The following is a 144,179-nucleotide window of genomic DNA, read 5'->3' on the forward strand; positions in this document are numbered from 1 at the left end:
CACCTCCCGGGGCCAGATCCCCCCACGCCTCCTCAAGAACCCCGGAGGCCGCCCGCACCGCCAGATCCCGCCCGGTAAGGACCTATTCCAATTTGCATCGGCGGGACTGGCAAAAAACAGGCGGGACTTCGACCCATCACGGGCCAGAGAATCGCCCGGGGGGGGGGGGGGGGGGGGGGGGGGGGGGGGGGGGGGGGGGGGGGGCTGCTAATGGCCCCTGATCGGCGTGGTGCGATTCCCGCCCCCGCCAAATCCCTGGCGCCCGCCATCCCCCGGCGATTCTCCAAACCGGCGGGGGGGGGGGGGGAGAATCCCGCTCCACAGCTCTTCCTGACTTGCAAACCTGTCCTCCAGAAATAGATCCCTTGTCCTCACCAGCCCCACCTCTCTCCACTTCCTATACATGTCATCCATCTCTCCCAGCTTAAACCCATGGTTCCCACACACCGGTGGCAGCACCAATATCTCCTCCATCCTAAAATATCTCAACTAGCTCCACACCCTAATCGTGGACTGTACCACTTGGGCTCACTGTATACCTCCTTGGTGCCAGCGTTAGTGTTGTCGTCACCATGGACCTCAGGCTGGACCCTCTACCGGAGTCCTCCTTCATCCTAACCTACTTTAACCCCTCTCCATCCCACCACCGCCTCATCTACTCTTCACCCTAGGTATCTTCCTGACTCGTTTACACTCCAAAATCGCTGCATTCAGTTTCCAGAAAAAAGCCTTCAGGATGAAGATTGGGAGAGTCTGGAATACAAACAGGAACCTTGGCAGGAAGTTCATTTTTACCACCTGGACCCTCCCCGCCAACGTCAGGTGTAGCGTATCCCATCTCCTAAAGTTCCCCCTAACCTCCTCCACCAACGTTTCCAATTCATAATTCCATGTTAACTATGCCCAGTCAGACCATTATTCTCCAAGTATCCATTTATCACATCCTTTAGAATAGATTCGAGCATTTTCCCTACTACTGGTGTGAAATGAAAGTTACCATAGTCCCTGAAGACCATAGGCTGCTCTCCTCCCCATTTGAGAGAGAGCTGACTGGTGGTGATTTAACCTGAGGATTACCACATCTCAGGCGAGGGCAAGGTTGAGAAGAGGGAGCCTTCATAGATAACCTCAGCTGGTACGGGAATTTACCCGCACTGTTGGTGTTGCACCGCATCACAAGCCAGCTGTCCAAGCCAACTGAGCTAACTGATGTAAGGCTGATGGGACCATAGTTTTCTCACCCGCCCTTTTTAAATATGGTGACATTTGATACCTTCGAATCTGCAGGAACCATTCCAGAATCTATAGAATTTTGGAAGATTATCACCAATGCATCCATTAACCCCCTTTGCTGCCTCTTTCAACACACTGGGATGTAGAAATGGGAGGTGGGTGAGCAACCTTCAGTCCCATTAATACTAATTTCCTTCAGTCGCACATTCTCCCTATTTCCTTGGATCTCTAATTTTGGGAGAATCTTCCTCAGCGAAGTCTACAAAATGTAATCATTTAGCTTCTCTGCCAATGCTCTATTTCCCGTTATTAAATATTGTGGGCAGGATTCTCTGGTCTTCCAGCCATGTTTTCCTGCACGGCATGATGGCAGCAGGCTTCTCTGTTTCCGCAGCCAGCCGAAGGGGTTTCATAATGGCCACCCAACACCCATGGGCATTGGCGGCGGAGCGAAGGTTCCCGCCGACAGAGAATTCCGCTGCCTGAATCTGCCCGTAATGGACCCACAGCTGTCTTAGTCAAACATTACTTTGTACAGAAGCTTTTACCGTTCATTTTTACGTTTTTTCTCACTTACATTCACATTCTATTTTCCCTTCCTTTGTCAGTTTCTTGGACTTCTTTGCTGTATTCTAAAATTCTCCCAATCGTCGGGTTTATTAATATTTCTGGGAACTTTATAGGCCTTTGCTTTCAATCTTACACAAGCCTTAATTTCCTTTTTTAGCCGCTACAACCCCCTAACTTCTTTGTTTGCTATATGAGGGAGAAATGAGAAAGATATGCAGATAATGTCAGATAAAGTAAACAGAGTAAGGAGAGGCTTTTGTGGAGCAGAAACATTGGCATAGATCTGTTGGGCTGGATGGCTTGTTTCTACTCCATAAATTTCTATGTCATTCTATGATATTATCCAACTGATTGTCACACTTCTTTTAAATGAAACATGTGAATCAGAACCCTTCAACCACCATGCACAATAAATGCACTGTCATTTGACAATATTCTGATATTTTGCTGCAGTTAATGTTCCAGATTTCAACATATTTCAACTACTTCTTCATTGTCCCTGGTTCAAAATCTTAGAACTCCTGACCGAACAGAATTGTGGGAGCACCTGCCCCTCATCGAAGGCAGTGGTTCAAGAAGAAGGTTTGTCTCCAACATTTCAAAGATAACTAGGAAATTGGCAATAAATGCCAGCTTTTCCAGCAGTTATCACAACCTGGGAACAGCTTGTTTTAAACTCAAAGATTGGCCTGGATTTTCACCAAGTCAGGATGACTCGAGAGCCTTTTAATAATGGTGGTTAGAACCCCCAAACCCATTACCACGGTTTCCGATTTTCGGGAGTGCCATTTGAGCGCGTGGGCTGGTTCGCCTGGCAAACTGGTCAGCTCCATTGTGGGGATAGGCATGTCCCCATTTATGCAATTTTCATGGAGGTAGGCCAGCTTTTCAAAGGTGTCACAGGTTAGCTAGTCTGCATGTGGAGACTTTTTGAAAGTTAAATTTTAAAAATTCTCTTTGTGCCCCTTTCTCATCCCCATGTGAAGCTATGCCCCTCAAACAATCTCTATGGCCCTCAGACCTCATGTTAAGGGATAATCCCTACCATACACCCATGTCTCCTATGCCAAACTATGGCACTTCTGTGTCCATTCACCTACTGTACATTTACTGAACCAATGATCCCTATAGTGACAGTAAGATGTGTAAGAAACACTTCATAAAAAGTAATTCAATGATAACTTACCATTTTCTTAAAATAACTCTTTTTTATGACAACACAATAAAGGTGTTAACATCCAGGTCCTTTAAAGTAGCAATAACCAGAAATTACAAGAACCTGAAACCTCTTTATCTTGTGTAACTAAACATTGTTAAATTGACCGCATCAGAGAGCCAGAGCTGTCAATCGAGCAATGGGGCTCAGGTGTTCCAACAGGCAAATGGATTTCCAGGCTCTCAGGCTTGTCCTCTTATAAAGGATCATGTAATAGTGGATAAAATGGAAACGATATTGGAAAAGCTAAATCTGAACTATTACTTTGAATTGTAAACTTTTGAAATTTTACTGGACACGGAATGATGAATACATGGAATAGAGTGGATACAAAAACTTGGGTTTAAATAGACAAAAGTGCTACCAATAGAGCCACAATCAACACATGTAAGAAAGCAGTTTGATGATGTACTAAAATTACCTTGTGAACTGTACATGTGCAAGTGGCCATGAGCTGACCCAATGTAAGACAGATGGGAGGCAGAGCAAAACAAGCTAGTTTGATTCCAATATATTTCAACAACTAATCCATTTACTGTGTTTCCTCAATTCCAGACACATACAATGTTTTATGCAGTAGCTATGTTGAGAAATAAATGTAACTACCCCACTTTTTTCCCCAGGGTAGAGAATTAACCCTTCCATCCCAACTTGCTGTACAATTGTTAAGGAAAGCTCAAGATCTTTTTAGGCCACTTCTCATCAGTGTTGCCTTTGCTGATTTATTATGAATGAATACTGTGAACAAGGCCCTTACAAATGAGATACTTCTCTCAAAACATCAGATGCCAACTTATTTATCAACCTGGTCTATTATCACACTTCTTGGGTGCGATTTTCCATGCCCTCCACGTGGCATGTTTTGCAGCAGAAGAGGCGGCCCGCTATTGGCCGATGGCAGGATCATTCTGGTCTCTCCGTTCTCAACGGGGTTTCCCATTATATTCAACCCTGGAAGGTGGGAAACCCACAATGTGGGTTCACTGTCAGTGGAACCTTACAATCTCACCAGCTGGAATGGCCAGTAAATTCTGGCCCTTATCTCAAGACTGTCTTGGCTATCTTGTTTCATCATGTGGCTACAAAAATAAATCACCAGGCACAAAATCACATCCTACAGTTTCAGCAAAACCGAACCAACATAGTCAGTTATATTGCACCCTGGCACATTAAACCTAAAGCATTCTGGGAATTAGTAACTTACGCTGTTTAATTATTTCAAGCAGTAAAGATTCCCAAGCCATCTTAAAGTGAAATGAAAGAAAAATCCTTAATCACATGAGATTAAACCAAATCCAGTAAAAATGGATGTATATGCATTTGGGTATTTTACAGTCCGAAGAACAAGTGCTACTGACAATGTTCACTTAACCTTGCCACGGTTGAGAGTTCACCACCAGGATGTTCTTCCTTGCCTTTGATGGGATGATCCCCACCTAATTTATCATACAGTAATGGGTATGAGGCTCTACTATAAATGAACTGTAAAATAAACTTAGAATCCAACATCCAAAATATCAGAAGCTCCTTTCTGTAACATAACAAACTTTATTTAAACAACAAAAGATCTTTCAAATTTCAGATGGCTATTTGTGAGACACAGGTTTTAATTTCTGCCAGATTAATCGAGGTCAGGCTCCTTTGCTCAAGAAGCTTGTGTTTACAAGGATCTGTAATCAAATACCCTCACACTCAATTTGATAAATCATGATAGACACATCTGCCTCTGAACTGTTAAAAGTGATAGGTACAAGTGCTGGACTATGCAGACTGTCATTGCTGGATGGGCAATTACCTAGCCATTTGCTTCAGTGGTTGCACTGATACAACAGCTTGTTTATTTAATGGAGACAAATGCTCCCTCTTCAACTATTTTTCACTGTGGCTTTGTTTAGGCATTGTTTTTATCCTGGTGTTAATGTCGCCTCATTTTAATCTCCTTTCATACTGTCGCCATCTGGGATGGCCACTTCCAGAATACAAAATGGATGATCGCAATGACTGTAGGGAAATATAGACAATGTTAGGAAAGCAAGCAGGCACAGAGCCTGTATGCATATTGGAGAAGGCAGCTCCCAGACGAGACTAAAACTGTAGGTCAATTAACATATTGATGGCCCATCTCCGGGAACAAAGGAAAGACACTCAAGCAACTGATCTAGCTCCAGACACCCCGGCGCCAGGTCCCCAACCGAAAGCGTAAACAAAGCAAGGCCAATGGCCACCTAGGACACGCCCAGCCATTAGGGCACCCACCCCTTTATTGGTCAAGATCAATACCAGTGATCAAGATGCGGCCCAATTAATTGGGGCCAAGTTCAAGGCCCGCCCCAAAATGCGCGAAGCACCTTCAGGTATAAGAAACCCCCGAGAGAGAATCGCTCTCTTGGACTCAGCTCTCAAAGCGGAGAGACCTGTCCACCAGCTGCACCAGAAGCAAGTAAGTCCAAGGTCAACGCTCGCTACCAGATGGATGACCTTAGCTGTTCCCCTTTACCACTTCGAACCCAATGACCTCAGATCCGAACAACGGCCATTGTTCCTCTGACTGAGTGGGCACCCAAAGTTAAGTATAGGCGTTAGCGTTAGAGATAGTTTAGTTTGTAGTATTTTGTGCATGAGTAGATATTACTGTGTTTGTAAATAAATAGTATTGACTTTGAACTAACTAACTGGTGTATTGGCTCTTTGATCAGTATTCGGGTTTGAACCTTGTGGCGGTATCAAGAGATACCTGGCGACTCTAGAGCAAACATAATTAGGATGAAGGAAGGCGTCCATATTGACCGCCATATTTATAACCAAATAAATATAGCAACAATACACTTCTGGAAATCTGAGTTTGTGACAATCTCATTTGTGAGTCCAAAATAGCTGATAATTCTTTGTGTAATAACAAGAGGATGCATTTCTCTATAAAATACCTTAAGATGTTACAATAGTGGGAGCTATTTTACCTCTTTTCTCAATATTTTTGTATTTCTTTCCCTGTTCCTTTTGAGCTCTGAATTTTTCATGGTACACACTCTTCCTCCTCTCGTGCTCACTGTGTTGAAGTCAAGACTTATTGACCCTACCATCATGAAAAAGAGGAAAGATTTGTACAGACTGTATAGTTGATTGCTGGGAAGTGTGTTTCACGGGGTGTTTATGTATTGTAACCTGTTTTGAGACATGTTTGTAATAAAATACATTTAAAGAAAAAGGAAGATAGAAGAGAAGGGGTTGGAAACCAACTGCAACTGTGGTCTATGTGTTCTTGCCTGGTGTTCTAGTTTTACTGTGTTAGTGTGTACTGTGAAGGTCACAGCTGAAGAACATTCACTAGGCATCCCTGCTTTTGTCAGTAAAAAAAGTCTCTCACTCACTCCTTTGATGAATATAGAAATTGCTCTATATTCTATTTTGCATTCTGCTGCCATAATGTTATTAAAAACCCTGATTTAATAGACATAGGTAATCTTTCTACAAAAGCTTTAATTAAAGAGTCATAAAAGTGAGGTAATCATTCATTCTAGCTACTTATTTTGTTACAGATGAAGGGCTAATAGAATCATGGGCGGGGGTCGGAGAATCGCCCGGGGCCGGCGTCAATCCCGTCGCCGCCGTGTCCCAAATTCTCTGCCTCCCCCCCCCCCCAAAGATTCAGCGGGGGCGGGTATCGCACCGCGCCGGTCGGCGGGCCCCCCACGGCGATTCTCCGGCCCGCGATGTACCGAAGTCCCGCCGCTGACAGCCCTTTCCCACCGGCGGAAATCAAAACACCTCTGGTGCCGGCGGGATTGGCGGCACGTACGGGCTCCGGGGTCCTGGGGGGGGGGGCGCGGGGCGGTCTGACCCCGGGGGGTGCACCCACGGTGGCCTGGCCCGCGATCGGGCCTTTGCCGTGGGGGAACTCTTTTTTTCTTCCGCCCCACCAATGGCCTTCACCATGGCAGGGGCGGAAGAGACCCCCTCCCCTGCGCCGGTATGACGTCAGTAGCCGCTGACGCACCGGCGCATGCGCGCAGACTGAAGGCCTTTCGGCCCCGGCTGGCAGAGCGCCAAAGGGCGTTCGCGCCGGTCGGTGGAGCGGCAGCCCCTCCGGCGCGGGCCTAGCCCCTCATCGTGAGGTCTCGGCCCCTAAAGGTGCCAAGAATTTCGCACCTTTGGGGAGGCCCGACGTTGGAGTGGTTGACGCCACTCCAATATGCCGGGACCCCCCGCCCCGCCGGGTAGGGGAGAATCCCGACCCACGTTTTGATTGCTAGACATTCCCTGGATTGTGGTAATTTATGAGGGAATGGTGTTCGTCCTAGCTAAGCAGGTCATGGGACTTAATGGGATGCAGTTAATGGGAGGAGCCAGGTCTGTCTGTAGTTTTACAGTCTGTTATAGGATTTTAAGTTAAGCAGCAGTATTGCCAAATGCTGTTCGGTCAAGCAAAGGTGTCGTCTCCACATCGATTAAGTTCATGGCAGGAAGCTCCATGGATGGCATTCCAGCTCCTCCCTAATTATGGCCCTAAAGTGGGCAATTATTGTCCATTTAAGAGCCAGAAGCCACCGCTGTTGGCAGCACTGTGATTAGCACTGTTGCTTCACAGTGCCAGGATCTCAGGTTCGATTCCCGGCTTGGGTCACTGTCTATGTGGAGTCTGCATGTTCTCCCTGTGTCCGCCTCTGTTTCCTCCGGGTGCTCCAGTTTCCTCCCACAAGCGTCGAAAGACGTGCTGTTAGGGAATTTGGACATTCTGAATTCTCGCTCCGTGTACCCGAACAGGCGCCGGAATGTGGCGACTAGGGGCTTTTCACAGTAACTTCATTGCAGTGTTAATGCAAGCCTACTTGCAGAGGGTAGCAGAGCGGAGCTACTGATTGGCTGTTCCGGGGAGATTTGCATACGTGCAGTGCGGTCAGCCTAATTTGAAGGTGTACCTGCGAAAGAGACCCGAGGAGTTAGAGTGCAAGCAAGCATCCAGCAGAGCGGAGCTATTGATTGGCTGTTCCGGGGAGATTTGCATATGTGCAGTACGGTCAGCCTAATTTGAAGGTGTACCTGCGAAAGAGACCCGAGGAGTTTGAGTGCAAGCAAGCATCCAGCAGAGGGCAGCAGAGCGGAGCTATTGATTGGCTGTTCCTGGGAGATTTGCATACGTGCAGTGCGGTCAGCCTAATTTGAAGGTGTACCTGCGAAAGAGACCCGAGGAGTTCGAGTGCAAGCAAGCATCTAGCAGAGCGGAGCTACTGATTGGCTGTTCCGGGGAGATTTGCATACGTGCAGTGCGGTCAGCCTAATTTGAAGGTGGTTTGTGAAGGGGCTGTTGTCAAGTGACAATTAAACCTGAAACACTTCCTCAGTGTTTCCCACCCTACCCCCTCCTCTAACCAAAAGAAAACAACCGTGGTTGTCGGAAGTTAAGTTTATCTCTTTAAAAACTTACCTTGAAGGGTGATATCACAGCAAAGCAGTGACCTGATTGACTGGCAAGGAAAGTGCTCCAATTAGCAGTTGCTGGGAGAAATTTAACTCTTCGTGTGTTGGTGAGTATTGTGATTGGTAAGTAAAATCTTTATCCCTTTCACTTATTTATTATTTGATACTATATTTGTAATCAGTTAAGGTAAAGGGTAAAAATGGCAGGAGATCCCAGACTCGTGTTATGCTCCTCGTGCAGAATGTGGGAGTTCAGGGACGCGGCCGATGCCACTGACTTCTTCATGTGCGGGAAATGTGTTCAGCTGCAGCTCCTGTTAGACCGCATGACGGCTCTGGAGCTGCGGATGGACTCACTTTGGAGCATCCGCGATGCTGAGGAGGTCGTGGATAGCACGTTCAGTGAGTTGGTCACACCGCAGATTAGGATTGGTGACGGAGACAGGGAATGGGTGACCAGAAGGCAGAGAAAGAGCACGAAGGCAGTGCAGGTGTGCCCTGCGGTCATCTCCCTCCGAAACAGGTATACCGTTTTGGATACTGTTGGGTACTATGTCTCACCAGGGGAAGGAGTAGTAGCCAGGCTCATGGCACCGTGGCTAGCTCTGCTGCACAGAGGGCGGGAAAAAGACTGGCAGGGCTATAGTCATAGGGGATTCAATCGTAAGGGGGTAGATAGGCGTCTCTGTGGTCGAAAACGAGACTCCCGAATGGTATGTTGCCTCCCGGGTGCTCGGGTCAGGGATGTCTCCGATCGGCTGCAGAACATACTGAAGGGGGAGGGTGAACAGCCAGTTGTCGTGGTGCATATAGGCACCAACGATATAGGTAAAAAAAATGGATGAGGTCCTACAATCTGAATTTAGGGAGTTAGGAGATAAGTTAAAAAGTAGGACCTCAAAGGTAGTAATCTCAGGATTGCTACCAGTGCCACGGGACAGTCAGAGTAGAAATTCAAGAATAGTCAGAATGAATACGTGGCTTGAGAGATGGTGCAGGAGGGAGTGGTTCAGATTTTTGGGACATTGGAACCGGTTCTGGGGGCGGTGGGACCATTACAAACCGGATGGTCTACACCTGGGCAGGACTGGAACCAATGTCCTCGGGGGTGCTTTTGCTAACACTGTTGGGGAGGTTTTAAACTAATGTGGCAGGGGGATGGGAACCAGATTAGGACGTTAGAGGTCAGTAAAGAAGCAGCAACTAAAGCCAGTAAGGTACGAGACAATAAACTCAATGTGACTAAGGTGAAGAGTAGACAGGGAAGAGATGATGAACGCAAAGGTGGTCTGAGGTGCATTTGTTTTAATGCGACAAGTGTAGCAGGTAAGGCAGATGAACTTAGGGCTTGGGTCAGTACCTGGGAATATGATGCTATTGGTATTACTGAGACTTGGTTGAGGGAAGGGCAAGACTGGCAAATGAATATCCCAGGGTATAGATGCTTCAGGAGGGATAGAGAGGGAGGTAGAAGGGGTGGAGTTGTATTACTTGTCAGAGATGATATCACAGCTGCGATTAAGGAGGGCGTGATGGAGGATTCGAGCACTGAGGCAATATGGGTGGAGCTGAGAAATAGGAAGGGTGCAGTAACATTGTTGGGACTTTACTACAGGCCTCCCAAAAGCGAGCATGAAGTAGAGGTACAAATATGCAGACAGATTATAGAAAAATGTAGGAGCAATAGGGTGGTTGTGATGGGAGATTTTAACTTCCCCAACATTGAATGGGATTTGTGTAGTGTTGGAGGCGTAGATGGAGCAGAGTTTGTAAGGAGCATCCAGGAGAGTTTTTTAGAGCAGTATGTAAATAGTCCAACTCGGGAAGGGGCCATACTGGACCTGGTATTGGGGAATGATCCCGGCCAGGTGGTTGATGTTTCAGTCGGTGATTACTTTGGGAATAGCGATCACAATTCCGTAAGTTTTAGAATACTCATGGACAAGGACAGGAGGGGTCCGAAAGGAAGAGTGCTAAATTGGGGAAAGGCAGAGTATAACAAAATTCGGCAGGAGCTAGGGAATGTGGATTGGGAGCAGCTGTTTAAGGGTAAATCCACATTTGAAATGTGGAAGTCTTTTAAGGAAAGGTTGATTAGAGTGCAGGACAGACATGTTCCTGTGAAAATGAAAGATAGAAATGGCAAGATTAGGGAACCATGGATGACGGGTGAAATTGAGAGACTAGCTAAGATGAAAAAGGAAGCATACATAGGATCTAGGCAACTCAAAACTGATGAAGCTTTGGAGGAATATCGGGAAAGTAGGACGAATCTCAAACGCGCAATAAAGAGGGCTAAAAGGGGTCATGAAATATCTTTGGCTAACAGGGTTAAGGAGAATCCCAAAGCATTTTATTCGTATGTAAGGAGCAAGAGGGTAACTAGAGAAAGGATTGGCCCACTTAAAGACAAAAGAGGAAATTTATGCGTGGACTCAGAGGAAATGGGTGAGATTCTTAATGAGTACTTTGCATCGGTATTCACAAAGGAGAGGGACAAGACGGATGTTGAGGCTAGGGATGGATGTTTAAATACTCTCGGTCAAGTTGTCATACGGAAGGGGGAAGTTTTGGGTATTCTAAAAGACATTAAGATGGACAAGTCCCCAGGACCGGATGGGATCTATCCCAGGTTACTGAGGGAAGCGAGGGTCGAAATAGCTGGGGCCTTAACAGATATGTTTGCAGCATCCTTGAGCACGGGTGAGGTCCCGGAGGACTGGAGAATTGCTAATGTTGTCCCTTCGCTTAAGAAGGGTAGCAGGAATAATCCAGGGAATTATAGACCTGTGAGCTTGACGTCAGTGGTAGGCAAACTGATGGAGAAGATACTGAGGGATAGCATCTATTCACATCTGGAAGAAAATAGACTTATCAGTGATAGGCAGCATGGTTTGGTGCAGGGAAGGTCATGTCTTACAAACCTAACAGAATTCTTTGAGCAAGTGACAAAGTTAATTGATGAGGGAAGAGCTGTAGATGTCGTATACATGGACTTTAGTAAGGCGTTTGATAAGATTTCCCATGGCAGGTTGATGGAAAAAGTGAAGCCGTATGGGGTTCAGGGTGTACTAGCTAGATGGATAAAGAACTGGCTGGGCAACAGGATACAGAGAGTAGTGGTGGAAGGGAGTGTCTCAAAATGGAGAAGGGTGACTAGTGATGTTCCACAGGGATCCGTGCTCGGACCACTGTTGTTTGTGATCTACATAAATTACCTGGAGGAAGGTATAGGTGATCTGATTAGCAAGTTTGCAGATGATACTAAGATTGGTGGAGTTGCAGATAGCGAGGAGCCTGTCAGAGAATACAACAAAATATAGTTGGATTGGAGAGTGGGGCAGAGAAATGGCAGATGGAGTTCAATCCAGGCAAATGCGAGGTGATGCATTTTGGAAGATCAAATTCAAGAGCGAACTATATGGTCAATGGAAGGGTCTTGGGGAAAATTGATGTGCAGAGAGATCTAGGAGTTCAAGTCCATTGTACCCTGAAGGTGGCAACGCAGGTTGATAAGAGTGGTCAAGAAGGCATACAGCATGCTTGCCTTCGTCGGACGGGGTATTGAGTACAAGAGTTGGCAGGTCACGTTACAGTTGTATAGGACTTTGGTTCGGCCACACTTGGAATACTGCGTGCAGTTCTGGTCGCCACATTACCAGAAGGATGTGGATGCCTTGGAGAGGGTGCAGAGGAGGTTCACCAGGATGTTGCCTGGTATGGAAGGTGCTAGCTGTGAAGAAAGGTTGAGTAGATTAGGATTGTTTTCATTGGAAAGATGGAGGTTCAGGGGGGGACCTGATTGAGGTCTACAAAATTATGAGGTATGGGCAGGGTGGATAGCAACAAGCTTTTCCCAAGAGTGGGGGTGTCAGTTACAAGGGGTCACGATTTCAAAGTGAGAGGGGGAAAGTTTAAGGGAGATGTGCGTGGAAAGTTTTTTACGCAGAGGGTGGTGGGTGCCTGGAACGCTTTACCAGCGGAGGTGGTAGAGGCGGGCACGACAGCATCATTTAAGAAGCATCTAGACAGGTATATGAATGGGCGGGAACAGAGGGAAGTAGACCTTGGAAAATCGGAGACAGGTTTAGATAAAGGATCTGGATCGGCGCAGGCTGGGAGGGCCGAAGGGCTTGTTCCTGTGCTGTAATTTTCTTTGTTTCTTTGTTCTTACTTGTGACAATGAAGATTATGAATTAAGAGGATTACAACAAGCAAACGCTGGTGTTTGCTTGTCAGCTTCCAGGTAATGGGGAGGGGAGGGTCCCTCATTCAAAGACACTCGATGCTGGATCGGGGACCTGGGAGTAGCACTGCCTCCACTGTGGTGCTACTGTCTACTAAAGAGCTGAATGCCTTTGGCTGGCCAGCACCTCTCGGCAGGCAGGGTTTCTACATTAGGGGTCCTTGATCCCACAGTAAGCCAGCCACAAACCTGTTAAGAGTGAAACAAGATGCAGCAGGCCTTCCTGAAAAAAGCAGTGCAGGGTTCTCATCAGCTGACAGGTGAGACACCCATCACCTCATGATTTCACTGAGACCTCAATCCAGGAAGCTGTAACAGGACTCATATTTTGCATTCTACAGATTTCCTGATTAATTTAAATTATTTAAATCGTTGAAATTTATAGGACTACAGAAGGCCACTTCAGCCAGCAAGTAGTCATCCAGTCTAATCCCTCTTTCAAGATGTTAGTCCATAACCTTGTAGATTATAGCACTTCAAGTACATAGACAAGTACTGTTTAAATGCTATGCTGCCATCCTTTCAGGCAGTGAGCCATTAAACTCTGGAGTGTCTGCCACCAGACTCAGTCAGTGTGCTCCTGCACCCATTCTTCGATTGCTCAACAGTCAAAATCTATTCCCATTAGAATAAAATTATGCTGAATTTAAATTCTACATTGTGTTGGGTTTTTTAAAAATATTTTTATTGAAGCTTTTGCAAAATTTTTATAACAATAACAAACAAAACAATAATAACATAAACATCAACATGGAAAACTAGACATTTCCCACCCAACCCCTTCTGTACATCCCTTAACCGTATTGCACCTACACGCCCCCCCCTCCCCCCTTCAGAATGCTGCTTCTGCTGACTTGTGTTGGGTTTTTGTGTATACTTTCTTCAGAGTAAGGGATGGAAATCAATGTTATTTGAAGGCACACGAAGGAAGTGCAGGAGAAAGGTGATTCAGGAAGATTATTCTGCACTGAGCGAGACTTACATTATAAATTACCTCTGATCAATCCTGACATTTGGAACCCTTCCTCAAGAACCCATTAGTGTGCTTGATAATGGTTCTGGTTTTGGCATGAGCATACTCTTTTGGCCTGCATTCTGATTCAGTTCATGGTTGTATCAAGAGGGAGCGTTATAGTCTGGGTTTCTGCAGCCAAACTTCCATTCTGTAAATAAAGATGGCACAGATCACAGTCTTAAAACGCAAGAATCATGGTATTAGACATGGTCTTTTCATTGAGGATACCCTCCATCGTGTTCTGTGGTGGCACCACATCGTAGTCCCAAGTACCGATCCATGCCTTACGTTCACCCACCTTATTCCTGATGCTTCTTGCGTTAAAGTATACACACTTCAACCCATCTCTGTGCCTGCAAGTACTCTCCTTTGTCAGTGTTATCTTCCCCACTGCCTCACTACACGCTTTGACGTCCTGAACATCGGGTACCTTAGTTGCTGGACTACAAATCTGGTTCCCATTCCCCAGCCAAATTAGTTTAAACCCTCCCAAAGAGTACTAGAAAACCTCACTCCCAGGATATTGGTGCCCCTCTGGTTCAGATGCAACCCGTCCTGCTTGTACAGGTCCCACCTTCCCCAGAATGCGCTCCAATTATCAAAATACCTGAAGCCCTCCCTCCTACACCATTCCTGCAGCCACGTGTTCAACTGCACTCTCTCCCTATTCCTAGCCTCGCTATCACATGGCACCGGCAACAAACCAGAGATGACAACTCTGTCTGTCCTGGCTTTTAACTTCCAGCCTAACTCTCTAAACATATTTATTACATCTACACCCCTTTTCCTATCTACGTCGTTGGTACCAATGTGCACCATGCCTTCTGGCTGCTCACCCTCCCCCTTAAGGATCCTAAAGACACGATCCGAGACGTCATGGACCCTGGCACACGGGAGGCAACAAACCATCCGAGTGTCTCGCCCATGTCCACAGAACTGCCTGTCTGAACCTCTAACTATTGAGTCCACTATAACTAGTGCTCTCCTAATCTCCCCCCTTCCCTTCTGAGCCCCAAAGCCGGACCTCGTGCCAGAGACCCGGTCACTGCAGCCCACCCCTGCTAGGTAATTCACCCCCCCCCCAACAGTGTCCAAAGCGGTATACTTATTGTTAAGAGGAACAACCACAGGGGATCCCTGCACTGAATGCTTCCTCCTCTTCCCACCTCTAACTGTTACCCAGCTACCTTTGTTCTCAGGTGTAACTATGTCCCTGTAGCTTCTATCTATCACCCCCTCAGCTTCCCGAATGATCCTCAGTTCATCCAACTCCAGCTCCAGTTCCCTAACACGGTCTGTGAGATTCATGACGCCTCAGATAATTAAACAGTCCATGTCCAAATACAGCAAGATCTGGACAATATCCAGGCTTGGGCTGACAAGTGGCAAATTACATTCGCTCCACACAAGTGCCTGGTAATGACCATCTCCTACAAGAGAGGATCTAACCATTGTCCCTTGAAATTCAATGGCATTACCATTGCTGAATCCCCCATAATCAACATCCTGGGGTTACCATTGATCAGAAACTGAACTGGACTAGCCATATTAATACTGTGGCTACCAGCGCAAGTCAATGGCTAGGAATCCTATGGCGGGTAACTCACCTGCTGGCCTCCCCCCACCCACGCCCCAGAGCCTGTCTACCATCTACAAGGCACAAGTCAGGAGTGTAATGGAATACTCTGCACTTGCCTGGATGGGTGCTGCTCCAACAACACTCGAAAAACCGTAGCACCTGGAGGAAACCCAGGCAGACGGGGAGGACGTGCAGACAGTGTCACAAGCCGGTAATCAAACCCGGATCCCTGGCGCTATGAATTAATATGCTCAACAGAACCTGCCTGTGGTGTTACAACGCAATACAAGATGGGAGGCTATCTTATTGTTATCAAGTCAATCTGACAGTTACATTTCTGGCACTTTATGACAAGAAAGGGTGAGTGGATTAACATAATCATTTAAATGTCAAGACCATTCACATGCTAATGCATTTGCTGATCCATGGGAAACTAATCCCCATGTTTGCATGTGAAGTCACCACAGCAGCCTTTTGTTCAAATATTCAGCTGGAAAATTTACTCCTATGACTAAATTGTGAAAGAAAAACGCAATAATGTGCACATTTTCTAATGTTAGGAATTGGCTTTTCGCTTCATCAATGTGGTTGTTTAACAATCCAGGGAGATACAAATAAAAACAAAATTTGCTGGAAAAACTCAGCATGCCTGGCAGATACTGGTGTTGGGTGCACTCAATGGAAACAGACAAAAGTATGCCTCAGTACACCATTAGGTGCGAGGAGAGAATTGGAATGGACACAGAAACATTAAATTAAACTCACTTAAATCTATACCTTACTTGTAATATTCCACAATACAAACACAGATTACTTTAAACTACTTCTGCTTCCTGACAGTTTGAGTACAATAAGACTCTTCTTTTGAAACTTAATGGGGTACATTTTACATTGATCCTCTATCATTCCAGTTCATCTCCACTACTGGAACCTAAGTATACTTCAAACTTGTTGGAGGGGACTTCCAGTGGCACCCATAGTGTGAGTGGTCGCAATTTTGGTGACTCCCGCTCGTGGCGGCTTTTTCAGACCTTTTGCCTGGTTAATGGGTGGATGTGAGGAGGCACAAAGGTGCAGGAGAGTGAGTGTAAGAGATTAGCCCACTGGTGTATGAAGCTGAAGGCCAGAAACGGTTGCAAAAGAGGGAATCAGACTGTAAGAGTTGGTGCGGTGCCTGCGACGCACGTGGAGATGGCGGAGGGGTAGGGAGCGGCCCTGTCAGCTGAATGGTCAACAGAACAGCTGGTGGGCCACCTGAACGAGAAGTTCACCCAGCAACACAAGGAGTCTGCAGGACCTGACCTGGGCGGTGGATTCGATCAAGGCGGTGGTCAACCTCGTGGAGATGAAGCTGGCGGCCCAGGGTCAGGCAATCCAGAAGATGGAGGAGGTAGTGGGGGAACACGAGGAGCAGTTCGCCTCGATGACAGTGGAGATAGGGCTGATTCTCGATCAGCAGAAGCGGCTCCAGAAGAAAGTTGAAGACCTGGAAAACTGGTTGGGCAGACAGAATATCAGGATTGTGGGCCTGTCGGAGGGAAGTGAAGGAGCCGATGCTGGTGCATATGTGGGGAGGATGCTTGAGAAGCTGCGAGGAGAGGGTGCATTCGCACGGCCTTTGGAGGTGGATGAAGCAAATAGGGCGTTAATGAGGAAACCCCAGGGGAGCGAGCCGCCGAGGGCGATGGCGGTGCGGTTGCACCATTTCGTGGATAAGGAGCGGATTATGAGGTGGGCCAGGCAGATGAAGCAGTGCACCTGGGAGGGCAGCGAAAGCCAAGTGTACCAGGACCTAGGTGCAGCTCTGGCCAAGAGGAGGGCGAGTTTTAATAAGGTTAAGGCACCCTCTACAAGAAGGGGGTGATGTTTGGGTTGCTGCACCCGGTGCATATGTGGGCGACGCTTCAGATAATTAAGCAGTCCATGTCCAAATACAGCAAGATCTGGACAATATCCAGGCTTGAGCTGATAAGTGGCAAATTCCTTGAAGGATCTTTCTTCTCAACCTTGTATCTTTTTTTAATTCACTGGGCCTTTTTCTCGTGGCACCATGTTTCATTGTGTGGTTGGGGTCTAAATTAGGATTTTGGGGATTATCTATTCTCGCAAAATGTACTGCCTATGCCTGTAGTTTCTCAAAACCTCTTTATTTAAAGCAAGTATTTACACATTTCAACCTCTATACAGGGTTGGAGATCTCCCTTACTTCTCAGTCGTGATCAGAGTTCATTATTTTATTAGCATATGTACTTTTGATTTTAACCCATTACTCACAGGCCACTTTCACAATGCTATTCATAGGACTCAGCTGTGCGCAAATTGGCTGCTGCATTTTTTGACTCACTTCAAAAGTACTTAATTGGTTGCAAGTATTTTGTTTGGGCTGTTCTGTGGTTGTGAAAAGTGATACACAAAGTCTTCACTAATCTAACAAAAGCTACCCTATTTTCGCTAATTCTATTCAGTAGCTTGAATATTTACTTTTTACAGATTTCCAGCATTTGGAGTTTCCTTACTTACTTGTTATGTATTTTGTTGAAAAAAATAGTGCCATGATGTTGTCTTGCAACAGTTTACATTGCATATTGTGTGCCTGCCTCTTTGGGGTACACCCGCCCGACCATATATCTCACCGAGATGGCTCTGTTGTTCATGCATGAACCGAGACAATGATTGTCGACGGATATAGCGCAAATAAGTGCTCAACAAATAGTATGCTTCATATCACTGCACCGTTATCTTAATGGGTAAGCACAGCCATGGGTCCGAACTGACCAGAATAGCAGCTGCGCGGGTTGTTGGAGTAAACACAATGAGGATATTGTGACGACTCTGCAATGGGGCGCCAGCCAATAGGAACACAGCACGGACTGGAGAGCGAGGCAGCCAATCATTGGAAACTTGCAGATAGTTTCAGCCAATAGGGACTGGGATTGCTGAGTTGTGAGCCAATGGATGTACAGGGTTCTGTGCTTGCTCTGATTGATTGGAGACTATTGGAAAGGACCAATTGAATCGACGCATTGCACCTCATCATCACCAACAGCCAGCGGGTTGTGGCCAATGAAAGAGCGCCGGTGAGAGCACGTGGTGCGTTTTTGGCGGTTTTTATTCAGCAGATGTGGGGGGATATCTGGTGATTGAAAGTGGGTTTGTGTAGAGCGCGGGAGACAAAGGGAACTCCGAACGAGAGAGAAGGAGCGAGGGTAAGGGGAGCGGGCAAGTGTCACAGATGCATGCATGTACCGAATAACTAGAATTGGATTAAATTAATCACCTAGAGCGAGGATGATTTAAATTTACTTGTGATTTAAAAAAAATATTTTTAAACGTTATAATTTCGGACCAATGCAACAGGTCGGTCTGGGAGCGGGTAGGTTAATTGGGGTTAATGTAGATCTGCCGTGTGCAAGGGAATCGGACAATACTTAAGGCAATAATTTGTTGTAAAGTTAAAATATAGAAAGTAGCGCAATGATTTGTTTTTTTACCTAAAGTGGTGCAATTGATTTGTGCATCTTTGAAATCCAAATGATCCGTAGGTGCTTAATGCAATAGACAAAGGGGGGGGAGGGGGCAGCGAGGGCGCTGTCTGCTTTGAGCAAGATGTCGACTCGAAATACAAAAATGATTTGAAGAAATCTTAAGTTTTGTTATGAGCTATGGGGATCAAGCTTTTAAACTGTCGTATTTCAAACTGGAAATCCGTGCGGGGATTTGTAATCAAATCCACTGGGGTTAAATATATTTTGTTGTTGATAACGGGTTATTGTCTGGGTACAGTCATCGAAGATACAAGGGAGGGGCACCTAACCACATATTTTGGGAGAGTAATTTGAAGGTGACTTAAAATATTTCTAGGTGTCAATTGCAGCATTAAATTTATAATTGCAACATCCTTTGCACCTGTTTGAATTATTAAACACCGCTTTGGCAATTTGTTGGCACACGCGTGTTTACACTTTTTTGTTTTCCTTCTGATCTTCAATCCCAATGTTTTTCGGCTATCAAGAAATACAGGGACGCTTTGTTCCGAAATAACGTTCCTGGATTGCTTTTCCTGTCTTAGCACAAAGAGGGCTTCTGTGAACCGCTCAACACAAAAATGCAAAGTGAAGCGCTTTATTGAATTGCTATGAAAATAGAATTTTTGCACCATTTTTTTCCAAGGCAAGTTCCCCTCCGTCCGGGGACAATGAATCGCTTTGTATACCTGTAATTTTAGTGGGTGTTTGGGGGGGGGTGGGGGAAAACTCGCGCTTCGAATGAAATGCTGCTTTTGTGTCCCGTTTTGGGTGATCAAAATCGTGCGTGGATCATTTTTAAACTGACTCCCTTTGCCGTAGTTTTTAAATCCATTAGTTGGGAGTTGCAACCATTTTTTTATGGTTGGGTGTTGTCCGCTGTGCGACATGCTCATCTTGAAGCATTGTTAACTTCACATCGAAAATGGTAACTCTTAAGCTGTGCAATATTGATTTTTTTTTTTAAAACGACATTTGAATTTGGTTGGTTTAAAGAGTATTGTTTGTTTATGGGATATCAATACATTAACACTTAAACTGGCACCAGAGCAACTATGTTTGTCATTCAGCTGAATAGAACACGTTTTCACATCTGCCAGACTGTTGGTACTGCCACCATTTTCTTTGGCTTTAGGTGGCGCTCAAGTCTTGTTGATGTCTGCCTTTGTGTGGGTTGAAGCATCTTTTCCCCAGATTGGGATTGATCCATCATCTGGGCTAGGAATTTGGGAATGATGAGAAGCTCCATCACATTTGAGATTGTGAATGCTGCTTGAAAATTTTCAGCAGCAACAAATTGAAGTCTTGTTGGCAGTTTTGTTTTACAAACTGGTGGGTAAGTTTTGCTGCCTTGGTGTAAATTAATCTTGAAGGCCATTGAAGCATTTAGTTCCACTCTGCCCCTGTATCAAAAGTGGACAATTCTCATCCTGTCAATACTAGGTTAGTTAAAAAATAGAGGGTGGCCCTTGGCTGTCTGCCAGGAACCACTCATTTGAATGTGAGATGGGAGTTCAATATCTGGAATGATAAACACGAGATGACATTTGCAACTTTGCACCTGTGCCAGCTCCATGAAATAGCTATTGAATTAGTCCCATTTCTTGCTCTTCTCTGCTTTTGTACTCTCTCTCTCTCTCTCTCTCTCTCTCTCTCTCTCTCTCTCTCTCTCTCTCTCTCTCTCTCTTTCCCCCCCCCACCCCCATTTTCTCTGCTCAGAGCAGCCCCAGCTTGTTGAACCTCTCTGCTTGGGGAGGGACGAGGAAGAAAGGTGCCCCCTCCAGACTGGCTGATGAAGGTCACTCCTGGTAATGTCAATACCATATTCCTGGTAACCCAACCTATCTTCATAACTACATGTCCTCCAAGCCCTTGATTTATCAAAAATCCATTCCGGCTCACTGGTTGGTTGGCCTCTGTAGATCCCAATCCTACCCTGCTTTTACTTTGATGACCCCTTAACACACAACAAATCAAACCTAGATACACACTGGGTCAGTTATAAAAATCACTTGTTGAAGAGACCTGGTGACATTTAATCAGCATGAACCTGATGCAGTCTGTCACCTGTTGGTACAAGTGGAGCCTTGCAGGGAAACGACTGCAGATGTGGTGCATCCCAATCAATGACTCATCATTGAAGACTGCCCCTGCCAAGATAGAGCACCATTAGGCCATTGTGGAAGCTATTGCTTGGCTTGGTGATTACTGCACGCCAGTGTTGCCTCCAGTTATTAAGCCTGACACTGCTATTCCATGTGTTATCAGTCCTCTGTTAATGAAATTAATGTTTTTTTCAGTTGAAATGTGTATAGGAACTATCTAATGGCTACTGTATGCCGTGACAGTCTTGAGTCAGCCTTCAGTAAATATTACATTTGTGCATTTTTCAGTTTATGGGATACGTACACCATTTTTAGGGTCAGTGTTTGTATAAACGTCTTTTTTTTGTTTTTTGAGCTGTTTAATGGTGTGGTTTACTAATTTGGGATTTTCCTCCAGTGTGCTAATATGATCCAAACATAGAAAATAGAAGCAGGAGAGGTGGCCCCTCAAGCCTGTGCTGCCATTCATTATCATAGCTGATTATTAAGTTCAGTACCCTGACCATGCCGCCCCCCCCCCCCCCCCTCCCTCAACATTATCCCTTTAGCCCCAAGAGCTATATCTAATTGCACCTTGAAATATCAACATTTACCAATTCTCATTGGTGATTTTCCTTCACTCGATCAAAATCCATTTTACACCAGCTGTACGTGGTATCCTTGATTCGGGAGATGGCTACTGGAATCTGAATATAATTGCATGCAGTGCAATGTACTAATGTACTTCATCAATTCCTTTCCAAAGGCTAAGAAGTGATTGCGTTGACAAATGGCAGTGTTTTTTCCGCTTCTAAATGCAACCCGTAGATTTTATTGAAAGGAATTTGTTAATCATGCATTTCTTGATGCAACTTGCTAATGAATTTAATAGCAGTCAGTGCAAAAATCTGAACGTGAGCAATCAATGAGGAATAATCAGACTTTTATTTCACTATTTCAATAGTGCAGCCTGTTGTAATCAATGCCATCATGGTGCCAATCATTCTGTCTGCAGTCTCTCCTTTTTAAGTGATTTAAACACTGCCAGATGCTACAGTTGCTAAAACATTAAATTGTCAAGGGAGTTTTTTTGTTTTGTCAAACTGGAAAAACAATACAGCTTTCAAGTAACATCTAATCTTTGTGACTATTGTGTTTGGCTTCCTCCAGGCTGCATCTGGTCCTCTTTTATAAATCCTCTATTGACTGGCTGTTCCTTAGTAAGTGTTATTCCAAATAATTGCATCCTCCTGATTAGGAAGTTTAATTTTGGCAAAGAAAATGCAATTTGTCCATGTTTAACTCATTTGCTCAGGGGCATAACAGTTGGAAATTGCGTTTCTATTTTTAATGTTCACTAATCTCGGGGATGCCATTATCTGTGACTTGCACTTTCAGATGCTCTACTATGGATACATAAATGAACTGCACATTTATTTCCTGCCAGGACCTGTGAACTGAGCTGGGGATGAACACTTAACCTCTGAGGCAACAACATCAGTTGTACTGCGTAGAGTATTTTTCTGGTGGGAGCATATTTTCTAGTATTGGTTTAATTTTGGGGGTCCAATTAATTCTTAACATGGGTATTTAAGATAGCAAACTGCACATAACAACATTTATTTCTGCTTACCCAGTTGATTACCAACTTGGCTTTTATTTTCCTTGGGTAAACGAGACAAGCTGCAAGTAGAGAAGCAAAATACTGTTGATGCTGGTAATCTGAAATAACTGATAGCACTCAGCAGGTCTGGAGGCAATCATCTGTGGAAAATTACCAAATTAATGTTTCCGATCTCATCAGAACAGATTCTGATGAAAGGTCACAAACCTGAAATGTTAACTCTGACACAGACCTGAAACATCATCCTTCTGCACACGAGTTGTTCTGTTCAAGTAGACCTTCAGAACATGTTTTACAAGGGGTGGCATAGGTCACAGTGGTTAGCACTGCTGCCTCATGGTGCCAAGGACCTGGGTTTGATTCCAGCCCTGGGTCACTATCTGTGTGGAGTCTGCGTGGGAAAGATTATTGGCCATGCAAAATTGCCCCTTAATTGGGTACTCAAATTTATGTTTAAAAAAATTAGAAAGACACATTTTACTGACTTGATTCTAGATTCCAATGTTCTAATTTTGGGACCACAAAATAAACCCAGAGTTACTGGCCAAGGTTTCTGAAGTAGCCATGTAATCACCTGCCCCAATATTTAACCTCACTCCTAAATCACAAAGCTTGTCTTGCTATAAGATCTGAATTTGACAGCCCTTGTATGTATGGAACCTATATTCTAAAGAGGCAGAGGCTGACTATTTTGAGTATTTTTGTCAACCAGGTTCAACTCCTGGAATGACTTGCATATTAGTGTGACATGCAAGAAGCACAGAATAGCCCAATTTCTCATTCCTGGTGTTCCTTAATATTGGACAGCAGAAATTGGCTTGAGTATTTCACACCCTTTTGGTTTCTCATGAATTGGAGGGGACAGAAGGCATGTTTCTGGTTATGAAAATTTAATCCACTATAGCCTTGACAAGTGTAGATCTATTGAAAGCTGTAGTTGTGGACATTCTAGATGGGAAAGAACCACCCTGAGCTGCTTTTAGTTTGCATTTAGATTGATTTGATTTTGTTTTTCATCTTTTCTAGATCATAGGCTCTACATCATCAGCTATAGTAGTGACTTGCTATCCCTTTATACGATTAGCTGAATTGTTATCTACAGGCAATTCTAAACTTGCTATGCTCAACAAGTAATGGATGTTGAAAATGTGGTAATTTCTGAAAGCATGCAGCTCATTTAAAGTGTCTCAATATCTGGGATATATTCTTGGCTTCATTACTCCTGCAAACTTCTGACTTTTAAGCTAACGTTTCATCACCTCTATTTATATTTTCCGTGAAAAGAAACTACAGCTATAAATTTGGTATGTACAACAGTGGCATGATAGAACAGTGGTTAGCACTGTTGCTTCACAGCTCCAGGGTCCCTGCTTTGATTCCCAGCTTGGATCACTGTCTGTGTGGAGCCTGCACGTTCTCCCGTATCTGCATGGGTCTCTTGCAGTCCAAAGAATTGCAGGTTAGGTGGATTGTCCATGCTAAATTGCCCTTGGTGTCCAAAATAAAAAGTTAAGTGGGGTTATTGCGTTAAGGGGAATAGGGTGGAGATGTGGGCTAAAGTAGGGTGATCTTTCCAAGAGCTGGTGTAGACTCGGTGGACCGAATGGCCTGCACTGTAAATTCTATGAATAGGACCATTTGACATGTATTTTTCAGTCATGTTAAGCACATGTACAGAATCTGCACTAAGGGTAGTTAACATGTCTTTCAATACTGATGGTCCTTTAAAGTGCCCAATTCTCTCTCTTTCCAATTGAGCAATTTAGCGTGGCTAATCCACCTATGCTGCACATCTTTGGGTTGCAGGGGCAAGATCCATGAAGAGACGAAGCATGTGCAAACGCCACATGGCCAATGACCCAGGGCTGGGATTGCACCCAGGTATGTGGTGTCCTGAGGCAGCAGTTCTAATCACTCTGCCACTCGCAGTATGGCAACTGCTTGGCCCAAGATCACTGCAGAGTGGTGAACTCAGCCCAACGCATGGCGCAAGCTTGCCACCCTCCCTTTGATTCCGTCTACACCTTCCGCTGCCTCGGGAAGGACACAGCATTGTCAGACCTCCCACCTAGGTTTGCCCTATTCCAGGCCGTTCCATCAGGCAGAAGATACAGAAGTCTGAAGACTCACACATCCAGATATAGGATCAGCTGTCCCACAGCTACTGGACTCCTTAATGACTCTTCCCTCGGACTCATCTGTTCCCTGTAAGAACTCTATACACGACTCCCTATACTGCTCTTGCTCATGTATTTGTTTTGTTTGACCTTTGTTCTGCAATGTAACCAATCACTTTGTCAATGTACTGTTAATTATTCTTGTCTATTATGTATATACTGTGTATGTTCTGTTGGCCACAGAAAAATACTTTTCACTCTACTTCAGTACATGTGACTAATCAATCAATACTGACAGTCCTGATATTGTAGCATTTATTTTCCTTTTTTTACAATATCCTGCTCTGTCGGCCTTGATTCTTCACAAATTTATGTTTATGGTATTTTGGAAATTATGCTAATTATTTGCCCTAAATGTTCTGACCACAGGATCTGTTCACATTTGGATAGCATTCAACACCTGAAAGTAACAACCTGTCTTGTTACATAATGGCATCGGCATCAGCTGGTAAGTATGAACTGAGCTTGTAGCCTGGGAGAGAAGGGGAGAAATGTTTTGAATCCTTTGTAGTTTCTTAAAATTGAGTGAGATTTTATAGTAATTAGGCTGATCAATTGTTGTACACTTGACCTCATGGGCAGCATGGTAGCATTACACTTGACCTCTCATGGGTGACATGGTAGCATAGTGGTTAGCACTGTTACTTCACCGCAACAGGGACCTGGGTTCAATTCCTGGCTTGGGTCAGTGTGTGGAATCTGCACATCTCCGTGTCTGCGTGGGCTTTCTCTGGGTGCTCCGGTTTCTTCCCACAAGTCCTGAAAGATGTGCTTGTTTGGTGAATTGGACATTCTGAATTCTCCCTCTCTGTACCCGAACAGGCATCGGGTTTGAGACACTGGTGTCTTGCTGGACGAATAAGTTGAATTTAATTATACCAATTACAGCACTGATTTTGGTTTGGTTTGTGCTGTATCTTTCAATTCAAAATGCAGGACTAGATGATCTGACCGATGGTGAGGTTAATCTTGCTGATTCAACACTTCCACATGCTACTATTCATGCAACTGCAAAACAATACTTGACTATCACCATAGCACAATGTTGCTTTGTCAACCACAATAAATGTCTTGAGACATACTGGATTCGATGATCAGTGGGCAGATTTAACATTTGACTGTTTTGTACATTGTTCAATTTCTTTGTTTTTTTTAAAATAAATTTAGAGTACCCAATTCATTTTTTCCAATTAAGGGGCAATTTAGTGTGGCTAATCCACCTACCCGGCACATCTTTGGGTTGTGGGAGTGAAACCCACGCAAACATGGGGAGAATGTGCAAACTCCACGCGGACAGTGATCCAGAGCCGGATCGAACCTGGGACCTCGGCCCTGTGAGCCAGCGATGCTAACTACTACACCACTGTGCTGCCCATACATTACTTCAGTTTAGAACATTCTATATGTCATCAAATTTAAGATGTAATTTTCTTGTCATTAGTGGATTGCCATGACACGGCTTTTCCTGACTGCACTTGTTCTTTGAGGTCCAATTTATTCTCCTATTAAGTTGGCAACTGCACTGATTAGATGTGTTTCTCAGATATCCAGGTGAAAGAATTGGACAAGCGATCTTCTGGCCAGGCTTTTGAGTTGATCCTGAGCCCACCTGCAGCTGAAGCTATTCCAGAGTTTCCCCTCTCTCCTCCAAAGAAAAAGGACCTTTCGCTGGAAGAAATCCAGCGCAAACATGAAGCTGCAGAAATCAGGCGAAAGGTACATCAAAGCTATTTCTGTACTTTAGCAAAACTACATGATTTTAGATGCTACATTACGGTCTTGAGATACAGGTGCTGCTGGATTAGATTTGGGCATTGCTTTTTGCTTTGACACATGCTGAACGAATGTACTGTAATGTTCAGGGGACTCTCCAGGAAGACTGTACTTTTCCATACTTGTAGTTTGAGATGCTTCTTGTATTGCATTCTTTCTTGCTAGCTTCATCTACCTAAATCTATTTATGAATTAAGTTTCTGCCTCAAATCTGATGCCCACCTTTCCTACATGCCAAGTATAAAATTTCAAAAATAAACTGGTCAGTATCTAAATAGAAATTGATAGAGACTCTTGGAAAATCAGCAAACGTTCATGTGCACAGAGCAAGGAAAATAAGATTCAGGTCACCAATGTAGTAACTTTATTGCTGAATGCTCCAACAAACCTGGAGATGGTTTGCATTCAATGTACAAAGAACAGCATTAGCTCCATTCTGTTAAAGTTATTGATATACATAGATACCCATAGAATTTACAGTGCAGAAGGAGGCCATTCGGCCCATCGAGTCTGCACCAGTTCTTCGAAAGAGCACCCACTCCTCCACCCATCCCAGTAACCACCCCGGCTAACAATTGTTTGAACACTAAGTGCAAATTATGATGGCCAATCCACCTAACCTGCACATCTTTGGACTGGGAAGAAACCAGAGCACCTGGAGGAATCCCATGCAGACACTGGGAGAATGTGCAGACTCCACACAGATGGTGACCCAAGCCGGGAATTGAACCTGGGACCCTGGAGCTTTGAAGCAACTGTGTTACCATGCTGCCCACATTCTTGCACTTTTCATGATGTTTTATCAACCAGTGCTCTGCATCTTTCCTAAAATCAAATTTAGGCTTACATCAAGCTGCCTACCTCCTCCCCCTTCGTTTCTGTAAAAGGAATGTTCCATCTGTTTCCAGTACTGACCAAATAGTAGCATAAAAATAAACTTACCAGAGATCCAGTTTAAGTTGTGAAACTATGCATAAACCTGGTCACCAAGGTTTGACTTGCAGTGCAGTTGATTGAAAGTTTTTCTTCCTTAGTCACATGAAGCTGAAGTACTAAAGCAGTTGGCTGAAAAACGAGAGCATGAAAAGGAAGTGCTTCAGAAAGCAATTGAAGAAAACAATAATTTCAAAAAAATGGCAGAGGAAAAACTGACCACCAAAATGGAAGCTAATAAAGAGAACCGTGAAGCTCAACTAGCAGCCAAATTGGAGCGCCTACGTGAGAAGGTATATGAATAAACCTAATTATCTTGTAACATAATTTATTTTCGTTGAGCGAATTGGAATTTAACAATAGCATTAGCCAAGTTCCATTACGAAGTAAAGTTTACAGTTTATTATTGTTCTCCGGTCCTAGGAAATTTATTGCTTTGCTTTAATGATGCTATTGGTCTGAGGCATGCTCTAGTGAACGATCAAGATGTTCCCCTGCCCTCAGTCTGACAGTTTCAGCAATAGCTGCAGTGTTAATTTAATACTGAGGATTCCCCCCACATGTATCAGCCTTGTCTGCAAAATAGCTTGATGGCACAGACCAATGAATGAACTGTTGCTCAAAACTGGCAAATATGCGTTTCGTTCACAAAGTGTCGTAATTAGTCACCATGTTACTGGTGAATGCATTGTGCTTAAATCATGTGTTAGCATGAGTGCTCACTTCTGACAATCAAGACTTTAGTGGGTTGTCTTTTTGATTCTTCAGCTGTTTGATTTATAAAAATTTCCTTTTTAGGAAAAGAGGATGGAAGAAGTCCGAAAGAGCAAAGAGATCAAAGAAAGTGAAGACTAACATCCCCTCTTTTTTTGTTTGGAATTTGACGGTTTTCAAACATCCAAAGATGTTTTTTTTTAAATGGCCAGTGTGTTAATGGGAACTCCAATTTGTAATACTGTGTACAATTACAAGCCAAAAGCTGACTAGAGGGAAACTTGTATTTTGTATGCTTGCTACCTTTTTTTGTAAGCATCCTTCGTGGGTCCCCCATCCCATGTAGATATATGGAGCTCCTGCATTTTTTTCTACAAAGTAGTGACTTCAATGGGATTGCTGGTTTGGTTATTCCTTTTTGTGAAATGTATAATTTCCAGCATGCTTTACTGATGTTATATGTCTTGTAACTGTGTAAACCTGCCTAACTTGTTGCATCTGACTTCATTTCAATAAAACTGCACAATTGCTGTTGATTTTTGTTTCTCATTCAAAAGGAGCAGAGCACGTTCTCTTGTACATAAGCCACTGCAAGTTGATACAATGGGCAGTAACTTCATTCATGTCATCTCTGGCCATGCATCTGCTAAAACATTCCTGTATTTATGCTTCAATTATTCTTATGACACTCGCAGCCCCACTTGACACAGTCGCAACACTGACTAATGATTCTCTTGGCTGCCCAATTCCAAGTTTGTAAATGTAAAATGTTTTATTATGCCACCCTGAGCAAGTGCTTGGTCAATTCCTGCTCTGGAGTCGCAACACAGTGAATTAATGCAAAATTATATAAACATGCCTGCAATTTTGGCTCTTAGTTGCCCAATAATTAGTCCAGTTTCAAAGGTGAAATATAATTACTATCCATTATAACATGGTGAATAACAAGCTAACGTATTACTCCTTTAACTGACCTACCCCTACCCACACAAATAATGAAGGTCAAAGTCTTTTGTTTCCAATGGTGGTTCTGAAGCAGGTTTCCCTTGCCATGCTGGTTGATCAAAGCCTCTAGTTTTCAGCTCGTGATAGTCTTCCTGACAGTCACTCATTCACTAGTGCTTGCAGGAACCAGCCTTCTGGAGAGTCACTTTAGTTCTTGGCCTTCAACTCCTGAGACATTGTCTCATCAAACCCTGCTTCCAGCCTGTGGTTTGACTACACGCCTTTGCAAAATTGTGAGAAGACTTGCTGGAGCACTCAGTAACCTTATGAAGAGTTTAGCTGAATCTTTTGGGAGAAAGTTGATTGGAATCATTCACTTAGATTGCAGAATCAAAAGTGAAACTAAAATGGAACCTTGTGGCTTAATCAGCCCAATGAGGATCAGAGCAGCCTTTTGGGCCCACTTTAGCCAGTCAGTTTAAAACAACACAACCTTCTGGATCTTACTGTTTGAATTAAAGGTGGGAACTGCTTTTCCTTGGAGTCACAGGTCCATTAAATATCCATAGATCAAAAATGGTAATGGCAAAATAAAAGAGGAACTAAGGGAATAAAGCAGAACAGCCCAGGAGACCCACTCTGTCCAGGAGTGCATAATTCCAGTCTGATCGTGAACAAAATACAATAATCTTGTATATTGAATTTCCATCGAGCAGTAGCTGAGTACTGAGATGGCTCTTTGGGCAGTGGCTTCACACATAATCCCTTTCCACCAAATCACAGACTGCACCCTGAAATACCTGCTTAAATTCTGTATATGTATCAGCTGGTATGACACTGGGAGTGAATGGTACTGGATAGTGTCAAGTCTAATTAGATTACTGGTTAAGTGATGCAAGTTGCTGGGGCATACCTAAAAAAGAGGAACATAATTTGTATGCTAAAGTCTGAGGTACAAAGACCTAGCTTCTTTCCCCCCCCCCCTCTCAAAACTGATACCATGATCTTAGCGAAGTGGCAGGATAGCTGCATGCCAAAGGTCATGGATGATCAGATGGGCTTTATCAAGGGTAGACAGCTAACCGCAACATCAGGTACCTGCTGCACATTATCATGACCCCATTCGGGGGAGAACACTGGATGTGATCATCTCCCTGGATGCAGAGAAGGCCTTTGACAGGGTCGAGTGGAAGTACATCTGACGGATAAGTTTGGGTTTGGGCCACAGTTTACTTTGTGGGTGAGACTACTCTACAGAGCTCCCATGGCAAGCATCAGCTCTGCTTACTTCTGGCTACACAAGGCAGGGATGCCCTTTATCCCTGCTACTGTTTGCCCTGGCAATCGAGCCACTGATGATCGCCCTTAGGGTGACGAACAGGTGGAGAGGTATCCAAAGGGGTGACCAAGCATATAGTCTCACTATGCAGATAACCTGCTCTGCATCTCAAACCGCCTGGCCAGCATGAAAGTGAGTTTGGAGCCTTCTCGGGTTACAAACTTAACCTGAGTAAGAGCTAAATCTTCCCTGTGAATCTGCCAGGGGAGGATCAGAGCTGGGGCAGGCTGCTGTTCAAACTGGTCCAGACCAAATTCCAATACCGGGAGATCCAAATAGTCTATGACTGAACACAGATCCAACAAAACTAGCCATATTAATACTGTGGCTACCGGGGCAGATCAAAGACTAGGAATTCTAGGACAAGTAACTCCCATTCTGCCCTCAAAAGCCTGTTCATCTACAAGGCACATGTCAGGAATGTAAAGGAATACTCTCCACTTGCTTAGATGAGTGGAGCTCCAACAACACTTAAGCTCAACACCATCGAGGACAAAGCAGCCTGGTTTATCCCCCCACCCTTCCACAAACATTCAATCCCTCCACCACCGACAAATAGCGGCAGCCATGTGTACTATCTACAAGATGTATTACAGTAACTCACCAAGGTTCCTTAGGCAGCATCTTCCAAACCCACAACCACTACCATCTAGGCCAAGAGCAGCAGACACCTGGGATCCCCATCACCTGGAGGTTCCAAGTCACTCACCGCCCTGACTTGGGCATTTATCGCCATTCCAGCACTGATGGTGGGTCAAAATCCTGGAACTCCCTCCCTGACAGCACTATAATTGTACCTACATCTCTAGGATTCCAGTGGTTCAAGAAGACAGCTCATCACCACCCTGTGAAGGGCAAGTAGGGATGGGAAATAAAAGCTGTCCTAGCCAGTGACGTCCACACCCCGTAAATTAGTTTATTTTAAAATTTCCAACAGAAGGGTGGGGATTCATGCTGGGTTCCTGAGATCTATGCAAACAAAGCTGACATTTTACTGCACAGGGGAGGTAATGAAAAATTATTTACTTTCTGCAGAAAAGTATAGAAGAAAGACATTCATCACACTTCTCCATCCAAAATACGTATTTTTTTTCCTATAAGTTTAGAGTACCCAATTATTTTTTTTCCAATTAAGAGGCAATTTAGCGTTGCCAATCCACCTATCCAGCACATCTTTGGGTTGTGAAGGTGAGACCCACGCAGACACGGGGAGAATGTGCAAACACCACATGGACAGTCACCCGGGGCCGGGATTGAACCCGGGTTCTCGGCGCCGTGAGGCAACAGTGCTGACCACCGTCACCGTGCCGCCCTTCCAAAATTTATACTTAATCTAATATGGTCCTCCTTCCCACAGCACCAATTTAACAAATATTAAGCCCCCCTCCTTAGTGCTATTACTGTGATTAAATTTTGCATACAGCACACTTATGGTGCCACATTTCTTTCCTATGACACTCACCCTTTTTGGTTAATATCCATAATAAAAAGAAAAAGAATCCTTGGCTCATTGAGTATGTCCACAGATGATCTGATACATAGGACATAGAAAAATACCACGATGTTGTGCCGAACTTTTGTCCGAGATTAAGAACAAATTAATCTACACTCCCTCATTCTACCGTAATCCATGTACCTATCCAATAGCCGCTTGAAGGTCCCTAATGTTTCAGACTCAACTATTTCCACAGGCAGTGCATTCCATGTCCCCCACTACTCTCTGGGTAAAGAACCTACATCCCCCCCTATATCTTCCACCATTCACCTTAAATTTATTTTCCCTTGTAATGGTTTGTTCCACCCGGGGAAAAAGTCGCTGATTATCTATTCCCCTGACCATCTTATAAACCTCTTTCAAGTCGCCCCTCATCCTTCTCCGTTCTAATGAGAAAAGGCCTCGCACCCTCAACCTTTCCTCGTAAGACCTACTCTCCATTCCAGGCAACATCCTGGTAAATCTCCTTTGCGCCTTTTCCAAAGCTTCCACATGCTTCCTAAAATGAGGCAACCAGAACTGCACACAGTACTCAAGGGGCTGGTTTAGCACAGGGCTAAATCGTTGGCTTTGAAAGCAGACCAAGGCAAGCCAGCAGCACAGTTCAATTCCCGTACCAGCCTCCCTGAACAGGTGCCGGATATGTGGCGACTAGGGGCTTTTCACAGTAACTTCATTAGAAGCCTACTTGTGACAATAAGCAATTTTCATTTTTTCAGTTTCATATGGCCTTACCAAGGTTTTGTACAGCTGCATCATCACCTCACGGCTCTTAAATTCAACCCCTCTGCTAATGAACGCTAGCACACCATAGGCCTTCTTCACAGCTCTATCCACTTGAGTGGCAACTTTCAAAAAATCTATGAACATAGACCCCAAGATCTCTCTGCTCCTCCACATTGCCAAGAACCCTACTGTTAACCCTGTATTCCGCATTCATATCTGTCCTTCCAAAATGGACAATATCACACTTTTTGAGGTAAAACTCCATCTGCCACTTCTCAGGCCAGCTCTGCATCCTATCTAGGTCTCTTTGCAACTGACAACAGCCCTCCTCACTATCCACAACACCACCAATCGTCGTATGGTCTGCAAATTTACTGACCCACCCTTCAACTCCCTCATCCAAGTAATTAATGAAAATCACAAACAGCAGACGACCCAGAACTGATCCCTGTGGTATGCCACTGGTAACTGGGCTCCAGACTGAATATTTGCCATCCACCACCACTCTCTGACTTCTATTGGTTAGCCAGTTCGTTATCCAACTGGCCAAATTTCCCACTATCTCATGTCTCCTTATTTTCTGCACAAGCCTACCATGGGGAACCTTATCAAATGCCTTACTAAAATCCATGTACACTACATCCACTGCTTTACCTTCATCCACATGCTTGGACACCTCTTCAAAAAATTCAATAAGACTTGTGAGGTAAGACCTACCCCTCACAAATCCGTGCTGACTATCCCTAATCAAGCAGTGTCTTTCCAGATGTTCAGAAATCTTATCCCTCAGTACCCTTTCCATTACTTTGCCTACCACCGAAGTAAGACTAACTGGCCAGTAATTCCCAGGGTTATCCCTATTCCCTTTTTTGAACAGGGGCACAACATTCGCCACTCTCCAATCCCCTGGTACCACCCCTGTTGACAGCGAGGACGAAAAGATCATTGTCAACGGCTCTGCAATTTCATCTCTTGCTTCCCATAGAATCCTTGGATATATCCCGTCAGGCCCGGGGGACTTGTCTATCCTCAAGTTTTTCAAAATGCCCAACACATCTTCCTTCCTAACAAGTATCTCCTCAAGCTTACGAGTCTGTTTCACACTGTCCCCTCCAACAATATGTCCCTTCTCATTCTTAAATACTGAAGAAAAGTACTCGTTCAAGACCTCTCCTATCTTTTCAAACTCAATACACAATCTCCCCCTACTGTCCTTAATCGGACCTAGGCTCGCTCGAGTCATTCTCAATTTCTCACATTTGTGTAAAAGGCCCTGGGATTTTCCTTGATCCTACCCGCCAAAGATTTTTCGTGCCCTCTCTTAGCTCTCCTAATCCCTTTCCTCAGTTCTCCCCTGGCTATCTTGTATCCCTCCAGCGCCCTGTCTGAACCTTGTTTCCTCAGCCTTACGTAAGTATCCTTCTTCCTCTTAACAAGACATTCAACCTCTCTTGTCAACCGTGGTTCCCTCACTCGACCATCTCCTCCCTGCCTGACAGGGACATACATATCAAGGATACGTAGTATCTGTTCCTTGAACAAGTTCCACATTTCAATTGTGTCCTTCCCTGACAGCCTATGTTCCCAACTTATGCACTTCAGTTCTTATCTGACAGCATTGTATTTACCCTTCCCCCAATTGTAAACATTTCCCTGTTGCACGCACCTATCCCTCTCCATTACTAAAGTGAAAGTCACAGAATTGTGGTCACTATCTCCAAAATGCTCCCCCACTAACAAATCTATCACTTGCCCTGCTTCATTACCAAATCCAATATGGCCTCCCCTCTGGTCGGACAATCTACATACTGTGTTAGAAAAGCTTCCTGGACACACTGCACAAACACCACCCCATCAAAACTATTTGATCTAAAGAGTTTCCACTCAATATTTGGGAAGTTGAAGTCACCCATGGCTACTACCCTGTGGCTTCCGCACCTTTCCAAAATCTGTTTCCCAATCTGTTCCTCCACATCTCTGCTGCTATTGGGGGGCCTTTAGAAAACTCCCAACAAGGTGACTGCCTCTTTCCTATTTCTGACTTCAACACATACTACCTCAGTCGGCAGATCCTCCTCAAACTGCCTTTCTGCAGCTATTATACTATCTCTAATTAACAATGCAACCCCCCCCCCCCCCCCCCCCCCCCCCCCCACCTCTTTTACCCTCCTCCCTAATCTTATTGAAACATCTATAACCAGGAACCTCCAACAACTATTTCTACCCCATCTCTATCCAAGTTTCCGTGATGGCCACCACATCGGAGTCCCAAGTAACGATCCATGGCTTAAGTTCACGCATTTTATTCCTGATGCTTCTTGCGTTGAAGTATACACACTTCAACCCATCTCTGTGCCTTCAAGTACTCTCCTTTGTCAGTGTTACCTTCCCCACTGCCTCACTACGTGTTTTGATGTCCTGAACATCGGCTACCTTAGTTGCTGGACTACAAATCTGGCTCCCATTCCCCTGCCAAATTAGTTTAAACCCTCCCAAAGAGTACTAGAAAACACCCCTCCCAGGATATTGGTGCCCCTCTGGTTCGGATGCAACTCGTCCTGCTTGTACAGGCCCCACCTTCCCCAGAATGCACTCCAATTATCAAAATACCTGAAGCCCTCCCTCCTACACCATTCCTGCAGCCACGTGTTCAACTGCACTCTGTCCCTATTCCTAGCTTCGCTATCACGTGGCACCGGCAACAAACCAGAGATGACAACTCCGGCTGTCCTGGCTTTTAACTTCCAGCCTAACTCCCTAAACTCGTTTATTACATTACACCCCTTTTCCTACCTACGTCGTTGGTACCAATGTGCACCACGACTTCTGGCTGCTCCCCCTCCCCCTTAAGGATCCTGAAGACACAATCCGAGACATCCCTGGCCCCCCGGGAGGCAACATACCTTCCGGGAGTCTCGCTCGCGACCACAGATTCTCCTATCTATTCCCCTAACCATTGAGTCTCCTATCACTATTGCTTTTCTATTCTCCCCCTTCCCTTCTGAAGCCCAGAGCCTGACTCAGTGCCAGAGACCTGGCCGCTAGGGCCTTCCCCCAGTAGATCATGCCCCCAACAGCATCCAAAACTTGTTTTGAAGGGGAATGGCCACGAGGGATCCCTGCACTGTCTGCCCGTTCGTTGTCTTTCCCCTGACTGTAACCCAGTTACTCTTGTCCTGTACCTGGGTGTGGTTACCTCCCTGTAACTCTTGTCTATTACCCCCTCTGCCTCCCGGATGATCGAAGTTCATCCAACTCCAGTTCCCTAACACGGTCTCTGAGGAGCTGGAGTTGGGTGCACTTCCCGCAGGTATAGTCAGCGGGGATGCTGGTGGTATCCCTTACCACCCACATCCTACAGGAGGAGCATGCAACTGCCCTAGCCTCCATCCCCTCTTACCTTACAGAATATAGCTGCACTGTGGACCAACTGGAACTCCACCCTCCGACTCTGCTCCCAGTAAGCTGCACTCTCTGTAAATTCCCGGCTACCTTCATGCTCTTTGAGGAAATGTAGGAAATGAAATGAAAGGAGCACCTTACTCCCTCCTCACCTAACTCCCTCAGTCACCAAACTCTCACTATAACACTCAAATGCACCCAAATTCAGCACCCTCTCAGTCACCAAACTCTCACTATAGCATTCAAATGCACCCAAATTCAGCACTCTCTCAGTCACCAAACTCTCACTATAGCACTCAAATGCACCCAAATTCAGCACTCAGTGCAAACAAAGTCAGCACTGTAGCTAGCTCACGTTTGTACTGTGAATCTAGCATATGAAAACTGGCCTAATCCAATTAACCAATTAAAAAGCTCCAGCTGCAAGTAGGTACAAGTAGAACCTTTGTTTAAAGCTGATTGAAAATTCATCTTCTTCTAAACCAAACAGTCCCCACTGGAGGTCCCTCTACGGAGGTGTCCTCCCCATAAAACTAGGGGACCTGGGGTGGAGGATGCTGCGCATGGCAGTGCCGTGCAACTATTGTTTGAATCACTTCACGACTCTGCCAGAGACCTGCCACTTTTGCGGCCTGATGGAGACCGTGGAGCATATTAATGTTGTCTGTGAGAGGGTGCACCCCCTGTTTGGTTTCGTGACAACGTTGTTGTTGAGGTTTTCTTTGCACTTCAGCCCCACGCTCCTGATCTACGGACATTCAGTGCGGAGGGGGGCGGGGAAGGCGGAGGACCTCCTCGCGAACCTGCTCCTGGGCCTGGCCAAACTTGTCATTTATAGGTCCAGGCAGCGGGCGACCGAGTGGGTCGTCCAGCCTGACTGTCTATCCATCTTCATTCGCAGCCGGGTGTCCCTGGAGAGGGAGCATGTGATGTCCATGGGCACACTCGAGGCCTTCCGTGCTCGGTGTGCACCTTAGGGGTTGGATTGCCTTATCGACCCCGATTTTCACACTTTAATTTGACGGGTTTGTGATACGTTTTTGTTTCCTTTCTCGTTCCTTTTGGGCTGTGCTCCACTCGTTGTTTTGGGGCACTCCCCTCTTTTGTTTTATCCATCAGTTCCTTTATGTTCTTTTGTTTTGTTTTCACACCCAGCATCACACCAGTGTCAGTGGCGGATGCTGGCCTAATCCTGCACGTGTAGATAAAAGTGCAGGTCATAAACTCAAGAAAAACACAGAAAAACCAAAAAAATAATAAAAAAGAAAACCAAAACACATAAAAATTAGAGTAGTGAGACCCTATAAAAGGTCTAAACCAAACAGCAACTTTTAAATTAATTAACTGAATAAAAGAAAGACTAGACTTTAGATAAAAATGAACCCTTATTATCCCTCAGTCACCAAACTCTCACTATAGCACTCAAATGCACCCAAATTCAGCACTCATTGCAAAACATATTAGTTTTGGTCTGGTCAAATGTCAGACATTCTATGTCAAAATGTTCATATATATCCAAAGAGAAAGAATAATTTAATATGCAATTGTTCCAAGGGCCCTCTATTTACAAACATCTGTAAACCTGTAAAAGCTACTTGTCATAGGAATTACTAGATGGAAAAAAATCATCCAATGTATATTCCAGTAGTTGCAAGGTACAATGGAGTTGTTTGCTGCTATAATCAATTACAACAGACCCAGACATAACAAGGGAAATCCCCAGTGAAGGAGAACTTTGGGAGCAACAAAATTATATATGCCTTCCACAAATGCTACACATCTCTCAAATCACTCGTACTGTATTCCCAAATGTTACTTTTTAAAGAAAACCTTGCTGTATGTGTCATAACTTCTCCCATCTCCCTAGAGAGCCTGTGCGGTAGATTGGCTGACACTAACATTGTGTTGCAGGTTACTTTTCAAATGACTCCCTTACATGCAGGGAAGTCCCAAAAAATGTGCTTGTTAGGTGAATTGGACATTCTGAATTCTTCCTCTGTGTACCCGAACAGGCGCCGGAGTGTGGCGACGAGGCGATTTTCACAGTAATTTCATTGCGGTGCTGATGTAAGCCTATTTGTGACAATAATAAAAAGATTATTATTATTTATGACCTCTAGTTTTTACTGTCACAAATGAATGAGGTCATTGTGGTCAGCATTATTTTCTCCCTTTAAATTCTAATAGCATACATTGTGAAGTTGTGTTAATTATTATGAAATTACATGAATTACATGAAATGAAATGAAAATCGCTTATTGCCAAAAGTCGGCTTCAACTGAAGTTACTGTGAAAAGCCCCCTAGTCGCCACATTCCTGTACCAGCCTCCCCGAACAGGCGCCGGAATGTGGCAACTAGGGGGCTTTTCACAGTAACTTCATTTGAAGCCTACTTGTGACAATAAGCGATTTTCATTTCATTTGCTAAAGACCAGCCTTAACACCCTTCACCAACAACAGCTTGCCAACCCTACTCCTTAAATTATGCAATCCCATTGGCGAAAGAGGAATAATAATTATTATTGTGGCATCATCAATGTTGCAGGTTAGAAATTGTCAATCTGCATCAGAGCAGTTGACCTCGAGCTGTCCCTTCAATGTGCCCATTTACAGTACGGCCTAAGAATGGGGGGGTGGGAGTTCATATCAGCTGAGCACAGGTGTACCTCATGGTAACATACACATCATGCAGCGCGCGGTGAAAATCTCGCCATGACATTCCACTTTGAGCAACGCCACGGGTGATCCGGGGAGTGAGAGACACGTGCAATTCTTGTTTATTACGTGCGTCATTCAATGTCGCTCTCTGCTTTCATATCAAATTCGTGGTCGGGGAGCATTTAATCGGTGCTTGTTTTTCATGTGCAATCACTGAGATTGTAAGGAAACATCAGGTCAGGGTCCCTCAAAAGCACGTGAGCGGCACCAAAGGGGGAACCAAAAAGTGCCAAGTAGGGCGGTTTGACTTCAAATTAAAACGGCCGGGGTGTTGGATAAGCGTGTCAAAATGACTTAACTTCGAAGACACTTTAAGTTTAAAAAAAAATTAACTGGTGGTCGGGCGTTGACCGTTAAGCCGTTGGGCACGAGACATATTTGAAGGTAAGTGGGCGGGGCCGAGCGGCGCCGCGCGCGATCTCGGGGGTGGGGAGGAGGCAGTCGCTGTCGGGCTGAGGTAAAGGACATTTTGAGTGTCGAGGCGGCTCTGATAAAGTCCTTCCCCTCTGGACGCAACGCGAGGCTTATCGGTTGCTCGGTGTTTGCTGGGGGAAGGGGATGAGTTTACTTAACTTTGACTGTTGCTCCCTCCCCCACCCCATCAATTATCTTTGGCCTGGAATGCCCGTGTGTTTTACAGGGGCCAACAACTACAAAAATAGGTGTGTTTGTGTGGGGCTCTCTGCCCCTCCACTCGTCCGCAGTCTGACCGCAAGTGGATCCGTTTCGGTTGGGACTCGGCTGGCATTGGGTCCCCATTCCTCGTTGCTGTCCACATCCCCAATAAGAGGTAGTTGGAATTAATTGGAGAGGGACGCAGTGTGATGCTTCCTGTAGTTGGATAGGTTGGCAGTTACATTTTGTTTTTTTTGGGGGGGTGGTGGTGGTATGGTGGTCACATGGTTGTTTGATTTGATGTGTTTAACATCGACTGCAACTGGATGCAGTAAAACGAAAAACAGGCTTCCGACACAGGAGATGGGCCAACACTGTTTTATTGAACCTGTTGCTTGCTGTACATAATCTGCTGTGGGTTGACACTCTTATTAACCTGACTGATAACCTCCTACTGGCTTGACCAGACTAGCTCTCTATCACATGGTGATGATGTTCATTGGCCTGTGCACTGCGACTATCTCCCTGGCCGTGTCCTGTGAGAGAGGGAGAGCCTTAATGCTCTGTGGGCTTTATAGTGGTGGTGTCCTGTCTGGTGATTGGTTCTGTGTCATGTGTGTTCATTGGTTATCTTGTGTGTCAATTACTGCCTGTCTGCATCTCATGATATACATGAGTGGATATTATGACATCTCTCCCTTTTAAAATAAATTTTGGAACGTGGCTGTATGTACATGCATAACTATGTACAAGTGGGGAAAGAATGAACAGATGTGCATGGGAAGGTGTCTATCGCGTAGATACAGAGCAAACGGAACAAAATTTACAAGATTTAAGTCTGTAGATTCAGTCTTCATGGTGGGTGACGAATTCTTGTCGATCGCTGCAGAGGTGGAGGGGGTACGCTGGCACCTGGACAGGCAGGATGACTGCCACCTTGGTGGCCTTGTGGACAGGTGGGATCGCTGCTAGATCTGTGGCCTCGTGGTGCAAGACGTCCGGAGGAGGCATGATGACATGCGGAGAAGTGTGGCGGGTGATGGGCAGGGAACTTTATGCAGCGCCCTCCTGTTGCGCTGTAAAATGGAGCCATCAGCCATTTGGACAATGAAAGACCTGGGAGCAGCCTGTCTGACGACAACAGCTGGGGCTGACCAACCTCCCTCAGGCAGCTGAACACGAACAACATTGTCTGGAGCCAGCGCAAGCAGATCCGTGGCATGAGCATCATACATGATCTTTTGCTGGTCCGCAGCACCGTGAGGTTGTTGAGATCTGGAACGTGGATGGCTGGAACAATCGTCTTCAGGTTGCGGTTCATGAGCAACTGCGTTGGAGACAAACCAGTCAACAGAGAGGTTGCCCTGTATGCCAATAGCACCAGGTTGAAATTCGAGGCTGAGGAGTCTGCAGCCTTGCACAGCAACCGCTGGACAATATGGACCCCTTTTTCGGCCTTCCTGTTTGAATGCGGGTAATGGGGACTGGATGTGATGTGATCATGCAAAGTAGGACAACTCTTGATGTAGAAACATGGACCGTTGTCACTCGTTACCGTGAGTGGTATCCCATACCTGGCAAACGTCTCTTTGCAGGCTTTGATGACGGACTTGGACCTCTGACGGACTTGGACGTGAGGTCCGACAGTTTCACCACTTCCGGGTAACTGGAGAAGTAGTCGACCAGGAGCACGTAATCACGCCCATTGGTGCGAAAGAGGTCTATCCCCACCTTGGACCACGGAGAAGTCACAATCTTGTGCTGTTGCAGCGTTTCCTTGGGCTGAGCTGGTTGAAACTTCTGGCATGTTGTACAGTTGAGGACTGTATTGACAATGTCCTGGCTAATGCCAGGCCAGTAAACTGCCTGCCAAGCTCTGCTCTGCGTCGACATTTCTCGATCCCCCAGGGACCCTCGTGGATCTGTCTGAGCACCATGTTTTGCATGCTTTGGGGAATGACAATTCTAATAATTTAAGAAGGATCCCCTCATCAACCGTCAGCACGGCTGCACCTGTGCTTCAATGTGGCGAATTAAGTTGCCCTGCTCACACGGCGTGGTGACAGATCGGGATAGGGCATCCGCGACGATCAGCTCCTTACCTAGTGTGTAGATGAGTTTGAAGTCATATCGGCAGAGACAGAAGAATTTGTTGCAGCCGAGGTGTCATGTCATTTAAATCCTTTTGGATTATGTGGACTAAAGGCCTGTGGTCTGTTTCAACCGTGAACTTTGGCAGGCCGAATACGTAGTCATGAAACTTGACTATTCCTGTCAGGAGACCCAGCACTCCTTTTCGATCTGGGCATACCGTTGTTCGGTCGGAGTCATGGCCCTGGAGGCGTATGCCACTGGAGCCCAGGACGAGGAGTCGTCTTGCTGGAGGAGCACCGCCCCAATGCTGTCCTGGCTTGCGTCTGTGGCTATCTTGGTATCCTTGGTTGGGTCAAAGAATGCCAGTACTGGGGCTGTGATGAGCTCAAGCCACTCCGCTTGATGTGCGGGAAGCCACTGGAAGACTGTCGACTTTTTTACGAGATGCCGGAGGGCTGTGGTGTGGGATGCCATGTTGGGAATGAATTTTTCGAGAAAATACACCATCCCAAGGAAACAGGACCGCCTTTTTATCCTCTGGGGTCTTCATGGCATTGATTGCCAGCACCTTGTCAGCGTCAGGTTGCACACCCTGCTGTGAAATGTGGTCACCCAGAAACTTGATAGCGGACCTAGCAGATGAGCATTTGGCCCTGTTGAGCTGGAGGCCGTTTTCATGTATCCTCTGGAAAACTTGTTTGAGGCGAGCGATGTGATCCTCGGGCGTCATGGACCATATGATCACGTCGTCCACATAGACTCGCATCCCCTCGATGCCCTCCAGCATTTGCTCCATTATGCGATGAAATACTTCGGAAGCTGATATACCAAAACTGTGTCTATATAAACATTTCTGGAACAAGCCTTTCCATTCCATTCACCTGAAGAAGGAGCCGTGCTCCGAAAGCTCGTGTTTGAAACAAACCTGTTGGACTTTAACCTGGTGTTGTAAGACTTCTTACTGTGATATACCAAAAGGCATGCGGTTGTAGCAATACCTGCCGAACGGAGTGTTAAACGTACACAGCTTCCGACTGGACTCGTCCAGCTGTATCTGCCAGAACCCACGGGAGGCGTCCAGCTTGGTAAAGAATTTGGCATGAGCCATCTCACAGGTTAACTCTTCACGCTCCGGGATCGGGTAGTGCTCGCGCATGATGTTGCTATTCAGGTCTTTGGGATCAATGCAAATGCGGAGTTCACCAGAGGGCTTCTTGACGCAGACCATGGAGCTGACCCAGTCTGTTGGTTCCGTGACCTTTGAGATGATACCCTGGTCTTGGAGCTCTCGTAGCTGCGTTTTCAGACGATCCTTGAGAGGAGCCGGCGTGGTGCGTGGATGACTGGGATGGCTTTCAGTTTGAGCAATATCTTGTAACGATATGGGAGCGTGCCCATTCCATCAAACATGTTGTGGTATTGCGTGAGAATGTCGTCTATCTCAGCCTGGAGATTAACATTGGGCGAGGCAGTCGCCGGTGTCGAGGACATGGCATGCGCGCTGGACCAGATTTAGGAGTTTGCATGCGCGAGCACCGAGCAGGGATGCCTTGTCATGCAGGACGATCTCGAATCGTAACGTCACTTTGATTGCCTTGTGCGATACACCTAGCTGACACGATCCACTGGCAGCTATGGCATTGCCATTGTAGTCAAGGAGTTGGCAGGCTGTTGGAAGAATGCTAGGTTGGTCTCGGATGCTGTTGAGGTCCGACTGTGATATGAAGTTTGCAGATGCGCCAGTGTCCAATTTAAATCTGATGCGAGACTGGTTGACCGTGACGACAACACACCACTTGTCGTCAGGATCCACAGTGAGGATTGAAAGACAGTTTGCAGGCACGGTGGAGGCCAGCTCTCGCGTGATGATTATGCCCACCCGGTATGGAGACTCTAGGCAGTCAGCATCGGGGTCCGTTGGGCTGTCGGGATCTGAATCCTGCATGCCTTGTTGTACGCAGCGGACACGTCTGCGCTGCAGCTGGGATCGCTGGCTGTTGGTCGGTGGAGCGGACCTGCAGAAAGCTTTCCACACTGTAGACATCGCCTTCCTTTGGCTGGACATTGCCACTTTAAATGGGCGGAGCCACAATTTGGACACATAAGAACATAAGAACTAGGAGCAGGAGTAGGCCATCTGGCCCTTCGAGCCTGCTCCGCCATTCAATTAGATCATGGCTGATCTTTTGTGGACTCAGCTCCACTTTCCGGCAAGAACACCATAACCCTTAATCCCTTTATTCTTCAAAAAACTATCTATCTTTACCTTAAAAACATGTAATGAAGGAGCCTCAACTGCTTCACTGGGCAAGGAATTCCATAGATTCACAACCCTTTGGGTGAAGAAGTTCCTCCTAAACTCAGTCCTAAATCTACTTCCCCTTATTTTGAGGCTATGCCCCCTAGTTCTGCTGTCACCCGCCAGTGGAAACAACCTGCCCGCATCTATCCTATCTATTCCCTTCATAATTTTAAATGTTTCTATAAGATCCCCCCTCATCCTTCTAAATTCCAACGAGTACAGTCCCAGTCTACTCAACCTCTCCTCATAATCCAACCCCTTCAGCTCTGGGATTAACCTAGTGAATCTCCTCTGCACACCCTCCAGCGCCAGTACGTCCTTTCTCAAGTAAGGAGACCAAAACTGAACACAATACTCCAGGTGTGGCCGCACTAACACCTTATACAATTGCAACATAACCTCCCTAGTCTTAAACTCCATCCCTCTAGCAATGAAGGACAACATTCCATTTGCCTTCTTAATCACCTGTTGCACTTGTAAACCAACCTTCTGTGACTCATGCACTAGCACACCCAAGTCTCTCTGACGTCAGGGCGTTCCGTGTGCCATCGCGCATGCCCAGTGCGGTCAGCCAGTGTTCGCACATGCGCAACGGGGTCTTCGGCCTTGTCGTCCACCCTGTCGTGGCGCGCATGCGTAGGGACCTGGGAAAAGCGCGCAAAATGGCCACTCTCCTCGATGCTCAGGCCTTGCATTTTTGCAATGGCCTGCATCCTTTCTGCCTCTTGGGAGACTAGTTTTGCATTTTCCGCCACTCTGATGCCGGAGTAACGATTCCTGGCATGCTCATGGACAACGCATGTTTCGATGGCGACGGAGAGAGTCAACTGTTTGATTTTGAGGAGCTGCATCCGCAGGGAGTTGAACTGGACCCCGAAAACGATCTGATCCCAGATCATGGAATCAGCCGTCGAGTCATAATTACATGACTGGGGCAGCACGGTGGCCTAGTGGTTAGCACAACCGCCTCACGGCGCTGAGGTCCCAGGTTCGATCCCGGCTCTGGGTCACTGTCCGTGTGGAGTTTGCACATTTTCCCTGTGACTGCGTGGGTTTCTCCCCCACAACCCAAAGATGTGCAGAGTAGGTGGATTGGCCATGCTAAATTGCCCCTTAATTGGAAAAAATAATTGGGTAATCTAAATTTAAAAAAAAAATAATTACATGACTGCACGAGGATGCGGAGATGGGTCAAGAAGGACTGAAAAGGTTCATCCTTACCCTGAAGCCTCTGTTGGAAGATGTACCGTTCAAAGCTCTCATTCACCTCAATGTCGCAGTGGTTGTCGAATTTCAGCAGAACTGTCTTGAACTTCGTCCTGTCTTCGCCATCAGCAAACGTGAGCGAGTTATAGCTGTGGATGGCATGGTCCCCCGCAGTCGACAGGAACAGCGCGATGTGTCGGGCATCCGATGCTGCCTCGAGTTCGGAGGCCTCGATATACAGGAGGAACTACTGTTTGAAGACTTTCCAGTTGGCGCCGAGGTTGCCGGAGTTCTGGAGGAGGTTGGATCTTTTCCATGCCGCTGGATGGCTGCGTGCTGGTCGTTGCAGATTCACTCGAGTTAGGTTCGTTAGAGTTAATAGCTCTCTGGTACCATTGTGTTACGTGTGTTGGTCTAACATCGACTGCAACTGGATGCAGTAAAACAAGAAACAGGCTTCCGACACAGGAGATGGTCCAACACTGTTTTATTGAACCTGTTGCTTGCTGTACATAATCTGCTGTGGGTTGACACTCTATTAACCTAACTGATAACCTCCTACTGGCTTGACCAGACTAGCTCTCTATCACATGGTGATGATGTTCATTGGCCTGTGCACTGCGACTATCTCCCTTGCCGTGTCCTGTGAGAGAGGGAGAGCCTTTTGGAGGGAGAACCCTGTGGGCTTTTTAGTGGTGGTGTCCTGTCTGGTGATTGGTTGTTCTGTGACGTGTGTGTTCATTGGTTATCCTGTGAGTCAATCACTGCCTGTCTGCATCTCATGATATCCATGAGTGGATATTATGACATGTTTGAAGGCACTTGATACCTTGAAAGGAGAATATTGACAAATAAGTTGTCAGGCCAAATTCAACACTTTTCCTAATGGGTTGAGATGTTTGTCAAATTTGTGACAGTTTAAAGGTAACACCAGTACCGTCTGTTTAGCGAAAACTGGTAACCTGCTCCTTTTTAGAAGTTGGCCTTTTTCCATTGTGATAATTTAACTGGCCATCATTCTACTTTGGTAGGTGTTGGTCAAACTTGAATGAGCTTGCTTGACAAAACTTCCCTTTGAGAGGATCCTGACCAAAGCTTTTCAGTTACATCATTGAAATATATCTGTTTGAAGATGTACCCTTAGTATGAACTTGGATTTTGAAGTAGTATTTGCTGCTAGAACCGCAGTGTACAGTATCAAAGGCTACACAATGGGGATGTGTACTGTAACTGCCTCTGTTCCTGTTATTTTAAAGTGGAAAATCGTGCTGTTTCCCCCAAAGTACAATAGAGAGACCACTGGGAGCCAAAGAAAATCATTCCACGAGACTACTTTTTTGTTGCTGTTTGAAAATGTTTCTCAAACCCACATTTGACAAGTGCTCTAATGTGATGTGTTTGTATTAATTGATCATTATTGAATATAACCTTTCAAATGTTCACTTTTCCTAGTGATCAAGGATATGCACATTTTAAAATAATGTTCTCAAGTACATGACCTTGTTGCCTATTTCTTCATCTGGAATGACAGATAACAGTCTATAAAATATGTTGTGGCTTGTTTAAGAAATTAGGCTGGCTTGAAGTGGGTGGAGATGCCCCTCTACCTCTTGGCTATTTTTATAAAATGCTCATTTAACCCACCATCCACTTCCTTTTAAAAACTTTTAAAAATGTATTTGCAGGAAGAGAGTGTTACTGGTTAGACCGGCATTTATTGTCCATCCCTAGTTGCCCTTCAGAAGGTGGTGGTGAGCTGCCTTCCTGAACTGCTGCAAAGCCTAAGGTGTAGGTACACACACAATGCTGTTAGGGAGGGAGTTCCAGGATTTTGACCCAGCGACAGTGAAGGAAGGTGATAATTTTCAAGTCGGAGTGGTGAGTGACTTGGAGGGGAACCTCCAGGTGGTTGGGTTCCCAGTTATCTGCTACTCCAGGTTGATAGGGTTGTGAAGAAGGCCTATGGTGTGTTGGCCTTTATTGGTAGAGGGATTGAGTTCCGGAGCCATGAGGTCATGATGCAGCTGTACCAAACTCTGGTACGGCCGCATTTGGAGTATTGCGTACAGTTCTGGTCGCCTCATTATAGGAAGGACGTGGAAGCTTTGGAACGGGTGCAGAGGAGATTTACCAGGATGTTGCCTGGTATGGAGGGAAAATCTTATGAGGAAAGGCTGATGGACTTGAGGTTGTTTTCGTTAGAGAGAAGAAGGTTAAGAGGTGACTTAATAGAGGCATACAAAATGATTAGAGGGTTAGATAGGGTGGACAGCGAGAGCCTTCTCCCGCGGATGGAGGTGGCTAGCACGAGGGGACATAGCCTTAAATTGAGGGGTAATAGATATAGGACAGAGGTCAGAGGTGGGTTTTTTACGCAAAGAGTGGTGAGGCCGTGGAATGCCCTACCTGCAACAGTAGTGAACTCGCCAACATTGAGGGCATTTAAAAATTTATTGGATAAGCATATGGATGATAAGGGCATAGTGTAGGTTAGATGGCCTTTAGTTTTTTTTTTCCATGTCGGTGCAACATCGAGGGCCGAAGGGCCTGTACTGCGCTGTATCGTTCTATGTTCTATGTTCTATGTTCTTGTCCTTCTAGATGGCAGCGGTTGTGGATTTGGAGGTGCTGTCTAAGGAACCTTGGTGAGTTATTGCTGTGCGTCTTGCAGATGGTACACACAACTGCCACTGTTCGGTGGTGGAGGGTTTGAATGTTTGTGGAAGGGGAGCAATCAAGCGGGCAGCTTTGTCCTAGATGATGTCGAGCTTCTTGAGTGTTGTTGGAACTGCACTCATCCAGGCAAGTGGAGAGTAGTCCATTACACTCCTGACTTGTGCCTTCTAGATGGTGGACAGATTTTGGGGGGTCAGGAGGTGAGCTACTTGCCGTCTGATTCCGAGCTTTTGACCTGCTCTGGTAGCCACAGTATTAATATGGCTGGTCCGGTTCAATATTTGATCAATGGTAGCCCCAGGATGTTGATTATGGGGGTTCAGCGATGGTAATGCCATTGAATGTCAAGGGACAATGATTAGATCCCCTCTTGTAGAAGATGGTCATTGCCTGGCACTTGTGTGGCACAAATGTAACTTGCCAGTCCAAGCTTGGATATTGTCCAGGTCTTGCTGCATTTGGACATGGACTGCTTCATTATCTGAGGAGTTGCGAACATTGTGCAGTCATCCGAGAATATTCCCACCTTGTGATGGAAGGGAGGTCATTAATGAAGCAGCTGAAGATGGTTGGACGCTATCCTGAGGAACTCCTGCAGTGATGTTCTGGAGCTGAGAGGATTGACCTCCAACCACCACAGCCAACTTCCTTTGTGCCAGGTATGACTGAAACCAGCAGAGAATTTTGCCGATTCCCATTGACTCCAGTTTTGCTAGGGCTCCTTGATGGCATACTCGGTCAAATGTTGTCTTAAAGTCAAGGGCAGTCACTCTCTCCTCACCTCTAGCATTCCTGATCAACTCCTCCTGGTGCTCGGATATGGTGTCCCTAGCATGCAATTGCTCCCCAGACCTAGAATACTTAACCGTGAAGTGTCTCCCCTTCTACCTCCCACGTGAATTCACCTCTACTCATCACAGCAGTCTCCCCGTGTCTGCGTGGGTTTCGCCCCCACAACCCAAAAATGTGCAGAGTAGGTGGATTGGCCACACTAAATTGCCCCTTAATTGGAAAAAATAATTGGGTAATCTAAATTTATAAAAAGAAAAAAAAAATCACAGCAGTCTACATCCCACCACAGATGGAAGTGAAGAAAGCACTTGACGAACTACAGTCCACCATCAACAACCAAGAAACAAATCACCCCAAAGCCCTGACAATCTTGGCTGGAGACTTCAACCAGGCCAACCTCAGGAAAGTCCTACCCAAACTCCATCAACATATCTCCTTCTCCACCAGAGGTGCAAATACCCTGGACCACTGCTACACGAGCATCAAAGGAGCCTACCGCTCCATTCCCTGACTTCACTTTGGCAAATCCGACCACAAGTCGGTATTCCTACTTCCGGCTTACAAACAGCAACTCAAGCGTGCAGAGCTAGTCAAGAAAACCGTGCAGTGCTGGTCCGAGGAATCTGAGGACATCCTCCCCGACTGCTTGGAGACTGAGGACTGGTCCATATTCAAGGCCGCGGCAGCTAACCTGGACGAGTATGCAACCACCGTCACAGACTTCATCAGTAAGTGTGTCGAGGACTGTGTACCAAAGAAGACAATACGGGTGTTACCCAATCGGAAACCCTGGCTCAACCAAAAGTTTCACTCCCTGCTGAGGTTCCGGACGGAGGGGTTCCAAATCTGACAACCCTGACCTATATAAGAAATCCAGATATGAAGTACGGAAAGCCATCAGGAATGCAAAAAGGCAATACCGCATCAAACCAGAGTCCCAGGCCAACAACACTAAGCCACGACGACTATGGCAGAGCCTACACAAGATCACAGGCGACAAAGCAAGGCCAGGCGGAATATCTGGGGAATATCTGGGGCTGGAGCATCCCTACCCAATGATCTGAACAAGTTCTATGCCCACTTTGAGCAGCCAGCCAATGTATCAGTGCCACCCGCCCCAACAGCTCTGGACACACCAATACCCACTATTACAGCCTCAGAGATAAGAACTGCCTTCTTGAAAGTGAATCCGCAGAAAGTGACGGGCGCCGACAGAGCACTCAGCCTGTGCAGACCAGCTGGCGAGTGTATTCGCAGATATCTTCACCACCTCACTCCTCCGCTCTGAGGTCCCCACGTCCTTCAAGAAGACCACCATAATACCAGTACCAAAGAAGAACAAGGTAGCCTTTCTCAACAACTACCGACCGGTGGCCCTAACGTCTGTTATCATGAAATGCTTCGAGCAGCTAGTCATGAGACGGATCACTGCCAGCCTTCCAGACAGTCTCGATCCACTGCAGTTTGCCTATCACCGCAACTGGTTCACAGCAGACGCTATATGGGGCTGTTTAGCATGGGGCTGTTCAGCACAGGGCTAAATCGCTGGCTTTGAAAGCAGACCAAGGCAGGCCAGCAGCACGGTTCAATTCCCGTACCAGCCTCCCCGAACAGGCGCCGGAATGTGGCGACTAGGGGCTTTTCACAGTAACTTCAGTTGAAGCCTACTTGTGACAATAAGCGATTTTCATTCATTTTCATTTCATCTCACTGGCTCTGCAATTAACATTCGAACACCTCGACAACAAGGACAGCTATGTAAGACTGCTGTTCGTAGACTACAGCTCCACCTTCAACACAATTATCCCAACAAGACTCGCAATCAAACTCCGCAATCTTAGACTTGATTCCTCCCTGTGCAGCTGGATCTTCGACTTCCTCACCAACAGACCGCAATCTGTCAGGATAGGCAACAGCACCTCCTCCATAGTAGTCCTCAACACCGGAGCCCCGCAAGGATGTGTGCTCAGTCCTCTATTGTACTCCCTATACACGCATGACTGTGGCAAGATTTAACTCCAACTCAATCCTTAAATTTGTGGATGATACGGCTGTAGTGGGCCACATCTCAAAGAACGACGAATCAGACTACAGGAGGGAGATAAATCACTTGGTTGCGTGATGTACCGAAAACAACCTCGCTCTAAATGTTGGAAAGACCAAGGTCATCGACTTCAGGAAGCGCAGCACAACGCACACTCTCGTCTGCATCAATGGCTCCGAAGTGGAGATGGTCGATAGCTTTAAGTTCCTGGGGGTCAGCATCACCAACAGTGTGTCCTGGTCCACTCACGTTGATGCAACAGTCAAGAAAGCCCAACAATATCTCTACTTCCTACAGGAGCTAAATAAATTTGGCATGTCTGCATCGACTCGCTCAAACTTGTACAGATGTGCGATAGAGAGCATCCTATCTGATTGCATCACAGCCTGGTATGGCAACTGCTGGGTCCATGATCGCAAGAAACTGCAGACTGTAGTGAACTCACCCCAACGCATCACACAAACTTGCCACCCCACATTGATTCTGTATACACCTCTCGCTGCCTCAGGAAGGCAGACAGCATTATCAGAGACCCCTCCCACCCAGGCATTGCCTTCTTCCAGACCCTTCCATCAGGCAGAAGGTACAGAAGTCTGAAGACTCGCACATCCAGACATAGGAACAGCTTCTTGCCCACAGCTACAAGACTCCTCTACGACTCTCCCCCGGAATTATCTGTTCCCTGTAAGAACACTATTCACGACGCCCTATGCTGCTCTTGCTCATGTATTTGCTTTGTTTGGCCCCTTGTTCCGCTCTGTAACCAATCACTGTTTTGTTGATGTACAATTTGTCAATGTTCTCTGCTGATTATTGTTGTGTCTACTATGTACGTACTGTGTACGTTCCTCGGCTGCAGAAAAATACTCTTCACTGTACTTCGGTACATGTGACAATAAATAAAATAAAATCAATCAAATCAGCTCTTTTGTCCTTGTTTGAACCAAGGCTGTAATGAGGTCAAGAGCTGAGTGACTGGCAGAACCGAAACAGAGCGTCCATGAGCAGGTCATTGCTGATTGATAGTACTGTTGATGACTCCTTCCTTCACTTTGCTAATGATGGAGAATAGACTGGTAGGGTGGTATTGACCGGGTTAGATTTGTCTTGTTTCTTGCCTACAGGACGCACTTGGGCAAGTTTCCACATTGCCGAGTAGATGCCAATGTTATACCTGTACTAAAACAGCTTGGCTAAAGGTGCAGCAAGTTCTGGAGCACAAGTCTTCAGTACTTCTGGAGCACAAGTCTTCAGTACTATTGGATATCAAGAAACCATGGCAGCAGACTGCTGTCTCACAGACTAGCCAAGCAACAGTCTGACAGTCATACTCACAGAATAATACCTTACAATGTTCCAGACACCACTGTTCAACCACAATCTGCAACCTCATGACCTGCATAACCCCCACTCCACCATTACCACCCATGCCAGAGGATCAACTCTGGTTCAATGAAGAGTGCAGAAGGGCATGCCAGAAGCAAATCCAGGAATACAGAAAAATTAATGTCAACCTGGTGAAGCTACAACACAGGACTACTTATGTGCAAACAGCATAAGCAGCAAGTAATAGACAGAACTAAGTGATTCCACAACAAAAGCATCAGATCCAAGCTCTGTAGTCCTGCCACATCCAGCCACGAATGATGGTGGACGATTAAACAACTCACTGGAGGAGGCGCCACAAATATCCCCATCCCAGGGCAGCACGGTGGCCTAGTGGTTAGCACAACCGCCTCACGGCGCTGAGGTCCCAGGTTCGATCCCGGCTCTGGGTCACTGTCCGTGTGGAGTTTGCACATTCTCCCCGTGTCTGCGTGGGTTTCACCCCCACAACCCAAAAAATGTGCAGAGTAGGTGGATTGGTCACACTAAATTGCCCTTAATTGGAAAAAATAATTGGGTAATCTAAATTTATAAAAAAAAAGAAGAAAAAAATATCCCCATCCCCAGTGATGGAGGAGCCCAGCACATATGTGCATTCGCAACAATCTTTAGCCAGAAGTGCAGAGTGAATGATCCATCTCGGTTTCCTCCAGAGGTCCCAGCAAAACAAATATCAGTCTTCAGCCAATATGATTCACTTCATGTGATATCAAGAAACAGTGGCCGCCCCACAGCAGCAGGGACCTGGGATGGATTCCAACCTCAGGTAACTGCCTGTGTGGAGTTTGCACATTCTCACCGTGTCTGTGTGCGTTTCCTCTGGGGTGCCTCCCACAGTCCAAAGATGTGCAGGTTAGATGGATTGGCCATGCTAAATTGCCCCTGGGTGGGGTTCCAAGGATAGGGTGCGGATTAACCCTAGGTAGGGTGTTCTTTCAGTGGTCGGTGTAGATTCAATGGGCTGAATAGCCTCCTTCGGTACTGTAGGGATTCTATGAAACGACGGAAGGCACTGGATTTTGCAACGGCTATGAGCGCTGACAAAATTCCGGCAAAAATCATACAAAAGCCATGACGTATGTTCATATCAGATGTTAATATATATTTAGGGCGACACCGTGACTAGCACTGTTGTCTCACAGTGCCATGGACCCAGGTTCAATTCCGACCTTGGGTGACTGTTTTGTGAAGTTTGCACATTCTCTGTATGCCTACGTGGGTTTCTTCTGGGTGCTCTGGTTTCCTCCCACAGTCCAAAAATGTGCAGGTTAGGTAGATCAGGAGTCACGTAGAAAGGATGGCAGATTTACTTCTCTAAAAGGCATTCGTGAACCAGTTGGGGTTTTATGATGGTCATCATTAGATTTTAATTTCAGATATTTTATTGAGGTTGAAATTCCACCACCTGCTTTGGGATTCGAACCCAGGTCCCCAGATCATTACCCTGGGTCTCTGGCTTACTATCCAACTGTGGTGGTATGATTAGCATAGCTGCCTGCCATTGGTGCAGAATACCGGCTTACCATTGGCCCTGGTTGGTCATGTGCCTCTCGACCGATTGGTTGAGACCAGTCTTGTGACGGCTCCCCGATTGGTCGAGAGGCTCAGTTAACCCCGCCTCCAGGGCAGGGTATAAATACCCAGTACTCCCGGCGGTCGTCCATTTTACTGTAGTCGACCGCAGGGCTAACATCTAGCTGATTAAAGCCATACTTTTGTACAGCAACTCGTCTCGCGTTCAATTGATGGTACATCACCAACAACAGTACCACTATGCCACTGCCTCCCCCTTTGACCATAAACTGAAATATTTGAGTATGTTCTTTTCCTATGCAGTTAATGGGCACATGCACTTCCAAAAGCGTTTTTATAAAATATAGGCTTGTTAACTCGATTAAAGCCCATGGGATGAAAGGAGTAAGTACAGCATAGATACAAAATTGACTATGGGATTTTCAAAAATATTGCAGACTACACTACAAAGGCTACTCTTTTTGATTTACACTGATGTGTTGGGGTAAAAGAATTTTCAAATTTGCTGGTAACATGAAATTTGTGTGGGCTAACAGTGAGTAAAATTGTAATACATGTGAAGTGGATACATAGATTGGTAAAATGAGTGGAGTTGTGATATGAAATTTCAATGCAAAAAAAGTGGTGATGTACTTTATAAAAAACTATAATGCAAGAAAATACATACTACTTTAAAGGGGGTGCAAGAAGGGTGATATGAGATGCTTATGCTCAGCTCTGACTGTGTCAATATAGGTTTAAAAGAACTAATGAAACATGGAATCCTGGGCTTTATAAATAGAATCATACAGCCATGATGTATGTTAATATGTAGTTAGGGCAACACAAGTGATTAGCACTGTTGTCTCACTGCCAGGGACACAGGTTCAATTCTGACCTTGGGTGACTGCTTTGTGGAGCTTGCACATCCTCTGGGTGCTCAGGTCTTCTCCCACAGTACAAAAATTTGCAAGTTAAGTGGATTGGCCATGCTAAATTGCCCCTTAAGCAGCCCAGTAGTACCCACAGAGGTTAGGCAGCGCCAGCCCCCCCCCCCCCCCCCCCCGTCCCTGAACCGCTCCAAGAACACCCTTCTCACCCTCGGGGTCCCGTGTGCCCACACAAACCCCGTAATGCTCTTATTAACCCACCTGAAAAAGGCCTTCGGGATAAGGATGGGGAGCACTGGAACAGGAACAGAAACCTCGGGAGCACCGTCATTTTGACTGACTGTACCCTACCCGCCAGAGACAGCGGCAACATGTCCCACCTCTTAAACTCCTCCTCCATTTGCTCCACCAACCTCGTGAGATTAAGTTTATGCAAGGCCCCCCCCTTGCCATCTGAACCTGCCATCAAACTCCTGGCCATCTGAACCCCCAAGTACCTGAAGCTCCTCTCCGCCCTTTTCAGTGGAAGCCTGCCAATTTCCCCCCTCCTGATCCCCTGGGTGTACCACAAACAGCTCGCTCTTCCCCAAGTTGAGCTTGTATCCTGAGACATCTCCAAATTCCCAGAGAATCCCCATCACCTCCGGCATTCCCCCCACCGGGTCCGCCACATACAACAATAGGTCATCCGCATAGAGTGACACTCGGTGCTCCTCCCCACCCCGGACCAGCCCCCTCCAACTCCCCGACTCCCTCAGCGCCATAGCCAGGGGTTCAATTGCCAGCGCAAAGAGCAGAGGGGACAAGGGACACCCCTGCCTCGTCCCTTGGAATAGCCGAAAAAACTCCGACCTCCTCCTATTCGTGGCCACGCTCGCCATCGGGGCCTCATACAACAGCCTCACCAACTAACAGGCCCCTCCCCAAACCCGAATCTTTCCAACACCTCCCACAAGTATCCCCACTCAACCCTATCAAAGGCCTTCTCTGCGTCCAGCGCCACCATAATCTCCGCCTCCCCTTCTACTGCCGGCATCATTATAACGTTCAAGAGCCTCCTTATGTTGGTGTTCAGCTGCCTCCCCTTCACAAACCCCGTTTGATCTTCGTGGATAACCTGCAGCACACAGTCCTCTATCCTCACGGCCAAGATCTTTGCCAACAGCTTGGCGTCCACGTTCAAAAGTAAGATCGGCCTGTATGACCCACACTGCAGGGGATCCTTGTCCCGCTTAAGAATCAGGGAGATCAGCGCCCGAGACATCGTCGGGGGCAAAGCCCCCCCTTCCCTTGTCTCGTTAAAAGTCCTAACCAACAGGGGACCCAACAGGTCTGCATACTTCTTGTAAAATTCAGCCGGGAACCCATCCGGACCCGGCGCCTTCCCCGACTGCATGCTCCCTATCCCTTTGACCAGCTCAACCGACATCCCCAGTCCCTCCACCTGTCCCTCCTCCACCCTCTGGAATCTCAGCCTGTCCAAAAAGCGCCCCATCCCCCCCTCCTTCGTCGGGGGTTCGGACCGATACAGTTTCTCATAAAAGTCCCTGAAGACCCATTAATGTCTACCCCCCTTCGCACCACATTTCCTCCCCGATCCTTAACTCCACCAATCTCCCTAGCCGCATCCCGCTTACGGAGCTGGTGTGCCAGCATCCTGCTCGCCTTCTCCCCATATTCATACACCGCACCCTACGCCTTCCTCCACTGAGCTTCCGCCTTTCTGGTGGTCAACAAGTCGAACTCAGCCTGGAGGCTGCGCCGCTCCCTCAGCAATCCCTCCTCCGCGTATCTCCTGTCCACCCTCACCATCTCCCCTACCAATCTCTCCCTCTCTCTCTGCTCCCTTCTCTCCCTATGGGCTCGAATGGAGATCAACTCCCCCCTTAACCACCGTCTTCAGCACCTCCCAGACCGTCCCCACTCGGACCTCCCCATTGTCATTGGCCTCCAGGTACCTCTCAATGCATCCTCAAACCCGTCCCCCCACCTCCTCATCCGCCAGCAGCCCCACCTCCAAGCGCCAAAGCGGGCGCTGGTCTCTCTCCTCCCCCAGCCCGAGGGCCACCCAGTGCGGGGCATGGTCGGAAATGGATATCGCCGAATATTCAGCATCCTCCACCCTCTCAATCAGCGCCCTACTCATAACGAAGAAGTCAATCCGGGAATAGGCCTTATGCACATGGGAGAAGTATGAAAATTCCCTGGCCCTCGGCCTCGCAAACCTCCATGGATCCACCCCTCCCATCTGGTCCATAAACCCCCTCAACACCTTAGCCGTCGCAGGCCTCCCACCCGTCCTGGACTGGAACTGGATCGATCCAGTGGCGGATCCAGCACCGTGTTGAAATCCCCCCCCATTATCAGACCCCCCACCTCCAAATCCGGAATCCGGCCCAACATGCGCCGCATGAAACCTGCATCATCCCAATTCGGGGCATATAAATTAACCAGCACCACCCACTCCCCTTGCAGCTTGCCACTCACCATTACATACCTCCTGCCACTGTCTGCCACCACATTCAACGCCTCAAACGACACCCTCTTCCCAACCAGGATCGCCACCCCCGATGTCTTGCTTCGAGCCCCGAATGAAACACTTGGCTCACCCATCCCTTCCTCAATCTAACCTGATCCGCCACTTTCAGGTGCGTCTCCTGAAGCATGGCCACATCCGCCTTCAGGTGCGCAAACACTCGGGCCCGTTTGACCGGCCCATTCAGTCCCCTCACATTCCAGGTGATCAGCCGGATCAGGGGACCGCCTGCCCCCCTCCCCTGTCGGCTAGCCATCACCCTCCCGCAATCCGCCACGTGCCCGCGCCCCCCGCTCAACCTGCTCCCCACAGCGACAGACCCCCATCCCGACCCCCTCTTCATGCTCCAGCTCTGCCTTGGCCATTCCAGAAGCAACCCGGTAACCCCCCCCCCTCCCTCCCCCCAAGCTAGGGCCCCCCCAAGCTGCGTAACCCCTTCCATTGTACTTCCGTAAGTCAGCCGACTCCTGCTGCTCCCGCCACCCCAATGACCCCCCCCAGTGCAACACAACCACCTCCCCAGTGCCGGCCCTGCCCACCGCTCCTCTAGCGCGTGAGAAAAGCCCGCGCTTTCATCCCAAGCCCCGCCCCCGACCCAAAAGACGAGCACATGACCCAACAGGACCGCGAACCCCACCCAAACTCTCAACCAGTGAACAAAATACAGACCCCAAACATGACAAAACACCCAAATAAACAGATAACAGTCCCAAACAAGCAGGAAAAAAAAGGCAGAACAGCAAAAACAGACCATCCAACAGAACCGATAAAGCGAAAGGATACCAAGGAGGGCAAAGCCTTTGGGCTGTATACAGCATTCCCCAGCCCTCGGTCCTCAGTTCAAGTCCAGCTTCTCTGCCTGAACAAAAGTCCAGGCTTCCTCCGGGGAGTCAAAATATAGCTGGCGATCTTTATACGTGACCCACAGGCATGCCGGCTGTAACAAGCAAACCTGACCCCCTTCTTGTGAAGCACTGCCTTCGCCCGGTTAAAGCTAGCCGTTCTCTTCGCCACCTCTGCACTCCAGTCCTGGTATATCCTGACCTCCGCATTCTCCCACTTGCTACTCCTCTCCTTCGCCCAATGAAGCACACACTCGCGGTCGACGAAGAGGTGAAAACGGACCAGCACCGCCCGAGGCAGCTCGCCTGGCCTGGGTTTCCTCAGCAGCACCCGATGGGCACCCTCCAGCTCCAAAGGCCCCTGGAACGACCTCGCATCCATTAGCGTGTTCAGCATCATGGCCACATAGGCCCCCAAATCCGAACCTTCCAGCCCCTCTGGGAGGCCCAGGATCCGCAGGTTCTTCCGACGGGCCCGGTTCTCCATCTCCTCCATCCTCGCTGACCACTTCTTATGGAGCGCCTCGTGCGACTCCACCTTCACTGCCAGGCCCAGGAGTTCGTCTTCGCCCTCCGAGGCCTTTTGCCGAAGCTCTCGGATCTCCGCACCCTGAGCCGTCTGGGTCGCCATAAGCTTGTCCAGGGAGGCCTTAAACGGCTCCAGAATCTCTGCCTTCAGCTCCTTAAAGTAGTGCTGAAGCAGCTCCTGCTGCTCTCGCGCCCACTGCTGCCACGCTACTGCTGCTTCCCCGCCCGCCGCCATCTTGCTTCTGCCTCGCACCCTTCTCTGCTCCAAAGCTGATTTTTTTTGACCGCACCGCTCCTAGTCCAGGCCATCCACCGGCAGAGAATCATAGAGAGAGTGTTCCCACACGGGGAAAAGTCCAACCAGCACCGCTACGGGCCCTTAAAAGAGCCCAAAAGACCGAAAAAAGCAGGAGCTACCGAACGTGCGGCTTAGCTCCGCATCACTGCAACCGGAAGTCCTCCTTGAAGAAGTTGATGAACGGCTGCCACCTCCGAGCGAACCCTTGTGCTGAACCCCTTAAAGCGAACTTAATTTTCTCTAAGCTAAGAAACCCTGCCATGTCACTGACCCAAACCTCCGACTTTGGAGGCTCCGAGTCCCTCCATCCCAGAATAATCCATCTGCGGAACACATTGACAAGTATATCTACATACAACACTACTACACTGGATCCAAATTGTTGTTTCCAATTTTGATCACCACACTTTGGGATGATGGTAAAGGTTTTGGAGAGGATACAGACGTTATGGATCCAGAGATGAGGGATGAAAGTTGTGTGAATTGATTGGTGAAGCTGGGGTTATTTTTTAAATAATAATAATCTTTATTATTGTCACAAGTAGGCTTACATTAACACTGTAATGATAAAGGGAATCCGAAGACATTTATTTATAATAACGTAGTTGGGTTCGCTGACTGGAACTGAGTACCGGCACGAGGAGTAGTCCGATACGAGAACAGAAAGCGTGCCAGCCTGGTATCAATCAAACCTGTAGTTTGTTTCTTCGGGTCCCGCTTCACCATCAATACAGCACGTTCCGCCGATCCATTTGACTCTGGGTGATAAGGTGCGGTGCAATCATGGTGGACACTAATCGTCTTTGTGAAGGCAGTGAACTCCTCTCCAGTAAATGAGGTCCCATTTGCTTTATCGAGCACCTCCGGTAATCCATGGTTCAATGGTTGCACAGGAGTGATGGATGCCATTTTGAGGACATCCAGCCACTTTTAGTGTGCATCAGCCAAGATGAGAAGCATTGCGCTTAAAACCAGACAGCGAGATCTGCGTGAATGCCGGGCCCAGGGTGGTCCAGGCCACTTAACAAAGAAATGGCAGAGGAACTGAATAGTTACTTTGTAGCAGTCTTCATGGTGGAAGACACCAGTGGGATGCTAGAACTCCAGGAGAATGGGGCACAGGTGAGTGTAGTGGCCATCACCTAAGGAGAAGGTTCTGTGGAAACTGAAGGGTCTGAAGGTGGATAAATCATCTGGACTGGATAGACTACACCCCAGGGTTCTAAAAGAGATAGCTGAGGAGATTGTGGAGGCATTGGTGGTGATCTTTTGGGAATGACCGGAGGCAGGTTGCGTCCCCGAGGACTGGAAAGTGGCTAATGTAACACCGCTGTTTAAGAAGGGAGGGAGGCAGAAGACGGGAAATTATAGGACGGTTAGCCTCATGGTAAGATTTAAAGATGAGATTGTGGAATACTTAGAAGTGCATGATAAAATAGGACTGAGTCAGCACAGTTTTGTCAAGAGGGGTGTCATATCTGACAAATCTGAGTTCTTTGTGGAGGTAACAAGGAAGTTAGACAAAGGAGAACCAGTGGATGTGATTTATTTAGATTTCCACAAGGCCTTTGACAAGGTGTTGCATAGGAGATTTAAGTAAGTTAAAAGCCCATGGTGTTTAGGGTAAGAACCTGGCGTGAACAGAGGATTGGCTGACTGGCAGAAGGCAAAGTGGGGATAAAGGTGTCTTTTTCAGGATTGCAGTTGGTGACTAGTGATGAGACTCGCGGCTCGGTGCTTCGACCACACCGTTTCACGATATACATTAACAATCTAGAAGAAGGAACTGAAGGCACTGTTGCTAGGTTTGCAGATGATACAAAGATCTGTAGAGGGACAGGTAGTATTGAGGAAGCGGGGAGGCTGCAGAAGGATTTGGACAGGCTCGGAGAGTGGGACAAGAAGTGGCAGATGGAATACAATGTGGATAAGTGTGAGGTTGCGCGCTTTGGTGGGAAGAATAGAGGAATAGACTATTTTCTAAATGGGGAAATGCTTAGGAAATCAGAAGCACAAAGGGACTTGGGAGTCCTTGCTCACGATTCTCTTAAGGTTAACGTGCAGGTTCAGTCAGCAGTTAGGAAGGCAAATGCAATGTTGGCATTCATGTTGAGAGGGCTAGAATACAAGAGCAGGGATGTACTTCTGAGGCTGTATAAGACTCTGGTCAAACCCCATTTGGACTATTGTGAGCAGATTTGGGCCCTGTATCTGTTGAAGGATGTGCTGGCCTTGGAATGATCCCTGGAATGAAGAACATGTCGTATGAGGAACGGTTGAGGACTCTGAGTCTGTACTCGTTGGGAGTTTAGAACGATGGGGGGGATCTTTCAGAAACTTAACAGGATACTGCGAGGCCTGGATAGAGTGGACGTGAAGAGGAGTTTCCACTTGTAGGAAAAACTCGAACCAGAGGACACAATCTCAGACTAAAGGGACGATCCTTTAAAACCGAGGTGAGGAGGAATTTCTTCAGCCAGAAAGTGATGAATCTGTGGAACTCTCTGCCGCAGAAGGCTGTGGAGGCCAAATCACTTGAGTGTCTTTCAGACAGAGGTAAATTGGTTCTTGAGAAGGGGATCAGGGGTTATGGGGAGAAGGCAGGAGAATGGGGAATGGGGATGAGAAAAATATGAGCCATGATTGAAATGCGGAGGAGACTCGATGGGCTGAGTGGCCTAATTCTGCTCCTCTGTCTTATGGTCTTAACTTCCGATGGGCTTGACAAACAGGGCAGTGCTGGGTCACCAGCTCAACATTAAATTTGATGCCTGGCCACCAGATTTAACACCTGGCCAGCATTTTCATTTTGAAAATGTCTGGATGTGCAGCAAGAAGTTCTTTTAGAACTAACAGCTGGCCTCTCGCTGGGATAGATAGAGAGATAGAGAAATACAGCACAGAACAGGCCGTTCGGCCCACGATGTTGTGCCAAACTTTTGTCCTAGGTTAATCATAGATCATAGAATTTTGGACACTAAGGGCAATTTAGCAGGGCCAATCCACCCAACCTGCACATCTTTGGACTGTGGGAGGAAACCGGAGTACCCGGAGGAAACCCACGCACCCGGAGGAAACCCACGCACACACGGGGAGGATGTGCAGACTCCACACTCTGCTCATCCACACTATCAAGAATTTTACCATTAGCCAAATATTCCGCATTCCTGTTATTCTTTCCAAAGTGAATCACCTCACACTTCTCCACATTAAACTCCATTTGCCACCTCTCAGCCCAGCTCTGCAGCTTATCTATGTCCCTCTGTAACCTGCAACATCCTTCCGCACTGTCTACAACTCCACCGACTTTAGTGTCGTCTGCAAATTTACTTACCCATCCTTCTGCTCCCTCCTCTAGGTCATTTATAAAAATGACAAACAGCAACGGCCCCAGAACAGATCCTTGTGGTACGCCACTCGTAACTGAACTCCATTCTGAACATTTCCCATCAACCACCACTCTCTGTCTTCTTTCAACTAGCCAATTTCTGATCCACATCTCTAAATCACCCTCAATCCCCAGCCTCCGTATTTTCTGCAATAGCCGACCGTGGGGAACCTTATCAAACGCATAGAGCCCACATCTGGATCCAAGCTGACAAAATCAGCAGTATTTCCTTCGCAAAACAGACCAAACAGTGGCTTATGATCTGAAATTAGGGGGAAAAATGATGGCCGTAAACATGCTGATGAAAACGTTTGACTCTGACGCGACCGCCAAATTTTTTATGAAGCGGTGATAATAATTGATCAGACCCCCAATGGGAGCGAAGCACCATAGCGTCACGTAATGCGGGGACCATCTCGATTGCCTGTACTTTGTCGGCGACTGGGTGTAGGCCATCCCAATCAACCCGGTACTCTAAATATGCCACTCCTTCGCATTGAAGACGTACTTTGCTTTATGTAGGACGGATGCCATACTCTGAGAATAGCTGCAACACGGCTTCAAGATTTTTCAGGTGTTCAGCCTCTATGGCCCTCGTGACCAACACATCATCAAGAGAGACGGCAATCAGCGAGAGGCCCTATAATATACCTTCTGTAATTTGCTGAAACACAGCGCATGTCAAAGAAGCTCTCATAAGCCTTTGAATATTGATAGTAACGTATTTTCTCGAGGCCTTGTGCAGTTTGAGCTGTGAAAGAGCATTGCTCCTAACTAACTTTGTGAATGTAGAACCACCTGCCAGCGTGGCGTAGAGATCTTCAATTCGAGGAAGTGGGTAGCTGTCCAAACGTGAAGCCGTATTGGTGGTTGATTGTAATCGTCGCAAAGGCAGACAGTCCAATCCGGTTCCATTATCGGAACCACCGGCACCGCCCAGTTGATGAAATAAACCAGTTGAATTATACTGAGTCTCTCCAATCACTGCAGCCCAGCCTTGACTTCAACGATCACACAAGGGAACTGACCGAGTACGAAAAAAATGAGATAGGGCCTGCAGATGCACTTGGATTTTCACCGTCGCCCTCTTAATTTTTCCAAGGCCGGGCCTGAAAACATGGAAGAATTTCAGCAGCACCTCATATAAGCTGTCCATTTCCACCTTGAGTATGTGCTGTCAGTCGATCTGCAAATGGTGTAGCCAATCCTGACCTAGCAGGTTGGGGCTGCCCCCCCTGCATCACAATGAGGAGAAGGCTTAATGATTCATAGAATCATAGAATTTACAATGCAGAAGGAAGCCATTCGGCCCATGGAGTCTGCACCGGTCCTTGGAAAGAGCACCCCATCTAAGCCCACACCTCCACCCTAACCCAGTAACTCCACCTACCCTTTTTGGACACTAAGGGCAATTTAGCATGGCCAATCCACCTAACCTGCACAACTTTGGACTGTAGGAGAAAACCGGAGCACCCTGAGGAAACCCATGCAGACACTGGGAAAATATTCAGACTCCACACAGACAGTGACCCAAGCCGGGAATCGAACCTGGGGCCTTGGTGTTGTGAAGCAAAGTGCTAACCACTGTACTACCGTGCCGCCCACTGTCCGTAGACAATCAGGGCGACCTTGGAGCCCACAATTGGCATATGTTCCCATGTATATGTAGTGAGGTGGGCAGTGAATGGGCTAATGACAATCGACTCTCCCCTCCCCGTGTCGAGTCCAGTCGAACATGTGTGGCACATGACAGCAGCACCTGGATCTAACTTAATTTGAATTAAGTGCCCGTTGACCCTACAGGGATGCAAATAGGGGCCATTTGCAGCACAGCCACGCAGTTCAGCTGCATTTCTGATTCGCCTCCAGCTTCAGGGTCGTTCAATTATAGCATCCTGGTATGGGGCCGATGCTTTCCTCGTCCCGGGCGGTCAGGGAGCTGCCCCTCATGCTGCCGCCAACCTCGGCGACTTGGTCTACACTTTTCATGGGGTGGAGTCGGCACGCCGCAGCCTATGGCCTCGAGACTTTGGGCCTACTGCTTCGCAGCGGTCTGTTGTAGTTGCTGAAAGGCGGCGAGGGGGGTGGCGCCGAACAACATTTTACCTGTATTCCCTGAAGCTTGTTCACACCCCAAGCGGCGCACTCCTGTGAAAGAAATCTGCAGAGCCTGCTGGGATTTTCACCAGAACCTTCACCCACAATGTCGAGATTGTTAATACCGCAAACTATTTTTAAAAAAATATATAAATTTAGATTACCCAATTATTTTTTCCAATTAAGGGGCAATTTAGCGTGGCCAATCCACCTACTCTGCACATTTTTGGGTTGTGGGGGCGAAACCCACGCAGACACGGGGAGAATGTGCAAACTCCACACGGACAGTGACCCAGAGCCGGGATCGAACCTGGGACCTCAGCGCTGTGAGGCAGTTGTGCTAACCACTAGGCCACCGTGCTGCCCTATACTGCAAACTAAGCGGTCATGAAGCATATGTGTCAACACAGCTAGATACTTATAAATTTTCATTCTCTTTTCCGTTTGAGAATGATTGCTGTGGCCACTAGGAGCTAGAGATGGAAAAACAAGGGTCCCAGATCATAGCATGACTGTAGTTGGCAAAAGTATAATTTTTGAATATCAAATTTTTCCCATCAGTCTAGTCGAACTTCTTTGTGCTCCCTCTAAGACAAGTATATCCTTCCTTGGCTATAGATAGAAAAATTGTACACGCTACTCCAGGGATTGTCTTACCAAGGCTCTAAACAATTGCGGTAAGACTTCTTTGCTCTTATAGTTCTAACCTTTTCTAATAAAGGCTGACATACTTTTTGCTTTCCAAGTTGTAACTGGATGTGAACTCTTTGATTCATGTTCAAAGATGTCCAGGTTTATCTGAATAACAGCATTTACCAGTCTGTCTCTGTTTTTTTCTAAAAATCTACTTTTTATTTTCCTTCAACCAAAGTGGGTAACTTCACGCTTGCCCACATTTGTGTTTCACATAATGTTCTCCTTCACATATCTATAACCCTATCCAACCCTTTGACCCCTTTTAATTTCTCATCGTCATGCTTCCTTTGATAGATTTTAAAACACATAGAAGTTCCAAGTGTACGGTAATAGAATTTGCTTTATCTCAATGCAACCTCTTTTGACCCCTCTAATTCCTTACATTTGTCACGCTGGGTTAAAATCCTGGAACTCTCTTCTTCTTACCTATCCCAGGTTACCGAGAGAAGTGAGAGAGGAAATAGCTGGGGCCTTAACAGATATCTTTGCAGCATCCTTGAACACGGGTGAGGTACCGGAGGACTGGAGAATTGCTAATGTTGTCCCCTTGTTTAAGAAGGGTGGCAGGGATAATTCAGATAATTATAGACCGGTGAGCCTGACGTCAGTGGTAGGGAAGCTGCTGGAGAAGATACTGAGGGATATGATCTATTCCCATTTGGAAGAAAATAGGCTTATCAGTAATAGGCAACGTGGTTTTGTGCGGGGAAGGTCATGTCTTACCAACTTAATAGAATTCTTTGAGGAAGTGACAAAGTTGATTGATGAGGGAAGGCCTGTAGATGTCATATACATGGACTTCAGAAAGGCATTTGATAAGGTTCCCCATGGTAGGCTGATGGAGAAAGTGAAGTCTCATGGGGTCCAGGATGTACTAGCTAGATGGATAAAGAACTGGCTGGGTAACAGGAGACAGAGAATAGTAGTGGAAGGGAGTTTCTCAAAATAAAGAACTGTGACCAGTGGTGTTCCACAGGGATCCGTGCTGGGACCACTGTTGTTCGTGATATACATAAATGATCTGGAGGAAGGTATAGGTGGCCCGATTAGCAAGTTTGCAGATGAAACTAAGATTGGTGGAGTAGCAGATAGTGAAGGGGACTGTCAGAGAATACAGCAGAATATAGATAGAGTGGAGAATTGGGCAGATAAATGGCAGGTGGAGTTCAATTCGGGTAAATGCGAGGTGATGCATTTTGGAAGATCCAATTCAAGAACGAACTATACGGTAAATGAAAAAGCCCTGGGGAAAATTGATGTACAGAGAGATCTAGGTGTTCAGGTCCATTGTACCCTGAAGGTGGCTGCGCAGGTCGATAGAGTGGTCAAGAAGGCATACGGCATGCTTTCCTTCATTGGAAGGGGTATTGAGTACAAGAGTTGACAGGTCATGTTATAGTTGTATAAGACTTTGGTTTGGCCACATTTGGAATACTGCGTATAGTTCTGGTCGCCACATTACCAAAAGGATGTGGATACTTTGGAGAAGGTGCAGAGGAGGTTCACCAGGATGTCGCCTGGTATGGAGGGCACTAGCTATGAAGAGAGGTTGAGTAGATTAGGATTATTTTCATTAGAAAGACGGAGGTTGAGGGAGGACCTCATTGAGGTCTACAAAATCATGAGAGGTATAGACAGGGTGGATAGCAAGAAGCTTTTTCCCCAGAGTGGGGCACTCAATTACTAGGGGTCACAAGTTCAAGGTGAGAGGGGAAAAGTTTAAGGGAGATATGCGTGGAAAGTTATTTACGCAGAGGGTGGTGGGTGTCTGGAACGCATTGCCAGCGGAGGTGGTAGAGGCAGGCACGATAGCGTCATTTAACATGTATCTAGACAGATACATGAATGGGCAGGGAGCAGAGGGATACAGATCCTTAGAAAATAGGCAACATTTTTGGATCGGCAGAGGCTTGGAGGGCCGAATGGCCTGTTCCTGTGCTGTAATTTTTCTTTTTTGTTCTTTGTTCTTAAAAGCATTGTGGGTGTACCGACACCAGATGTTCTGCAACAGTTCAAGAAAGGGGCTCACCACCAACTCTCATGGGCAATAAATGAATCTAGCCAACGACACGCACCGATATCCCGTGAAAGGATTTTACAAAACCACAGCTTTTCTGACACCAATACGGGATGGGTGTATATATTCTCTCTAAATATTGGGAAGATTGAAACCAGACCATTTGCAACCCTAGAATTGTGATGAACCTGCAGATGAGATTCCATCCACACCTTGCTAAGATCACCTCCTTCCAACTGTACAATATCAACCTTGTTTCAGCTCATCTTCTAAAGTCCTCATTTAAACCTTTTTTGCCACTTATCCTTGATTATTCCTATGTCTTTTGGGGCATTTCCCAGTCTACATACACTTTTGCTCTTCCAAAATCCTGTTTCCTGATCTTCACTTGCTTTAAGTCTCATTCGTCTATGGGTGACACGGTAGCACAGTGGTTAGCATTGTTGCTTCCGAGCACCAGGGACCCGGGTTCGATTCCCAGGTTGGGTCACTGTCTGTGCGGAGTCTGCACGTTCTCCCAATGTCTGCATGGGTTTCCTCTGGGTGCTCTGGTTTCCTCCCACAAGTCCCGAAAGACATGCTGTTAGGTGAATTTGGACATTCTGAATTCTCCCTCAGTGTACCCGAAATTGTCGTGTGGCGACGCGGGGATTTTCACAGTAACGTCATTGCAGTGTTAACGTAAGCCTACTTGTGACACTAATAAAGACTATTATTATTGTCTGTCGCTCTAGTGCTTGTTGACCTACACTGGCTCATGATCTGACAACTCCTCAATTTTAAAACTCTTGTCCTTGTTTTCAAATCCGTACATGGCCTCACCCCACTGTCTTTGTATCCCTTCTAGCCCATTGAGCCTTTTGAATCTCTGAGCTGTATAGTTCTGTATGTTCCCAATTTAAGGGCAGCACGGTAGCATTGTGGATAGCACAATCGCTTCACAGCTCCAGGGTCCCAGGTTTGATATCGGCTTGGGTCACTGTCTGTGCGGAGTCTGCACTTCCTTCCCGTGTGTGCATGGGTTTCCTCCGGGTGCTCCAGTTTCCTCCCACAGTCCAAAGATGTGCAAGTTAGGTGGATTGGACATGATAAATTGCCCTTAGTGTCCAAAATTGCCCTTAGTGTTGGGTGGGGTTACTGGGTTATGGGGATAGGGTGGAGGTGTTAACCTTGGGTGGGGTGCTCTTTCCAGGAGCTGGTGCAGACTCGATGGGCCGAATGGCCTCCTGCACTGTAAATTCTATGAAATCACTGTCATCAGCAGCTGTGCTTTTTGCTGCCTTGGCCCTAAGTTCTGAAATGTTTTCTTTATAGTTCTCTATCCCGTATCCTTTTAAGATGCTCCTTTCAGCTTACCATTTTGATCAAGCTATTGGCCAGTCATCTGTCCTGCTATCTGCCTCTGTGGCATGGTGTCAAAAAAATGTTTTAATTGATCTTGCTCAGCCTATTGAGATGGTTGGTTATGTTAAAGTGCTATAAAAATGCAATGCAACAACTAGACCAAGCTACAGTTCATTGTCTCTGCTTTTGAACAAGATTTTTTTTTAATAAGCTGTATAACTTGCTGGTCTAAACAGTTAGTTTTCTGAAATGAGTGTTTTCTACATTTAAAAATTTTTTGCATTATGCTCATTTTACAGGTTCCGTTGTTTACATTGAACATTTTTCCTGAGTGGTCCAGTTTTGTTTCTGTTCCCTTTTGTTGAATATGGCTTGTACTGGTAAGTGTGACCTTGATTGGAAGCACAGAATTTTGTATATTTGGGATGCCTAACTATAACTATTTGGAATTTTCGGTGTTTGGGGGGTGTGGGGGCAGGAGTGGTGGAGTAGAAGGACTAGAGCATAAAGAAATGAAGAAACTGATTTTAATTCCATTTACATGCGAGGAATGGTAACATGTATTTGCATACCTTTCTGACAGTTTTTGATGTTTTTATCACAATCTTAAAAGCTATTTTTAAGAACCCTGTTGATGTTAAATGCGAGAGTATCCCAAAACCCAGAGGGGTAAGTGGGAACACCTGTTCTTAATGGTGTATATTTTAAATTTGATATACTGTAAGAAAAATATGCGAACCAGAAAGAAATAGTCCAGTTTTGTGAACAAATAATAAAGAATATTGCTGCAGGCCGAGTTCGGGGTGCTGACTACAGGCAAGGCTGGAGAGCAGCTTAGAAAGGCAAACAGCGCGATATATGAGCATGGAGAGAAGGCCGGCAGAATGCTCGCACAGCAACTAAGGAAGAGAGAAACAGCTAGGGAGGTAGGAAGGATAGCGAATGGGGAAGGAAACCTGGTGGGGGACCCGGCAGGGCTGAACAAGGTGTTTAGGGCCTTTTATTGTAAGCTGTACACTTCGGAACCCCCCCCCTGGACCGGAGGGGATGAGGCGATTCCTGGACGGACTGACCTTCCCAAGAGTGGGTAGGAGGTTGGTAGATGGATTGGGGGTCCTGGTTAGGATCGAAGAGGTATTGGGGGGCCTGTGGGTCATGCAGTCGGGTGGAGTTTTATGAAAAGTTTGCCGAGAGAGGACCGAAGGGCCTGTTCTGTGCTGTACTGTTCTATGTTCTACCGTGGGGCTGGTGCTGATCAGGGTTTTTAACGAGGCAAGAGACAGAGGGGTCCTACCCCCGACGATGTCGCAGGCTACTATTTAGCTTATTCTGAAACGGGATAAAGACCCGGAGGCTTGTGGGTCTTACAGGCCGATCTCTTTGATCAACGCAGACGCTAAGTTATTGGCCAAGATCTTGGCGGTTAGAATTGAGCACTGTGTACTGGACATAATTGCGGAGGACCAAACTATGTTCGTAAAGGGTAGGCAACTGGCGGCCAATCTAAGAAGGCTGCTTAATGTGATCATGATGCCCTCGGAGAGCAGGGAGGCAGAGATAGTGGTAGCTATGGATGCGGAAAAGGCTTTTGACCGGGTCAAGTGGGACTATCTGTGGAAGGTGCTGGGAAGGTTTGGGGTCGGGGAGGAGTTCATTGACTGGGTTAGGCTGTTGTATCAGGCCCCAGAGGCTAGTGTAAGGACCAACAGGACGACATCAGTTGTAAGACTATTAAAACCACAGTTTAGTTCCAATCGTGTTCCGAGTGAATTGTTGGTCACATCAATTTAATAGTCTTACAACTGAACCTGCCTGCGACCAGGAGAACTGAGAGCAGGCTCACGGCTGCAGCACCTTATACTTCCGGTAGTGGGAGGGGCCATGGGCGGAGCCAAGGGTGGAGCCCTGTACAAGCTCCTCATCTCCCCCTATGGGCAGAGCCGCACAACGGCTCACAGACAGAGCCCACAAGGACATAATACTATGCAATACAATAGTGTGAATTACAATACAGTATGAATTCACCACATTCACCCACTGTAAAAAAAAAAATAATAATAAATAAATCAAGTCCGGCGGGGGTGACGGGTCTACAAGTTGAGCCGGTCCGTGGACATCGCCAATGCCGCCATGCGGGCGGTGGATGAATCCGTCCCCTTTCAGGTGGAGAGCGACGCCTCAGCAGTCGCTCCCGCCGCCACTCTGAACCAGGCAGGGAGACCAGTCGCCTTCTCACGAACCCTTTCCACTTCGGAACTTCGACACTCCTCAGTCGAGAAGGAAGCTCAAGCCATTGTGGAAGCCGTACGGCACTGGAGGCACTACCTCACAGGTAGGAGGTTCACCCTCATTACCAACCAAAGATTGGTTGCCTTCATCTTCGACAACTCGCAAAGGGGCAAAATAAAAAATGATAAAATCTTGCGGTGGAGGATCGAACTCTCCACCTATAATTACGATATATATCGACCGGGGAAGCTCAACGAGCCCCCAAATGCCCTGTCCCACGGCACATGCGCCAGCGCGCAAGACGACCGCCTGAAGGCTATCCACAATGACCTCTGCCACCCGGGGGTCACCTGGCTCGCCCACTACGTCAAAGCCCGAAATCTGCCTTTCTCCACCGAGGAGGTGAAAGCCATCACCAGGGATTGCCCGATCTGCGCGGAGTGCAAACTGCACTTCTATAGACCAGACAAGGCCCACTTGGTAAAGGCTTCCCGGCCCTTTGAACACCTGAGCATCAATTTCAACGGGCCACTCCCCTCGACCTATCGAAATGTGTACTTTCTTAACGTCATCGACGAATTCTCCCGCTTCCCCTTTGCTATCCCATGCCCCGATATGACCTCCCACACAGTCATCAGAGCCCTGCACAGTGTCTTCACCCTATTCGGTTTCCCCAGCTACGTACACAGCGACAGGGGTTCGCCCTTCATGAGCGACGAGCTGCGTCAGTACCTGCTCGACAAGGGCATTGCCTCGAGCAGGACTACCAGCTACAACCCCAGGGGGAACAGGCAGGTGGAGAGGGAGAACGCGATGGTCTGGAAGACCGTCCTACTGACCTTACAGTCCAGGAATCTCCCGACCTCCCACTGGCAGGAGGTCCTCCCCGACGCGCTCTATGCAATTAGGTCCCTCCTATGCACCGCCACCAACCAGACCCCTCACGAACGATTATTTGTTTTCCCTAGGGGCACTACCACGGGGGCTTCGCTCCCATCCTGGTTGAGGACACCGGGCCCAGTTCTCCTCCGGAAGCACGTCCGGGCACACAAAACGGACCCGCTAGTAGAGAGAGTGCTACTGCTTCACTCGAACCCCCACTATGCCTTCATTGAATACCCCGACGGCCATCAGGACACCGTTTCCCTCCGGGACCTGGCGCCTGCAGGATCCACCACCATCACCGCCGAGGTACCCCTCACACTACACCCACCCAGCCCCCCACGCCCTGTGCTCCCGTGCCTATAGGTTCCCTGCCCATGCTTTGCGCCCCCGTGCCCATAGGGTTCCTGCGCCCCCCCCCCCCCCCCCTTGCCCGTCGCACCGCTCAGGAATGAAGCTCGGACCGAAACACCCCCGGAGTCCACCCTCATACCCGCACCGGCCGTCACCACCCAGCCACCCGAAGAGGCTGCAACCGGGCTCCGCCAATCCCAAAGAACGACTCGGCCATCGGACCGGCTCAACTTGTAGACCCGTCACCCCCGCCGGACTTGCTTTTTTTTACAGGGGTTGAATGTGGTGAATTCATACTGTATTGTAATTCGCACTATTATATTGCATACTATTATGTCCTTGTGGGCTCTGTCTGTGAGCCGTTGCGCGGCTCTGCCCATAGGGGGAGATGAGGAGCTTGTACAAGGCTCCACCCTTGGCTCTGCCCATGGCCCCTCCCACTACCGGAAGTATAAAGTGCTGCAGCCGTGAGCCTGCTCTCAGTTCTTCTGGTCACAGGCAGGCTCAGTTGTAAGACTATTAAAACCACAGTTTACTTCCTCTCGTGTTCCGAGTGAATTGATGGTCACATCTCGACTGCATCGCGGGACGAGACAGGGTTGCCCTCTCTCCACACTGCTGTTCGAGCTGGCCATAGAACCGCTGGCAATTGCTCTGAGAGCTTCAAGGGACTGGAAAAGGCTGGTCTGGGGGAGGAGTGGAACATAAATTCTCGTCATACGCGGATGACCTGCTGAAATACCAATCGGACCCAATGGCGGGGATGGACGGTATCTTGGAAATCCTCAGGGAATTTGGCCGGTTTTCAGGATATAAATTGAACATGGCTAAGAGTGAGTTGTTCGCAATTCAGGCGAGGGGGCAGGAGAGTAGGCTGAAGGTGTTGCCGTTCAGGCTGGTAGGAGAAAGCTTTAGATACAGGTGGCACGTGGCTGGGGTAGGTTGCATAAGCTCAACCTGTCCCGATTGGTGGGACGAGTGAGGGGGAGGTTCGGAGTTGGGATGCGCTCCCGCTGTCACTAGCGGGGAGGTTGCAGACTGTGAAGATGACGATTTTCCCGAGATTCTTGTTCATATTTCAGTGTCTCCCCATTTTTATCCTGAGGTCCTTCTTTAAGAGGCTGAATAAAATTATCCTGGGATTTGTCTGGGCGGGGAAATCCCTGCGGGTGAGGCGGGTGATGCTCGAAAGGAACAGAGGGGAGGGGGGGCTGGCGTTGCCGAACTTTAGCAATTACTACTGGGCGGCCAACATAGCGATGATAAGGAAATGGATGGTGGGCACAGGGTTGGTTTGGGAGGGGCTGGAGGCTGCTTCGTGCAGGGGAACCAGTTTGGCAGCCCTGGTTACCGCGCCTCTGCCGCTCCCGCCGATGCGGTACTCCATCAGCCCTATAGTGGTGGCGTCTCTGCGGATCTGGGGCCAGTGGAGGAGGCATATAGGGGAAGTGAGAGCATCGGTGTGGACCCCAATCAGCGGCAATCACCGATTTGCCCCGGGGAACATGGATGGTGGGTATTGACTGTGGCGGAGGGCGGGGATTGTGAGGGTGGGTGATCTGTTCCTGGAAGGGAGCTTTTCGAGCATGAAGGCATTGGAGGAGAAGTTTGGGCTGGCGGGAGGGGATGACTTTAGATCCTTACAGCAATTAATTACCAGGTAGAGGTTAAGTGGCTACATTTGGGAAAACCGTCTTCAGTTTCAGCGATGTCAAAATCTGCTCAGTTCAAGTTTTGATCTTAACTGGTACCTGTTTCGCAATAACTTGTTTTTGGGAGACTGTTTCTGCATCTGATGATAGTTGTGTCTGTCTCTCTCTCTCTTTTTGTGATATGGATATACCATTTTACTCTGTTAGCACCTTATGAAGTTGGCATTTTACATATATATGTCAATTTCTTATAGGCTCCAACCAGTGGAAAAGATATAGGGCGTGATCAAATGGAAAAGTGTTATTTGTGGTGGGGTTTGCTGGGAGTTTCCCAACGGCTCTACCGGCGAGTTCCCCAACCACTATCTAACCACACTTTTTGGTACTGGGGAGTTTTTTTACTGATTTAGCCCATAATTATAGAATTATTTTCATCATTGAGAGCTGAACTCATTGGCCAGACCGGCTCCTCTGAGATTGGCTGCCATTTTGAAAGGTTGCCCTGATCTCTAAGTGAGCTTGAGGGTCCCCCACACCCTCCACCCTCGGACAATATCACCGCACGCACACATTGGGCATTAACTCACACCCCTCTGCCGAGCCCTGCAAAGCGAACTTGACCTTTTCCAACACATGAATTCTGCCAGGTCACTCACCCATACCCTGCCTTCGGTGGATCCAAGTCCTATCAACTGAACAAAATCCGTCTCCGGGCTATTAGGGAGGCAAAGGCTAATACATCGGCCCCTTTCCTCACTTGGACTCGTGGATCTTCTAACACACCGAATATTGCCACCTCTGGACTCCGAACAGCCCCCACACCCAGAACCTCGGACATAACGTCCAAGAACCCCTGCCTGAAACTGCTCAGTTTCAAACACACCCAGAACATGTGGGCGTGATTCGCATCCCCAAACCGCCCACACCTGTCTTCCACTCCCGCAAATAACTAATTCAACCTTGCCACCGTCATGTGAGCCCTATGCACCACCTTAAACTGGATGAGGCTCAATCTCGCACACGAAGAGGACAGGTTTACCCTCCGGAAGGCTTCCCAGCCTCCTCCCATTTGCACTTACTCTCCTCCACCGGCATGTTCTCCCTTTCCATCAATTCCTTGTAAATATCCAACACCTTCCCCTATATTGTCCTCCGACAACAACTTTTCCTACAACACCGGAGATGACAGCCCAGGAAGGACAGCACCTCTCTCCTCACGAAATCTCTCTTGGAGATACCTAAAGCCGTTCGCTCATAAAACTCCTTCAACCCCTCAAACCTGCCCCTTATGAACAAGTCCCGAAAGCACTCTATCCCCACCTGCAGCCACCCCCGGAACCTCGCATCCAGCCTCACCAGCACACACCTATGGTTGTCACATTTCTCCACCCATAACGACATGCCCTCCAGCCCACGATGTTGCCTGTACTGGCTCCACACTCATAATGCCGAAACCACCATCGGGCTCACGGAGTGCCTGACCATCGAGAACAGAAGAGGTGCCAACAACAGTGCTCTCAAGCTCTTTCCCCTATACGACACCACCTCCATCCTCCCGAAACCGATCTCTCCTCCACTGCCCTTTTCCTCATCATTGCAATGTTCCCTGGCCACACAAACCCCAAAATTATCCCTTAAGGGGCTGGTTTAGCAAGGGGGCTGGTTTAGCAAGTGGGCTAAACAGCTGGCTTGTAATGCAGAACAAGGCAGCAGCGCGGGTTCAATTCCCGTGCCGGCCTCCCCAAACAGGCACCGTAATGTGACGACTAGGGACTTTTCACAGTAACTTCATTGAAGCCTACTTTGAAGCGATTATTTTATTTTATTTTATTTTATTAACTTTCCTGAAAAAGGACTTGGGAACAAAGATAGGGAGGTTCTGGAACACGAACAAGATATTGGGCAACACCGTCATTTACACCGTCTGCACCCAGCTAGTAACAACAGCAATACATCCCTCCTCTTGAAATCAGCCTTCATTCCTTCTGCCAATTGTGACAAGTTCAATTTGTATAGTTGGGCCCAGATCTGCAGCACCTGGATACCTAGATATCTTAAACTCACCCCCACCACCCTGAACGGCAGCTCCCCAAACCTCCTCTCTTGCCCTCTAGAATTAATCGGAAACATCTAGCTCTTCCCCATGTTCAATTTGTTGCCTAAAAGCCGAAGAAATTCCCTCAAAATCTCCATAATCCCTCCAATGCTGCCACCAGGCCTGAGATATACAATAACAAATTGTCCACATAGACCGAGACCCTATGCTCGGCAACCCTCCCGCTCAACACCTCGACGCTCTGAAGCGCCATTACGAACTGCTCTATCGCCAAGACGAACAGCAACAGGGAGATCGCCAAGACGAACAGCAACAGGGAGAATGGCCACCCCTGTCTCAACCCAAGATGTAACCCAAAGTACCCCAAACTCGTCCGGTTCATCTGATCGCTTGCCTCTGACGCCCTGTACAATAGACGAACCCAATCCACAAACGCTTGTCCGAACCTAAACCGGCCCAGCACCTCCAACAAATACGCCTACTCTACCCAATCAAAGACCTTCTCTGTGTCCATTGCAACTATTAATTCTACCTCTTGGCCCTCTGAGGGCATCATAATGACATTATGCAGCCTGCGCACTTTCACGGGTGATGCGACCATAAATTCACTCGAGACAAGAGTAAAAGTAAACCGTGGCTTTAATCAACTTAGAACAGTGCCTGCCTGCGACTGATCCAATACTGAGAACCGCCTATAGGTCGACTGCTCTTTATACCTCCCTTCAAGGGGAGGAGCCAAACATGCCCCAACATGTTCCCCTATGGATAATGCCATACAATGGCCCATAGGAGGAGCCCACAGGAGCAACAGCACCGATACAAATACAAGGGCAACAGCACAGATACAAATACGATGGTGGATTATTGGCATAATACATTCACCACATTCACCCCTGTTAAAAAAATGAAGTCCGACGGGGGTGACGGTTTCATAAGTTCAGCCGGTCCAGCGCACGGATTGTGCGCTGTGATCGGCGAAGCTCTGGCATTGTTGCTGGCCCAGGTGTCGAACTCGTCCGTGCTGGCATCGGTAGTGAGGGCGCCGGTGCGGGAACAGACGTGGACTCCGGGAGCGTCTCTTCTGGAGCTTCGTTCCTGTGGACCGGTGAAGGGGGGATGGCGGGCTGGAGGGAGCGCGGGAGCCATATAGGGGCGGGGACTCTGGTCATGGTAGGTTGGACGGGATATGGTGGAGGGGCGGTGATGGTGGAACCGGCGGGCGCCAGGTTCTGGATGGAGACCGTATCCTGTCGGCCATCGGGGTGTTCGATATAAGCGTACTGGGGGTTGGAGTGTAGGAGCTGGACCCTATCTACCAGAGGATCGGACTTCTGGCTCCTGACGTGCTTTCTGAGTAGGACTGGCCCCGGTGTCTTCAGCCAGGATGGAAGCGAGGCCCCTGAGGTGGATCTTCTAGGGAAAACAAATAGGCGGTCATGAGGGGTCTTGTTTGTGGCCATGCAAAGTAGGGACCTAATAGAGTGGAGCGCATCGGGGAGGACCGCCTGCCAGTGGGAAACTGGGAGATTCCTGGACTGCAGGGTCAGTAGGATGGTTTTCCAGACCGTCGCGTTCTCCCTCTCCACCTGCCCGTTTCCCCTGGGGTTATAACTGGTAGTCCTGCTCGAGGCGATGCCCTTACTGAGCAGGTACTGACGCAGTTCGTCGCTCATGAACGACGAGCTCCGGTCACTGTGGACATAATTGGGGAAACCAAACAAGGTGAAGACACTATGTAGGGCTTTAATGACAGTGGACGTGGTCATGTCGGGGCAAGGGATTGCAAAGGGGAAGCGGGAGAACTCATCGATAATATTGAGGAAATATGTATTGCGGTTATTGGAGGGGAGGGGCCCTTTGAAATCGATACTGAGACGCTCAAAGGGCCGGGATGCCTTTACCAGGTGGGCCTTATCTGGTCGATAGAAGTGCGGTTTACACTCCGCACAGATCTGACAGTCCCTGGTCATGGCTCTGACCTCCTCGGTGGAGTAGGGCAGGTTGCGGGCCTTGATATAGTGGATAAGCCGGGTGACTCCCGGGTTGCAGAGGTCATCGTGGATAGCCCGTAGTCGGTCATCTTGCACGCTGGGGCATGTGCGCGGGACAGGGCATCTGGGGGCTCGTTGAGCTTCCCAGGACGATATACTATATTGTAATTATAGGTGGAGAGTTCGATCCTTCACCTCAAGATCTTATCGTTCTTGATTTTGCCCCGCTGCATATTGTCGAACATGAAGGCTACCGATCGTTGGTAAGTGACGAGGGTAAACCTCCTACCAACAGTGCCTCCAGTGCCGTACGGCTTCCACGATGGCTTGGGCCTCCTTCTCGACTGAGGACTGCCGAATTTCGGAGGTGGTGAGGGTGTGCCAAAAGAAACGCTACCAGTCTGCCTGCTTGATTGAGGGTAGCGGCAAGAGCGACCTCTGATGCGTCGCTCTCCACCTGGAAGGGGACGGACTCGTCCACCGCGTGCATCGCAGCTTTAGCGATGTCCGCCTTGATGCAGCTGAAGGCCTGACGGGCCTCAGTTGCCAGTGGGAAGATGGTGGCCTTGATTAGTGGGCGGGCTTTGTCCGCATAGTTGGGGACCCACTGTGCATAATATGAAAAGAACCCGAGGCACCTCTTCGGTGCAGTGGGGGAGGGGAAGTTGCAGGAGGGTTCCATACGGTCAGGGTCGGGTCCTAGAATCCCGACGTTTTCCGCGACGTAGCCGAGGATGGCTAGTCTGGTTGTGCATTTCTCCTTGTTGTACGTGAGGTTTAGGGTTTGGGGAAATCTGTGGAGGTTGGCGTCGTGGTCCTGCTGATCATGGCTGCAGATGGTGACATTGTCCAAGTACGGAAATGTGGCCCGCAGCCCGTACTGGTCCACCATTTGGTCCATTGTTCTTTGGAACACCAAAACCCCGTTCGTGACGCCAAAGGGGACTTGGAGGAAGTGGAAAAGGCGGCCGTCTGCCTCAAAAGCCGTGTAGTGGCGGTCCTCCGGGCGGATTGGGAGCTGGTGGTATGCAGACTTCAGATCCACCGTGGAGAACACCCGGTAGTGTGCGATCTGGTTTACCATGTCTGCAGTCCGGGGAAGGGGGTACGCATCGAGTTGCGTGTACCGGTTTATGGTTTGGCTGTAATCTACAAACATCCGGTTCTTTTCCCCGTTCTTGACGACCACCACCTGAGCTCTCCTGGGTCTATTGCTGGCCTCGATGACTCCCTCCCGCAAGAGTCGCTGGACCTTGGACCTGATAAAAGTCCTGTCCTGTATGCTATACCGCCTGCTTCTGGTGGCGACTGGTTTGAAGTCAGCGGTGAGGTTTGCGAAGAGTGAGGGAGGGTCAACTTTTAGGGTCGCGAGGCTACATATGGTGAGTGGGGGGAGGTGCCCCCCACACTTCAGGGTTAGGCTCCTGAGGTTTTATTGGAAATCTAGTCTCAATAGAAGAGGAGCGCAGAGGTCTGGGAGCACATATAATTTAAAATTGGCGTACTCGGCGCCCTGTATTCCTAAGGTTGCGGTAGTGCACCCTCTGATTTGCACCGAGTGCGACCCAGGGGCGAGGGAGATGGTTTGGTGCGCCGGGAAAATTATGAGCGAGCAGAGTCTTACCATATCCGGGTGAATGAAGCTCTCTGTGCTCCCGGAGTCGAAAGGCAAGGCGTCTCGTGCCCGTTTACCCGGAAGGTCATCATAGAGCTCCGGAGGTGCTTGGGTTGCGACGGTGCTATGTCTTTTCGTCCGACGTCATTTCGTCCAACGACACTTCGTCCACGTCTTTTGGTCCAACGTCTTTTTGTCCGCCCGTCTTTTGGTCCAACGTCACTTCGTCCAATTATCCAATTACAAAAAGTTTAATTTAGTTTTTCAATGTTACTGCTCAAGGATCCTCTCCACCTATTTCGCCTCTTGATGTTGAGTTCTGCATTTGTGCTGCTTGATCTCCAGACATTATTAAGAAAAGCTGCAGGATATTCACCCATGTATGCTGCAGCGTGATGAGAGCCATTGTATCTGATGGAATATTTGATCATTTCAGACCTGTAATGTCAGAACCCACTGCCAACCAGAGGTTTTAATCACTCGACGAAAATCGAGAAATAAATCTGCTTCTTTCAGAACTGCACTCATTGTCTAAATCCAATTAGACTCCCACTTATATCTGTGTCTGTCGGAATTGTAGAATATCAAATCATCTTGTCCTCTCCCCATTATTCTCTCTCGGGTACAGTTCTGGAAATCTAACTTTTAGGGAATTTCGGGAATTTACAATTTACATCAATTTTAAGTAATTTCGGGAATTTTATGTAATTAGTAAACTTTTAGATTTTTTAACTGCACTTTTAGAATTTTTAACTGCACTTTTAGATTTTTTAACTTTTTAACTGCATTTTTCAACTTGCATTTTACTTGCATTTTATCAATTACTTGCATTTTAACAATTAAATTCACTTGCTGTATTGTACTTGCATTTTATCAATTAAATGGTTTTATACGGAGTTAATTTGTAATTGGATAATTGGACGAAGTGACGTTGGACCAAAAGACGGGCGGACAAAAAGACGTTGGACCAAAAGACGTGGACGAAGTGTCGTTGGACGAAGTGACATCGGACGAAAAGACGCGACACGGGTTGCGACTGGTCTAGGGTGACCGCGCTGAGCTGCGGGTAGCCGGCGTGGTCGGAGGTGCTGGGGCGACTCCGCTATGGCTGCCCTTGTTGATCGTACGTGTCGAGCGGCGTATCAGATGGCGGCCAAGATGGCGGCCCCCATTGGTCGAGCGTGGCGGGCGGTGAGGAAGATGGAATCCAAGATGGCAGCCCCCATGGATCGCACGTGGCCTGCCGCGTGGGGGAGGATGGCCAAGATGGCGGCCCCCGTGAGTCGCACGTGCTATGAGGGCTGGAAGATGGCTGCCCCCACGGATAGCACGAGGCTGATGACGCGTCTGCAGAGGGCGGAGTCAGCAGACACGCTGCCACACTGCGGGGCCTGTGAGTCTGAGGATCGGGCCTGTGAGTTAGAGTTCTTGGACCTGGCCAGGCAAACTTTTGCAAAATGTCCTTTTCTCCCGCAGCTGCTGTAGTTCGCGTTACGGGCCGGGCAGTACTGCTGGGGGTTTTGGGACTGGCCGCAGAAATAGCAGGGTAGCCCCCCATGATGGGCGGGCGGGCGCGCGGCACAGGCCTGGGGTAGTCTTTGGTCGGGGGTCCACGAGGGGGTTGTGTGGTCAGCCGGGAACGCGTTGAAGCTCTGGAACGCTACTTCCAAAGAGGAGGCTAACTTTACCATCTGATTCAGGTCCAGGGTCCCCTTTTCGAGTAGACGCTGTCTCACGTCATTGGACCGGACTCCCGCCACGTAGACGTCTCGGACGGCAAGTTCCATATGTTGAGTGGCCGTAACGGCCTGGCAGTTGCAGCTGCGTGCGAGGACTTTGAAGTTGCGTAGGTAGTCTTCTAGCGATTCCCCGGGACACTGGCAGAGAGTGGTGAGGATGTGTTGCGCATAGACCTCGTTCACAGACCGTACATAGAGGCGTTCGAGCATTGCAAGGGCATCTGCGTAGGAGGAGGCCTCGTTGAGTTGAACAGAGATTTGATGGCTCACCCGTGCATGGAGGAGGCTCAGCTTCTGTTCGTCGGTGACGGAAGGCATGGAGAAGACTGCGAGATAGGCCTTGAAGCAACGAAGCCAGTGCGAAAAAATTTCTTTCACCTGTGCGGCCTGCGGATCGAGTTCCAGTCAGTCAGGTTTGAGGGCCGATTCCATAGTTGCGTTTAAGTTGATTAAATTGATGCGACCATCAATTCACTTGAAACAAGAGTAGAAGTAAACCGTGGCTTTAATCAACTGAAAACCGCCTACAGGTCGACTGCTCTTTATACCTCCCTTCAAGGGGAGGAGCCATGGGCGGAGCCCATACATGCACCAACATGTTCCCCTATGGATAATGCCATACAATGGCCCAGAGGAGGAGTCCACAAGGGCAACAGCATAGCACAGATACAAATACAAGGGCAACAGCACAGATACAAATACAATGGTGGATTATTGGCATAATATATTCACCACAACGGGCAACTGCCTCCCCTTCACAAATCCTGTCTGGTCCTCCTCTTTCACCCCCGGCACACAGTCCTCTCTTCGTGATGCCAACACCGGCGAAGTTCAGCAACAATACCAGGCTCCCGGGTCCTTATCTTTCTTTTAACATCAGAAAGATGGACGCCTGCGATAATGTATGAGGGAGCTCCCCCATCCCTTGCCTCATTGTACGTCCTCACTAACAACAGCCTCAGTTCTGCACCAAACTTCTAAAATTCTACTGGCAACCCATCTGGCCCCGGGGCCTTTCCTGCCTGCGTCACCCCAGCCCCTGCAATCTCTTCCCACTCCACTTTGGGAACTCGAAGCCATCCAGGAATCACCTCCTCCCCGGCCAGAGGCTCCGACTCGTACAGCCTCCTATGGAAGGCATCAAATGCCCCATTCACGCGGGGGTCTGTCACCACTCTACCCTTCTTGTCCCTCACCCTACCAATCTCCCTTGCCTGCTGTGGTGAATGTATAATGCTTAATTCACACTATATATAATTGTGTCCTTGTGGGCTCTGCCTGTGAGCTGTTGTGCGGCTCTGCCCACAGGGGGAGATGAGGAGCTTGTACAGGGCTCTGCCCATGGCTCTGCCCATGGCCCCTCCCACTACCGGAAGTATAAAGTGCTGCGGTGTTGTGAGTCTGTCCTCAGTTCTTCTGGTTGCAGGCAGGCTCAGTTGTAAGTCTATTAAAGCCACAGTTTACTTCCTCTCGTGTCTCGAGTGAATTGATGGTCACATCACCTGCTTCCTCAGCTGATGGGGCAGCATCCTTTTTGACTTTTCCCTGTATTTGTACTCTGGCTCTCCACAACTGCTACACTGCCTACCCTGTGGACACTAACCCAAACTCCATCTGGAGCCTCTGCCTCTCCTTTAACAATCTCTCCTCCAGCGCCACCAAGTAACTCCAATTTACCCACAGAATCTTCTCTACCAACCTCGCCGTTTCCTCACATACCACCCTCTGTTTATGCGCGCGAATCAAAATAAATCCCCCCCCCGAACTACAGCCTTAAGTGCCTCCCATAGCGTGGTGGCTGTGACCTCCCCCTTATTGGTCAACTCCTCTAAGTACCCCTGAATGGCAGCCCCCACACACCCCCTCATTCGCCAGCAGCCCAACATCCAACCTCCCGTTGGATATCCCCCTGATCCACCCAATGTGGCGCGTGATCAGAAATCACAATCGCCAAGTACTCGAGAGTCGGCCAGCCCCGCAAGCAGTACTTGGAGTAGCTAAAAAGTCGATCCTGGAGTGCACCCGATGCATGTGGGAGAAGTACGAGAACTCCTTCGCCCTCAGCCTCCCAAACCTCCACAGGTTCCCCCCCCCCCCCCCCCCCCCCCCCCATTTTACATTTTAAAATGTACATAACCTCCACAGGTTCCCCCCCCCATTTTACATTTTAAAATGTGCATAACCTCTGCTCTCACGTCTGTAAGCAGAGATAAGTTTTGTCTAACTTCTTACGTGGATGTTAGGGCAGACCTCTTCCCCAGGTCGCCTCAGTATCTCGAAATAAAGTCTATCAACAGAATTCACCACAACTTCTGGTGACGGCCATGGAATGAGTGGTCACACATTTGTTGGCTCCCGCTCAAGGTGGATTTTTTCGGTCTTTCCCCACCCGAACGTTGTGGTGTATGAGTGCCCAGGGAACGTAATATTTCTCTGGTGAGGTTGGTGTATGGATCAGCAGACAAGATGTACCACAAGAAAGAGAGCAGTTGGAACAGGAACATTTTTACAGTGCGACGTGGGAGCAGAGGTTATGTACATTTTAAAATGGTCTTATCATTTCTCTTTGCTCCTCCCCTTATTCAGTAGCTTGACCTATCCCTAACAAGTGATGTTTATTCAAGAACTCAAAATCTCCATGGTGACACGATTGTCCTTCTATCGGAGGAGTTTCCAGTGACCTTTGGAATTGATGATAGGTTATGCTTCTAGATGTTTTCTTGCTGGAGATTCCTTCATCCTCCAGGGCAGGAATTAATAGCTGCCAATTCCTCCCATCTGATAATGGCTAATGCCAGCAGCTGGTATTCTTGTGAAAACAAAGTCAGTCTAATCACCTATCTGACCATGAGGCCCCACTAGCTGCTTACTACGAACCTGGAAGCTGCCCAAACCATTTTACTTTTAAAACATATGGTCATCACTTCTAATTCACAAAATATTTTATACTGCTTTGTGTAAGATAATATGAATTATACTTAATGTTATACAAGGTGTGTTATTAATATAAGTGTCTACTCATGGTTATCATTTATATGGTTATGCAGAGTAAATGTATAGAATTAATCACATTTCTAATGTGACATTCTACATCATTCCCTACAAATGTTTTAATTAATTGATTCCACAGAAACATTTCTAAGTTCATTTATGGTGGATTTTTCATGGAGTTTCCCTCTGGCTTTGCCGGCGAGTTCGCCACTGTTATACTTTGGGCGCGATTCTCTGGCCTCGCTCGAGCAAAAAGAGGCCAGTGAATAGCGGGAGAGACAGAAAACGAGAACCGCGTCAGGCGCCAAACAGTTTACGATGCAACCAGCCCATTCCCGAAGGCGAAATCATGATCCCTCGTGGTGAGAAACTAATTGTCACCACTTAAGCCCTATTTCCATACAGTTGACAGGAGCGACCCCATATCTAAAGGTCTCCCGTGGTGCATCGGCCTCCCCAGCAAGTGGTCACATGGTGCCGATCAGTACTCCTTTTTAAAAATGTGAACCTAGAGGAAGGGCTTCTGCGGGGAGCTGAGGAGGTGAGGAGCCATCTTTACTCACAGGCAAAGAGCTCGGGGGTTCTGGGCTTGCCCCCAGTGATCGGTGGGGGACCCAAGGGTGGGGAGGGGACACACACTCCGCATGGGTGGGCCGCCATGCAAAGGGGGAATGGAGTGCAACTGCATGTGGCACCAGAATGCCAACCCCTGGATCATGTGTACCGGTCCAGGGGAAACCCTGTCCCCTGCCCATGTGCCCCACCAACCACCAGAGCCCCCACCAACTGCCAAGGCCTCTGGCCGTGCGGCTGAAGGCTATTGCTCATAGGGAATTGCCAATCATGGTTAACTGAGCACTTCACACAACCCAAGTGGATTCCCATGGGTGGGCGGGCCATGTAGCATGTGAGAGTCATGTCCATGGCTGGAGGGTGTGTGAGTGCAATGGTGATGGGGAGATGCCTGGAGAGATGGGTCAAGGGTTTGAACAGCAGCCCACATTGCGAAAAAAAAGTGACAGAGGTGTCATACTGCTTGTGGTCAAGGGTTTTTACTGTGTCCCCACTCTCCCAATGGTGCCCCCCCCCCCCCGTAATCCTCAATGCGCTGGGCTCCACCGCTATGTCCAGGTGTGTCTCCAGGATGCAAATCTGAGGTGGAGGCAGCCAGCTGCTTACCATGTCCCGTGGCTTTCGATGCCCCAGGCAGGCACCACCTGGGGGGCTCTGGGGCTGGAGAGCCCCGGCGCACTTGTCGATGGCACATGCACAGCCGTCAACAACTGCGCCACGCCTTTGAAACCTCCACTAATGATGCAGACGTAATACACCATTTTTACTATTGCGGCCGCCACCCTAGCAGTGTTGGCCTCAGTGCCATGCATCGGTGTTGACATCTCCTGTGCCCATAGCCTCTGGGACTCCTCCAATCGGCTATAGACCTGCTGGAGTCGCTGACATCTCTCTCTAAATTTCCAGGCCGCTTCCTAACGTCTCTATCAGCTCCGGGTAACCCTGTTCCAGAGGCTAAGCGTCTGCCTGGGACCTGGGATCCAGCAGACCTCAGACTGCTGCCTCGCCTGGGCTTTACTGCCTCCACCTTATGTACATCAACAGCTGTGTGGAGCTCACCAGATTATGCTTCAGAAGCCTGTACACTAATATTTCCCACGGAGGTATGTGTACCTGTGCTGTTGGAGAGTGGGGATGACAGATGTGACGCGTCGACCATGGCATCCTCTGAGCTCTCCTCCGACGTATTCTCCTGGGAGGCAGGGCAGGGGGCCACCCCGAATGGGCCGGACCTGCGTGAGAATGGACATGTCATCACTGGGAGGGATGGGTCAGTCATGTATGGTAATAACAACGCGCGTGTGACAGGTCCTCCGGGTGGGGCCCAGTGGATCCTCACCTCTGCATTGTGCGCCGACCTCCGCATTGGTGACGGCTCTGTCCTTGGCCACCCCAGTCACCTCGAGGCCCGTTCCTTAAGGTGGTGTGGGTTCGTATGTCTGGCATCCCTCTGCTGGTCTGGACCCTCTCCAGCGATTGTGGGAGAGCTTCTCCTGCAGAGACACAGGGTATCATTAGCCACGTGCCTGGTTCACAGTGGAGGGGGTGGGGCGGGTTTGTATGTGTGTGTGCAAAGGGTTGGAGGGGAATTGAAGGGAGAGAGTGGTTTGGGGGCCACATGGAGGGTTAGGGGGTGGATGCTCGCATGGGGGCAGAAAGGTCTTTGGGGAGCGGGAAGGGTCCATTGGTGTCAACTCACCCATGCTGCCCGGTGTAGGCCTTGACCTTCTTGCGACACTGGATGCCAGTCCTCCTGGTCACATGGCAGCTCGTTCCAGGCCACCATTTTGAAAGGGTGCCCTGATCTCGAAGCGAGCTTGTGGGTCCCCCACACTCTCCGCCCGTGGGCAGTCATCCCCCACGCACATAGGCACTACCCTGCACCCCCACCCCATGAGGGCACCCCGCTAAGGGGTCTCTGGGGGGGGGGGTCTCCCCTCTTCAGGCCCCTCCCTTCCAGGACCCCTGCCATGCATACCCTTCACCTGCCATTCATGGGAATGGTGCCCTCAGCCCCTGAGCCTTGGCAGTGGCACCCGGGCAGTGCCCTGCCACTTGGCAGTGCCATGGTGCCCATGTTCGAAAGGGAGGGCTAGGGAGCCACCCTGCATTATCCCTGACCATGCAGGATCTCTGATAGGCCGGTAGAGCTGCAACCTCACTGGTGAGCTGGTAAGTTCATCGAAGCCAGTTTATCAGGGCAGCGTGGCGTCACAGTGGTTAGCACTGCTGCCTCACGGCTCCAAGGTTCGATCCCGGCCCTGGGTCACTGTCCGTGTGTAGTTTGCACATTCACCCAGTGTTTGCGTGGGTCTAACCCCCACAACCCAAAGATGGGATGTCTGGGGTGGTCCCGGTGGATTGGAAATTAGCAAACGTGACACCACTGTTTAAAAAAGGAGGTTGGCAGAGAGTGGGAAATTATAGGCCAGTGAGCTTAACTTCAGTAGTAGGGAAGGTGCTGGAATCTATCATCAAGGAAGAAATAGCGAGGCACCTGGATAGAAATTGTCCCATTGGGCAGACGCAGCATGGGTTCATAAAGGGCAGGTCGTGCCTAACTAATTTAGTGGAATTTTTTGAGGACATTACCAGTGCAGTAGATAACGGGGAGCCAATGGATGTGGTATATCTGGATTTCCAGAAAGCCTTTGACAAGGTGCCACACAAAAGGTTGCTGCATAAGATAAAGATGCATGGCATTAAGGGTAAAGTAGTAGCATGGATAGAGGATTGGTTAATTAATAGAAAGCAAAGAGTGGGAATTAATGGGTGTTTCTCTGGTTGGCAATCAGTAGCTAGTGGTGTCCCTCATGAATCCGTGTTGGGCCCACAACTGTTCACAATTTATATAGATGATTTGGAGTTGGGGACCAAGGGCAATGTGTCCAAGTTTGCAGATGACACTAAGATGAGTGGTAAAGCGAAAAGTGCAGAGGGTACTGGAAGTCTGCAGAGGGATTTGGATAGGTTAAGTGAATGGGCTAGGGTCTGGCAGATGGAATACAATGTTGACAAATGTGAGATTATCCATTTTGGTAGGAATAGCAGCAAACGGGATTATTATTTAAATGATAAAATATTAAAGCATGCTGCTGTGCAGAGAGACCTGGGTGTGCTAGTGCATGAGTCACAGGAAGTTGGTTTACAGGTGCAACAGGTGATTAAGAAGGCAAATGGAATTTTGTCCTTCATTGCTAGAGAGATGGAGTTTAAGACTAGGGAGGTTATGCTGCAATTGTATAAGGTGTTAGTGAGGCCACACCTGGAGTATTGTGTTCAGTTTTGGTCTCCTTACTTGAGAAAGGACGTACTGGCACTGGAGGGTGTGCGGAGGAGATTCACTAGGTTAATCCCAGAGCTGAAGGGGTTGGATTACGAGGAGAGGTTAAGTAGACTGGGACTGTACTCGTTGGAATTTAGAAGGATGAGGGGGGATCTTATAGAAACATATAAAATTATGAAGGGAATAGATAGGATAGATGCGGGCAGGTTGTTTCCACTGGCGGGTGAAAGTAGAACTAGGGGGCATAGCCTCAAAATAAGGGGAAGTAGATTTAGGACTGAGTTTAGGAGGACCGTCTTCACCCAGAGGGTTGTGAATCTATGGAATTCCTTGCCCAGTGAAGCAGTTGAGGCTTCTTCATTAAATGTTTTTAAGGTAAAGATAGATAGTTTTTTGAAGATTAAAGGGATTAAGGGTTATGGTGTTCGGGCCGGAAAGTGGAGCTGAGTACACAAAAGATCAGCCATGATCTCATTGAATGGTGGAGCAGGCTTGAGGGGCCAGATGGCCTACTCCTGCTCCTAGTTCTTATGTTCTTATGTGCAGGGTAGTTGGGTTAGCCATGCTAAATTGCCCCTTAATTGGAAAAATGAATTGGGTACTCTAAATGTATTTTTTTTTAAAAGAAAAAAGTCAGTTACCGACTTTGGCATGTGCCGTTTGCTCCCGCCCCTTTTAGACGTGATTCTGACTCTGATGCTCGCGGGACTTGGATAGATCCCACGTGGCATGAAGGCTGCCGGGAAACCCGCGGGAGGCCTCTCACGTCATCCACCGGCCACAATGCGCTCGTGTGTGTCATTACGAGTTCACCATATACTGTTACAAAGACCAATGCAGAGTCAAAAGTAATTACTTCTTTGTAACACTTTGAAGATAGATCATTGTGTTAACACCTATGATTCTACTCCACGTTTCTGATATCACAGTGTCTATTCCTTGCTATTCTGCTCATCTGCAAAAAGTGGGATAGTCCAGTTGCTTTGGCAGATTCACACTACTGTGATCATTGGCTGTTCTTCGTTCATCTGGTCTCAGGCCTTGAATCAATGGGTTTCATAAACAGCCTTTTTGTTTAATGAAAGCCTCATTCAACTAGGCCACTCGAACATCACGTATTCTGCAAACGCTACAAGTTCTGTTATCACAAGCCCCTGTCTGTTGCCTTAAGTTGTTTCCATTGTCCAACCGAACAGATGTTGCTGAGGCAAAAGCCAATGAAGTCTTTGTCAGAAGTCCATAAGTTATTTCTGGAAGCGAATGGAATGGCACTTGTTAATAAGCAGGACCCAATGTCAAATGGCCATGAGCTACTCCTCAGAGCAGATAAGAGGAGCCAGTTTCCTTTATGTCTGATTTGCATGCTGTGTCCAAAATGAAGTTCAACTGAATTAGCAGGCAGTCTTTTCTGTTCTGACCAACATAAAATGGACGAACAATCCAAAATGGAGGAAAAACCAAATTCCGAATCCTTCAGGTGCTACCCGGGCACCTTGCAGGTTGGCAGTGCCAAGGTGCCTGCGTTCCACGGGGAGAGCCAGGGGTCACCCCGGACTATCGCTGGCCACCCTGGGCCTCCGATGGTCCGGGAGTCATTCTGCTGACTGAGGCCACCCCGGGAGGTCGGTAGATCGCGGATACGTATACTTAAGTAGGTTTAAAATCTACTTGAGCACAAGGCCTGGTCCCACCCATTGTGGGCGAGCTTCTGGGCACACCGCCTCATGGGACTTGGGTAGATCCCATGAGGCATCGTGGCTGCCAGGAAGCCTGCGGGGGCCTCATCCGGCATCTACCTGTCACATCGTACTCCCAGTCAGCCGTGACGTGGCGGTAGATCATGCTCATAGAAGGATGCATGTGCAAGGAAATTGTAGGGAAACCATACAAATAATTATAACTGGTAACTTTGGTTATCCTAATATAGACTGGGATAGCAATAGTGTAAGGGCAGAGAAACTCAAAAGTGTGCTCGTCCTAATTTTGTAGATAATACGTTTCTGGTCCCAGAAGTGTAGTGATATAACGTCGTTGGATGGTGTGCAACTTCCAACCAGCAGGTGGCGATTCAGAGGCACCATGCGGTCTCTCGACCAAGGTCATGTGACTTGTGACTCAGAAATAAAGGCAAAGACATCCGGCCATCTTCAGAAGAAGATTGAGAGGGTAATAAGACATAAATGTGAATGGTCAGTGCTAGGTGAAAATTCCAGAGAATAGTTAGCAGATTCCATGATACGTGCTCTGTGTTAGATTGCTGTCTTACCACACATGACTCAATAAAGGATTCTGGTTTGGACAAGTTGAAGTGTTTGGTGAGTTACTTCGTGAAGTACAAAGGACTAAATATAACATTGTACTACGAGTGCTGAAGATTTAAAGGTAGCGACGGCAATGACAAAATTAGGCATTCAGTTTGAAGACCGGTCTGGTGAACTGTAACCTGAGGTGACCCAAAGCGTAAGAAAATGCTGAAGGACCCCCCACCAGCTTCAGATGTCCGGGAACCTAGGTGAGAACTGGCGGCTGTTCAAACAGCAGTTCGAACTTTATGTTGCGGCCGTGAGCCAGTAGGCCCAGCCTGATGAAAGGCGAATCGTGTTGCTGCTAACAGTGCAGGTCCACAAATGTTCGAACTGTGCAAGTCATTTATCTTTGATAATGGGGAGGAACACAAGAAATTGGGTGAAGTGATGAAGCACTTCAATAAGCATTGTTCCCCTAAGAACAATGAAACGTTTGAGTGCTATATGTTCCGTATGCATACCCAGAGACCTAGCGAATCATTTGACAATTTTGGCACAGCCTTGAAGCTGAAGGCCCAGTCATTCAACTCCAGTGACCTAAAATCTTCGCTAATCTGCGACCAAATTGTCTTTTACTTGATAAGCTTCGTGCGATATTATTGGGGGAGGAAGATTTGGTGCTGGCGATGGCAGTGAAGGTTTGCCAGGTGAGCGAGATTGCTGCACAAAGATTAGGCGCACTCTGTTCAAAATTTTGGAGCCAACATGGAAAAAGAAGCATGCGCCATTAGCGCTGTGACGCACGTCATGAAGAAACGTGGTCTCCCGTGCGGGCAGCCATTTTAAGCAGCCGACGCCATCTTGTACCAAAAATGTGGCACTTGACATGCCCCATGGCAATGTTTGGCCTATCTAAAAGTTTGTTCCAAGTGTGGCCATGTTGGGCACTTTGTAAAACAATGTTTTGTGCATTCCACCATGGACCATGATGTGTTGGGCAGGATGGGAAACCTGGTGCCCTCTGGCTTTATAGTGGTAATGTCCTGTCTGGTGATTGGCTGCTCTGTTGTGTGTGCTTACTGGTCATCCTGTGTGTCAATCACTGCCTGTCTGCACTCCATTATATACATAGATGTATATTATGACATCTCCCTTCTTTTTTTTAGATAATAAATATTAATGTGCGTGTGGATGTGTATATGTGCGTGACTATAGACAGAATGTGCGAAAATGAAATGAAAATCGCTTATTGTCACGAGTAGGCTTCAATGAAGTTACTGTGAAAAGCCCGTAGTCGCCACATTCCGGCGCCTGTCCGGGGAGGCTGGTACGGGAATTGAAACATGCTGCTGGCCTGTCTTGGTCTGCTTTAAAAGCCAGCGATTTAGCCCAGTGTGCTAAACCAGCCCCTAATTAACTTGTATACATAGGAAGGTGTCGCTAGTGCAGGTATAGGGCATATGAAATGGTAAATACGATATTTACAGAGGTCAAAACGATGAGGTAACAAAATTGTGCAAAAGTTCAGTCTATAAGTTTAGTCTTTGTGGCGGGCGGCAAATTCTAGTTGATCGCTGCAAGGATGGATCAGGGACCGCCTGCACTTGGATGGGTGGGACCGCCGCCAATGCGGTGGTTGCAGGGGTTGGCAGGATTGCTGGTAGATCGGTGGCCTCGTGGTAGGGCATGTCCGGAGGAAGCATTGTGTATGGCGGGGCATCACGGTCAGGTGGCGGGTGTGGAACTCTGCGCAGCGCCCGTCTGTTGCGTCGTAGGAAGGAGCCATCAGCCATGTGGACGGGGGACGATCTCTGGGCCACTTGCTTGACCACCACAGTGTGACTGACCAGCCGCCGTCAGGCAACTGTACACAAAGGTGATCAGTTGAGACCAGCTTGGGGAGATCTGTGGCATGAGCATCGTATGCTGATTTCTGTTGGGCCCGAGACTGCTGCATCTTTTGTATGACCGTGAGGTGGTCAAGGTCCGGAACATGGATGGCTGGAACTGTGGTTCGCAGAGTGCGATTCATGAGCATCTGCGCTGGAGACAACCCAGTGGACAGCGGGGTTGCCCTGTATGCCAGCAGCGCCAGGTTGTAGTCGGAGCCTGAGTCTGCAGCCTTGCATAGCAATCTCTTAACAATATGGATCCCCTTTTCGGCCTTCCCGTTTGACTGCGGGTAGTGGGGGCTGGAGGTCACGTGACGGAAGTTGTATAAGCGTGCAAAGTCAGACCATTCCTGGCTGTAAAAACAGGGACCGTTGTCACTCATCACCGTGAGCAGTATCCCATGCCTGGCGAACGTTTCTTTGCATGCTTTAATCACTGCCTTCGACGTGAGGTCGGACAGTTTCACCACTTCTGGGTAACTGGAGAAGTAGTCGACCAGGAGGACATAGTCACGCCCCTTGGCGTGGAAAAGGTCGACACCGACTTTGGACCATGGGGAGGTCACTATCTCACGTTGCTGCAAAGTTTCTTTGGGTTGAGCTGGCTGAAATGTCTGACATGTAGGACAGTTGAGCACCGTGTTGGCAACTTCTTGGCCTCCCGAGCTCTGCGTCGACATTTCTCGACCCCTAGGTGACCCTCATGGAGTTGGCCGAGCACCATAGCTCGCATGCTCTGCGGAATCACGATCCTATCGAGCTTCATGAGGATGCTGTCCACCACCATCAGGTCGTCCTTGACGTTGTAAAACTGGGGACACTGTCCCTTCTGCCAGCCATTTGTAAGGTGCTGCATCACTCGCTGTAGCAGAGGATCCTTGGCCGTTTCCTCACGAATCAGAGGCCGGAAGGTTGGAGGCACACAATTGCACCTGCGCGTCGATTTGGCAGACAAAGTCGGTTTGTTCACACGGTGTGGTAATAGACCTAGAAAGGGCATCTGCAACAATGAGTTCTTTCCCTGGCGTGTGGACAAGTTCAAAGTCATAGCGGCGTAGCTTGAGAAGGATTTGTTGTAATCGAGGCGTCATGTAATTTAAATCCTTCTGAATGATGTGGACTAATGGCCTGTGGTCCGTCTCTACCGTGAATCTTGGGAGGCCATACACATAGTCGTGAAACTTGTCGATTCCCGTTAGGAGGCCCAGGCATTCCTTCTCAATCTGAGCGTACCGTTGCTTAGTGGGCGTCATGGCTCTGGAGGCATATGCAACTGGAGCCCAGGACAGGGAGTCATCCCATTGGAGGAGCACTGCCCCAAAATTGTCCTGGCTCACGTCAGTGGATATTTTGGTCTTCTTGGTTGGGTCGAAGAACGCCAGAACCGGGGCTGTGGTGAGTTTTGCCCTCAGCTCACGCCATTCTTTCTCATGAGCGGGCAGCCACTGGAATTCTATCGACTTTTTGACAAGATGGTGGAGTGCTGTGGTGTGGGACGCCATGTTGGGAATGAACTTCCCGAGGACGTTGACCATCCCGAGAAAGCGGAGGACCACCTTCTTGTCCTCTGGGGTCTTCATGGCATTGATCGGCGAAACCTTGTCAGCATCTAGCCGCACGCCTTGCTGCGAGATGTGGTCACCAAGGAATTTGATGTCTGATTGACCGAACAAGCACTTGGCCCTGTTGAGTTGGAGACTATGCTCATGGATTCTGTGGAATACCTGCTTGAGGCGATCGATGTGTTCTTGGGGAGTTGTGGACCAGATTATGACATCGTCAACATACACTCGCACCCCCTCAATTCCCTCCATCATCTGTTCCATGATGCGGTGAAATACCTCTGAAGCAGAGATGATGCCAAAAGGCATCTGGTTGTAGCAGTAGCGACTGAACGGGGTATTGAATGTGCACAGCTTGTGACTGGATGCGTCCAGCTGTATTTGCCAGAACCCCTTGGAGGCGTCCAGCTTCGTAAAGCCTTTGGCATGAGCTATCTCGCTGGTCAACTCTTCTCGTTTTGGTATCGGGTAATGTTCCCTCATGATGTTGCGGGTTAGATCCTTGGGGTCGATGCAGATTCAAAGCTCCCCTGACGGCTTCTTGACGCAGACCATAGAGCTGACCCAGTCTGTGGATTCTGTGACCTTTGATATGATGCCCTGGTCCTGGAGGTCCTGTAATTGCTGCTTGAGGCGGTCCTTGAGGGGTGCCGGCACCCGACGTGGTGCATGAATTACAGGGGTGGCGTTGTGTTTGAGCAGGATTTTGTATCGGTATGGGAGTGTGCCCATTCCGACAAACACACTGTGGTACTGCGTGATGATGTCATCAATTTCAGCCTGGAAGTTTTCATCAGGTGAGGCCGTCACCTATGAGGATGACATGGTGTGGACTCGCTGAACCAGGTTCAGGAGTTTGCAGGCCCGAGCACCGAGCAAGGATGCTCTGTCAGGTCCTACGATCCCGAACCGCAGCGTCGATTTAATTGACTTATTGGACACTCTGAGTTGGCATGAGCCACTGGCAGCTATGGCATTGCCATTGTAGTCAAGGAACTGGCAGGCCGGTGAAAGAATACTTGGTCTGATGCGGATGGTGTTGAGATCGGATTTCGAGATGAGATTCACCGATGCGCCGGTGTCCAGTTTGAACCGGATGCGAGCCTTGTTAACTGTGAGGACAGCACACCACTCGTCGTCGGGATCCACGCTGAGGATCGGGAGGTGCTTCACTATCTTGGAGAAAGGCAGCGCATGCTTCTTAATGATGCCCACCCGGTATGGGGATTTGAGGCACTCAGCATCAGGATCTGTTGGGCTGTCGAGGTCAGAGTCTGGCATGCCATGCTGTATTGAACAGACGTTTCTGCGCCATGGCTGGGATCGCTGGTTGCTGGGCAGTGGAGCAGATCTGCAAAGGGCTGTGTAGTGGCCAAGCTTGCCACACTGTAGACACCGTCGTGATTTTGCCGGACATTGCCGCTTTAAATGGGTGGAGCCACAATTCGGACACGTCATGACGCCAATGTCAGCGCCTTCCGTGCGCCATCGCGCATGTGCAGTGCGGTCAAACGACGTACGCGCCTGCGCAGGCTGGTCGTCGGTCTCGCCATCCCCTCGGTCGTGGCGCACATGCGCAGGGGCCCGGGAAAAGTGCGTGAAATGGCCACTCTCGTTGATATAGGCCCTGCATTTGTGCGATAGCCTGCACCCGTTCCGCCTCGTGTGAGGCTAGCTTTGCCGTTTCTGCCGCCCTGATGTGGGAGTACCGATTGTTAGCATGTTCGTGGAGAACACCCGTTTCGATGGTGAAGGTGAGCTGCTTGACTTTCAGGAGCTGCTGGCGAAGGGAATCGGAGGGGACCCCGAAAACGATCTGATCCCGGATCATGGAATCAGTTGTCGAGTCATAGTTACATGACTGCGCAAGGATGCAGAGGTGGGTCAAAAAGGATTGAAAAGGTTCATCCTTACCCTGAAGCCTCTGCTAGAAAACGTACCGTTCAAAGCTCTCATTCACCTCAATGTCGCAGTGGCTGTCGAACTTCAGCAGGACTGTTTTAAATTTAGTCTTGTCTTCGCCTTCAGCGAATGTAACGGAGTTGTACTTGTGGATGGCGTGGTCCCCGGCTGTGGAGAGGAATAGTGCGATCTTCCTGTCGTCCGATGCGACCTTGAGGTCGGTGGCTTTGTGATAGAGTTGGAACTTTTGTTTGAAGATCTTCCAATTTGCACCGAGATTTCCAGCGATGCGGAGCTGCGGAGGAGGGCGGACGTTTTCCATGTCACCGGATGGCTGTTTGCTGGTCAAAGCTGATTCACTCAGGGTAGGTCCGTCAAATTTCAGCATCACTCACTGGTACCATGATGTGTTGGGCAGGCTGGGTCGATGTGGATTGCACTCGATGCAGTGTAGCGAGAGACAGACTTCCAACACTTGATGAGATGCAACACGATTTTATTTAACGTCTTAACTATTGTACATGTGGGTTGACACTATGCTGACTTGACTGGAGACCTAGTACTAGCCTGACCAGACTTACTAGCTACGCATGGTGTTTGCACTGGCTAGCTCATGAACTCTGACTGTCTCAGAGGCTGGGTCCAGAGAGAGCGGGAAACCTGGTGCCCTCTGGCTTTATAGTGGTAGTGTCCTGTCTGGTGATTGGCTGCTCTGTTGTGTGTGCTTACTGGTCATCCTGTGTGTCAATCACTGCCTGTCTGCACTCCATTATATACATAGATGTATTTTATGACAGACCATGCCCGAGCGGTTTAAGCAGTAGATGAGATGCCTGCACTAGAAACCAAGGTGATCCAGCATGTCGATGAAGCCGCAGAAGTGGGCGTGGTGGCACCACCCAGAGATGATGCGCTGCCTGAACCTCTGCGGACAACTGAACACAAAAAGACAGCCAATGCCACTCCAGAGGCTGATACAAATAAAACAACCAAAACCAAGAAACACACCAAAATACATCACCGTGTCCAAAAAATTAAATAAAAAAAGAAAACACTGGGAGAACTAACTCATCCAACCAGCAATGAAAGCAGTCACAAGTAACAAGCAACAGCATGCATCTAGACTGAAGAGAAAGCAACTGTTAACACAAATATGGCAGCCTTGGACACAGGCCTTTCAAAGACACAGGGCGAAGCGAAAGAGAAGCAAGCAAACCAGGCTCTGACAAGATGGGCAACAACTTGAAAGAATGTGATCTGCACAAACGAAATGGATACTTGTCCGGCACAGCATGTATATAGACACTTTTTAGTAAAACTTGTTCACTGTACCAGCTACATAAAATTATGTTTAATGTTATCTGTGAGAACAAATTATCTCAATGTTTTGTGAGGAAGAGGGATGTGATGATATGCCTATGGGCTATATCATAGTGGGATGGTGTGCGACCTCCGACCAGCAGGTGGCGGTACAGACCACCGTGTGGCCTCTAGACCAAGATCATGTGACCTCGAATATAAAGGGACACACGTCCGGCCATCTTCAGAAGAAGGTTGAGAGGGTAATAAGACGTACATGTGAATGGTCAGTGCTAGGTGCAAGACGTACATGTGAATGGTCAGTGCTAGGTGCAAGTTCCAGAGGAGTAGTTAGCAGACTCCATGTAACGTGCTCTGTATCAGATTGCTATCTTACCACACAAGACTCAATAAAGGATTTTGGTTTGGACAAGTCAAAATGTTTGGGAGTTCCTTCATGAAGTACAAAGGACCAAACACACCAAGAAGAAAGAGCATTGCTGAATGGGCAAGTGTCGACTAATTAAGGAGAGCCAGTATTAATTTATTTAAATCGTGAATAAATAATTGAGTTTTTTGATGAAGTAACAGCAATGGTTGACGAGAATAATACAGTTGATATGGTGGACATTTCTAAAAGGCATTTGATAACTGGCTTGTCAGCAATGTTGAATGAAGCTCATGGAATGAAAGGGACAGAGACATTGGTTTCATTAGTAAAAAGTTAGCTGAGAGATATGATAGAGAAAGTAGTGGTGAACAATCATTTTTCTGACTCCCGGAAGTGGTATAGTGAGGTCCCTGAAGGGTCATTATTAGGACCATCACTTTTCTCTATCCGCATTAATTGCCTAGACTTCGATACAGTTTCAGAATGTCAGAAAACTTGCAATTATTGTGAACTGAGAGGCGGATTGCAGTAAACTTCAAAAGAACAAAGACAGGCTGGTATTTTGGATGGAGACCTAGCAAATGGCGTTTAATGTAGGTAAGTGTAAGGTGATACATTTTGGGAGGAAGAACAAGGAAAGGAAATATAAAGGCAGGAATACAATTCTAAAGTGGGTACAGGAACAGAGACCTGTGGGGTTATGTGCACAAATGTTTTGGAGGTGGCAGGGCAATTTGAGAAAGCAGTTAATGTAGCATACAGGATCCTGGGGTTTATATAAGAGATGGGTGCAAAAGCAAGAAAGTTATAGTGAAGCTTTTGTAAAACACTCTATCGGCCTCAATTGCCAAATTTTAGAAAGGATGACAAGACATTAGAGATTTATGAGAGTTCCAGGGACGAGGGACTTCAGTTATTTAGATAAATTGGAGACCCTGGAGCTGTAGACCTTAGATAAATTAAAGCTAAGAGGAGATTTAAGCAAGGTGCTCAACATCATGAGGAATCTGAACAAAACCAAATGGGAGCAACTTTCTTTTGGGGCGAAAGGATAGAGAACCAGAAGACACCGATTTAAATGAATGGCAAAAGAACAAAGGCAACATGAGAAAAAAACTTGTTTGTGCAGTGAGTGGTTAGGATCTAGAATTCACTACCTGACTGTATATGCTAATTGAGGTTTTCAGTAGAGAATTGGGTAATTGCCGAAGGAGTGAGATTTGCTCGGCTGCGGGGAAAAGGTGGGTGAGCTCAACTTCTGTTAAAAACATTTTAAAAATTATTTCACTGAGCCTGGGTATGACTGGCTAGGCCAGCGGCCCATCACTAATTGCCCTCAGTGGTGGTGAGCTGCATTCTTGAATTGCTGCAGTCTATGTAGTGTAGGTACACCCATAGTGCTGTTGGGGAGGGTGTTCCAAGATTTTGACTCGGCAACAGTGAAGGAACAGTGATATTGTTCCACGTCGGGCTTGGAGTGGAGTTCCCATGCAACTGCTGCCCTTGTCCTTCTAGATGGTAGTGATCGTGGGCTTGGAAGGAGCTGTCAAAGGCCCCTTGGTGAGTTTCTGCAGTACACCTTGTAGGTAGTACACACCGCTGCCACTGTGTATCGGCGGTGGAGGGAGTGGATGTTGAAGGTGCCAATCAAGGGCAGCATGGTGGCGCAGTGGTTAGCGCTGCTGCCTTACAGCGCTGAGATCTCTGGTTCGATCCCGGCCCTGGGTCGCTGTCCGTGTGGAGTTTGCACATTCTCCCGTGTTGCATGGGTTTCACCCCCACACCCTAAGGTGTGCAGGGTAGGTGAATTGGCCGTGCTAAATTGGCCCTTGATTAGAAAAATGAATTGGGTACTGTAAATTTATTATTTAAAAAATGAAGGTGCCAATCAAGCAAGCTACTTTGTTGTGGATGGTGTCGAGTTTCTTGTGAGGTGTTGGAGCTGCACTCATCCCAAGAGACTATTCTATCACAGTCCTGACTTGTGCCTTGTAGATGGTGGACAGGCTTTGGAGAGACAGGGGGCGCGATTCTCCGCACTCACGACGGGTCGGAGAATAGCGGGCGGTGCAGATTTTCACGGCGACGCTGGTCCGACGCCCTCCCGCTATTCTCCGAACCCCGCACAAACTCCAAGTCGCCATTCCCGTCAAACGCCTCGAACGCGCCCCCGACACGACCAGAATCGCTAGTGTTTGGCCCCCCGCTATTTTCCGGCCCGGATGGGCAGAAATCCCGACGTCATCATGCACTGTTTACACGGCGTCCAACACACCTGCTTTTCAAGTTCGTCAACCAGTCGTGCTGGCTGACGACAGCTTCGAGGAGGTCAGCGCACTGCTGGAGTCTGGCCACAACGGGGAAGGCATCCCTGAGAATGGGAGGGGGGGTCCAGAGCGGGGGGAGTGGGGGAGACGGAGGGGGAGAGTGGGGGAGACGGAGGGGGGGAGTGGGGGATACGGAGGGGGGAGTTGGGGAGACGGAGGGGGGGAGTGGGGGAGACGGAGGGGGGGAGTGGGGGAGACGGAGGGGGGGAGTGGGGGAGACGGAGGGGGGGGAGTGGGGGAGACGGAGGGGGGGGAGTGGGGGAGACGGAGGGGGGGGGAGTGGGGGAGACGGAGGGGGGGGAGTGGGGGAGACGGAGGGGGGGGAGTGGGGGAGACGGAGGGGGGGGAGTGGGGGAGACGGAGGGGGGGGAGTGGGGGAGACGGAGGGGGGGGAGTGGGGGAGACGGAGGGGGGGGAGTGGGGGAGACGGAGGGGGGGAGTGGGGGAGACGGAGGGGGGAGTGGGGGAGACGGAGGTGGGTGTGGGGGAGACGGAGGGGGGGGAGTGGGAGTGCGGGGGGGGGGGTGTTAGGGAGAGAGTGAGCGAGTGACCCGTCCAACCCCGTAACAAAATGTCTGCCACCATGCCATGGCGTGCCGGTCACAAGGACAAGGCCGCTGTTTGCCCTCTGGCTTACGGCCACAGGCCACTGACGCACCGGTGAGGAGGACATAGTTAACTGCCCGTTGGATGCAGAAAGTGACCAGGGGTTAGGCTGCCCGCGTGTCAGCAGCGCGTCCAGGCCACCGGGACACACAGGTATCCCGTGGCAGGCGGCTGCCGAGGTGTCGACTAACCTCCGTCTAACATGTCCCGTTTCTCTGCCCCCACCACCCTTCTGTAGGTTAGCACAATGTCTGTGAACAGAACGGCTATGTTCTGCGCAGTGGTTGGGGCCGCTGCACTGCATTTGGCGATGCAGCAGCATCCACACCCACAACCCGCAGTGGATGCAGGGACAGCTGCAGCAGCAGAGGGAAGGGCCGAGGAGTTGCCAGTCGTCGAGCAGCATGGGGAGGAGGAAGAGGAGAGGGTGAGGGTGCAGCCACGGCGCCAGAGGCGACGACCAAGGCCGAGGGTGTACCGTGTCCGGGTCTCTTTCCTAACAATGACGGACATCACCTGCAGGAGGAGACTCTGGCTGAGTAGGCGGACGATGATACATATCTGTCACCTCGTGGCGCACCTCGCCCCATGTGGAACGGGAGGAGGACACGCGATCCCAGTTGCCATCAAGGTGACGGTCGCTCTTAACTTCTATGCTACCGGCTCCTTCCAGTCTCCGAGCGGGTACCTCTCCGGGATCTCCCAGTCATCGGTGCACAGGTGCACCCGGGATGTGACCGACGCCCTCTATGCCACCGCGGACCTCTACATCACCTTTCCCGAGGACCGAGCAACTCAAGACTCACGAGCTCGTGGATTTGCCAGAGTGGCCGGGATACCGATGGTGCAGGGGGCAATCGATTGTGTTCACGTCCCCATGGGCCCGCTTGCAGTGGACAGGGACGTGTTCACAAACAGGAGGGGGACATACTCCATGAATATCCAGGTGGTATGAGGATCATGAATGTCTGTGCAAGGTTCCCAGGGAGTGTGCATGACTCCTACATACTGGCGCAGTCGTTCATCCCTGCGATGTTTGAGGGACGTCCCCCCCGGCTGAGGGTCTGGTTGCTAGGCAACAGGGGTTATCCTCTGAGGTCTTGGCTGATGACGCCTATACGGAGGCCTCAGACCAATGCGGAAACCCGATACAACGAGGCCCATGCAGCAACCAGGGGTGAGGTGGAGCGCTGCCTTGGCCTCCTGAAGATGAGATTCAGGTGCCTGGACCGCTCCGGAGGGGCCCTGCAGTACCAGCCCGACAGGGTCGCTCGCATTGTTGTGGTCTGCTGTGCACTGCACAACATCGCGATGCAGAGGGGAGATGACCTGCTGCAGGAGGCGGAAGGAGAAGCCAGTGGCAGTGGTGCCAGCACGGAGGAGGAGGAGGAGGAGGAGAGGGAGGAGGAGGAGAAGAGGGAGGAGGAGCAGGAGGAGGAGGCTGGTGGAGTGGCGGGCGCAGCACGCAGACACGACACAGGTGCTGGTGATGTCCAAGAGGCGGCACAACGGACCCGGCGAGGACGGCGGGCACGCGACGCCTTGGTGGCAGCACGGTTCACGCGCCGCATGTGACGTCCCCGCTGAACACCAAACCACCACCTGCATCGCTAGTCGTGCAGAGGGTCAACACACAACTGCTACCACCACAACCCCCCCCCCCCCCCCCCCCCCCTCAGTATACACTGCTCCACTTCGACATCACCCTTACCACTGGGTCCAGACGGTATGGCACAACATTGATGGCTGTGTGAGCGGGTGTGATCAGTGCCATGTGGAATGATGACAGCCCGCTCTGCGAAGAGCTGCTCAGAGTCGTTAGAGAGAGTCTGACCCATGGCAATAGCTGAACCATCCACCTTGGTGGCCGCTGAGTTCGTCACGGACACTCCATCACGTGCCAGCGTGGGCTAGCTGTGGGAGGGGGTGGGGGGAGGGGCAGGGACTGCACACCCGGCACCGAAGTTTCATCGCTCGTCAACCCCAGCGACACTCGGTCACCATCACGATTCCTGTGGCTGTGGAACAATCACACGGTATTACAAGTAAGGTGGAACAGTGCGTTTAATGTTAACAATAATTTACAGGTGCCCTAGCCCCTACAACTAAACTCCTTCACCCGTGCCAACTTACTCAGTGTCTCACTTTGTTGCCTTACGGGCCCTACCACTACGTCTACGTGAGTCCCCAGATGATACAGCAGGAGTGGAGGAGGACTGCTGCGAATCGCCCCCTTCGACTCGTTTCTCCTTCGGCAAGCGTTTCCTGGGGCGACCCGGCCTTGATGGGCCAGGCTGCTCTGCGGGCGTCTCCGGTGACGTTGTGCCACCCTGCTCTGCCTGCTGCCCACCCGATGCACCAGGGATGGGACGGGGAGAGGCCGCGAATTCCGGGACGTCCCGTGATGGACAAAATGGGACGAGCCCCGAAACCTCCTCCTCCCTCGGGGAGCCCGGTGGCCCCCAGGCCTCACTTTGGGACAGAGGTGCGAGCGGGGAGGTGCCCTGTCGCGCCACCGACACCTGGCGCTGCCAGTCCTGGAGGCCTGCGATGGTATCCACCAGGATCCGAACGTTTGCAGTCACTGAGTCCAGGGAGTTAGACATTACCGCCAGGGACTTTGCGACCTCAACCTGTGAGTGCACAACGCCATCCAGCACATGTGTCAGGCGGTTGATGCTCTCGGCGACTGACTGCTACGACTGGGCCATGACCTGGTGAGACTGGGCCAAGGCCCGCAGGGCGCCGGCAATGTCGTTTTGGCTCTGGCACATTGCTGCCTGTGAGAGGGCAACCCTGTCCAGGGCCGAGGATGACGCGTGCACATTAACCCCAACGCCTTGCATAACCTGACCTATTGCCTCCACCGCGGATGCCATCCGTGCGGTGTCGGACTGGGTCGCTGCCATGAGCAGCACCACTCCCCGCTCGTGGACGCGGTTCGACGACTCTAACAGCGTCTGCAGAGCCAGGAAGACAGCCCTCATCCCGTCATTGTTTCCCTGGGTTTCTTGAGGCATCGGCTGTGCGGGTGGGTTGAGAAACTCCAGGAACTCAGAAAACGTCTGGGAGCCAGCTGCATGCTGGGCCTGGCCTGGCCTCCGCCAGTCCGGGCCATCGTCTGCTCCGACCTCCATCTGCTGTACCTGCTCAGCTGTGATATGCGAACCAGACTGTGACCCAGGAGCCTCATCACTAAATAGGCCAGCCGGGGTGAGTGTCTCTGGGATGGTGGATGGTGTGGGAGATAGCTGTGCCGCAAGCTGGAGGTCGTCTTGGGTTGACGCCTCCTCTGTGTCATCGTCCAGGTGAGAGGCCGCAGGGCGTTGGCGGGCCATTTCTGTTTCCTGCTGTGTCGCCTCCCTCTGGGCGTCCTGCTCCACAGATTCTGTTGGGGAGGATGGGACTCCCCGCTGATCGGGCACCGAATGTTGTGCAGCCCAGGGTTAGGTGGGGCCAGATGCGTGTCTCCGCCTAGAGGGAGACGGCCCTGGTCATTCGGCATCACGTCCTAGGGAAGAGAATGAAACGGCTTATTTAGATTCGCTCGGCCGGGCGCTGGACGGTCCCAGTGGGCAGGGTGTGAAGGGACAGAGGATGGGGAGGTGTCCAAGTGGGCAGGGTGTGTGAAGGGACAGAGGATGGGGGAGGTGTCCAAGTGGGCAGGGTGTGTGAAGGGACAGAGGATGGGGGAAGTGTCCAAGTGGGCAGGGTGTGTGAAGGGACAGAGGATGGGGGAGGTGTCCAAGTGGGCAGGGTGTGTGAAGGGACAGAGGATGTGGGAGGGGGTGGGTGTTTGTCATGGAAGGTTGTCTCACTTGTTGCAGCTCCGCCAACCTCGCATAGCGCGACCTCCCGGGTGCCAGACCCCCCAACAAGGTCCAGTGCTCTCTGCTCAAACATGGTGAGGGGGTGCAGGTTGGGCGAACCCCCTCCAGCCTGGTGCCGCTCACGGGTGTTGTGAGCGGTCTTGGCCTGTTGGGGGAGGGGACATAGGTAGATCATTACAATACGGCAGGTATCAGCAGTCCGTTCAGATACTGGCACAGTTTGTGGGTCAAGTTGTCATAAGACCATTGCATCTCTCCACGGGGGCCAGAGCGCTGGGTCTGTGACTACTTTGTGAACCACCCTCAACTAACTCTGCCCCAATCCCCCTCCACCCCCCGTGCCAGGGGGGGAAGGTGGGTGATTAAGTTAAGGGGGGAGGGATGGTTGTGACCAGGGGGCACCCTCTTGGCACTTACCCTGGCAGCCCTGGTGAGGTCGTGCATCTTTTTTCTGCATTGCTCTGCTGAGCGAGGGGTCTGCCCCACAGCACTAATGGCAGCAGCCACCTCACACCAGGCCTGGCGCACAGCGCTGGCAGGTTGGCGATGCCCTCTACGCGGGCAGATGATGCCCCTCCTCTGCCCGACGGCATCGAGCAGCATCTCGACATCAGCCTCAACAAACCGAGGGGCAGCTCTCCTGAGCTCCGACATCATGGCCGACAGATTCTGTGCTCGCCCGCGCCTTTTTACGGCGTCGGGCGGCGTCACGTGGGCGTGGTCGTATCGTTGTCGCGTTCCGTCGTCATCGCGCACGTGATTGACGCGGCCGCGTTCCTAGTCCATTTCCCGGACGTGAATACGTCGGGAAATGGACCCTTCCCGACCGTCGTAAAACGCGCTCGTTTTAACGGCCAACTTCGCGATTTTTCGCGGGTGCGGAGAATCGTGCCCAGGAGGTGAGTTACTCCCCACAAAATTCCAAGGCCGTGATTCTCCGCAACCACGATGGGTGGGAGAATAGCGGGCGGTCCACTCCCACACCTCCGCTATTCTCCCACCCCCCCTCCAAAATGGCTGGGCCGAGCGGCCTGCAGTTCCTGACCTGTTCACGACGGCGGCAACCACACCTGGTTGCTGCCGTCGTGAACATGGCGCGCCAGGTAAGTGTGGGACCTAGGGGGGGCGGATCGGGGATCGAGCACCACGACTGTGCTCGGGAGGGGACTGGCCCCCGTTCGGTGCCCACCGATCGTCGGGCCGGCGTCTCAAGGGGACGCACGCTTTCCCCTCCGCCGCCCCGCAAGATCAAGCCGCCACGTCTTGCGGGGCGGCTGAGGGGAAAGACGGCAACCGCGCATGTGCGGGTTTGAGCTGTCCAACCCGCGCATGAGCGGCTGACGTCATTAGGCTCCGCCGCGGCGTCATTCTTGGCGCGCCGGGCCTTGAAGCCAGGGACAAGGCCCGGCCGCCGAGTTTCCCGGTACAGCCCGCCTATCCCCCCGGGTAGGGGAGAATAGGGGGCCGGGAGAGGCTTCCGACGCCGTCGTGAACCTCTCCTAGTTTCACGACGGCGTCGGGCCTTGCGGAGAATTCCGCCCCAAGTCTATGACCTGATCTTGCAGCCATAGTATTTATAAGGCTGGTCCCAATTTCGTTTCTGATCAATGGATATTGATAGCGGGGGGGGATTCAGTGATGGTAATGCCATTGAATGTTAAGGAGAGATGGTTAGATTCTCCCTTGTTGGAGATGGTCATTGCCTGCCACTTGTGTGGCGTGAATGTTACTTGTCACTTAACAGCCCAAGCCTGAATATCCAAGTCTGACTGTATGTGGGCACAGACTGTTTCAGTATCCGAGGAGTGGCGAATTATGCTGAACATTGTGCAATCATCATCGAACGTCCGCTCTTCTGACATTATGATGAGGAAAGGTCATTGACCCCAAATGGTTGGGCCCAGAATACTACCCTGAGAAAATCTTGCAAGAATTGACCTCCAATAACCATCTTCCTTTGTGTTAGGTATGACTACCACCAGTGGAAACTTTTCCCACTAATTCCAGTTTTGCTAGGGCATATTGATGCCAACTTGATGTCAAGCACAGTCGCCCTCTTCTCTTGCCTCTTAAGTTAGGCTCTTTTGTCCATGTTTAGAATTTGAGTTTATTTGATAAGCTGAGTTGCTCTTACAGAAAGCTGGCGTGGCCGTGTAGGGCTGTATGGTTTCCTGTTCTGTAACCTTTCTGTGATTCTACCTGATACTAATAAGTATCCATTAGTGTGTAGGGCAGAATGAAAATTGTCTAAAATAAAATAAGAAAATATTAAAAGCACCAAATGGGTCAAGCAGAAAGGATGGAGAGAGAAAGATAATGGGCGCAATTCTCCAAAAGGGAGACAACAGCCGACGCCGGAGTGAAACACGGCGTCGGAGGCCGGTCCTCGCCCCCTATTCTACCCCCCCCCCCCCCCCCCCCCCGGGGGGCTAGGAGTGGCGGCGCGTGAAATTCGCTTGCGCAAAGTGGCGCGCCGGGAATGATGCGGCCAGCAGCGCCTGAGTGACGTCAGCTGCGCATGCGCGGTTGCCGTCTTCCCCTCCGCTGCCCCGCAAGACATGACGGCTTGATCTTGCGGGATGGCGGAGGGAAAAGAGTGCGTCTTTTAGAGACGCCGGCCCGACGATCGGTGGGCACCGATCGCGAGCCAGACACCACCTGAGCACGCCCGTGGTGCTCAATCCTCCCTCCGTCCCCCACAGGCCCCACACACAGCGGTCGCGTGCTGTTCACGCCGGCAGCGACCAGGTGTGGTTGGCGCCGGCGTGAACCGGTCGGGTTCGGCAGGCCGCTCAGCCCATCCGGGCCGGAGAATCGCCGTTAAGAGAATCGCGGGGGGTGCCAGGGCAGCGTGGCGTGATTTGTCCGGCCCTCCTGCGATTCTCCCACCCGGCGTGGGGGGCGGAGAATCGCGCCCAATAGACCTTTCATTAGAACTGCTTCATACTTCCTGTGTCAGGTCTCCATTGACTTTATTTGTGATTCATTTGCAAAGCGCTGACAGTAAGTTTACATTATGAACTTTTATTCTCAGAATTTCTCAAATGTTTTTCACATATAATGGATTATTTTGAAGTGCAGCTTATTGTTAATTTCTGTTCATCATACTCATTCCGTCTACATTCAACAAAACCATGGATTACCAGTGGATGTTTTCTTCATCTGATATCTGAATGCTAATTTTGCAATAAACTTAATGTGCTTCATCTTAAATATGGGTTCATCTTGAATATGGGTTCATTTTTATATTTGTCTGAATCAGTCCGTGTAATTTAGTGTAAGAATTGAAATACTTGAGACATGAAGTGTTATATAAATGTAAATTGTCGTCCGAAAAGAGTGTTTTTGTTGTGGCAGCTTTCAGTTTGTGCATAACAATGAATAACGGTTTATTTGAGTGCAGCAACAGGCGCAGAGTAAGAGAAGCCAAGTAGCACATAATGAGGAAGGTTGTAAATTGATTCAGCATTTTGGCAAGAGGTTGTAGATTTCTGTCACTCTTTGTAAGGGGGAAATAAAAAGTCCTGATTGACCCGACTCTAAGATTGGTCACCAGCCCACACCCCACCCCGGTTCTAGATTTGCTCCACGGGGAAAACTTTATCTGCATCTAAACTGGTAAAAGGATTTGATAGGGTAAATTTCTCAATTAGATCAACCCTCTAAACTCAAGGGAATACAAGCAAAGCTTATACATCTTGCCCTTTAAGGTTGGTAATTCTGATCAGTCCGCACTGTAACTTTTCATAGGCCCAAATACCTTTCCTGAGATGGTGTCCTTTGTTATAAATTTAAATTTTGAGATTATTAACTTTAGTATGTTAAGCCTTGGCAGCAATCTTGTTATTTAACCTGCACAATTAATGCTTTTAGGAACTCTGTTGATCAAGATGGGCTAATGTTGCCATTCCATTCTTTTTTTTTAAATGTACCTCATTTCAGATATTAAGGTAAAGGAGCTAGACAAGCGTTCTTCTGGCCAGGCTTTTGAGATAATTCTGAGCCCCACAGCTGAAACAATTCCAGAATTTCCTCTTTCTCCCAAGAAAGATAGATCACTTGAAGATCTTCAAAAAAAAATGGAAGCTGCAGAGAACAGACGAAAGGTATTCAAATAGAATATGAACACACTGTGAGCTGAATGGTGTTGACTGAAAAATCCCTTTGGCCAAATAACAAATGATGCCTAAATGGCAGGTGTTTTTGTTCTATGTTGTCAGTACTGTGCAATGGTTTCCTTTTTGTGCATTGAGCTCAGACTTGCATGTGCTCAAAATCAAAACTGGAAAAGCACTACATATTGCTGACAAATCATCTTGAGAACAAAAACAATCGTTATGTATAGTAACGGCCAGATGAGAATAAAGCTATGTTATCCCAACCTTACAGAGCAGCCGAGTATTTTTCTTGTTTTGCACAACAGTAGCTTGGAAGTATGGAATCGAATCTGAAAATCATTATGTAAGAAATTTGCAGTTAGGAGACTTCTCATCTCTGCTTTGTCCCAGGTCTAAATACATTTTACACATTTTATTTTTTTAAAGCCCTAATTTGCAGTACCATGCAGTCTGTGGAAGGGCCGTGAGGCTGTTTTTTAAATATTTATATGCAATTGGCACAGTAGGTAAATGTGCTGAGATCCTTTTTCCATGTAATTTTATTCTGTAGAAATAATAAGAAAAATGAAATCTTAAAATATGTAACAAGAATTGGAAAGGCACAGCATCCAAAAGATAATGTTCTTTTTGAAGTTTGAAGGACAAAGCATTATCCTATCTTTTTCCTGATTTTTTTATTTCCTGAATTTTCTATTTTGTGTTATGTTCAATGTGTTTATGCTTTTAATTTGCTTTGGCGCAATGTTCATCTGCCATAAGAATTCTGGAGATGGTGAACTACCAGTTTAAAATGCCTTTTGTTTCAGATTCAATGTTTTTCTTTCTTTGCAAAATACTTAGTACCAGGATGTGACTTGCATCTCTAAATATGGAGACCTAACCTTGTGATCTCAAATGTTCAGCTGAACAATTGATCTCTGTTTTTTCCCTAGTCACATGAAGCAGAAGTTCTGAAGCAGTTGGCTGAAAAACAGGAGCATGTAAAGGAAGTGCTTCAGAGAGCTGTTGAAGAAAATACCAAATTCAGCAAAATGGCAGAGGAAAGACTGATTTCCAAGATGGATCTTATTAAGGAGAATCGTGAGGCTCAGATAGCTGCTAAACTTGAGCGTCTTCGTGAAAAGGCAAGTTAACCATAACACTCTTTACACAGTAGAGGTGGAATCCAGATGGTTTATTTCCCTGGATCATTTATTTTCCAATTTTGTTGCTCTTATTCCTCAGTGTTGTGAGGCAAGGTTATATGGGTGCTGGCAGCCCTCCGGCGTCATGTCCAACTTGCCAGTTTTCATGCAAGTCTAGACAATGAGCACTGTCAACTTATTGAGCCATGGTGGGTTATTGTAGCCGAGTGTTTCTGTTCATGATTGTCATTTTTAGTATGGGAGACCATGGTTCTGGGTGGCAACAGCAGCATGGATCACAACTTGGACCTTGTGGTTGAAACTATAATAGACCAATGCCATGTGAGGCATTTGTACACTGAGCTATTGACGCATATGTTGGAAAATTCCAACCTATTATAAGTCGTGCCGGAGTGTGTTTACTTAGTCTTTTGCAGTTGGTTACTTTGGAAACCTGGAGCTATATTTGAAATACGACAACACCTTTCTAAGAGATAAAATAAAGTGTTGCTGGAATTCTATACACACCATCTGATAAGCTGTAGGCAACATTACTCAGCATACTGGAGGAACAATGTAGGATTTGAGAGAGTGCAACAGGGGGCAACTAGGGTGTTGCAGATTTTGGTAATGTGAGTAAAGTTGACTTTCCCCTTGGGGGGGAAAGTGGATCATTATTTTTTTTTACTCTATTTTTTCCCCCCAATCATTTAAGGGGCAATTTAGCGTGGCCAATCCACTTATCCTGCACATCTTTGGGTTGTGAGGGTGAAACCCACGCAGGCACAGGGAGAATGTGCAAATTCCACATGGACAGTGACCCGGGGCCAGGATCGAACCAGGGTCCTCGGCTCCATGAGGCAGCAATGCTAACTGTGCCGCCCCTAGTATCAGATTTTAAATTAGTAATTGAAACAATTTGAAGAAAATCGGAAGTAATTGTCAACTCAGAATAACGTGTGCTGAATCTTGCTGGCTGTTGTCTTCTGGGAGTTTTGGTTGAAGAGTGCATCAGCACTGAAAGCTCTTCCCTCAATTACCCTGTAGTAAATAGTTCATGATTGAGAAATATAATACTTTATAAAGCATATTAACCACACTTCACAATGATTTGCTTTTCAACTGTAGGCCAATGTTTAATGTAGGGTTTAATGTGATTGCATAATCCAGAAAGTTTTATGTTGCTTTCAGTTCAAAGAATAGTTACACATTATATAGAGGCTATTCTCTGCTGTCTTAGTTCATGCAACAACAGAAAAAACACTTTTCTAATTTTTTTCGTATAATTTAGGACAAACACCTGGAGGAAGTGAGAAAGAACAGAGAAAGCAAAGAAACTGAAGAACTTGTTTAATCGTGTGAATTTTTGAAATTGAGGGTTTTCAAAAATACAATTTTAAAAGAAAAGTTAAAGTCAACATGTTGAACAACCCTCTTGATGCTTTAAAAACATGTAACCAAGAATAAGAACATATTTTGAATTGGGGTTGTGGGGAGTGGGGGGGGGGGGGGGGGGGGGGAGGGGGGCGGAGGGGGGGGGAGAAAAGAAGAAATACAATATTGTTCTACCTTTGCTAGTCATTTCAAATATTACAGCTGTTCGGGTTTCTTATGCATTGCTGGTACTATATGGAGTCTAAGAAGTTTTTTTAAATGTGTAGTTTACACCTTGTTTCTTCAATAACAGCTGTACATGCTAAATGTTAAATTTTTAGTCCCAATGTGTGGTTGTCCAAGCATGCCTAAACTTAAACTTTAAATAAAGCTGCATTAATTGTTATTAAAGACTGAGCACGTTGTTTTCTTTAATTCCGTAAGATGCCACTGTGCAATTCTAATGTGGGGGTGGTGAAGTATTCTTCCACAGCATTTCACCTGGGTTTGTGTGCAAATAAAGACCAATACCAGTGGCTCTGACTTTCTTTACAGTTAGCCATCAATAAATGTTCTTTTGTGAGAAAGTAAGCTTGTTATGAAGCTATTGATGTTTCTTTTTGTACCATCAGTGTTTTCTCCTGAAGAGTTATGTTTAAATAGAAACATTAGGTTCTATAAACCTAAAAGAAGGCAGGCATTTGTATAAAAGCAGGAATGCTCTTTGCAAGATCCAAGACAGGGATGGTGGCCATGCAGCCCAGCAACACTCCAAGCTATGTGGTTCTGCTTCTGTGGTCGGTGGGCCCTAATCCATTCCATATTTGTCCTCTTTCTCTTTCCCACCCCCCTTCCTCCAAGCAACATTGAGGTTCTTTTTTCTTTAGTGGATATGGCAAGTTGGAAATCTCCTGAGTCGAGCTACATCCAACCCGGAGTACTGAACATGCAAACAGCTTTTGTAGAGCAGGTTAAACCTAGTTTTCGTCCTCTTGATAAAAAGACAAAATACTGCAGATGCTGGAGCTCTGAAAGAAACAAAATGTTGGAAACACTGAACAGTTCAGGCAGCATCTGGATAATCGGAGTGTTGAAGTCAGTCTTGTGTGTGGACCTCCAAGCTGGAAAGGGTCAAACAAGTATATTCATGTGATGAGAAGAGAAAGAAAGCAGGCAATCTGAGTAGGATAGTATAAAGAGTGGAAACATTGAGACAGTAAAGAGAAAAATAAGTGTAAATAGCTAAAAACGTATGAAGCATGGGAAAACTAAATAAAACTGAAAATTGTAGAAACCAGTCTGTAAATTAGTTACGCCTGAAGCCACTTCATACAAGTGTTTTACAGTGCCTGTGGGAGACAAATGGCATTGAATTGGATTCAAGATTGATTGGAACAGAGTCAGATACTGGAATGGAACATTTTGTATCTCTTCCCGATTGTGGGAAAAAGTTACACTCCATAAGTATAAAATTACCTTTTCATGAAAGGTGCTAAGTAGTAATAGTGTAGTACATTGTTTTAAAAACCTAGTTACACCTCATTTAACATGGGTTTTCATAATGAGATTCATAGCAAAATATAGAAGATTTTGTCAATTCACTGATCTCTTTAGGAATGCACCCAGGGAGTCCTACACCCCATGAAGTGTAGAATCACTAATAGCACCTTAAGTATTTCCAAGTTGTGTGTGTGCTTTGGAAGTGTCTTCTAGTTTCAATTGAAGTATTGACTGCCAACGCTGACAGTTTAATTATCATCATTACACAAAAAAGGTCTAGATCTAGCAGTGGTATTAGTTGTCCTTTTAGAATTTTATCCCCTTTAACCCTCTATTCTGTGCATTTCCACTTGTCTGTTTGGATGCTGCTCCAATTTTACGCACAGCCCCCAGTTCCCTATCACATGGCCATTCCTTATTTGAGAGTTCTGACAATATATTGGGTTATTTTGCTGTGAGGTGTTTTAACAGCTGAGTTTGATTCTGCCCTTGTCCAAAATCGCCCAACATATGCGCAATTTACAGTACAGCTCACTAGATGTGAGCTAACACACTTTGGGAGGGAGATTGTGAAAAATAGAGTAAATTATAACATTTTAAAAGGAGTAACTTACGGGCATCTCAACAGTGGCTAAGAGACTGGGCTAGATGCCATAATAATGCGGTATGGAAAGATTGATCCGTTTCAGGAGTGATAATATAAAAATAAGGTTTGGTTATTTTAAAAGAAAACAATATTTGAACTTCAACTCTAATTGTTTACATGTAGTTTCTTAACTTGCACACTAGTTCCCATTAAACAATTCGAAAAGAACATGCAGTTCTCGTCCCACCTATATAAACAGACAGTGACAATACTTGCATTTACAAAGCAATTTTGCTTCTAGTAGGGACATTCGTTCTGGACCCTTTTCTAAAGCCTGCCTCAGTGGGAACTTTCATGACCTCGGTGGCAATTATAGACCTCTCTGTTAAATTTTCACAAAGCTTTCTAGTGCTCTCTCTCTCTCTATTTGTCCATCAATGGAAGGTTAGTTGCATATTCATGGCATTGATCTGTGCTTTTGTATAAACAGGAGTGGGCAATCAGCCAAGATAACGATAATAGGTTCATGTTTATAAACCCGAGAGAACCTTTGAGCAGATAGTGTCCCCTTTTTATATTTGCATTTGGATCTTTAGGATCCATCCATATCCTAAGTTCATTATTCTGGTTTTTTTACACATACCATCCAATTGACACAATCTGTCGGCTCTTCGATCTTTTTAATATCACCAAGATGTGTCATTCTGTCTAATTTAGCTTTTAGACAATCATGTAGTGGGGCTGGATCTCTTCTTGGAGCAGGTATCATAGGTTGGGCATTGTTTTTGAGTTGAATCTTGTAGATGAAAGGTAAAACACCAAAACACTGAAAAACTTCTGGAAAAGCTTGCACAATGGACTCCACCGATCCACTGTGTGTACTCAGTGCACAGTCTGTGCTATGCACTCTTTTAACCAGTTCCAGCACGTCACACGCTTCAACACCTAGCAGTGACTCCTGATCTTTAGCTACTATGGAGAATTTGACTTTGTGAACTTTATCTTTCACTTGGACGTCGAGTTTACACATTGCGAATGTGTCAATTTTCTGACCATTCTAGTCCTTCAAGAAGACTGGCTTGTTTAATAGGCTCGGTTTTATTTTCATAGCTTCAATATCACTGATGCTTCTAAGGTTCGCTCTTGCTACTGTTATCTAATTTAACATTGATGAGTGATTTATTTATTAAGAAAGAAACTATCCAGTTGTCTTTTGCTACTGTTGAAATATAATTTTTATAGCTTTTTGTTTCTGTAGCTGACATTTTACCCTGTTTGGCTTTGTTAGCCCTGTCTTCATTCGAGACTAAATCAATGAAAAATGTGCCCTCTTCAGTTAATATCATCAGTAGTATTGATGGACTTTTCTAGATTAACTTTCTTGTTTGTAAAACATTGTTTGTCAAAATGTTTTTTGCCTTTGCACTTTGTGCAATTTTTTCCAAATACTGGACATTGCCCCGGTAGGTGCCTGTTTCCACATCTTTTACACATAATGGCTGCTTCTGGCAAACGTTTAAAATGACCTTCACTGCTGAGACCACGTTTCATTTTCAAGTGCGTCAGCATCGAACCAAATTTTTGCGCCAAAACTCAGTGCATTCAATGTGTTTATATGCTGCGCCGCTGATTCACTGGCATAGCAAGTCTTGCTCACGTCTTCTAACTGAAACTCATTCTCTTGTAAGAGATGTTCCCGCACCTTATCATTATTAATTCCGAAGAATTTCTGATCTTGAATAATCGTAAAATTACAAGTTTGCGCTTTCAAATTGAGGTAGGTAAGAAAGATGTTTTCTGCATGCACGTTCTAAAAATGTACCGCTGGAACGTTTAGTGCTTTTCAGAGTACATTGCTCATCAAACTTCTTAATGATGGCATCGATGCTTTTATCATTTTCTTCCCTTTCAAAAACAGATGTTTTGTAAATCTCTGTCGCCTGGGGGCCTGCTACAGTTAGCAATAATGTTATTTTTCGTTCATCTGGCTGCACTTGTAATCCTAAAACTGCCATGTACACTGTGAACTATTGCTTGAATACGCGCCAATTTGCCATCTACATGACAGAGATACGTAATCGGCGATCGGGCAGAGAATCCCTTTTGACGCTGAAATTGAGGGCAGCACCTGTTTTCGGATGCTCCGCCCCCTCCAAAACGGCATCATCGGGGAGTATGCTGCACGCCATTGGGACGGCCTCAGGGCGACACCTGAAGGCCCTCCCCTGATGCTCCACCCCTGATCTGCTGAGTACACAACGACGCTTTTCACTTCGGCTCTGCGTTTTCGTCAACCTTGTGTGGCAGCTGCGGATTGTGTCCAGCCCGCCACAATTGGTGGTGGTGGGGGGGGGGGGGGTGCTTCTGCCCAGGGGGCTTCGGCGAGGGCTGGTGGGGGGTCCGGGGGGGCACTATCTGGGAGGTCAAGTCTGCGAGCGGTCGGCGCCATGTTGCACGGCGCAACTGCTGCAGATCGTGCACGTGCGTGGCCACGGACCCGGCCATTCTCAGGCCGTTTTTGTTGCGGGAGCCGGGGGTTTTACCCAGCGCCGCTGCTAGCCCGTCACTGGTCCCAGAATCGGTGAAGGTTCGGTGCCGATTTTGGCATTGTAAAATGCCACTGTTCCTATACCGGCATTGGCACTTTGCCGCAAAATCAGAGAATCCAGCCCTGTGTCCTTCAAATGTTCACACTTCAGGGGCTGCATTCTCTGCAGTCGGGATTCTCCATTACACCGGCAGGGCACTCACGCCCGGGGATTTCCCGACGGTGTGGGACTGCCCACAATGGGAAACTCGATTGGTTAGCTGGTGGGACGGAGAATCCTGCTGCCGGCGGGGGCACGCCGCACCAGAAAACTGGTGCAGAGTGTTGGAGAATCCGCCCCAGATCTCCAGTTTTTGATCACCTTTTCTGGTACCATGTTATGTTCTAGCACTATGAAAATGATTGAGCTGGTGTACCAAAGAACATCTAGTTCTAGACTAGTCGAATTTAGTGATGTATTACAAACTGGGTTGGAAACTAATACTAACAAACTGGACCAATCACAAACACAACTAATTACAACGACCTCTACTACAGACTCCCCCTAGGTTACAGATCACATGGTATAACTTGCTTGCCACCTAGTGGTCAGAGGTCAAACATATTTACATTTACAATAGCTTATGCATATCACAACTAGCAGCCTCGACAGCTTCTCCAGGGGCAACACACAGGGGCTGGGCAGGCTGACCATGGAGGTCTTCAGGGCGTTCTGGGATGTCATGAGGGAAAGTCACACGACGGGGAGATGCCCCTTTTGTGGCGCAGGGCCACATTACCCTGTTGCCCTAAGAAGTGGGATCTCCAACTACTTAACTGGAGACTGGTCTCTCCCCTCAGCACGGATCATAACATCTTTGCAAGTCCATGTCTTTACGTCTTGGTACCATGCTGGACTACATGATCCACCTAGTCGTACATGCTCATGATCTACAGGCACCTGGTGCAGAGAAGGGGTGGGGAAGGAGGAGAACCTCCTTGTGAACGTACTCTTGGGCCTGGCAAAACTTGCTATTAACAGGTCTAGGCAGCAGGTGATCGAGGGGTTCGTCCAGCTCGACTGTCTGCCCCTTTTCTGCGGCTTAATTCATGGCCTGGGTGTCCCTGGAGAGGAAGCATGCGATGTCCACTGTCACCATTGCGGCCTTCCATGCCCGGTGGGCACCTTAGGGTCTGGGCTGCTTTATAGACCCTTTTGATCACATTTTGCTTTGAATTTTGTAATTTTCAGTTGATTTTTGTTTTCATTTGGGTAGTGCCCCTATCAGGAGTGGCCCCTTTTGATTTGTCCCTTAATTTGTTCACATTTGTTTAATTGGCTGGATTTCCAAAGAGCTCAAGTGGATTCTCGTGGGCACATGTCTCAGACAATGATTATTGCTTCGCTTTCAATCAAATTTTGAAGCCTGAACACTTTGCCTGAACTCCAGAAGCATCAGCAACATAGATGCTTCAGCACCTGGGATATCTTCACAAGCAAAGTGTTATGGTGTGGATCAGGGAGGGAACCTCAGCACCGTCTCCCTAATGCTCCTGAGATCTGGGAGCTCTTGCTGTGGTCGGGGTTAAGTGTGCAGAGCGAGATTTTCCAGCACATCTGGCTCAGTGGATGGCAGTCTGAGAGAAGACGGTACACGAAAGGGTGGGGGAGGCTAGGGGGATTTGAGGGTCCCAGGATGGAAACCCTAACTGATTGTTGGTCTTTCTCTCCTTTTCCAATTCCGTGCAGTTATAAAAATATGGCGGGTTATGTCGGTCCTGTAGAGGCTGTCTTTGTAGTGCTGGCGGCAGCCCAGACGCCAGAGAAGATGGCAGCAGCGCTGCACAGGTGGGAAGCGGCACCCCTAATTCCAGGGGTTGCCGCCTACCCTGAAGATCCGGCTGCCCATCAGGCTGAGGAGGAACCCAGAGGATGACATCAGCGATGCCTCAAGGTGCACAGGCATCGTTGGTCTTTCGAGAAGATGACGGACAACATGTGCCACAGGAGACTCCGTCTCAACAGAGACAATGTGGCACCTGTGCCTCATCCTCGCGGATTTGGCACTCCATAGATTAGGAGGACACCTGCTCCCAGTGGCCATGAAGGCCACCGCAGCCCAGAACTTCTATGCCTTCGGTTCATTCTAGGGCTCAAGCAGGGACTAATGCAGCATTTCCTAAGCTACAGGCCACAAGTTCATTTGGGAGATCACAGATGCCCTGTATGCCCAGGCACCAGACTATATCAACTTTGAGCTGGACCAGGCCCACCAAGATGCCCGGGCTGCATGATTCCCTATGGCCAGGATGCCCCAGTTCCAGGGGGTGATTGATGGCATGTATGTCGCCTTGTACGCACCGGGGTATCAGGGAGTGCCCTTCATTAACAGGAAGGGATTCCACTCCCTGAATATTCAACTCGGCTGCGACCATCACCTCTGGACCATGCACATGTGCACGCTTCCCAGAGAGCATGCATGACAACTACATCCTGGGACTCTCGGCGATCCCTGGCAGCTTCGAGGACCACCCCAGGATAGCGGGCTGGCTCTCTGGGGTAAGGGGTACCCGCTGAGGTCCTGATGATGATGCCAGTGCAGAGGCCGGAGACCAAGGCAGAGGGAGACCTGATAAAATTAGGCCCATGTTGCCACCCGTGCTGTCATTGAGCGGTGCATCAGACTACTTGACATGTAGTTCCAATGCCTTGACTGCTTTGTTGCTGCACTGTAGTACACCCCCCAAAGGGTCCCCTGCTTTGTGGTGGTCTGCTGTGCCGTCCACAACCTGGCATAGCAACAGGGTGACATGCTGGAGGAAGAAGAGGAGGGATATGTGGCCTTGACTGAGGAGGAGGTGGAAGCGGACCAGGATGGAATGGAGGATGAGCACAGGGAAGACCCGCAGGATGAGCCGCAGGGCGGAGGACAGGCCGTTACAAGGATCTGACATGCCCGGAGGATCAGGGAAGCCCTCATCTGATTCTCATAGGACAAGGCTTTGTCCACCAGCTCACCCCCAATCCCTCCCCCTCATTCCCACTCCCAATCCCCCGACCCGCAATCTGCACCTCCCACCCCAAATCCCCCCCCCCCCCAATTCCCCTCCTTCCCACCTATTTCCCTCCTCACTCCCCCACCCGGCTACCCTGTTCCACCCTCCCAGGGTCTGTGTATCATCACCCAGGGTGATGGCACTGTCAGCGGGTCAATATCAGAAGCAGGAGAGTGTTGATCACTCATTGTAAGGTTCGTTCTGGTGCTCCTCAGTTTATGCCAAAGTCTGACTCCTGTCTTTCTGCTGACAGCACACCCACACCATCCTCTGAATGGCATCTGCATCAGGGGCACTTGATCTTGGACCATTGTGCCCGGAGGGTTGGAAGAGTGGAGAGCAAAAGGGGGTAGGGGTGCAGGCAGGCCCGCTGTGAAGATTAGCATGGCAGAGGCTTCACATGTATCAGGTGTAACATGTTTTAATTGTGAACATTGGACATTTCCATTCCCCCTAGCTACAGATAGTGAATCCCTCAGTGCCCAATCATTGCTCCTCAATCTTCCTTATTTTTCATGGTCCACTGCTAAGTCAATGTGTGCCCTCAGGATGCACCATAGAGGTGGAGGCAGCTTGCTGCTTTTTGTGTCCTGTGTCCTTTGATGCCCCTGGCTGACGTCCTCTGGAGGGCCTGGAGCTTGGGGGGGTGGGGTGGTGGTGTTAGGGGGCCTGGCCATCTTATCGGTGTCACTGACATTGCCGTGCCACCCTATTCCTCCCGCTGCGCTTGAGATGCGCCGGTGTCAGGAGGGGAGGATTCAGAAGAACTGGAGACCATCATTGTATCTCCTTGGTGGCAGGTCCCGGGTTGGCCTCCAGTGTTTCCTCCTCCTTGACGGTGCCCGTAGAGCCCTGGTGGTCTCCATGAGACGGAGGGGCAGCTGAATTGAGTTCCAGAGGCCTCTGCGTCACCTGGCTTTGCCAGTCCTGATAGCTCCCCATTGTTTGCACTGTGGTGTCACACCCTCAGTGACTGGGCCATGCTCTGCAGTGCCTTGGCAATGTCCACCTGTGTCTGGGATATGTCCCTCATCGACTGGGACCTGATGTTGAGGCCCTTAGACATGGTCGTCATGGACTGAGCCATGCCTTAGGCGTCACCACTCAAGACACTGATGCTGTGTTCCAGGTTTTCCACTGCGGCCACCATCCTGGCAGTGTTGGCCTCGGTGCCATGCATTATCGGCATCATCTCCTATGCCTGTAGCTTTTGGGACTCCTCCAATTGGCTATGCACTCGTTGGAATGTTACTGAAACCCTCTCATGAATCTCACAGCTGTGTCCTATCCTCTGCATCACTTTTGGGATGCGCCAATGCGGCCGTTGAGAAACACCCCAACAATCACTCCCAAAATGACACTTAGAAATTCTTCTGTTAAATCGCGCCCTGGAAGGATGTTGATCCTTGAGCTCGGTGAATAGAAATTTGTGGACATTATGACGGTTAAGTGGCTTCAGTTATGAAGCTAGGTTAGAAAATAAACTGTCTTATGTTATTAGACAAAACTTGAGATGATGAGATGGTTGCAAATAGGGATCTATTTCCACAGGTTGATAATGAGAGGGATCAATTTAGACCTGGAGTTTTTTTTTAATGCAAAATTGTTTGGAAATAGAATACTCTGCCAAAACACATGAATACAGCAAAATCTATAAAAGTTTTTAAAAGGCAAATGGGTGAGGAAAATTTGTTGAAGGAGGTGGGTGAATGAATTGAACAATTCTTGCATAAATCAGGCACAGTGGACTGAAATGTCTCTTGATTTTAAGAATTCCACATTCCTTTTTTCTAATCGATGCAAAATGGCCAACAGCAGCAACACTGCTATTGCTGTTCCAGCTACCACCATTCAAGCTAGCAATCGAATCAATAGTGAATTTACCAACTGATTTGACACAATTTGTATGGGCTTATCACCATTATGTGCAGAAAAGGTCAGTTACTCTGAATTGATAGAATTTTCTCAAAATTTAGTCACAATGACCGGTTGGACTTTTTTTTCTCTGAAACTGTTGCAAAGGCTTGGTTGACTTGAACTTATGTCAGAAAATCACACAAGGACAGAATGTTGCTGGTGTGCGGTCTCCCTAGTGGAATAGATTGTTTCTGTTGTAGGCCTGATGAGTGACAATTTGGGTGAGATACAGGAGGATACGCACCCATGTAAAAATTGGCACCTCTTTAGAAGAGAAGGGCGAAAATTAGTGGCTAGAAGCAATAAGTAGGGTGTGTGCGTTTCAAGATTCCTTTTGAGGTGTAATTTTCGGTTTGAACAGACGGTGGAGCCAATTCACAGAAGAAAAATAATTTAAAACCACATGGATCTCTTATTTTTGGAATGTAATGTTCCAAAGATCGATTCTAAAATTTATTGAGTCATATTAAAGCAGCCTGGGTGAGAATTTCCACTCCTTTGAAGAGGATATTGTCAATAGCAAAAGTTTTTCCCCTTCATCAGTAGTTTATTAATTTGCATCTTAGAAAATTGATTTATGGACATTGGGTTTGATTTTCCCCAAAATGGTGGCAGGATTCTCCGTTGCCCGACGCCGAAATCGTGTTCAGTGATTGGGCGGAGAATGGGCTCCGCACCAAAATCGGAGCCGACGCTGGTCAGCCATGCTCTGCTCCCTCTGAAATGGCATCGCAACACGCTCTGCGCGCAGTCACAATGCCGCTGGCGCCTCATCGGCTGGCCCACCCGAGATGCTCCGCCCCAATTGTCCGAGATCCTGATAGCGCGGGACATACTCGGCCGGGATCCGTACCACTGGCTGAGGGGCCTTCCACGAAGGCTGGGGGGACTGGTGGGGGATGGCCAGGGGGTGGTCTGTGGGGTCGCGGATGACGGGTTGGGTCTGCGCACGTCCGGCGCCATGTTGTACACCGTGAACACTGCAGGTCGTCAGCCATGCGCATGCACGGCCCGGGACCCAGTCAATTATGGCATGGGAAGGGCAGCACGGTGGCCTAGTGGTTAGCACAACCGCCTCACGGCGCTGAGGTCCCAGGTTTGATCCCGGCTCTGGGTCACTGTCCGTGTGGAGTTTGCACATTCTCCCCGTGTCTGCGTGGGTTTCGCCCCCACAACCCAAAAACGTGCAAGCTAGGTGGATTGGCCATGCTAAATTGCCCCTTAATTGGAAAAATGATTGGGTACACTAAATTTATTTAAAAAAAAAAAAAAAAAAAATTATGGCATGGGAGGCGGGAGTTTCAGTCAGCGCTGGTGCTAGCCCCTCATCGGTACCGGAATAGGTGAGGGGTTTGTGCTGATTTTTTTCACACAGACCGTCCACATATTTTCTGTTCAAGCCAACACTTAGCCACAGGAACAGAGAATCCAAACCCATGTGTCTGAGGAATCTGGATATCCATAATCTGACAAAGCATATGGCAGCATTATTTCTGGCAGGTACAAAATTTAGGGCTAGATTCTCAGCTGCCCGCCTCCCGATGTGGTGGAGAATCAGGGCTGGGGAAGAAAGGGTCAATTCTTCAGTCCCCACTGGCGACAGCATCAGATTCTCCACAACTCTGTGATTCTCTGGCATTTTGGGCCAGGATTCACAGGGTGTGGATTGGTGCAAGTATTTGCAGCATTGCCCTGACACGGCGGACCTCGTGCTTTTTCAAATTCATTTTCGGGATGTGGGCGTCGCTGGTTAGGTCAGCATTTATCGCACATCCTTAGTTGCCCTTCAGAAGGTGGTGGTGAGCTGCCTTCTTGAACCGCTGCAGTCCTTGGGGTGTAGGTGCACCCACTGTGCTGTGAGGGAGGGTGTTCAAGGATATTGTCCTAGCGACAGTGAAGGAACAGCGATATATGTCCAAGTCAGGGTGGTGAGTGACTTGGAAGGGAACCTCCAGGTGGTGGGGTTCCCAGGTATCTGCTGCTCTTGCCCTTCTAGATGGTAGTGGTCGTGGGTTTGGAAGGTGCTGTCTATGGAACCCTGGTGAGTTACTGCAGCGCATCTTGTAGATGGTACACATGGCTGCCACTGTTTGGCAGTGTTGCAGGGTTTGAATGTTTGTGGGCGGAAGAGGAATCAAGCTGGCTGCTTTGTCCTGGATGGTGTCAAGCTTCTTGAGTGTTGTTGGAGCTGCATTCATCCAGGCAAGTGGAGAGTATTCCATTGCACTCCTGGGGCGGGATTCTCCCCTACCCGGCGTAACGGGGGGGTCCCGGCGTAGTGGAGTGGCGCCAACCACTCCGGGGTCGGGCCTCCCCAAAGGTGGGGAATTCTCCCCACCTTTGGGGGCTAGCCCCGCGCCGGAGCGGTTGGCACCAGAAGACTGGCGCAAAAAAACGGCGCCCCCGGCAGCGGGACTGGCCGAAAGGCTTTCACCGGTCGGCGCATGCGCCGGCGGTGACGTCAGCGGTCAGCTGCCGTTGACGCCACCACCGGCGCATGCGCGATGTGGGTTTCTCTTCCGCTTCCGCCATGGCGGAGGCTGTGGCGGCCGCGGAGGAGAAAGAGTGCACCCAGGGCACTGGCCCGGAGTCTGAGCGGGGGGCCCCGATCGCGGGCCACGCCACTGTGGGGGCACCCCCCGGGGTCCGATCGACCCCCGCCCCTCCCAGGACCCCGGGGGCCCGCTTGCGCCACCGATCCCGCCGCCACCAGAGGTGGTTCAAACCTCTGCGGCGGGAGAGGCCTCCCAGCGGCGGGACTGCGGCCCATCGCGGGCCGGAGAATCGCCGCAGGGGCCTCGCCGATCGGAGTGGCGTGATTCCCTTCACCGCCACTTCCCGGGTGGCGGAGAATCTCTGCCACGGCGGGGGCGGGATTTTCGGTGGCCCCAGGCGATTCTCTGACCCTGCTGGGGGTCGGAGAATTTCGACCCTGATTTGTGTCTTGTGGATGGTGGACAGGTTTTGGTGGAGGTCAGGATGTGAGTTACTTGCTGTAGGATACCTAGCCTTTGACCTGCTCTGGTAGCCACATTATTAATATGGCTATTCCAGTTCAGTTTCTGATCAATGGTGACCCCTAGGATGTTTATTATGGGGGATTCAGCGATGTTAATGCCATTGAATGTGAGGGAAATTGGGGAAATAAAAAGTGATGGCTTGAGGAGTGTACATATTACAGAGAAGGAGATGCTGGAGGTATTATAGCGCATCAAGATAGACAAATCCCCGGGACCTGATGAAATGTATCCCAGGACGTTTTTTAGAGGCTAGTAAAAAATTGCCGGTCCCCTAAATAATCGACAGCCACAGGAGAGGTGCCTGAAGATTGGAGGGTGGCAAATGTTGTGCCCTTGTTTAAGATGGGCTGTAGGGATAAGCCTGGGAACTACTGACCGTGAGCCTTATTTCTGTAGTAGGTAAGTTGTTGGAAGGTATTCTTTTTTTTAAAAATAATTTTTATTAAGGTTTTCACAAAATATAAACAACAAAACAATATTAACAGAATAACCATTGTAAAAACCCAAGAACAACACCCACCCCCCTACAAAAGCAACTACTAAATCGAAAACAAAAAAAAAAAGCAAACAACAGAAAGGAAAGAGATAACACCTGCCACATCCCACACACCCAGGTCCACACTTCTCCCTCCCCCCCAAACCCAATCCCCCCCCCAGGTTGCTGCTGCTGCCGGCCTATTTCCCTACTGTTCCGCCAGGAGGTCCAGGAAAGGCTGCCACCGCCTAAAGAACCCTTGTACTGATCCCCACAGGGCAAATTTCACCTTCTCCAATTTGATAAACCCTGCCATATCATTGATCCAGGCCTCCACGCTTAGGGGCCTCGCATCCTTCCATTGAAGTAAGATCCTCCGCCGGGCTACTAGGGACACAAAGGCCAGGACACCGGCCTCTTTCGCCTCCTGCACTCCCAGCTCCACTGCAACCCCAAAAATTGCGAGTCCCCAGCCTGGCTTGATCCTGGATCCCACCACCCTCGACACCGTCCTTGCTACCCCCGTCCAAAATTCCCCCAGCGCTGGGCATGCCCAAAACATATTGGTGTGGTTCGCTGGGCTCCCCGGGCACCTAGCACACCTGTCTTCGCCCTCGAAAAACCTACTCATCCTCGTCCCAGTCATGTGGGCCCTATGCATCTTGAACTGTATGAGGCTAAGCCTCGCACAGGAAGAGGAGGAATTCACCCTTTCCAAGGCATCCGCCCACGTCCCCTCCTCAATCTCCTCACCCAGCTCCTCTTCCCAGTTACCCTTCAGCTCCTCCACCGAGGCCTCGTCTACCTCCTGCATTACACAGTATATGTCCAAAATCCTCCCTCCTCCAACCCACACCCCCGAGAGCACCCTGTCCCATACCCCACGTGGGGGCAGCAAGGGGAACGCCTCCACCTGCCGCCTGGCAAACGCCCTAACCTGCATGTACCTAAACATGTTCCCTGGGGGAGCCCAAACTTCCCCTCTAACTCCCCCAAGCTCGCGAACTTCCCATCCACAAACAGGTCCCTCCACCTCCTAATACCTACCCTGTGCCAGCCCAGAAAACCGATGGTTCCCCCGTATCGGGGACTCCATCGAGCCCCCCACACCTCCCTTATGCCGTCTCCATTGCCCCCAAATTTTGAGGGTAGCCGCCACCACTGGGCTCATGGTATACTTCATTGGAGGGAGCGGCAACGGCGCCGTTACCAGCGCCTCCAGGCTCGTGCCCACACAGGACGCCATCTCCATTCTCTTCCATGCTGCCCCTTCCCCGTCCATTACCCACTTACGACCATCTCTGCGTTGGCAGCCCAATAAGACCCACAGAGGTTGGGCAGCGCCAGCCCCCCCCCCCCCCCCCCCCCCCATCCCTGCCCCGTTCCAAGAACACCCTTCTCACCCTCGGAGTCCCATGCGCCCACACAAATCCCGTAATACTCCTGTTAACTCTCCTAAAAAAGGCCTTCGGGATAAAGATTGTAAGGCACTGGAACAGGAACAAAAACTTCGGGAGCACCGTCATCTTAACAGACTGCACCCTCCCCGCCAGTGACAGCGGTAACATATCCCACCTCTTAAACTCCTCCTCCATCTGCTCCACCAACCTTGTGAGGTTGAGCTTGTGCAGGGCCCCCCAGCTCCCAGCCACCTGGACTCCTAGGTACCTGAAGCTCCTCCCTGCCTGCTTCAGTGGGAGCCTACCAATCCCCTCCTCCTGATCCCCTGGGTGCACCGCGAACAACTCGCTCTTACCCAGGTTGAGCTTATACCCAGAGAAGCCCCCAAATTCGCTGAGCATCCTCATCACCTCCGGCATCCTCCCCACTGGGTCCGCCACATACAGCAACAGGTCGTCCGCATAAAGCGACACTCGATGCTCCTCCCCACCCCGCACCACGCCCCTCCAGTTCCCTGACTCCCTCAACGCCATGGCCAGGGGCTCAATTGCCAACGCAAAGAGCAAGGGGGACAGGGGACACCCCTGTCTCGTCCCCCGGTACAGCCAAAAGTACTCCGACCTCCTCCTATTCATGGCTACACTCACCATCGGGGCCTCATAAAGCAACCTCACCCAGCGGACAAACCCCTCCCCAAACCCAAACCTTTCCAACACCTCCCACAGATACCCCCACTCAACCCTATCAAAGGCCTTCTCCGCATCTAATGCCACCACTATCTCCGCCTCCCCTTCCACAGCCGGCATCATAATGACATTGAGGAGCCTTCGTATGTTGGTGTTCAACTGCCTTCCCTTCACAAACCCCGTCTGGCCCTCGTGAATGAACCCCGGCACACAATCCTCTATTCTTGTGGCTAAGATCTTTGCCAGTAGCTTGGCGTCTACATTTAGCAGCGAGATCAGCCTATATGACCCACACTGCAGATGGTCCTTGTCCCGCTTATGGATCAAGGAAATCAGCGCCTGTGACATAGTTGGGGGCAAAGCCCCCCCCCCTCCCTTGCCTCGTTAAAGGTCCGGACCAACAGGTCTGCATACCTTTTTATAAAATTCGGCCGGAAACCCATCCGGCGCCGGCGCCTTCCCCGACTGCATGCTCCCTATCCCTTTAACCAGCTCCTCCAGCTCAATCGGCGACCCCAGTCCCTCCACCTGCCCCTCCTCCTCCCTCGGGAATCGCAACTTGTCCAAGAAGCGCCCCATTCCCCCCCCCCCCCCCCCCCCCCCCCCCCCCCCACCGGGGGTTCAGGCCGGTACAGTTCCCTATAAAAGTCCCTAAAGACCCCATTAACGTCTACCCCCCTCCGCACCACCTTCCCAACTCTATCCATCACTCCTCCAATCTCCCTGGCCGCGTCTCGCTTTCGGAGCTGGTGTGCCAGCATCCTGCTCGCCTTCTCCCCATATTCATACACCGCCCCCTGTGCTTTCCTCCACTGAGCTTCCGCCTTTCTGGTGGTCAGTAGATCGAACCTGGCCTGAAGCCTAAGCCGCTCCCCCAGCAATCCTTCCTCCGGAGCCTCCGCATATCTCCTATCCACCCTCACCATCTCCCCTACCAATCTCTCCCTCTCCCTCTGCTCCCCCTCTCCCTATGGGTTTGGATGGAAATCAACTCCCCTCTAATCACCGCCTTCAATGCCTCCCAGACCGTGTTGGAAGGTATTCTGAGGGACAGGATCTACAGGCATTTAGACAGACAAGGGCTAATCAGGGAAAGTCAGCATGGCTTTGTAAGTGGAAAGTCATGTCTCACAAATTTGATTGAGTTTTTTGAAGAGGTAACCAAGAAGGTAGATGAGGGAAGTGCGATCGACGTTGTCTACATGGAAGGTCTTTGACAAGGTACCGCATGGTAGATTGTTGCAAAAGGTTAAATCTCATGGAATCCAGGGCGAGGTAGCCAATTGGATACAAAATTGACTTGGTGACAAAAGCCAAAGGGTGGTTGTGGAGGGTTGTTTTTCAAACTGTGACCAGCGATGTGCCTCAGGGATCGGTGCTGGGTGCACTGTTATTTGTGATATAAATGATTTGGATGAGAATGTCGGAGGCGTAGTTAGTAAATTTGCAGGTGACACCAAGATTGGTGGCATAGTGGATAGTGAAGAAGATTATATAAGATTGCCACAGGATCTTGACCAATTGGGCCAATGGTCCGATGAATGGCAGGTGGAGTTTAATTTGGGTAAATGTGTGGTGATGCATTTTGGTAGATCAAATCAGAACAGGACCCATTCAGTTAATAGTAGGGAGTTAGGGACAATGACAGAACAAAGTTATCTAGTAATAGAGATCAGAGCTCCTTGAAGGTGGAGTTGCAGGTGAACAGGGTGGTGAAGGAGGCATTCAGCATGCTGGGTTTTATTGGTTAGAATATTGAATGCAGGAGTTGGGATGTCTTGTTAAAGTTGAACAAGACATTGGCAAGACCATTCATGGAATACTGCGTTCAGTTCTGGTCACCCTATTATAGGAAGGATATTGTTAAACTAGAGAGCGTGCAGAAGAGATTTACAAGGATGCTATCAGGACTTGATGGTCTGAGTTATAAGGAGAGGCTGGATAGGCTGGGACTTTTTTCCCTGGAGCGTAGGAGGCTTAGGGGTGATCTTATAGAGGTCTATAAAATAATGAGGAGCATCGATAAGGTAGATAGTCGACATCTGGACATTAATCCAGGTCTTGCTGCATTTGGACATGGACTGCTTCATTATCTGAGGAGTCAGGAATGGTGCTAAACATTGTGCAGTCATCTGAAATTCTTCTGACCTTATGATGGAAGGAAGGTCATTGATGGAGCAGCTGAAGATGATTGGGCCCAGGACACTACCCTGAGGAATTCCTACAGTGATGTCCTGGAGCTGAGATGATTGACCGGGCTAGATGAAATGGGATGGGAGGAAACTCATGTTAAGTATAAATCAACACAAGGCATTGATTAAACTAGGACAAAGGTTCGGCACAACATAATTCTATGATAATCTATGATAATCAGAACCATTTTTCTTTGAGCCAAGTATGACACAAACCAGTGGAGAGTTTTCCCCCTGATTCCCATTGACTCCAGTTTAGCTAGGGACAAAGGGGTAAGTATTTAACATAGGTGCTCCCAAAGTCCATCAGAGCGCCCACTCCCTGTCACAGTGCCTATCCTGCCCACACCACCCCTCAACCCTCCAGAGGCCCCCACCAGAAACTCCCCATTACAAAGAACCCCCCATAACAAGGGTGCCCTGCATAACAAGCAGCTCACCCCATAGCAGAGAACCCCCCCCCCCCCCCATTAGAATAGAATGTCCCCAATAGCAGAGAACTCCCATTGGAAAGAACCCCCTCGTAACAGAGAACCCCCATGAGCAGAGAACACCCCTTATAGCAGGAATTCCCCCCATTAGGTGACAACTTCCATCATCAGTCACCCACTCCCCTCCCCCACCTTCAGTCACCCCTGACTGGAAGCTAAAGAGCAGTCGAGACAGAAAGTGAAAAAAAACTTTTTTCACTCACCTGTTCCTTACACATGGGGTTTGTCTGCTATGGGGGGATTCCTTCTATAAGGGTGTTCTCTGCTCATGGGGGTTCACTGTTATGAGGGGGTTCTTTCCAATGGGGAGTTCTCTGCTTTTGGGGACATTCTATTCTAATGGGGGGGGGGGGGAGTTCTCTGCTATGGGGTGAGTTGCTTGTTATGGGGGACACCTGCTGCCTCAGACAGAGGTCTCGGAAACAGCAGCTGTAACTGAACACAAAGCCAAAACCACACCACAAGGTTTAAACCCCCTCAGATCATTTGATCTACAAGGCTTCTATTCGCTTTAAAGATTAATCATGTTTAGTAGCCTGTAATTGACAGCTTCCATACAGCCAGATGTCTGGATTATTTAATTTATTTCCATTCAAGTTTGAGCGGATCTCAAATAGCCTGCTGTGAAACCAATCGCAATCTTTATAAAAATGTTGGAGTCAACTGCTTTTGCTTCCTCTTTTTCTCTGCAGAAAGCACTTAACTGCTTTTGATGTGGTCATGAGCTGTCGATCATAGCTAGCTGTTTATAAACATTGTGGTTAATTTCACAGCAGAATATCTTTGGTCTGTCCCAAAGCAGGACCCAGACCTTCCTGTCACTTGTCATTTCAACTCACCGTCCTGCTCTCATGTCCACATGTCCGCCCGTGGCCTGCTGCAATGTTCCAGTGAAGCCCATTGCAAACTGGAGGAACAGCACCTCATCTTCCGATTAAGCACATTACAGCCTTCTGGACTTCACAATGCGTTCTATAACTTCAGACTGTGAACTCTTACTTGCACCTTCACCCCATTTTTATTTCTATCAATGGATTTTCATTTCCACCATTGATTAATTTTTCCCTCACCATTGCCTCCCCTCTCCCTATCCCCTACCCCACTAGGGCCAGCTGTTCCCTGTTCCAATTTGTCCTTTGACATACTGCTTACCTCTGTTCTGCCATTACACCTTCTGATCTCTTAATGTGCCTCTATCAGCACCCTTCTGTTTTTCTGTTCACAACATCCTTGTCAATTTCCACCTATTGCTGGCCCTCTATCCAGCCCCACTGCTCCATGCCCCCCCCCCCCTCCCCATAGTATGAATCTCATCCTATTTCCAGTTGTCACCAACTTTGACAAAGAGTCATTCAGACTGGAAACGTTAAGCTCTGTACTCTCTCCACAGATGCTGCCAGACCTGCTGAGATTTTCCAGCATTTTCTATTTTTGTTTCACAGTTGTGCTTGGCCAGTAGGGTTGGGCTTACCTGTCCAATATAACATGGGGGAAACCCAAACATCGTTTGTTTAGCCCATCAAACTTATTTTCCTCTGGTGCCTGTATTCTCCCATCATAGCATCCAGCTGTATTTTGAATGATCCAAATATCAATAAAGACATTTTTCCTACCTTAGGCATTCTAAAGTTTTGTCAATAAACTCCTGAATTCCTGTTTTCCTAACTTGAAGAAATATTCAGGGTTTTTATATCTGTATCATCTGTAACTTATTTATACATCCACCTTTTGTGTAGGATTGGACCTGCTTAAATTATTTCTCATAGCTCACCCGCCTTCACACTCTGGATCAATCTTGTTGCCCCATCCGCGTTTTCAGTATACCTACATTTTTGCTTTGCAAATCTGGTTATCTTGACATACGTACTTTACTGTGGCTCTGCATCAGTGTTCTTTCATCATTTTAAATTGTTTATTACATTGCCTAGATATTGAAGATGTGTATTCGACCCAACCTATTAGTTCTTCCCCTGTCAACCTTGTCCCATTCGTTTGATACTTACTATGGACATTTATGAAAAATTGGAAAAACCCAAATAAAAAATATATTTTTAAAAGACTGAGAAAGTAGAAGTGGTAGATGTTCAATCAAGGACAATACTTTACATGTAACAGCTTAATCTCAGTTACAGATTTCCTTCTCTGTTTGCTTAACCGATGTAATTCCTTTTTTAAATCTTCTGGTGTGTCATCTACCACTTCTATTTTCTCAGTCTTTTAGAAATATATTTTTTATTCGGGTTTTTCCAATTTTTTATAACAGAGAAGGTCAGTTCAGGAACCAGAGCCTATAGCTTAAATGCCAAATCAATCCAACAACAGAACAACACGGAGAGTGAGGAAAAGATGGCAAGATCGTATTAATATGGAACAGTAAAGGTTGCACGCCCCCAAGTGTAGCAATTCAGACTAACAAACTTGAAATGGATTAAATTGAGTTGAACTAAGATGAATTTGCTAATGGAAAGTCTAGCAAAAGTAAGTCAGCCACAACAGAGCCTATGAATTTAAGATAGAGATTCCATACTTTATGAAACGCATCGGATTTAAGTGGAGAACAGATTTCAAAAATTCCGTGGGGATGATTTCCATAACCAGCCAATGCCAATTTTGGATAGAGGGATAATTATCATTAATCCAGGAGCATATTCTTACCAGTAGCAAATGTCAGAACAATATATAGTCTTTTTTCATTAGAATCCATGATTCCCGCAACCGAGAGACCCAGAATCAGAAATACAGAAGTAGACTCTAAGGTTCTCTCAAATATTCTCTCCAGTTCCCTGGCCAATAGGTACGAATCTTGACCATAGACAATGTATACAATTGCCCTTGACTACCTGCCATTTTAGGCACATCGGGGATAAGGCAGAATCAAAACGGTTTCTGAGACTAGGCGTGATATGAGTACAGTGTAGCATCTTGAACTGGGTCTCCTTCATCTTATTGCAAACAAAACTTTCATTGACATAATCCCATATGTTACCCGATATTTCCTCATCAAACTTGACAGCTAAGACCTTTTGCCATGCCTGCATGGCATTCAGCGTGGTGATGCAAGACCGGGAGTTCAAAACATCATAGAATGTACTAATCAATTGTTCGGCTCCACACTAATCAGGATTCGTTCTGCCAGGGAAATTGAGATGTCACAATGCAGGGAAATCTTATTAAGGATAAATCTCCAAGCTGCTAATACATAAAAAAGGATGGTCTTGGGATGCCAAATTGCTGACATAATGGCTCAAAAGATGACAAGGAGGCATCTTTGAACATGTTCCCAGCCTTCAAATGCCTCCACCTCTCCAGGTGTCAAATAAATGGTCAATTAGACCAGGTGGGAAATGCCATAAATAACTTTCAGATATTAGAGGAAAACCGACGAATAATAAACACAAGGCATATCTACCATGGCTAGGATGAAATAATACGATAATACAATAATAAAAGTAATAATACCAGTCCCTGAAACACACCAGGATAAGCAGAAGACAATCAATCAATGTACAGATAATAGCAACTCCCTTTGACAGGCTACAAGATATTGGAATCAGACAACACCATGATAGGGAAGGAATCCGGATTAGAACTTGAATTAGTTAAAGTTGCAAACCATCAACCCATTTCCTTGCCCCTCATGGATTGAATGAAGGCCAAAGCAGTAGTCAGCTTTTCGAATCACTTGATCGAATTGTCAGATATAATTTTCAGGGTCGCAGGGTAAAGTACAAGAGAATTCACTCTAACAGCCTGGAGTTGCCTTCGAACTTCTTCGAAGTTCTGCGCCTGGTCTGCATCGCTGGCGAGAAGTCCTGGAATAAAGAAATCCTCATTGCCATTCCGTAGGGCAGGAACTAACTTTAGATACCTGGAGGTGCAGGTTGCTCGGGATGGGGAGGGGGCTCCGTAGGTACAACATTTCTAGTTTGGTGGGGAGAGTGAAAGCTGATCTGGCAAGGTGGGATGGTCTCCCTCTGTCACTGGCGGGTCGGATACAGGCGGTTACAATGAACATGTTACCGCGATTTCTGTTTATTTTCCAATGCCTGCCAATTTTCCTGCCAAAGGCATTTTTTAGAGAGATTGAAGTGATGATTACCTCATTCATATGGGGAGGGAAGGTGGCCAGAATTAGAAAGGTGCGACTACAGAGAGGAAGGCAGGCAGGGGGCTTGGGTTTTCCAAACCTGATGTATTATTACTGGGTGGTGAATGTGGAGAAGGTACGGAGCTGGGTCAGAGGGGTTGACTCCCAATGGGTCAGAATGGAGGAGAGTTTGTGTAGGGGGTCGGGATTGAAGGCGCTAACAACAGCGCCGCTCCTGACAGACCCAGGGAAGTACTCAGGGAGTAATAGCTTAGTTCAGAATTTGGAGGTAGTTTCGCCAGCACTTCAGGTTGGGGCAGGGTCAAGGGAAATGCCGATTGGAGGGAACCATAGATTTGAGCCAGGGAAGTGGGATGGAAATTTTCGGAGATGGGAGGAGAAAGCAATTAGGACACTAAAAGATTTGTTTCTTGGCGGTCGATTTGCGGGATTGAAGGAGCTGGGAGCGAAGTATGGGTTGGAGCAGGGAGAAATATTTAGATACATGCAGGTTTGAGACTTTGCCAAGAAGGAGATACAGAGCGTCCCAGTAGAGTTGGCTTCCACATTGCTAGAGGAGGTGCTGACGACAGGGGAACTGGAGAAGGGGGTAATATTGGCGATTTACGGGGCTATTTTGGAAGATGAGAAGGCGCCACTGGAAGGGATCAAAGCAAAGTGGGAGGAAGAGTTGTGAGAGGGTATGGAGAAGGAGTTCTGGTGTGAGGTATTCCGGAGGGTGAACGCCTCCACCTCATGTGCGAGGTTGGGGCTGATACAACTGAAGGTGGTGTACAGAGCACATCTTACAAGGGCGAGGATAAGCCGGCTCTTTGACGAGGTAGAAGATGTGTGTGAATGTTGCGGGGCGGGCCCCACAATCCACGTTCATATGTTTTGGTCCTGTCCAAAGCTGGATGATTACCGGAAGGAGATTTTTAGGTAATCTCTAAAGTGATGCACGTGAAACTGGACCCGGGACCTCGGGAGGCCATATTCGGGGTGTCGGACCAGTCGGGGTGTCGGACTACCCGGGGTTGGAAACGTGTGATCGCCTGAAGGCGAATCCTGTTAGGGTGGAGATCAACCTCTCCACCCTGTACCCTGGTGTGGCGGGGGGACCTGCTGGAATTCTTGACGCCTGAGAAGGTCAAATTTGAACTGAGGGGAAGGATGGAGGGGTTCTACAGTTCATGGGCATTATTCATTATGCACTTTCAAGGATTGGATTACATCGAACATTAGGGAGGAGGGCTGGGAAGGTTGGGGGGGTGGGGAACTGTATGTGTTAATGGCGACAATGGGTGATTCCTGATTCCTTTTTGTCATTTCTTTATGTTAACATGCGGGTTAACATCTCGGGGTTTGGTGGGAGGATGGGATTGTTGTTATTGATATGGGGATTGACATTGCATTTGTTACTGATTATTGTTTATTGTTGGGTGTAAATTTGAGAGAAAGTGTGAAAAAGGAGAATAAATATTTTTTTTTTTTTAAATCTTTCCCCCGAACAAAAAAAAAGAAATCCCCATTCCCTCATGGAGCCACATCCCAACTCCCTGTGTCATCTCCAGGACCTTCTGACAGTCTTCAAGGTTGTGGAAGCAAATAATTAGAGACCTGGGATGAAAACCATCCCTTGGCCTCAAAGATAATACGTTGCGCTCTTTCTAATTTAAAATGCCCAGATTTCACACACAGCTCAAGAAAATGTGGCAGCCAGTCCTCGAAGAACAGGGGTCTTAACCGCCACACCTTCTAGTCGACCGACGATTTGGATATTCTTTCCCCGACCTCGGTTCTCCAAGTCCTCCAGGACCTCTGCCATGCCACTCAACTGATCTTCCAAGGGTTGAATTCTTGTCTCCACAGAGAAAGAATCATGTTCCACATGCAGGATTCGCTCCTCCGTATCATCAAGCCTCTTACTGGTGTTTTCACCCTTCCAAGAGAACCCCGGAGAGCGCAGGTCGAGAGACCTGCCGAAGATCAGGTCGCCATTTTGAAAGGGCAGATCAACCCCTGCTGAATCTGACTGCTGCCTTTTATCAACACCATATGCTTAATTTCAAAGTCTTCCTAGGACATAATGGCAAAGATTAATTCAATGATTAGTGAGATAAACGTTGGGCAATCGGGATAAATGACGGATTATAAGCGAGTGGCGTCAGAACCTGCGGAGAAGCATCTACTCCCACGCTCGTATTACCGCCGCCCCCCCCCCCCCCCCCCCCCCCCCCCCGCCCTATTTTCTCAATTTTAATTGTCAGCAAATTAAACAGTCTTATATTTGGTTTTAACATCCAGGTTATTCATATTGATTGAGAATAAAAGTTCTAACACTGCCCTTTGTGGAACCCCATTCAAGACTTCAGTCTGATATCACACTTTTCAACTCATTTGTTTTGTAATCAAATTTCTCAATACACACCTCGCCCTTCTATTCTGGATTGCTGTTGCTTTTAAGTCAATTAAAGACCGTGATCCTACGGCCATGCTGCGCCAGAAAAGCAGCTCGTCATGGCTGTTGAAAGCACGGAGACCCCGCTCCCTGGATCTACAAGGCTCGCAATGTCTCACGAGATTCAACGCAATCTCGCGAGATGTTGTGATGTGAATCCCGCCCACAATGAGTGGGGTCACTTTTTAGCAAATCTGAATAGTACAGCGAGGCAGTAAGCCTTACTCTAATAATAATCTTTACTAATGTCGCAAGTAGGCTTACATTAGGCTGCAATAAAGTTACTGTGAAAGTCTCCTAGCTGCCACACTACAGGGCCTGTTGAGGTAATATGCATATTCCCGAGGTATCTGAAGTTTTGTGATTCAACCCCTTCATCAGATACCTCGGCCAAGTGCTGTTTGATACTGCTCCCCACAAACGGGGACCAGATGGCACTCGTAGTGGTATCCCAGGTGATTGGAGACCCCCAGCTGCATGCTCTTTGGACAGGGTGGTGCACTGGCACTGCTGGTGCCACCTTGGCACTATCAGCTGGCATGGGCACTGCTGGGTTGGCACTGCCAAGGTGCTTAGCTTCCATTTTTTGTGTGCAATCAGACATGAGGTTGCCCGGCGTGGGTGTTGCGGGCAGGGGACCCTCCCACATTGCGTTCGGGCTGGGGGTGAGGTTGGGGATTGTTTTGGGGGCCTCAGATATCGGGATGCCATTTAAAAATAGCATCCCGATCTCTCGCTACAATGGGGATTTCCGGAGAGTGGATCACCCCACTGTAAAAAACGGGGCTATGTGCGAGCTCGGCCGCGCGGTCCGCGTTCAAACCCCTTATTCAACACGAATCGTGAGTGCCAGGAAACATGTGGCTAAACACGCTCGCTAGGGGACTCTGTTCCCTTTTGGAAGAATCGCGCCTAAAGTCTTTCATACAGAATTTTGTCAAATGTTTTCTGCAAATCAAAACAAGTTACTACTAGGATTTCAAATTTAATGCTTCTAAATTAAGAAAGCATTCAAGTCAGGTGGCGGGATTCTCCGTCGGCCGACACCTAAACCGTTGCCGAATCACAATTCTCTGGTACCTCGACAACACGTCAAAGCGTTCCACATGTACAGGAAACGCCATTTGAATATCATTAGCGGCGCTGACCCAGTATTCTCCAGGACCTCCTCTATGCTCCACCTCCACCGGGGGGGGGGGGGGATTCCTGATGGCGAGGTTCGCTTGTGCTTTTAAAAATCGTGAAACAGGCACCATGGCTGATGAAGTAGAGGAGGTAGGACATGCAGGGCCGGTCCTGACACTGGCCAGGCTGGGGGGCGCGATGACAGGGAACCGGGCCTTGGGGCTGGGGTGACTCCCCAATGGACCAGGGTGGTGTCCTGGCACAATCGTCGTTACCGTGGCCTGAAAGTCAGCCATCTTGCTGCTCACCCCACTGACTACCCGCCTTGACCCGTGGTTCTGCAGAGTGACCCCGGCCCCCACCCACCACCCCACACTCCAACCCTCACCCACCACCCCACCAACCGGACCACACAGTCCGCCATACCACTCCCCCCTCCTGCCCAACTGGTTGTCACCCGTTGGTGGGGCATCACGCAGCCCACCAAAGGCAACGCTCACATTAACCCCTGCAAGGAGATGCCAGAAGGGGGCCTCTGGCAGGGGCAGCAGCAGCCGACAGTACACATGTCAGCAGGGATGGGCGCCAAGGCCATAGGCCCCTCCGGTACTGGGCACTGACGGAGCCAAGGGTGCAGAGATGGGGGAGGATGGGGAGAGGGGACATGAGGGGGCAGGATCCACAGTGCCAACTGGGGCCACCATGTAGCCCATTGGGCCTGGTTGGGCAGGGGGATACTCACCATGCTAACATGTTTGTGATTCACCCCTGCAAACAATGGATATTGGAATTCAACCAACAATGGTGGCCTTCCTCCTAGTCACCACAGCCCTGGGGGATTCCCTGCGGCTGTACAAGCTGGAGTTGCTTAAGGAGGAGGATGCTGCAGCAGCAGAGCGTGCTGCTCTGGAGACGCCCTGAGAGGAACAGGCAGCAGCCGCGGAGGATGGAGAGCCAACTGCCCAACAGGCCGAGGAGGAAGAGCTGCAAAGGAGGTGCCACATGAGGCCTCGTGTGTACCGGCAGCGGCTGTCATTTGAGGACCTGCCGGACCGGGCATGTGGTCGAAGATTCCGGTTGAGCAGGAAGGCAGTGTGGCATTTCTGCCACATCATGACACACCTGGCACCACGGGGGAATGGGGGAGGACACCCACTCCTGGTGTCCATGGTGGTGACGGCCGCGCTGAACCTCTACACCATGGGGTCCTTCCAGGCGCTGAGTGGGGACCTGTCTGGGATCTCAGAGCTCGGTGCGTCCGCAGGGTATCAGAGGCCCTGTATGCCCGGTCGGCAAAATATATCCATTTCAATGTGGACCGAGCCCACCAGGATGCCAGGGCACCGGGGTTCACCACCATCGCCAACACTGGATGAATGTGCAGCTGCTCTGTGACCATCAGATGTACATCAAACACCTCTGCGCCCGATACCCAGGCAGTGTGCACGTGCCTTCATCCTGGCACATTTGACGGTTCCTGACATGTTTGAGATGGCCTCCCGTCTGGTGGGTTTGGCTCCTGGACGACACGGGTTATCCACCGCGGTCATGGCTGATGACGCCTATCGTGAGGCCACAGACCAACGCAGAGACCTGCTACAACAACGTCCATGCAGTGGCTGGGGCGTGATCGATCGGTGCTTCAGCATCCTGAAGATGCGGTTCAGGTGCCTGGACTGCGCCTGCTGCATCCGCCACAACATCACACAGCAGAGAGGCGATGTGCTTGAGGAGGAGGATGAACACCAGTCATCATCCGATGAGGAGAATGCAGAGGAGGGACATGGGGCCCAGGTAAGCATGGGAGGCCGCACGACGTGTGCACCTGGGCCAATGCCCTCTAATCGCCACCAGGTTCACCGACTGGGTGAAGGACTGATCAGGGGCATGGACACCGCATCCCACCTCCTTACACCACTAGCCATACCCCCCCCCCCCCCCCCCGCAGCCACCCCACCCACTTGCAACCCACTCCGTGATCCCTACCTGTGTCACTTCATGGTGCAGGGCCTGAAATGGAGGATGATGACAACTCACGTCTGACTCCTACCCATGGTAGCACTTTCCACCGTCCACCTGTGTGATCTTTGCATTCGAGCTGGCCATTCCATCACATGATCCCATCGAATCCTTGGGTGGCGGAGGTGGAGACGGTGGTGGTGGTGGGGGAATGGGGTGGGACTGGAGCAGACAGTGCTGGCTGAACTATGGTCCCCGGGCAAATCCCACCCACATTGTCTGTCCATTCCACCCCCCCCATGCCCCCTCTGCGGCCGACCCGAACCAGCCCATCCCTCACCCTTCTGGCAGAGCACCGAGGCAGGTTGTAATGTTGTGTACAGGTATTTAATGTGAACAAATATATACCGGTTTGTGCCCTAGCCCCTAATGCTATACTGTTCCCTGCACCCGTGCCAACTTAACTGGCGTCTACTTTTCTGGCCTTATAGGCCGTAACGCTATGTCTAGGTGGATCCCCAGGCGGTACATCAGGAGTGGAGGCTGCCCGCTGTGATTCTCGTCCTGTGACCTGGGTCCCCTTTGGCAGCTATTTTCTGGGGCTACCGGGCCAGGATGGGCCTGGTTTCTGCTCGGGTGTCTCATCTGGCACGGTGTCACCCTGGTCTACCTGATGATGTCAGTTGGGCAAAATAAGTTAAAGGGCAAGATCGATGACCTTGAGAACCGCTCCGGGCAGCAGAATCTGAGGATCATTGGGCTGCCAGAAGGTATTGAGGGTACAGGAACCATTGAATATGTAGCCAAGGTACTTGAGTAGTTGGTGGGGGAGGGGTACTTTGACCGCCCTCCTGAAGTGGACCCGACCCATCGGTCATTGAGGAAGAAGCCGAGAGCTGGGGAGCCGCCACAGGTGAGTATGATATGGCTCCATTGATACTTGGACAAGGAAAAGATCCTGAGATGGGCAAAGGAAAATGTAGTTGGGAAGCCCATACTGTCTGAATCTACCAGGACTTGGGAGCAGAGCTACTCTCGCTGTAGAACATAGAACATACAGTGCAGAAGGAGGCCATTCGGACCATCGAGTCTGCACCGACCCACTTAAGCCCTATCCCCATAACCCCGAAAACCCCTCCCAACCTTTTTGGTCACTGAGGGCAATTTAGCATGGCCAATCCACCTAACCTGCACATCTTTGGACTGTGGGAGGAAACCGGAGCACCCGGAGGAAACCCACGCAGACACAGGGAGAACGTGCAGGGCCAGGTTCAACAAGGCCAAGGCTGCGCTTTTCAGGAGCAAGGTGCGATTTGGCATGTTGTACCTGGCTGGCTATTGAGCTATTGAGCATTGGGCTCAGGGGCGTGAGTACTTGTTTGTTTGTTTTTTGTTGCTGGTTTCTATGTACTTTGTTCTCTAAATGTATAGTTTTATAGTGTTGTAATGTCTGCTATTCCCCATATGGGGTACAGGCACTGGGTGTATTAAACCATTGTTTGGGTATGGTGGGGAGTGTGGGGTGGTAGGGGAGGTGATGTGGGGGTGAAGGAACGTGGGGTACACGATTAAAGGAGGTTTGGGTGGGAAGGGAGTATGTGGGTCTTTTTGTTCATAAACCTTCAGTTTAGCCTTGGGTGAGGGTCACCCTGCTAGCAAAAATGCTGGTTAATAGAAGTGGAGTGGGGGGGACAGCCACGGCTGGTCTTTGGGGGGGAGAGTTGTTTTCTTTGTTTTTTATGTGGGTGGGGATAGCAGGCCTCTGCCGGTAGGGTTTTCTTTGTATGGGACGGGAGAAGGGGGGGGGGGGGGGTTGCTTATGACAAAGGTTTCTTGATGGAATCAGTGGATGGAGGGGATGGGAGTGGCCATCTTGGGTGGGCCCAGGAAATGGGCGAAGTAGTGGCCTGGAGGAGTCCTTTAGGAGTAAGGTGTGACTGATCAGGGTGGTGGGGGTGTGCAATCTGAAGCCCCCCACCCTGACCAAACTGGTCTCATGGAATGTGAGGGGAGTGAATGGGTTGATTGAAAGATCTTAGATGTTCATCCAGTTCTGAAATTTGAAGGCAGACGTGGTCTTTCTGCAGGAGACTCACCTGAGGGTTAGGGACCAAATGAGGTTGAGCAAAGGGTGGGTGGACAAGTGTTACATTCGGGGTTGGATACGAAGACGAAGAGGGCCACGATGCTTGTTAAGAGGGTGATGTTTTCAGCGAGTAACATAGTTGGGGATCCGGGGGGAAGATACGTGATGGCAAGTGGAAGGTTGGAGGGGGCTTCTGTGGTGTTGGTAAAGGCGTACGCTCCTAACTAGGATGTTGAGGAATTTATCAAGAAGGTGTTGGTGAGGGTTCCGGATTTGGATATACATTGCTTGATTATGGAAGGGGATTTTAATTGTGTGTTTGACCTTGGCTGGACTAATCGTGCCCCAAATCCCTCAAAGTGTCGGGGAGAAGGAATTGCTTGGGTTCATGGACTGGATGGGGGGAGGTATTTCCGTGGAGGTTTGGGTGCCCGAGGGCAAAGGAATTTTCTTTCTTTTTGCTCGTTCCCCTGCAAGAAGCCAATGCCATCCGCCCCCATACCGACCACTCCCCCACTACCCATTTGCTAACCATGGTGATGTTAGCCATCCAGTAATGATATATTATATTTGGCAAAGCCAGCCCACCCACTCCTCGCCCCCGTTCCAAAATGCCGTCTTGACCCGCAGGATCTTCTTCTCCACACAATGCACTGACCTTTTAAAAAAATGACTTTAGAATGAAGATCGGGAGGTTCTGTAATACAAACAAAAGCCTTGGCAGCGAATTCATCTTGACTGTCTGCGCCTGTCCCGCCAACGACAATGGCAGCACATCCCACCTATTAAAATCCCCCTTCACCTGCTCCACCTACCGAGCCAAATTCAACTTATGTAACTGCGCCCAACCCTGTGCCACCTGGATGCCCAAGTACCTGAGACCCATCCCCAGCACCTTGAAAGGCAGATCCCCCAACCTCCTCTCCTGCCCTCCGGTCTCAATTGGGAGCACCTCGCTCTTTCGCATGTTCAGCATGTATCTGGAAAAATGGCCAAAGTCCTCCAGAATCCCCATAATTCTGTCCATGCCCTCAATGGGTCCACAATATTTAGCAATATAGTGACAGGTTGTCCACATACAGCGAAACCCTGTGCTCTCCCCCCCCCCCCAACCCCCGCACAATCTCTTTCCAACCCCTCAACGCTCTAAGCACCAATGGCTCTATCGCCTGGGCAAAGAGCAATGGGGAGAGTGGGTAGCCCTGCCTTGCCCCACAGTGCAACCCAAAATATACCGAGCTTACCCCATTCATTGGCACATTTGCTCCCGGTGCAAATCCACCCAGTACGGTGCATGGTCTGAAACCACAATCGCCGGATACTCCGCGTCGACCACCCCCGCCTTGTTCAGCACAGAAAGGTAAATCCAGGAGTACACCCTGTGTACATGACAAAAGTACGATAATTCCTTCGCCCTCGGCCTCCCAAACCTGCACGGGTCCAGCCCCCCCATGCATTCCAGAAACCCCTTCAGCTCCTTCACACCGCCGACACCTTCCCCAACCTCAGGCTCAACTGGTCCAAACTTTGCTCAATGACGTGTTAAAATCTCCTCCTCCCCCCATGATCAACCGGTGTGAGTCCAGGTCAGGGATCTTCCCCAGCACCCGTCCCATAAACTCCACATCGTCCCAGTTTGGGACATAAATATTCACCAACCTACCGGCAACCTCTCCAGCTTCCCACTCAGCTTCCCGGATATACGAACCTCCCCCCCCCCCCCCCCCCCCCCCGAATCTACCACAATGTTCCCCACCTCGAACGCCACCTGCTTGTTTACCAATACCGCACCCCCTCGTTTTCATGTTCAGTCCCGAAGGAGACACCCGCCCTACCCATCCTTTCTTCAACCCTATCTAAAATCTTTTCAAAATCTTTTATTGTCACACGTAGGCTTCCATAGCATTACTGCAATGAAGTTACTGTGAAAAGCCCCATCACCATATTCCGGCTCCTGTTCGGGTACACAGAAGCAGAATTCAGATTGCCCAAATTACCCAATAGCACTGATGCACCATCAATTGGACTCGAGTCGTGAAGAAGTTCCAAATATCAGGCTTTAATGAATTAGTTGTGTGCCCGGCAGTCGACTTACAGAGAAAGGCTGACTGCCGGCTGCTACGGGTTCTTATACCCCGCCTCGTACCGGCCTCTCGGCCAATCGGTGAGCAGTCACATGACTGACATTAGCCAATTGGCAGAGAGACACATGACCTGCCTGAACCAATGGGCAGCGAGTCCTCTGCACCAATGGCAGCACTACTCTGAGGTACCGTAAACCTCCTAGTCATACCACCACATTCACCCCTTGTGGAGAAAGAAGCCGGGCCCGGGGGGGGGGGGGGGGGGGGGGGGGGGGCGGCGGAGAGACGAGGAGAGGAGAAAAGGGGGGGGCCGTCGAACTGGTAGTATGACTAGAGAGAACGAGGTGTACCGAGATGTCTGGATGCTGCCCACTGGCCCGCGACGAATGTACAAAAGAACAACAATACCGCGCACAATGCACTTATGAACAATCGAGGAACAAACAAGCAAAAAAAAAGGAAAGGAAGATGCAACAGTGTACAAGGGAACGCTGAACAACACGAAGAGTCCGATAAAAAGTCCAGTGGAACATCAAATCGACTTGATCAGTCTGATGGGTGCCTTCAATGTCCTGTTGGACCTGCGCAGCGGCGCCAGTGACGTTGGAGCGGTGGTCGTCCGTGACTCCGGGAGCAGCGGTCGTGGTCCTGTGTCTGTACCACTGGTCGGTGCTAGTGAAGCTCTGGCTGGGGGAGAGGGTTCCTGTGCGCTGGGTTGCGGGGGCGCTGGGGGCGCCGGGGGGGGGGGGGGGGAAACGGGGTTGGGGGGGGGGGGGTTGTGGCTGCACGACGGCAGGTGCCAGGTCCCGGAGGGAGACCGTGTCCTGCCGCCCGTCGGGATACTCCATGTACGCATATTGCGGGTTAGCGTGGAGTAACTGGACTCTGTCAACCAATGAGTCGGACTTGTGCACCCGCACATGATTCCGGAGCAAGATGGGCCCGGGGCTGTCCAACCAGGTCGGGAGCGGGGATCCTGAGGACGACTTCCTGGGGAAAACAAGAAGACGTTCATGAGGTGTTTGGTTCGTGGCAGTACAGAGGAGAGACCGAATCGAGTGGAGGGTGTCTGGGAGAACCTATTGCCAGCGGGAGACTGGGAGATTATAACTGGTCGTCCTGCTAGAGGCAGGACGAGGAATTGATGCAGCTTGTTACACATGAAAGAGGACCCCTGGTCGCTGTGGATGTATGCGGGGTAACCAAACAGGGAGAAAATGAAGAGGAGGGCCTTGATGACGGTTGTTGTGGTCATGTCGGGGCAGGAGATGGCAAAAGGAAAGCGGGAGTACTCGTCAATCACACTTAGAAAGTATATGTTGCGGTTGTTGGAGGGGAGGGGACCCTTGAAGTTCATGCTGAGATGTTCAAAGGGGCGGGACGCCTTTAGCAGATGCACTTGCTCAGGCGGTAGAAGTGTGGCTTGCACTCCGCGCAAATGTGGCAGTCCCTAGTTGCAGTCCTGACCTCCTCGATGGAGTAGGGCAGGTTGCGAGTCTTAATGAAATGGTAGAAGCGGGCTACCCCTGGATGGCAGAGGTCCGTATGGAGGGTACGGAGGCGGTCTATCTGCGCGCTGGCGTAGGTACCGCGGGACAGGGCATCAGGAGGCTCGTTGAGCTTCCCAGGACGATACAAGATATCGTAGTTGTACGTGGATAACTCAATCCGCCACCGCAAGATCTTGTCATTCTTGATCTTGCCCCTCTGTGCATTATCGAACATAAAGGCCACTGACCGTTGGTCTGTGAGGAGGGTAAACCTCCTGCCGGCCAGATAGTGCCTCCAGTATCGCACAGCTCCGACAATGGCCTGTGCCTCCTTTTCCACCGAGGAATGGTGGATTTCGGAAGCGTGGAGGGTCCGGGAAAAGAATGCCACGGGTCTGCCCGCTTGGTTCAGGGTGGCCGCCAGAGCTACATCGGATGCGTCGCTCTCGACCTGGAATGGGAGGGACTCATCGACAGCACGCATCGTGGCCCTTGCAATGTCTGCATTGATGCGGCTAAAGACCTGGCGGGCCTCCATCGACAGTGGAAACATGGCGGATTGGATGAGGGGGCGGGCTTTGTCGGCGTAGTTCGGGACCCACTGGGCATAATAAGAAAAGAAGCCCAGGCAGCGTTTGAGGGCTTTCAGGGAGTTGGGTAGAGGGAGTTCCATCAGGGGGCGCATGCGTTCGGGGTCAGGGCCTATCACTCCGTTACGCACTACGTAGCCGAGAATGGCTAGACGGTCGGTGCTAAACACGCACTTATCCTTATTGTAGGTCAGGTTAAGGGGTTTTGCGGTATGGAGGAATTTCTGGAGGTTGGTGTCATGGTCCTGCTGGTCGTGGCAGCAGATGGTGACATCGTCGAGATACGGGAAGGTTGCCCGTAAACCGTGTTGGTCAGCCATTCGGTCCATCTCCCGTTGGAAGACCGAGACCCGATTTGTGACACCGAATGGAACCCTTAGAAAGTGGTAGAGGCGCCCATCTGCCTCAAACGCAG

General features: G+C 48.8%; 2 protein-coding genes across 10 annotated transcripts; both read left to right on the forward strand.

The window, feature by feature from the left end:
* Positions 1–18,355: 18,355 nt before the first annotated feature.
* Positions 18,356–28,639, forward strand: LOC119966627 (stathmin-like). Of its 4 annotated transcripts, none has more exons than XM_038798638.1 (5): positions 18,356–18,480; positions 25,053–25,131; positions 26,227–26,399; positions 27,491–27,682; positions 28,188–28,639. In XM_038798638.1, the coding sequence occupies exons 2-5, from the start codon at positions 25,113–25,115 to the stop codon at positions 28,242–28,244; spliced, it is 441 nt and encodes a 146-aa protein (XP_038654566.1). In that variant the 5' UTR covers positions 18,356–18,480; positions 25,053–25,112; the 3' UTR covers positions 28,245–28,639. The 4 variants fall into 4 exon arrangements, with proteins under 4 accessions (XP_038654566.1, XP_038654576.1, XP_038654586.1 ...); XM_038798648.1 differs by lacking the exon at positions 18,356–18,480 and adding an exon at positions 19,287–19,444; XM_038798658.1 differs by lacking the exon at positions 18,356–18,480 and adding an exon at positions 22,387–22,408.
* A 10,186-nt stretch (positions 28,640–38,825) lies between these two features.
* Positions 38,826–110,150, forward strand: LOC119966640 (stathmin-like). Of its 6 annotated transcripts, none has more exons than XM_038798709.1 (5): positions 38,826–39,112; positions 68,291–68,371; positions 107,357–107,520; positions 108,465–108,656; positions 109,948–110,150. In XM_038798709.1, exons 2-5 carry the CDS (start codon positions 68,359–68,361, stop codon positions 110,008–110,010), a joined length of 432 nt encoding a protein of 143 aa, XP_038654637.1. In that variant the 5' UTR covers positions 38,826–39,112; positions 68,291–68,358; the 3' UTR covers positions 110,011–110,150. The 6 variants fall into 6 exon arrangements, with proteins under 6 accessions (XP_038654637.1, XP_038654644.1, XP_038654628.1 ...); XM_038798716.1 differs by having other exon boundaries at positions 38,832–38,904; XM_038798700.1 differs by lacking the exon at positions 38,826–39,112 and adding an exon at positions 39,123–39,185.
* The last annotated feature ends 34,029 nt before the right edge of the window (positions 110,151–144,179 follow it).

This window comes from Scyliorhinus canicula, chromosome 1, assembly GCF_902713615.1.
Source record: "Scyliorhinus canicula chromosome 1, sScyCan1.1, whole genome shotgun sequence".
Lineage (NCBI taxonomy): Eukaryota > Metazoa > Chordata > Chondrichthyes > Carcharhiniformes > Scyliorhinidae > Scyliorhinus > Scyliorhinus canicula.

Bases quoted from the DNA above. Each gene is read 5' to 3' on its own strand.
- LOC119966627 (XM_038798638.1), top strand. The intron at 26,400-27,490 runs GTACATCAAAGC...TTTCTTCCTTAG, and splicing joins CTGCAGAAATCAGGCGAAAG to TCACATGAAGCTGAAGTACT. The intron at 27,683-28,187 runs GTATATGAATAA...TTTCCTTTTTAG, and splicing joins TGGAGCGCCTACGTGAGAAG to GAAAAGAGGATGGAAGAAGT.
- LOC119966640 (XM_038798681.1), top strand. From the start codon at position 107,341: ATGTACCTCATTTCAGATATTAAGGTAAAGGAGCTAGACAAGCGTTCT. The intron at 107,521-108,464 runs GTATTCAAATAG...TTTTTTCCCTAG, and splicing joins CTGCAGAGAACAGACGAAAG to TCACATGAAGCAGAAGTTCT. The intron at 108,657-109,947 runs GCAAGTTAACCA...CGTATAATTTAG, and splicing joins TTGAGCGTCTTCGTGAAAAG to GACAAACACCTGGAGGAAGT.